Source organism: Buteo buteo, chromosome Z (assembly GCF_964188355.1).
Source record: "Buteo buteo chromosome Z, bButBut1.hap1.1, whole genome shotgun sequence".
NCBI lineage: Eukaryota > Metazoa > Chordata > Aves > Accipitriformes > Accipitridae > Buteo > Buteo buteo.
Window position 1 is genome coordinate 54,736,994 of NC_134204.1, and position 121,896 is coordinate 54,858,889.

Genomic DNA, 121,896 nt, shown 5'->3' on the forward strand with positions numbered 1-121,896 from the left:
AGGACTGACTGAGTAAGGATCTTAAACAGTCAAATTTTGATCTATATTAAATAATTGTTTAAGGACTGGAGCGCTGCAGCTGATGTGAAATGGCATTTGGATGGCCACGAGGAAATTTGGGGAATTGACCATTTTAACTCGCATCTTAAGGGCTAAGTTAGTGAAGTTTACATCCTGCTTGGTCCATTTTACACCAATGAAGATTTGCCCATCAGTACGTATACTGAGGTTAGATAAAACCACATTGCATCCATTTATTTGGCTTTCTTTGCATTTGATCGTGTTCTATGTCTACTACACTTCTGTTTTGTGATGAATTTTTGCTTCCTTGTTCCAAGCACTGGGCTTGTTACTAGCATGAACATTTATTATGGTAGATGAAGTGCAGAATTTTTAAAGCATGGGCTTTGTTCACATTGAACTTTTACATTCTGCATAGCTATCCATCCAATCACATTTCTCGCACAGAAACCCTGACTCGTGCAGGCTAGTCTATCCCTATAAAAATTGTCTGGCAATGCACATGTACACTGAAATATTTCTGCAGGAGTCCTGGTTTGGGCTAATTTTTGAAAGACAATTGCACAGAGGAAGGTTGAAATGTTAACACAAAAATACATTCATGCTGCATGCCATTATAAAGTATACCTCTGGGGAATCTAAGAAAGGAAGAAACTTAATATAAAATTAAAATTGCTACCTTACATAAGCTTCCAGTATTTTAGTTGGCAACTCTACATATTTTCTTTGTTCTTCAAACTATAGGTTAGATCCATGGTTGGGAAAATCAGCCTATTTCTGGCAAAGTCGAAGAGTTTTTACCACCGAAGTATTTGGCTGCATGTATATTTTACATCCAAAATGTAGTAATTTTGTTAACTGTGAGTTTCACAGCACCTTGTTGTATATAGGTAACTGCAGATGTAATTTTGCTTATATTTAATGTTAAGTGTTTGTGAGAAATTACAAGGCTAAGCTCATGGCAATGGGCTCTATTCTTAAAATAACAGCAGCCATTTGGCAACTAACCCTCATGAGAGATGGCTTTTAAATCACCCTTCTTAAACACGAGGTATGTTACATTAAGAAATGTTACCCATAACTGCTTAAATCGTGGCTTGCTCATATCTAAGCTGCAATATATTTTATTTAAAGGTCACAGAAGCATCTTATTAATGACTGCAGCCAGTTTGAGGCCTACATTTATATAGAAAGATGGAGAGGATGAGAGCAAGCTCTTTTGCTACCAGCAAGCACTGGGACAGGCCTGCAATATTCTCTGATTTGAGGGCAGTAACTTCCCAGATTCACTTCTTCACATGGCACAGATAAGCACTTCAAAGGTTCCCCACTGCAGGGCACAGTGGAGGATGTAGGGATATTTAAACCTCAGCCAGTGCTTCTGTTTCTCTCCAGGTGGAACAACTAAACAGCCTGTTACCTGTTTTTCTGTAAATAGAAGGATGGGAAGAAAAGTGAGCATGGTAGGTTGCAGTAAACAGCATGATGCAGTCACTTGTACTCACTAGGCTGTAAACCAGGCTGGAGTGACTAACTCCTATGTTGGGAAACACAAATTGAAGCTAGAATGCTCAGTGAGAGCTTATGTTGCTATAAAATAATAATGCAATTATTTCTTACTAAAAGTTAGGAAGCTCCTTCCAGGAATACCTTGTGAAAGCTGTCACCATCCTCTGACTCAGATACTGCAAATCAAGGGAGAGTAAACCAAGACAGAGCAGATGCCTAAAATGCAGCTTAACCTTCAGTGTGTACCCCAAGATACAATAGTGAGGAATCTTGAAGCTATGGTTGTGCTACAAAGCTGTCAAATAATAGAAAAGAGGTAAGCAAAGCTCTTTGAAAGGTGATTTTCTAAATAGAAGTATTACTAATCTGATATCTTTCCTGCTTCCTAAACTCAGTCCAAACTAGGTCATCTAGGGTTAAAAAGAGCTTGGATTTCCAGATGAAATACCTCAACAGCTGACTGCAAAAGATGTATTAAACTGTGACTTGCTTTATTGCTGCAACCTGTCTTAGACCTCTTCAGTTTATACAAGGCATTTCTTGATGTTCATGACTAAGCCCACAGTCTTGTCAAAGTATCCTGACCTTAGGAGCCATCAATCTTGCAGGCTCAACAATGGTGAGTTCTGGCTTGTAGAAGTTACAAGTACGAAGAAACAACTTCTTCCTCAGCAAGAACACAGCGTGTTTTCCTACTTTCAGTTCCACCCCTTCATTCCACTACATAATGTCTTTTCCATGAACAGCAATTTACATGACTTCTGACCTCTCAGTAACTGGCGTAGCTACAGGCCCTTTGGAGCTCCGCAGCTCTTCCCTTGCACCCAGCCTTGGACCTTAGTGTGGGCTGCTTGTTCATACTTGCAAAAGGACATTGTGGTGAGGGAACAGGTTGAAGCAGAAGACTAGCCTTTGGAAAAGAAGAAAGCATCAGGTATAATCTGAAAGTGCATGTCATGGGAACTGTGTATTGGGCATAACTGGCAGGCTTTTAGTAGCAGGGGCCTACAAGGGAGGAGGGCATGAACTCCACTGTGCCAGTCACAGCCGCTTTCAGCCAGCTTTGAAAGGGATGAAAACAACCCACCGTATGCCAAAACCTCAACTAATGAGAGCAGCACATGGCACCTCTGCTCTAACATATTTAAGAAAGAGCAGCAGCCTCTAGGGCAGGAGTCACTGGAGGAGACATGAGGAGATCTATGAGGAGATGGAGGAGGAAGAAGTGGAGGAGGCACATGGAAGGGAGAGACAGTCTTGGAGGGAGGCACTTCATGCCATAGCAGGAACACCCTGGAGGGAACTGTGGCCCATGGGGGACCTATGCCAGAGCACGGGCATCCCTGGACAGACTATGGCCCATGGAGGACCCACTGTGAAGCAGAGGAACAGTAAGAGTCAAGGAGCAGTGGAGGAAAGTTAGTAAGAAGCATGGAACAGCAGAAAGAAGCCATTACATGCTGACCCAAACTTTCCACATTGCCCAGTGCCTCACAGAAGGCATTGGGAGGGACTGAGCATAACACCTATTGAAAGTGAGGGATGTTGAGGCTAGGAAGGGGGGTGGAAGAGGTGGTTACCTGGAGCTGAGCTTGGGGAGAGCGAAAAGGTCTTTCCCGAAGTGTTCAATTGTTTATGTCTTCTTTTTTTCCCCTCAGTACCTGAATCAGTAGTTGAAATTCTGTGTGAAGTGGCAATAAATTAAGCAGAATTCCCTGTCTGAGACTGCTGTGCCTGCAAAGACCTGTCACGCTTTCCACAGGACGCAAAAGCCAACATAGTGTTTGCTGTGGATGTAAGACTTGAAAGGTACAAATGTCTCTGAGAAATCTCTAGGAGCCCCATGTGCTCATCCACTCTGAAAACTCAAGCTACCCAAATAAAAGTATAGTTGGTGTTCTTCTTAGAAACTATTCCAGCATGGCTATTGACTTTGTGTTTGTACAGCCTAGCCATTGGATCTGACCGTGCCCCCTTCCCTTGTCATCCGTCTTGTACTATTTGTCAGCACTTGTCTCTCAGTGACCTGATGCCACTGTCATGCAACCAGGAGGATGCAAAAGCGGAGAAATGCTGTCCAGTGGTGCACAAAGATTTCCCACCATCGTACAGATATTTTAATGGAGCAAACTAAATTAAACGCTCTATTTGCTTCTCATGAACAGCTGTATATTAGCTATTTAATTGGAAAATGTTGTCCAAATGCTTTAACAGTTGGCACAGGTACCGATTTCCAGAATTTAAAAAATCCAGCCTTCTGACAATACTGAAAAAACCCACACTTTCCTGAGAGGAACCTGGTTTAAGGAGGCACCAGTAGCAGGGCAATTTTCACCTTGCTCTTTGCTATTGACGTAGCACTGTTTCCACTCATGTCACTAATTCTTTTGAATACCCTATGCAGTATACCCACTCTCTTTCAAACTCTGTACTACATGGGATGACCCATAACACTCTGCTGACAGTAAATTAAATGTACTTGTTCTCCCTGTGTTCTGAGTAATCATGCTGAAATTATTTATTTTAGAATTTGAAATTATGATCCAGTAAATGTTTGGAAATGTATAAAGATGGAAAGGTCTAGTATAGGGTGAAAAACACACAGCTGCATTTATATGTTAAAGAGCCATTTTTTATTTCAGTTTTACAACCAGATGAAGGTACAAACAGAGTGAAGTTTAAGTCAGTGAAGTTATGTAGCAACTACACTGGGGAAACCAAGATCAGAACCAGGAGCTTTTTTATTTTGTCCAGCCCTGAGCCCCTCTGTGAGATTGTGGCTGAGGGAAGGAGCTTGGGTCACTGCTGAAATGAATGTGTCAGCTTTTATTCAGTGTAGAAGGGTCTGCATTATTAATTTGAATATTTACTGCTATCTATGACATTCCAGTGCATAGTATTATTTCAGATTACCATCAGTCCGAGCTCTCCGGAGTTTGCTTTCAGGTATTTGTATTTCTATGCCACTTGAAATATAATGGTGGTAGGTTGTGCATCAAAATACAAGTCCGGAAACCTGCAGAAACAGTTCCCTCAGTAACCATGTATCATCCAGATTGCTCATAATAAGACAAAGCATTAACAGCATGAACGATAACATCAGCCGCTTCACTGCAGAAGAGAAATGGCAGTGCATTATGTCTGCAGAGGGAACTATAATTTAGATGCCTGCCTTTTTTGTGTTACTTGTTTTCATTCACAGAGCATTTTATGCATTGAAAATGCACTGTTACACTTTCACAGATTGCACTGCAGTGTTTTTAAGTGCTCCTGCCATGTAACAAGCAAAAAATGGGGAAGGGGTTGCACGATGGGTGATGCTTCTAGGGGAGGAGCCCATTTGGGAGGACGAGGGACTGTGACACCCTCAGCATCTGAGAATTTAATAATTGCTGAGATCAATAACACAGCCTATTTCTCGGGTAGCTAAAACACACCATCATTTGGGGATTTTGTGTTTGGAGCAAGGCAGGTTTGGCACTGTGAACCTTTAAATTGAGATTTTATTTTAAGGTTTATGAATGGTTGTTAATTTCTCTGGGAACTGACACAACTGAATTCATCCTTATTTATGGAGAAGTACCAAAGTGCTAGCTCTCACAGGTCCTTGCCTTTTCCTTACCATAAGTGACATGGAGGACAAATCTGGTCCGGTTGAAGTTGGTTATTATTTCTGACTGATTCTTGCCAGGCCAGCGCTCTTGGTACAGCCGAGGAGGTACCTGTGCCCAACTGGTACTGGCTCTGCTCCGAGGGTGCGGGGAGCGGAGCGAGTGTGGAGCTGAGGGCGGTGGGAGCACGGTGACCTCGCGAGTGACTCAGTGCCCAGGTTTCTGCTCTTGCTACCCAGGGGTCGGCCGGGGGGCAGACGTGGGAGCCGAACGCGAGGGGCTGGGATGCTTCTCATGCACCTGGCAGCGCGGAGTTTCGCAAAAAGCAAGGCAGCTAGCCCACGCCACGCATCTCCGGCCGGGGGGGACGCACGGGGGGACGCCACACACGACACGGACATACACAGCCCCGCAGTTTGTTTTTGGCTGCAGTGTGCCCGCCTACATGCAAATCGCCGCGGCCCCGTGTCGTCGTGTCGTCCCCCCCCGCCAAGCAGCCGCGGCGGAGGGCAAAGGTAAAAATGACCCCCCCCAAAAAAAGAGGGAGGGGGAGAGAAAAAGAGAGAGGAAAAAGAAAGCGGCAAAGAGGAAAAAGAAAAGAGAAAAAGGAGAGAAGACAGCAGAGGGAAGGGGAACAGCAAGCTGCTGGGCGGCCCCGGCGCTGGAAGGGGCGGGCCCGCCGCCGGCCGCTCCGTGCCGCCTATAAGAGCGGCGGCGGGGCGCGGGTGGCCGGCAGCGGGGCCGGCGCTGGCAGCGGAGCGGAGCGGAGCGGAGAGGGGCAGGGCAGGGTGAAGCGGAGCGGAGGCGGCGGCTCGGCTCGGCTCCCCGCGGGACCGACGGCGGCTGCTACCGCCCGGGGAGGTAGGCGGCGGGGGCGGCTGTCGAGGGGGGGCTTCCTCGCTTGTCCCCGCTCCGCCCGGAGCAGGCGGTGTAAAGCGAGAGGAAGAAAGCAAGTAAGTGGGGTGGGTTTTTTGTTTTGGTTTGGTTTTGGTTGGGGTTTTTTTTTTGGTTGTTGTTGTTTTGTTTTTGTTCTCCGGCGTGGTGCCGCTCGCTGTATCCAGCGTGTCAGGAGCGTGGCTCGGAGGACGGTTTAGGGGGTGGTGGGGAATCGGGAAGGGGCTAATAGTGGGGTTTTGGTTGGTTTTGTTTGTTTTTTTCCGGTGTGTGCTTATTTTTTTTTTTTTACAATTATTTTATTTTAGCTTATCCTGAGCGGGGCGACTCAGCGGGGCGACTCAGACTTGGCAGCGCTTGTGTAGGGTGGCTCACCTTACCACCGCCTCTTCCAGCCCCGGTGGGTGTGAGAAGATAACGGGAGGGTTTTCATCCCCTTCACTCCTACGTGAATCCTATAAAGTCGCGGAGGGTGAGGGGAGGGGAGAGCCTTGGGATGAGGGGAAGCGTAAAAATAAAAGATCGATTCGGACACTTTTGTGACGGGCAGGAGTTGCACACAACATATCTTGCTTCTGCCTGCCAGACTGTTGTTATGTCAGGACTGCTACATTACAACCTATCATCAGTCTGTTACAAAATACTGCTGCCTTGTTCTGGAGGTGCACCACTGCTCAGATGCTTAAAATGTGTCAGGAAAGATCTTGCAATTCTAAATTAAAAGTTCATATTAAACAGTACTTTTGCCGGTTTTAAACAGGAGTGCCCCCCTCTTTACCCCAGCTGTTGGCCTTGGAGATTTTCAGGTTGTACAAATAACTTACTTGGAGGATCAAAGTTGATCTTCAGTGTGTTGGAATAGACCTTACTGAACCCAGAGGGATGTAAACATGCGCTTACATACTTGTAAACGTGCTAAATTGAAACCTAAAAATGAGTTCGACTTCCTTGAAAATTACTGATGTGGATTAACACATTAAAATTCATTTTGGAGGTACCTTTGAAAATGAGTTGGTGTTTGTACTCCAGAGTACAACCATATCTTGGGGATGTTCTGTTAACAACAGATGGCCAAGCTTGCTGTTGAAAGGCTTTTGTAATGGAGCGGTCTTGCTCAGTTTTGAAAGGGGGTCATGGTAGTAAACTTTCAGTGCAAATACTTTTTGTACTTGGCCCATGTGGCACCGCTTGCCTCCCTAACAAGTGGGAATGGCAATGTGTGCCAAGAATTTCCCATAGCACAGATCAGTGTGTGATTCTGTGATGTAGGCTATTAAGCTCAATGGGTGCTACCTGGGACTCTACAGTGTATTACTGGCGTTAACAGATGTAAATGCTGTTGGTGGGTCTTTGAAATTCATTGTGCAAATGTGAATTTTAATTTATGTAAGAGTGGTCTGATACAGTCTGTATCTGGTATGGCCTTGACAAGTAAGGGCAGGAGTCTGATGCCTTTACTCATGACATGGAGCACCTTGTTTCTTATGTAATCATAATTTGCTAGGGCTGATTATGGTAAGAATTAGAAGTCAGCTCTTAAAAAAGTGGATAAAAGTTTGGTAGCATGGAACAGAAGAGCTGTACGGTAGAATTTAAGTTGAACCTGTTAAGTTGAGAATGCCTAGCTTTAAAAATATAATAAAAATTGATGCTCTTTTATGCTTGCTGTAGGTGTTTTGAGGAGATACCTGCTGGTCTCTGGGTTGCAAGAGATCACAATTGCCATCATCTGGGGTTAGAGTGTAATAATCATGCAGCTAGCCCCAACCATGCACAATAACTTTCCCCTATTAAGTTGCTGCTGAAGTACACTTAGCCATATGATATTTATGTGAAACAAACACCTCAGGTGCAGCTATATGTGAGATTTTGCCATTTGCAGGGGTCATGATAGTCTTTTGGATATCAAATCCAAATTCCCTCTGAATATAGCTGCATAGCAGTGCAAGCAGGTATGTTGAAAGTTTCTAAATGATCTCTCTACCCAGTGAGATTGAGGCATGTTTATAAATCAGTTTGCCACAGGCAGCTGCTGGCAAACCCTCTTTGTAATGCTAAATTTGTTTTCAAAACCAAGCGTAGCTCAGTGCTATTGGTGTGAGCAGAGACTTGGTCTGGAACCAAATTCGACATCTGCCGCCACGGTGTATATAAGAGTGGCTCCTGGTGAAATGCTGGAACTACAGAAGATGAAATGCCATGAGTTTAAAAAAAGGTCAGTAAAATTATTTGGCCTTTGTTCCAGGAGTAGCCTTTTCTCTAGCATTCCTTAGGCTGAACTTCCCCCAGCTGTGTGAGGGTAAAACAGTCTGCTGTGATTCAGGAATAAGCCTCAGTGACTTGAAGAAAGCAGCTGTGGACTTACCTTCCAAGCAGATTCTGGGCTGAAGCATTCTCATGTGTTAAGCATAATACACACAATTCAGAAAGCAAGTCTTCCCTTGCCTTCATCTCTGCAAGCCTGTTGTCTTGCCAGTGAGTTCACCTGGCAGGGTAGACCCACAGAGATAGAGCAGGAGGAGGATTGGTACTGAACTCACCCATTGGTGGCCAGATGTGATCAGCTGTGCTAGTGTTTATCACATGTGTTGCACCATGCAGGCATGATATTTCTTAGGGTGTGGTTTCTTCAGAACTTTAAACCAGAGTAATTGAAGGTTGCTAGTGAACTAGTAATGGACCTCCTTCATTTCCCCCTGACTGCCCATTCTCTTTTCTCTCCCTATCAGTTTCATCCTCCGTGCTGGCACTGGAGTTCACCAACCCAGGGTGAGTAATTGAGAACAAACTCTATTCTCTTTGGTTGGTGATTTTTTTTTTATATATATGTATTTTTTTCCCCAGCATCTTATGTGCAGAGTCTTCTCATGGCTTTGCAAGCACTGGTGTCAGCACAGCGATGACAGGAGCAGAGCAGAAAGGGAACCAGACTACCACTTTGTTTAAGTAACCTCGGAGCAAGCACCCTTCATGTTTATATAGGTCTCCTAGGCTGGGCAACACACCAAATCCTGAAATAAGTACAGAGGCCATGGCTGACCAGACACCAGTGTGCTTCTAGTAGGCTGGTTATTCTTGATGACTCCTGCTGTGAGAGGTGCTAGAGTTGGGACCTACTGTTTAGTAAAACATTTTATACATATGACACATTTTCCTTACTCATCTGAGGAAGCTATGCACTCTACCCACTTTCTCCAGGTCTGACATGGTAGAAATTCACTCTGAGATTGCCTCCTTTTGATGCTGGCTGAGGATTTGAATCCTGAATGCTTGAAAACTTTCTGTGTAGTTAACAAGCATGCACATCTGCAGTTACTGATACTAAGAGTATAGATTAAAAATACCATGGTAAGTCTCTATGTGTAGTGTTCAAAAGATGCTCACCACAAAAAAGTTAAAATATTTCACATTCTGTAGCTGCATGTCTTATATTTCTATTGGTTGTACAAAAGTCATATAGAGTAACTCAGAAGAATTACCATGATTTGAACTACTGACTGGAGTACCCTGTTCTCTATATTTTTTTTTGTCTGTTTCTTTGAAATAAGTAGCAGCAAAGCCAGTCCTGTCTTTTTTAGCATTTGTCATTGGGGGAAAAAGCATGTGAGCTTGCCTCAAGGACTGAGAGTGAGACAGAGTAGGATGGAAAACTGTTGATGCAGCTTTCCTGACACAACAGGCTAACACTGTAGGAAAAAATGGGAGCATTCACATCTTTATTCATGGGGTTATTAGTGAAAAAGCTTGATCATAGATAATAAGAATGTGCATTAGTTTGGCATAAAAATCCACATACAAGCTGACCTTTTTCCTCTTCTGCTATTTTCTGGAGGAGTGTTGCTTAGCAGAGCTCTAATGCAATGAGATCGGTTTGCATTATGCTAACTTTGTTATGGAATAATTGGTATTGGATAGGAGAAGGAGAGCAAAAGAGCCTTCCCAATACTGTTCTGGTTTGGACTAGATAGCAAGGTCATTCTCCGGGAAAGAGCAAACATAGTCACAGCCTCTGACCACACAGTTCAGAGATCGTTCTGGAGGTCTGGTTTCCATTTTAGCAAATAGCAGGCAGGGCTATGTGGAAGATAGAGGTGGCCAAAATGTGTTACCACCCTACTAGCTTGGCTCCCTGAAGCAATCTGCAGTTTTACTAGCCCATTTCCAAGTGAATGGTTGTTACCGGGAGCAGGCAAGCAAACTGTGCAACTAATATTCAGTAGCATTCTTGGTTGTTAGCTTAGTAAAAGCCAAAATTATGCCATGTGGAGGGTGTCAGAGCAGCAGCAGTGCTGGTGGTGTAGGTGGCAGGAGCAGGATGAGGGACCAGGAGAACCTGGTTCCCAGCACCTGCACCCATCTTCTTGTGATGACTTGCTTGTTCCTCTTACCTGCTTTTGCCATTGTTACAACAATGACATGACAAAAGTTTATACTCTTCATGGTAAAAGTGAAAGTGTGTTTTTTCCCTCACCTGCAGCAGGTAACACATCTTTTCAGAGACCGTAGGCTGTGTTGCTAGCGTCAGCAACCTGGGTTTAAGTCCCAGGTTTTCAGATGTAGTGTCTGCTTTTCCAGGTGAATTTTTGTGCCTTCAGAAGAAACAGGCAAATTATCATACATGTTCTTTTGTCTGAGAGCTGTATTCATGGGGAATATATCGATATTCTAGGGATCAGCTGATGACTTTTTCCTCTTGCCCATATTGTAATTATGCTACCATAACAAGAGTTTGGCTATGGCTGCTGATAAAAGCAGAGTTAGGACCAAATTTGAATGGATTAAAAGACCCCCAAACTTTCCTCATCCAAACAGTAAAGCAGCACCAACCTTTTCTGAGCATGGACACATGGATGTTTCATTCTGGTAGCAGTACAAGAGTCAAAGTTCAAAATCTACTCCTCCCCTAAATGAAATGTTCCTATTTAATGAACTAAATTGACCCTGCATTTGTAGTTTTGTTCTACCAATGAGCAATGTGCTTATTATCTGATTTTCTTTGTTTTAAACGATTTTAGATATTTTAATTATTCTTTATCCTATTAAATCAGAGTAGCAATTCTTACTGCTTTGTTTCCCAGCTCTCTCCAACCTATATTTAGGTACTCATCCTGAAGTAAGCAATAGGATTTTTTTCTACTGTCTTTGGAGAGCTCTGGACTTGCTTCCTTCTTCTAGCAAACTGACACCATCACCTGTGCACCACCTGTTTTCAGATTTCTTCAGATCTTATTTTCCTTGGGTTACTATTTTGTTCTCTTGATTGCCGTGTCTTCCAGAGCTTCATTCCCAGTTCTTGTGACATGCTTTTGATATTCCACACAACTACATCTATCTTCCCAGTTGTGTTTATGTATAAAACCAGACATAATTTTAGTCAACTGGATTGTCTGCCCCAGTGGAACTTTCTCAGCACCATTAAGGATATCCTAAGCTCAGCGAAAAAAATGTATGTTTTGGATCCTATATGCATTAAAAACTTGCAAAACTTTTGGTTATATTTATCTCTTGCAAGCTCATTGCTTTTCGTTTTGGCATTTCATGCCACTTCTGTGCTTACCTGAAGTGTTTTGTGTCCTGAGTCTTGATTGAAATTGAGTAGACCACAGCTCTTCACCTTGGTGCTTGGTCTGTTGAAACTATTGGAGAAAACTAACGAAGCTCTGTCATGAATCCTTGTGCATCAGATGTAGCTTAGGACATGAACAAATTCTGTCGTCCTCTCTCAGATCTGTGCATGATGTTAAAATAGGCAAACATTAGCTTGCTTTGCATGTCTGTTAACTGTCATGCTGAGCCTAAGGATTGAAGCTTCAGCAGTAGGGTTATGGGTTGTACAGCTGGAGTTAAAGAATACAAAGTGTGTGGAACAACTGTTGCATCTGTGGATCAGGCAAAACGGGGAAGATTGGCATGTGCTTTCTAGCAGTGCTCCCAGCTAGCTGCCCTGTGCCACACCTGCCACAGCAGGCACACGGATGTCCTTCTTATTGTGTGTGCCAACTATTTTCATGTTCTTCTATGAATAACTTCAGAGATAAGTGGTTATTGAACTCTGTATTGGTCGCCAAGGTTGATCAGAAATTCATTCCTTCTCATAGCTGACAGTCACTGCTTTCAAAAGTACTTGGACATCTGTTTATCACTTCAGTGAATTACTAGCTGCCAAACCCATATGGTTAGATGGTAGCCATGTGGGAGGTAAGGTCTTGTTGTGGCTCTGTTTGTTGCAGGCTTTAAAAGATCAAACTCTGCTTAAGCTGACAATGGCTGCTAAATACCGCCTTTGGCAGTTTATTGCTTTTTTTTCAACAATGTCATTTCCTTTCATTATGCTGGAGGCTTTTTCTTGGTTGACGTTTTTCTGCGTAGTTCAGGGATGTTTTTGTTTCATCTGCTGTTACTTATACCTATGCCACAGGTAGCGGTGCAGTTGTATAGATATCAAGCTTAACAGACAGCTTATTCTTTACGCCAGTGAATCTCAAAGGCACCACTGGGATGTTTTCTACGGTGTAAGCCATGTTGTGTTCTGCCCTGCTACTGAACACATGTGCTGGTTTATGGCATGATGGTCCTACATGGCAAAGATGAAGAAGAAAATAACAGTAAAGTTTCTTTTGATGTTTCAGGGCAGGCATACATCTCAAACTCCAGTTTAATCTTGTACTGGGCACAGTTTGTGTCCTTGTCTTCTCCCAAGATGAAAAGCAAGTTACAAAAACAAGATGTAGGAGAAGACACTCCTTTCCAAAAAAGATCCTTATCAACATGATGGCAAAGCTGCAAGGCTTGGTAACTTTGTTCAGTGGAAGATGTAAGCATGCCAGTGATGCTCCAGCCACTCTGCAGTGGGATTGTGGAGCACTTACCAGTGTTACACTCTGTTAAACCGGGTCTATGGCTGCTTTGTCTAAAGTGATTCAGTGACCAGGATGTGCTGTGGAAGGGATGGTGATCGGAAGTGTTTCTGTCCTAACGCCCTCTGAGCTCATGGATTTCTTTTCCTAAAATTTGTTCAGGCTGATGATTTTCTTGGGGGAGCCCTCACTTCCTTCTCCCCCTCGAGGTTGCTTCCAAGCAGAAAAGTTACCTTTTGCAATGTGAAATGCTTCACCCTTTCTCCTAGTTGCAAAGATAATGCCCTTAAACAGGATGCGTCATCAGCTGGAAAAAGTGACTGAAGCTGTGTAACACAGCTTTTTGCGGACTGTGTACTGATGATAGTATAGTTGTTCAGAGATCAAATCTTAATGGCATGAATTGAGCTCAGATGTTGCAACTGTTATTTTAGCAGGATGTTCTATTATTTCTAGATTCCACTAGAGAATAGTTCATTCTTTGAGAGCCAGAAAAAAAATACCTGCTAATGTGGACTATGGATTTTTGGACATTGGCCGTGATAAAGCAAATCAGCTTCTGTGTTTGTTTTTGCTGAAGAATGGACTAGATTCTGGGGGTTTTTGTATGGGGAAAGTAGGGGACGTTCAGTGTAATATTGAAAGTTGAAATGCTTCACGTATTTTGCAACCTTCCAGTGGAAGCTGGGTTTTTTGTAAAATAGATGATTGCATTTCATCTTGAGTGTTATACTTGACATTTAAGCAATTCCTCTTGCCTAAGTGCATTCCACAGTCTCTTGCACTTGCTTTTCATTGGGTCAGTCCAGCTGTGGCACATGCAAGCTTGACATCTTCCATTGCATTTGAGCTGCGCTGGTTTTCACCAAGGAGCCTTTTGAGCATGCTAGAAGTAACAAGAACCAGTCATTGTGGTCATTCTGGTAGGCAGACATTGCTCCCCTGGGACCTGGGATGGGTTTTCAAAACAGCTTGGTGTGTTGTGTCACAAGGAAAGCTTATAAAACATCAGTCATTTCTGAAAATGGGGCTTTGTGTGAATGTCTAAGGAGGCACTGAGGACTTCAGAAAATGTAGTCCAATTTGTATTATGGAGTACTTCGCAAGCTAGTGCTTGATTCTTTGGGAAACTGTCCCCTATGGTTTATTTCTGATTGGTAGGGATGGGCCCACCTGTGGCCCAGAAGTATATCTTAGGAGTTCAGCTTTGACAGAAGAACAAGATGGATGCTCTGAAGAGTTTAGGGCTGGGGATTTCAGTGCTCGTTATGTTGATTCTGGGCCAGGTCTTTCAAAATGATCATCTGCTCAGCTGTTCATAGTGGAGCATTCAGGAAGGCTCAGACATAAATCCAGCACATAAATTGAAAAATCCATTTGCTCAGTCGTAGTGCCAAGGCTAGGTCCCTTTAGAAATCCCTTGCCATTTTGCCTAAATAGTCAAGAAGCCAGATTTCTGCCCCTAACATGACATTATATTAGTTCCAACTCTTGCCAGAGCAAGATCCAGGCTCCCTTCTCTGTGTAGTACCTAGCGGAGCAAGGAGAACCTAGTATTGGGCACGAGTTACGTCACTAGTTGGTTTAATAGCAGCAGTTAAAGCAGGTTGTGAATAGGTATTTTGTCAGCCTGTGCTAAAAGGAGGAGTCCTTTTCCACTAGTTGTCTCCAGTGTTCTGTGAGGTTGGGCCCCCTTAGGTAACAAAGGGAAGTCATTTATTCAGTGTTTTGTAGCTGTGTGCATGCTGCTGTAAGGATCCTGTGGATGAGTGAGATGCTATGTGTCTCAGTTTTGTCTGGACCAGAGGTGGCAGATAGCTGGAGGGATTCCCTGAGACTGTTTCATCAGCTTTCTGATGTTTTGGTGCTGTCCTTTAATATTAGTTTTACAAAATTTGACATGCTCTTCAAGGAGGGGAAATGCGTTAAACTGGTTGTGGGTTATCATGAATGTGGATCTTAAAGTGTGTCTGTCATACAAGTCATTGTTATTTAGAGGGCATGTGGATGGCCATGCTAAAAGCAATGTACTAGTTCCTTTCAGTATTAGTAAGCACTGGAGAACAAGGCCAGAACCTGTTTACTACCTAACCTAAGGCCAAGTAGTCAGTGTGTGTAAAGTGATGTAAACTAGTTGAGGATCTTGCCAAGAATTGCCACCCAAATATTGTTGTTTGTGGTCCTAATTAAATTCTTGCCTGCTGACCTAGAAGCTCTCCAATAACATTGTTAGCAAGAAGGAGTTGGTATAAACCCTGTGATGTGACCTGGGTGATTTTGAAGAGGAAAGCGCTTCTCACTGAATGGCTTTTTAGATAGAATAGGAAACTTGGTGTCTGATACTCATTTGGCAAATGGGAGAGAAATGTCCACTGTGGGCAGGTTATGAAAGACCTGCTTTTAGTTGTGTGTGTGTGGCTCCACTGATAATGATCCTGTGACCCAGGCAGCAGGCTGTAGGTTCAAAGCTCACGCTCCTACTGCTGATCCTGCATTGCTTGTGATTGCTACAGAGTCTAGGAGTGCTTAAACCAGGAGACAGATGTGTGGGATCTGGTGGTTGTATTCTCATCTCTGCTTTTGCTTTGCTTGTGGCCTCAGATGATTTGCTTGAACTCTGTGCTGCCAACGCTTTTTGTGGCACCTTTTTGTAACTTGGTTCAGACTCTTTGGGTTAGAAGGTTACTTTAAAAGAGCAATACTGCTATTCCTGTAAAATTATCATCGTTTGGGTGGCAGTTTCCCTTCTTTCCTAGAGCTCTAGTAGATGCCGTAAGTTTTTTGACTTCTTGGAAAGTTTTAGAGATGAGAATGTCAGATTTGCCTCTATGGGTTTTGCAAGCTTTAGTGTGAGTTGTTTTGATCACAGAGGGGACATTACTTCTGATTCTTTATGTACTGGCTGTTTCTGCTGTGGATATTATCTCCAGTTAGATGTCTAGCAGCAGGATAAAAAATTGCTTGCATTTGTCCACAGCTGCTCTTTATCTAGCCTAATCTCAACAGAACTGGGATTAATGCTGTTTTCCCTCCTCCTTTAGTCTCATTTGAAGTTGCATAGGTGCAAAGTGCTTTTCATTTTCTGGGAATTGTGGAAGTTATGGTGAAGGTGTCCTCCAAATACTTGTGCCTTGAGAGCTTCTTATGGCCTTGCACAGTCATAGGTTGTACAAAGTGGATGTAGTTGTATAAGAGTGATTTTTTTGGTTGTAGCTACTCTGCTGGAAGAAACAAAATGCTGGTGCTCTGTAGAGAAGTGGCCAAGGCACTAGACCTCACTTTGGCAGATGTGGATTTAATCCTGGACTCTTGGCTTAATCTGCACCTCTGTTACCCAGATGCCCATCCAGGCCGCTGGTTCTCTGATGGTTTGTCTTGTTTGAGTCAAAAGGTCAGTTCATGAGGCAGGCACTTCTGTCCTGCCTTGGTGCTCACAGCCCTCATTGGGACCTGCTCTCAACTGACAGTGTATGAAGCACTGGGGGACTTTGACCTTGGATCTGGGCTTTGCAGAGTTGACATGGCTCATGGTATTGCTTGCTCTGCAGTATGCAGCCTGACACTGCCTAAAGGAAATGAACTGTCAAGACATTTCTCAGTGTTTCCAAATTGGACTATATTTCTGCTGAAATCTGGTGTTTGTGCTTTACTTGCGCCTTTTCTTCCGAAGTGGGTCTTGTTTGACTTGATTACATATGTAGGCAAAAGCTATCGAGTTAAGCAGATGTACAACTTTTTGTCTGAGGCAGAAAGTGTGAGGTACTGTACCACATCTGCTCGTGGGAGAGGAACAGCACTGGTTCTGGTAGCTCAAACCTGGGCTGTGTCCAGCAAATAATGCCTTTTTCCCCCCTTCCCAAGGGCATCATCTCTAGATACTAGGTTGGTACTCTCTATGGCTGCTTGGTCTGTGGAGAGCCACCAGTGGTGGTAGCTTTTGTGATGTGGGAAATCTGACTGAGGGAACAGGACAGAGTCTTTTAACTGATTTCATGAAGGCCACTGAACCTTCGTCAACTAGTAAAAGCTTCTAGCTCTGCTGACCAGGACAGGGTTTAAGTCATTGGTGGAGAGATAAAGGGTCTATATAGCCTCTTACCAGAATCCTGAGATGTTCCAGTGTCATAAGGTTTGATAAGTTTGCTTTGTTCCCTGTCTAAATAGTGATTTCTTCTCTAGGGGAAAGGTTTTTTAGTCCCCCAAAGAAAGCAAACAGCTGCATTGTTTGCAGAAAGCTGCTTTTGAAGGCTGTTTTGTGTTTACTTAGTACAGACACCAGGCATGGGGGTGGGGAATTGATTCTCTGCCACTTGAGCTTTTTTGCTCTTTAAATCTACAGCTGTAAAAATACATTGCTTTGTATTTAGATGGATTGGGGCTGGAGACTCTTGGCATACCAGCTAATGGGCTTCTCAGCAGCCATTCCACTTCCAAGTAGTGGGTAGCACTGATCTAGAAAGAAAGGGTTGGTCAAAGTATGTGTTTCACTGTCAGCATTTTCAGAGGTTGCCTTGTAACCTAACTTTCTCTTAAGAGTCATTTTCTGAATTGCACACTGAGATGGAATTGCAGCCCTGTACGTCTGGAGGCTGTGCAGGGTTTCTGCAGTGGGGGGAAATGTCATGTGCAGGGAGCCTTCTGCAAAGGCAGGCAGACCAGGGGACAAGTGTGTGGACCTCTGTGCTTTAACTGTACGGTGGGTGTTGTGGTTGCTGGTCTGGCTGGGTAGAGAAGGTCCTGACCTGGTGTTAGAACTATGCTAAGAGCAAAGCAGGAATCTCAGGCTCTATCAGAAGGTACATGCAGATCGCTCTGCACCTCCTGCCCATCCTTTCATGTCCAGTGATTCTGCAAACTAAATGAGCTCTTGTGTAAGGGTAAGCTTTTCCCTAGGGAGAAACTGGGGTGAAACTCATATCAGAAGATCTGGGGAAGCATTCAGACATCTTTTACTTGATCCCTCCTGTGTGGTTTTTTTGTAAGGAATTGGGAAAACTTGAGGCAGCTGACAAACAGCATGTTAAGTGTGCACAAGTCTGAGCGGCATCTTGGTAGAGCATGTAAGGACCTCTGTGTACTGGATCCCTGCTTTTTATTTGCTGGCTAAATACAAAATGGCTTCTTAATCCTTACCTTTTCTTGGCTGGCTGGTTAACTGAATGCTCGTTGCTGTATCTACATGTTGCACAGGGCATGTGCCTTGATTCAGGACGTTATTCCAAACACGCATTACTTGTTTTGATTATAAGGCAGCTCCTTCTGATGATACCTGTTTATTTGTGGTGAGGTCACAGTTTGAGTTTGCACCTGAGTTACTAGACAGCTGCCAGGTTTACCCTGAAGTTCTGGGTAATTTGAGTCTCCCCTGGTGTGCTCTCTGTAGTCTAGGTTTTGCAGTTCTGTTGTGTATGCTGATGTGGAGAAATGCTGAAGCAGAGCTAGACAAAAATAGGTTTCTGGGTGATGAAGAGGAGTAAGCCTGATGCCTCTAGGCTTAAAATTGCTGTATATTGGTACCTACCTCTACTGGAAAACTTGCAGCGTTCACACAATGAAGAGATTGGATGTGAAAATTGCGTGTCTTGCACAAAGACCTCTCCAACTAAGTTGCACTATTTGTTGCATTTGAGGGAATTCTTCCTACTTTCGCAGAGGAAGCACTTTATAAAAGCAAGAGATTGCACTTTAAAAGGATGGGTCTGGTATTGGCTGATATAAGTCCCCATTCTCTTCAGCAGAGCTGTGGTACTTCACATCACAGAAAACTTATGCTATGGTGATGAATTCATGCAGCTTTTCTTACTCTTACAGAGTATTGCTGATTTAGGCAGTTCTGGGTAAGTGTCAGGAGTGATCACCGATACCTACTGTTGGCTCAAAATTTTACTTGGGTGAGGCACAAAAGCCCGCATTGGGAACTAGCTGGTATTTTTGTCACTGCAGTGCTAAATGGAAAGTTGGATTTCCCAGCTATGTTGAACTTAACAGACCAGTCTGAAATGGAGATACAGATGGACTTCAGCTCCAGCTCAGGTGGGAGTGTTGGGTCTATCAGTTTTCTGCATCTCTGGCTTACAATTCTTGCCTATTGTCAGCTGGAAGAGCATCTGAAAGGATGCTAACCCATTTTCCTCTGAGATTCTTAGTTTGCAGAGCATTTTCTGATGCTATTTAACTTGTGTCAGCAGTGAACCAAATACATCAGCCTGTGTGGATCAAAATCAGAGACAGCTCTAGGCATCAACAAACCTGTATTACCCAGTCTGTAACACATACTGGGGCAGAGTATATCTTTGAAGAAGAACTGGGCATGCTTTGAGTTCAGGTTTTGTGCTCTTGGTGATTAGTCCAGTGTTAGGCCCTGTCCCCTAGTTTGATGTAGGGACTTAGCTGGTAGTGCCTGTATCTGGGCCAGGTTTTCAGTCTTCAGGCACAGTCCTTAGAAATCTGTATTCTTCCTTCATTTGAAACTTGTATCTAGGCAAACTGGCCTTATTTGAAGGCCAGAACATTTGCTTTGTTCCCAGTAAAGTTTAGCTGAACTCCAGAGAGCTGGAGTCCAAGCAGAAAGCCACAGCTGAGTCTTTCTGGCTGCACAGGCTTCTGCTGATCAGCTGAGGTCTGTTAGATGATCAAATATGTGCCCTTATCTCACTACAGTTTGCTAGTCCAATGTGAACCCTACAGCCTTTATAAAGCAGTATTTCTGTGTTCTGGATCCTGTGGACTGACTGTAGCTGCAAGGGACCAGTGTCTGGAATTTTCACTGGCATGGATTAAACCAGCTACCCTGTGATTAGCTCAAACACCCCACAGACTGCTTCAGATTTTATTCTGTCTCTGAGCAGGGTATTAAGGCACAGGAGTTGGGTGTATTTCCATTGATGAGAATGCCAAAGGTCTCTTTGGCTTTCCCTGGGATCCTTCCTGCACTCTTCCTGTGGCCCTTTGTACGTGTGGAAATCGGTATTTAGCTGTAATTGCTGGGAAGTGATTGTAGAAGGCTTTGCAGTCCCTTCCTGTCCTCTACTTCTGTATGCCAAACTTGTCCAGTGGCTGCAGGATTGGACTTGGGCAGAAGGGCTTATGTTTTGTGGCACGCTGGAGAACACAGCAAAGCAAATGGAGGTCTGTGGCCCACAGACCAGTGTCCTTGTGGAAAAATGCTTGAAAAGAGCACTTCTCCTGGTGTTCTGTGAAAGATTATTGCACCAAGTTAGTGGTCATGGAGTGCCTGTACCCTATGGGAGTAGCAGTCCAGGTTGCTCAGCAGGGTGAGTAAAAGCATTGTTGCTAAGTCCCCTGAATCCAGAGCAGAAATGGGTCAGTGGAGGGGGTACAAAGGAGGGGTCATAATATTCCCTATTAGTTTTGTCTCTGGGTTTCACATTAATTGCAGCTTTAAATCTGTAATACTGACATGCAGAGGAGGTCCTGCAAAGCCCCCCTGTATCCAAGCCTGTAAGCAAAGGTGTGCTCTGGGTCCATAAGCATGCGTGCACAGTCCTCAGCAGCCAGGGTTTGTCCTCTGAGATTGTCTACGAAGGGCAGGTTTTTTCCCCTGCTGTGGATGTGCTATTAGCCTGTCAAGTGTCTTGCTCTGGGAATTCGCTATCTACCAGAGATGTGCATGCAGCTGAAATGTGTTAGTGTCAGGGTGCTCCAACCAGCAGGAAGCAGTGGGCAGGGAAGGAAAGCAATCCTGCCAGATCAGTTGGGCATCCCTTTGTGAAGGAGCATCTGTAGAGGTCATGTCAGTGAATTACAGCAGCACCTAACAGAAGTTAATGAGTTCATGCTGACTGTACTCTCAGCTGCCTGTGTGCTGACAGGAGGTACAATTTGTAGGGTTTTGTAGGTGTCTGTTATTGTTCTCCCCCACCCCCCCCCGTACTGGCATTAAGAAACACTGTTGTCCTGTTGTGATACTACAGTGTAATTATCAGTAGAACTCAGTGTAATGGGTTTAATTGTTTTTCTTAGTCATGTTAGGGAAACTTTTTTGTAACACAGACCTATATTATTAGAGACAAGTTTTTAATCTGCAAGTCATTGTAATAATGGAATTTACTTTTGGATGAGACTTGAAGGCCCCAAGTGTTCATTAACACAAAGCTCACATCCAGAATGGCCATTTACCATCTCGTCTTACTCCAGTGTAGGACTGGTCAGAGCATTTCCTGAGGAAGTCTTATGTTCCTAGCACACTTGTGGATTTTTGGGAACCTTTTCAATGCAGTTTGCAATCAGGCATGCAACTCTGAATCACAGGGCTAGGGTACTGGTATGTGGGACACTAGAATCAAAAGCATGTGTGTTCCCAGTTTAACAGATGTTGGAGGGAATGGTCGCTCACTGTGTGTTGGATCGGCTGCTAGCTGTCCTGTTAACACTGACCCTGTCAACAGAGTGTATTCAAGTACATAAATGAGAATTAATTTGATGTGGATTAACTAAATTCCTGTGTGGACGATTACTCAGAATGAAACTACTCTTAATCTGAAGTGGCCTCAAACTCAAAAGTAAATTAAGCTATGCCAAATTAATTCTGGAAGAAAGGTTTAATGAAGTTTAACTAATGTGCTATAAGCTCATCTTTCCATTTTATTGAGTCTTGCTGAAAGTCTGTGTGTACACAAGCCTATACCATGCTATTATTAATAGCCACCAAAGAGATGAATATGTTTTTCTAACCCATTATACTTTCTTATACTCTTGCAAGGTGCATACTGAATGCATCTAGTTCACAACAGTAGTGGATGCCAGGTAGCTGCAAGACCTGAACACTGACTCAACAGCAATTTTCCATTCACTTTATCCAAATGTGAATGGCTGCAGGGTCATTCTTAGTCACTGACCTTCAAGGAAATGGATGTTTCTCACTTGCCTGTTGATAGCATAGCATTTTCTCCTACAAATGGTGGTATTGACTGGACTTCAAAACAAAGGCTTTCCTAATTTGGCAGCAGGCTTTTCACCATGATAAAAGTAAATATGGAAGGAAGCTTAAAAAAAAAAAAAAAGGGTTGAATTGTATGGCTCAGTCTCATTCAGAGGGGTCTCTAAATTGGCTTTCAAAGCCTATGATTTTTTTTTCCTCCTTCTGGGGTGTTCCTGTTCCTGGATTTTTGGGCAGGAAGGAAGAAAACTGTTGTCCTGCAGGTCTTGCATTCTTTTGTGTCTCGGAGCTCTGAGGTAAGAGACAGTCTAAATCTGAGTTTACTGAGACCTGTGAGACTTGGCTGGAGTGCATGGGGTAAGAAGGCAGCAGTGGGGAGTGCCATGGTGGGCTGCAGGGTTACATGGGGTCACACAGTGTAGCCTCCATCTTTCCCTTTCTTGTTGCCTTTTCTGTTATGACTGACACAGCTTTTCCTTTCCACCTCTTCCCCCCACCCCACCCCCTCTAGTTAATGCCCAGCCACATCACCTCTGCTCTGTACTGCCACTGCTGCTGCACAAAGGGAGCTCCTAGGCTTTGCTGAAGGAAGATGGCTTTCTGGACGCAGCTGGGATTGCTGCTATGGAAGAATTTCACCTACAGAAGACGACAGACTGTAAGTATTAGCCGAAGAGGTTTTTGAGGTCTAAGTTGTAGCCCTATAGCTTGCTCTTCAGCAGAACGGGGAAACATCGTTTATCTTAATGTTTTACCTCTAGTGGTCCCTGGCAGAGCAACTGGGTCTGCCTTTGGAAAGACCGGATTCAAATTGAAGAGAGTGGTGGGTGGACAGAAACCAGAGGGCTCAAAGGTGATCAAGACTTCTGTCCTGAATCCCAACATGAGAGAGAGTCAGAGTACTGAAATGCTCATGTCAGACCAGGCAGAGAGGGTGTGTGACTGCCATGTGCAGCAAGGAAGATATGAAATGAAAACCTGTGCCATGACCTGCTCAGCTCTGCAGGTGGGGCATTGTCAGACTGCAGGGATGTGTGCTTGAGTCCACAAGCTTCTGAATGCTGCAGGCTGCAACAACAGCAACAAAATTGTGCCACTTTGTAATGGCAGAAGTGGTGGAGGCAATAGCAGGCATCTGCAATCTCTTTAATCAGGGAGAGAAACCCAAGCCTGTTTTGTAACTTTACAACAGGAGGTATAGTTTAAGTGACTGGCATGAGAGATGTTCTTACACTGGCTTGGAGACAAATCCAGGCAACTGATGTTTTTCTACCAAGGTGTGTTCTGATTAGTTTAAGTGCTAGCCTCACCATCTGTTAGCCGTGTGGGAATACACCTCTTCAGATAGAAAATATGCAACAAGAGTTTCTTCTTGTGTTGACAGGAGCATAAATCCAGTATGGTGTTCTTAAAATTCTTCTGCCTTTACATTAATGAGACCTCACAGGATGCTGTAACTCCTGCAGACAGCAAAAAGCCATAGAAAACATGCTGTTTCCTCTCCAGGGATTTAGGGGATGACTGTGTTGCACAAGGGCATGTCCTGTACAACAGGTCTGTGCAGAGGATCTGTCCTGTTAAATCTGACCTTGAGGAGGTATGAGTAGGGAATGTGAAGGGAACATGAGTTACTGAGGTGGTGAGTGGAAAGTGGTCTCTCTGATAAGCTTTCTGAACCCTGCAAATGTCAGGCTACTTGCCAGCTGGTTGTGGCTGAGTTGTTTTAGAAACTCAGAGTCACAAGGGAGAGGAGGTGGGGCGAGGCTATCATACTCACCACTGGAGATGGAGACAGTCTCTGAAGTCTTTGCTCAGGTGTCTGAGGCTTGTTTTCATAGGAGTTGTGTCCAGTGAATTCATAGCTGGAATTAGTCCATTCTTAAATAAAACCAGGCAAACGGGGCTCATGGCATATTTGACTTTCCTGTATACCTCTGTGGTTACAGAGCTGCCAGTGATGGCAGGAGTTTCTATGTGATTTGCATGTATCTGTGGGATTTTTCTCATTATGGTTCCCATTTGGGCTTTACCTGAAGATGTCAAGAAGGAAAGGCCACTTAACAGAAAATGGCAGAGAAGTAGCAGAATATCTCTTCTTGCCATGCTGTGACCATGGCTGCACGTTGATTCATCTATTTGCTTTACTGTTAGGAGACCAGGGTCCTTGAGCTGGGTGTATTGGTGATGGCGCTCTCCTATTTGTACTTAACTGAAGCTGTAGCCCAGAAATAGTTTGATCCTTACCCTTCTTCCCACGAGAAGTGTGGGCTAGCCTTTGCTTCCCACCAAACCCTCTCCTTGGTTGCTGTGAGTTTGGGCTGCCTTGCGAAAGCTGGGTTCAAAGCTCAGCCTGACGTGTGCAATTCAAGTGTTACTTTGTACTGGATAACTTCCAACTGCACTGCAGTGGGGGGAAAGGAGTTTACAGGGGGAGAGGAGGAAAGAAAAATCATGTTCAGGGGTCACTGCAAAAACATTTCTCTCTCCCTGCTGTCTTGCAAATAGAACCCCTCAAACTTGCATGGAGAGACTGGTCAGCTGCTTGTAGCTCCCTGCATTGAAACTGGACCATGAAAGTGGGGGAGTGTGGTTGGCAGTGAGATGGGGTGATAGTTGGTTAGCTCTTGCTCAACAGATTTCCTGTTGACACAGTGTAGATCTCAATATTTAATCGTACCCTGCATCACCAGCCAACTGGTGTAAATTGGGCTTGCTTTGGGGACTAGCTTCAGTAAAATTAGGGGCCGTTTGTTCTTGGCCAAGTGCTGCCTCTGAATTCACCTGCCATGTGCAAATGAGATGTTCCTCCTTCAACTCCAGGTGGAGCAGGGGTAGCAGAGGAGATGGAGGTTTGAAGATTCATTTCACTGTTTACCAGGCTGATCTAGTAGTTGCAGGACAAAAGTGGGTGAGGGGACTTGATTTTTCAGTATCTGTTTAGTATAAATAGGAGTGAGATGTGTCTCCTTTAGTATCCCTGTGTCTTCCTCTGCAAAGGCCAAAGTGGATGAGAAGTGCTGTCACAGGAAGGTCAGGAAGCAGTAGAGGAAGGAACCTGCTGACCTCTTGGAGCAAAAGGAAGAGAATTCAGTTTTTGTTGAACAGCAGAAGAGGCTGGCCAGGGAGTCCAAACTCTCTGTTGAAATGCTGCTGACACATTGAGCTTGACCCTGTGCAAGCCTCTGGTGCAGCAGTTGCCAGCTGTGTTTCACTAAGTAGCATTTCACTGGCTGCCATGATGCAGCAGTCTTCAGCTGTAAAGGTGCAACTTGGTCAGTCCAAGCTGCATCCCACCTTTCTCGGTCCTCCCCAAGCCTGTCAATCTGCAAAGTTAGACATGTTGCCTGTGCAGAAGCATACAGCCCACATGTGGTTACCTTCATGATTGTGTAATCTGTAATTAACCATCACCAGGCATGCGAAAGAGGAGCTATGTGTGCAGGAAGCCAGGCTCCCCGTTCAACAACAGGGCCATTTGGGCACCATTGTCCCCCCCCAGTGTGGTGTGGCTGGGGCTGATATTTCTCCAAGCAAGCCAGGGCTTGAACTTAAGGGCAGCATTTTCTTGCTGGTTCTGTAGCAGTCGCAGGGCTGCAAGAGGCTTTCTGGCCTCCTTGGTTGCCCTGAGAAGCCTCCACAAGCCCAGCTGACACCACTCTTCCCCAGACAGTGTAGTAGCAGTCACTTGGGATGCATGCTCCTTGCCTACAGCCAGGGTGGCAGAGGGCCGTGATGTGTGCCAGAGCATGGCCATCGATGCTGGCAAAGGGAATGTCTTGTCCTGGTTTCACAGCCACCTTTCTGTCAACAGGAGGAAAAGTCCTGCTACATCATCCTGGCAGCAGCTGTGAGGGGATCCTGAAAAGGGAAGGAGTAGACAAGTTGTTAGTGTCCTAGCTCTGAGCATCTCTGACCTCTGGGAGCCAGATCACTTTTTAATGCAGAATGAAGCAGGCTGTCACTGTTAGTGGTTTGTGTGTGTGCTGCCACTACACTGCTTATTGTGAAAACAGAAACCAAAGATAGTGAGACATCTTCCTGGCATCTTTGTTGGCATGGTGTCAGTGGAGTTTCTCATCCAGTAGTCATACAGTAGGTGCATGAAAAATAACAGGTGGGAAACAGTATCCCAAACTCATCTTGCAGAGGCTGGCACTGTTACCAGGAGTGCCTGGGAGCCTCTGATGCTCAATTGTCATGTCTTTTAGATAGGGTTGCTGTTTGGTTGGATGTCAGCAATTAAGGGTATCTGCGAAGAGCCATCCTAGATGGTTTCCTCTGCTGGATGAAGTGGCATTTGTTTTAATGCACTGTTTTTACAGTGTGAGATTATTTGGAGGTATAGTAATCACCTAGAAGTCTCACCTCAAAGTTTGCATGGAGTGCCTTGTGCTGAGTGTCTAGAGCCTAATTTTAGCTGCTAATGGTGTAACATGGGAAAACACATTTTTGTGTGTGGATTCTCTCTCCCACTGGGATGCAGGTCTTATCCTATCTGGCTTGTAGTAAGAATGATGTAGACATCTTGTTAGAAAAGACAGGGTTTTCCAGGAAAGAAGGGGAAAAGATTTCTCTTTACTTGACTGAGAAAACACCCTGGTTTCCCTCTCCCAAAGGAGGAAAAACATAAGCAGCAACAAAAAGCTTTCAGTTTTTCCTTGTCTCGTGGCTTACCTAAAATGCATGTTTAGGCAGCATTTCTGGAGTGGGAAAGGAGGAGTGTGGCTGGTGAAGCTCAAGCCTTGGAAACATTAGTTTGTGTCTCAGAAGCGTCTGTGGGATGTGGCTGATCTTAGTGAATTTTTCTGTGCTTCAATTCTCTGTCTAAAAAATGCTCTGCATTTAATAGCAGGCCTTTCTTATATTCTTGTCTTAAATTTTATGTCATTGCCTGACACTCACTGCCTATCTGTAGGTACCCTGGGCCAGTAGGTGCCTACCTTTGGGAACAAACATACATTAGAACAAAACAATAGGTATGAGATTAATCTTAGTAGCTCTGCTTTCCTGATACCAATATACTTCTGCAGCACTGAAACTGAAAGATTTGGCATAGCTATGCACAAGCACAATTTCCATGCCTGATGTGTTGGGGTAGAAGCTTAATGGTTCACTGTGAGAATGGGATGCAAGTACTTCCCACTACTTCTAAAATATGAGGCCAAAAATTCAGCGCATTGCTGGGAAGATTCATTGGAAGGTTTCTTTCAGTCAGGGGACAAAAGGAACTCTAAAAGGAAGCCAAAAATAGCCCTTAAGCACATCTAGTTTAGTCCCATAACTGGCATATATCAATAAGAAAAGCCTGTAATTCTTTGCAGATTATCCTCTGAAGCTGGAGGAACAAACTTCCTGGTCCTGGAATGCATAGGCAAAGCAAAGTCAGGCAGTGCTTGCAAAACTGTCCTGGCTTAAAAGTGGATTGTCCTGGAACCTCTGTTCTGTCCTGTATTTTGAATATGATGTCTTAATATTTTGTCTTTTATTGTTTCCAGTTCCAGCTGCTGATCGAAGTTGCATGGCCTCTGTTTATCTTCTTCATCCTGATCTCTGTAAGACTTTCATATCCGCCCTATGAGCAGCATGAATGTAAGTACCAAACACAGCAGCTGCACCCAGAATGGTTGTTGTTTCGTGGTTAGAACGTAATAATGTAGCTGGCAAGATGCAGAGAGCAGGGGCAGTGGTTACATACTTCAGTCAGAAATCTTCAGGGAAGTTTTAATGGCACCTTTCCTTCCACTTTGGACTGCAGTGTGTTCTGACATGTTAATACTGCTCCAGGACTGTACATTGCTGCTGTTTTTCTTGCTGTTTCTCATTTTTTGCATTTATAATGTATTAGCTGAGTATTTGCTGTAAAACTGTGACAAGTCTGCAAAACCCACACAGAACCCAAGTCTTACTTCTCATTGTTGATCTGTATGTGACTTACTAAAAAAAGAAAGCAGTGTTCAGATCTGTAAGAAAGCAATCTTGTTTTCAGGCAGTAATGTGGGTTAATGTATCACATATGAAGAGCACAAGAGCACTTCCATTCCTTCTAACCATTAGACTGTCAGCTCTGTATTCAGTAGATTCAGCAGTCATACATTTGTGGGGAAAAACTATTCTATTTTTCTCTTTAATGGGCACATTTCTGCTTTTTCAAAGGAAGCTTATCCTTGCTCTGCAAATGGCAATCTTTAGGCCTTTGTTGGTTGCCATTTGATATAGGAAGCATGACTCGTTTATTAGCAACATGCTTTGTCTTACTGTGATTGGTGACAATCTCATGCTGCAATTAGCTGACTGTGGAAGAGCTCTTTGCTTATCTTTCCTTTGCCTGATTACTGCAGGGTAAGGTTTAAGGGTCAGCACAACATGATTCCGGAGGGCGTTCTGAAGTGCTTCATTCTTAAAATGGATAGAGAACTAGCTCTTACAGCACTTACCCCGTGGTTCTTTGCAGTGGCTGGGGCATTTTGTGCTGCTTGGTAGGCTTTCAAGCTAGCAAGGATCCTTTCAAAGCTGAAGTGTTAATGTTTGCAGTTTCCCATTACATTTTGGACGCTGCTGGTCCCATGTACTGCCTAACTCACTTGCTACAGTGCTTGGCAGGGTAATTGAAGCTTCCCTAAATTAAATCTCATACTTAGCTGCATGGCATTTGAATTGGCTGTTCTGACTGGATGTACAGTGGCATTAGGAGATGCCTGTAATAAGGACATAGAGCTGAAGAGAAGCAATCAGCAGTCTACTCAGCTGGTGTAAATAGCAGCCTCAATGGTAATTTCTCAGCTGTGGCAGTGCTGTATATAAATTCAAACCTAGCAAGAACTGCCTTTTCATAATGCTGTTTAGATTGGGCTTGTTGGTCACTAGCCTCCTTGTAAATCCTTTGCTCTGGCAACCTGGTGTCACAAGCAGAGTTTTGAGGCTTTCACCTGCAGCCCTTTTTCCTTCCCATTTATGTTGACTGATGTTGTTTTGTCTGCCTTCTCCCTGTGTTGTCGTAAGGAATTGTAGAGTGTAGGGCATGTGGTAATTTTTTAATTCACTTTTTATGGTTAACTTCTCTCTGTTTTTTGAAAAGCTTCTGAGAACAGGTAACTAAATAATTTCATTTAAGTGTGGACTGATTTCATTGAATGTTCACTCATATGCTGATGGATGCTGATGTGTTGTATAGTGGAACATTTTTTGCTGAACTGTGAGCAGAGATAGAAAGAAACCTTGAGTTCACAGTGAACTCTGTGGCAACCCTGTGGATGCCTTAAGGGAAACAGGATTGTTATCTGTAGTGGCAGTGCTGTATACTGTTATGAAATCACTTGCAGGTAATGCCTGATGATAGCAGTAACAGAGCTGCATGCAAGTGCTTTGTAGCCTCCAGATAGCCTCGGTATTTTAATGTTATAGTCTTTTTCAACAGATGTGATTTTCAGTTTTCTTTTCCTGTTTGAGGAGAAGAACCAAGGACTGGGCTGTTTCTGTGGTCAGACTTTCCAGTCAGGATTTTTTTATTTCTAGAAGCCTGGCCTATTGTGACGAACCTTCTTCTGAAAACACAGGAAAATTTTGCTAGCTCTTAAGTGATAGTTAATGGCTTTCACCAGACCAGCCAGAGAAGGCATCTTGGATTGCATTTGAGCGAGATTGCTGACTTGTGTCTTGTAGAGTTTGGCTTTTCTGTTCCTGTAACCCTTTAAGGTATTCAAAATGCACTTCATTTGGGAAAAAAAAATCTGACAAAAAGTGACTTTACATCTAGCTTTTCAGTAGATATTATGCATCAATGTCACTGAAAACAGTGTGCTGTTACACTGTTTTCTGTGTAACTCACCTGACTTAAAACTGGCAGAATCTGCTTTACTCCACGAGAAACTGTTGTTACATGCCTCACTGTATATAAAAAGTTACCATGAATTCTTATGCACCCTTCCTCTTTTCATACTGCTTTTAGTAGTTTTTTTGAGCTCTTAGCCATGTAAAATAAAAGGCATGGAGGAGAGAGAAGGTGATTCTCTGGGAAATTTTATGAAAAGAATTGGAAAGTCTTGGCATTTTTCCTCTTCCCCCTGCCCCCCAAGCCCCTCAGCCAAGAAGAACAAAAAAGCAGAATGAAACAAAACCCAGAGAGCTCAGGTAAATAGCTTTTCTATTTTAAACAGAGAACTGGGAACAAATAGTCCCCTGCATGCTGGAAACAATGAACCTTCGGTTCCTTCACCTTTCTCCTAGACAGAGTCCTTGGCTTTCTCCAGGGAGGGCTGATAAACTCCCCATCTTCCTTCAGCCACCTACATTAACCAGCCTTGCTGTAATTCAGCAGCTTTGACCTCTCTTGTCCTGGGGTTCTGGTACCTCCATTGTGGCTGGGGAGGTAGGGAGCCAGCCCCCTGTGTGATCGCAGGCATGCTGCGAGGGCGAGGTGGGTACCAGAGGGGAGAACATGCATCTCGTGGTCAAAGCCTTGAGTAGCTGCTTTGAGTAGCCGCGAGAGCTACTGGGGAAGGGGCTTAACCTTCTCCTGTGCTCCCCTCCCTAGTGTGGGGGTGAGGAAATGAGTTTGTTTGCAGAAAGCAGCCTGACAGCTCGTCTGAGGTGCAGGATTACACAAAGGGAAGCCTTTCTTCCTCTGTCGCTGGAGGGTAGGACATTCACAAGTGCCTAAGTGGTGTACTGGTGGAGATTGGCCATGAGTCGTTTTGTTACTGCTTTAACTCTTGACCAGCATGCAGAATGTAAACAGGACACAAAGTCTGAGCTATGTCGTAAGTAGATCTTTAGTAACAAGAGTTAGACTTCAGCAAAAAGATTTGAAATATGGCAGGCAGGTGCCTAAATGTTCTAGGAACTCTAAAGTTTTAAGACTGTCTGGAAATCACACTAATACGGGACAGCAATGACATACTTATCTCAGAGAAACCAATGTAGGCACCCACCCCACAATAGCTGACCCTTTGTTTGGTGATTACAGTGTGTGTAATTGAGTTGAGTGGATTTTGAAAACCAAAAGGACTGAATAGAAACATTATGGGTCTTCAGAATGAAGACCCTGACTGGGGCTGTCTGTGTGGCCTCAAGCTGAATCCTTATTTAGTTAAGCATGCAAACCCAGAGAAGCGTGGCCGCTTAAAAGCATGTGTGTGCACGTGCTCACTACTGCCAGGCTTTGGAGTTGCCTGCTGTTGGGGATTCCTCAGCAAGAAGTACCATATCCCTGTCAGCATGGCCAAAACCAATGCTGTAATGATGAAAGTAGCGAAGAGCTTTTCCTACAGACTTAACAAGGTGTAGTTTTTCAGTGGAGGAGGCTAGAGCTGTGTGGGGAACTTAATATGAGCTCAGCCCTTCTTAGTGTTGGCAATTTTGCACTCTAATAAGCAATTTGGGGCAGTAACCAGCACAGGATTAGCACTGCCTTTCAGATGCAGTGCTGTGTGGTAGTGGCTTGTATCCTGTGTTTCTGTCTCCTAACTCTTGTGTTTCTGTTCTAGGTCACTTCCCAAACAAAGCTATGCCTTCAGCAGGAACCTTGCCATGGATACAGGGGATCATCTGTAATGCCAACAATCCTTGTTTCCGCTACCCAACTCCTGGGGAAGCCCCTGGCATTGTTGGTAACTTCAATGCCTCCATGTGAGTCTGCCTGCTTTTTCCTCATGTCTGTTCTTGGGGGAATATGTGGAAAAGGGATATTTGGGAGTCATCAGCTAGTTGTGTAACCCTACAGTAATCAGCTAGTTGTGTAACCCTACAGTATTGAGGGTTTTGCTGTTCCTGCCATCACTGAAGTACCAAGCTCTCCAGCTGCCAAGTTCAGAGGGGCTAGCAGAGAGCTGGTATGTGTGTAGTATCCCTGAGTCCAAGCAGTTGAAGCTCTTGGTAAATGAAAAGCTCTGCCTGGGTGAGGACTTGTGTCCCTTATCTTATCGGTTGCTCAAAATTTTGCCCATAAAAAGGCAAGGCCTAAGCTATTTTTTCAGAGACCGTCTTGGTTAACAAACTTCTGAGACGGGCAGTGTAGAGTGAGAGGCAGTTGAAGAGCAGTTCTGGGGGATACCCCCTGACGTTTGTCATTTAGTACTGCCTAATGTGTTGCAGAAAGCTTAATTTATGGCCAGCTTCCTCATACCCTGCCATGCTTGCTGCATTCATACTGTCAGGGCAGTTAGGCTTAATGCAGGGTAAAATGTGTCTGCAACCTGGAGACGCGTTTGAAAGGAGCAAGGGTGTACTTAAATTATTATGCTTCTAAGAGGAAGCAGTTTATAGGCAGCAGGAGGTCCTCTCCATCCCAGTCTTAAATAAACACTTCCAAATGCATGGAGGTTCCCAATGTAACTTTGTTTGACCTTGCATTAGCAGCCATCTTTTATTAGGCTCTTTGGATTGTCCCAGGGTGGTCACTGAAGAAAGGGCTTATTGTACGGGAGAAGGCAGTGGCATAACTGAAAGGGACTGAACTTTGGAACTGGGATGTAAAACTGTATCTGTGGATGCTGGCTCACAGAGCTGATGACTGCTGTTTGTTTTTGTGTTTTCCTCTCACCAGTGTTTCCCGCCTGTTCTCAGATGCCAAGAGGTTACTCTTGTACAGCCAACAGGACACAAGCATAAAGGATGTCCAGAATGTCCTGGGAAAACTGCGCAAGCTGGGAAACTCCTCTGGCTCAGGTAACGGCATAGTAGAAAGAGCCACCTACATCCAGCATTTCGGGCCTGGTTAATTCCTCATGTGTATAAATTTCTGAAATGTGCCATAATGGGAAAGTGCGTGGTTATAACTTACAGCTCATCAAATGCTTTCCAATGCTGCAGAAGTACCTTAAGCCTCTCCTGTATCAGAGCTTTGTATGCTCTTTAGCTTCTTCGGCAGATGAGAAAAGGGATGGTCTGTAATGCCAAGAATAGCAGCTGTTTTGGATGTGAAATTACAATCCTCAGCCCACTGAAGTCAGTTAAAATGCTGACTTTCTCAAAGGAGTCTTAGTGTGTCTTTTTGGAAAACACTAATTATTTTGCTATTTTGTCAGTGAAGCGGTGAATGCAATATAGCTGCAATTTAGCGCTCTACCCCCTGAGGTCCAGAGGGAAGTGCGCTGGAAGAACACAGATGAGGAAAAGCTGATGTTGGCCTCCGGTGTATAAACTCAAAGCTGATTATTATCTGACAATGAAGTCTTCATTTCCGTTCTTGGTTTTCGTGTTTCCATATGACTGTTTAATGTAGGATACTTCATTCTCTGCTATTGTCTGGCAGGATTTTGAATGGCAGGGTCCAAAAGAAAATGTTTTGTCTTGGGGGCTCATGCAGCCCTGTTTGCCATGAAAAATGAGGATCACTCCATTTTTAGCTTATGCAAGAAGGTTTGGTGTGCCTTCCTGTCCCATGCAGATAAATGACTAGTGTGAGATCACACAGGATGCTTGCAGCAGAGGTGGGACATGAAATAGCTCTGCCCAGTCTCAGGAAGTGTGGCATGTCTCTCATTATTGCCAGGTCTCTCTGACATGGCAACTTGTTAGAGTTTCGTGGGGTACTCTTAAAGATTATTTCTCTTGGCTGCTGTCTTAGTGCTGCATGTGTCTATTAGAAGTGATGGAAAGTAATGGTTTAGAAAGAAATAGAGCAGGGAACACAGCCATCGACTGTCTTTGCCTACAGCCTCTATCCAGGCATGTAGAGCTCTTTGAATGTAGGTGGTATTACAGTGTTTTGTGAAAGTTGTCCCTTGTTTTACAGTTGTGGTGGTTCTTCCTAGCTTTCTTCATTTGAGCATGGCTCAGGCAGGCTCCAGGAAGAAAAATATCTGACCTGGTATGATGTGAATAGTTTTGTGTCTTATGTGTGTCTTGAGCACCCTTCTAAAACAGGTGGTGTTTTTACATCCTTTCCTGTGTTGCTCAGTACATTGCAGGTCACTTTGAAATAATCTGTGTTGTTCGTGACGGGTTGGCAGGTGTGCACTGGCTGTATGTACAGACACAAACTGTGCAAGGGATTTGTCTTGGATATATAACCTTCCTCTCCCCTTCAGGACCGTGCAGAATCCTAATGTGATCAGATCTGCAGGTGATACTGTGGTCTACTGACTCTAAGCATTAGTTGATACTTTTTACTTATGTATAAGGGACACCCTTCTTTGCCGGGCTCAATATCCGTACCACTGGGCTCCCCTCTTTTTACTCTGAGAGCTGGTTGAGTGGCATCATCATGCTTTTACCTAAATCTGCAGCAGTTTTAAGAGGGAGAGGATGCAGGGTGAACCCTTTGTGCAGAGATGGACACATAATGGACACAGCCAAAATGAGTTAAGATTACCATTTCCCAAAGAGAGGTTTAATGCCCTTTTTCATGGACCTCTTCAAACCTGTGGTTTGACTTGGTGGTCTTGTGGGAACAAGCTCTCTTTGTCAGAATGATGGATGCTGCTGTTACTGGATTTTACACTTTGTACCCGCAGTAGTATCTGCAAGTTAATTCTTCTAAAGAGAGCAGATGCTGGTGTTTTGTACTGAAACATGCAATGAACATCAGACTCGGACATTTACAAGAAAACTGTCAAACCTATAAGCTGAAGCTCTCATTGCTGGGAAGGTTCGAGGGGGAGGGGTGATTCCAAGAAGCATTTTGCATAGGGAGTATTGTACAAGTTGAAAGTCAGAAGGCTCCTGTTTCTCTCTACTGTAAAGACTAGCAGACTGACTGCAAAAATAAGCCTCAGACTAGTCATCAAAGATTATATTTCTATAATAAAATATTTCAAATGTGTAATAAAAAAATCAAGCCTCTGTGTCATTAGAATGACAGACTGCCCATTGTTGGTAAGGCTTACAGAGAACAAAGCCTGTTTGTCCTTCTCATGATATGCTCATTTACAAAGCCCCTAACTTGAGGGTCCCTGCTGCCCACTCCTTGGCTGCCTGATTCATTCTCTGACAGCATGCATAAAACAGCATCCTCTAATCTTACAAGTACTTGTGTATTTATGCGTAGCAGTGCTTAGATGCCTGTGCAGGGAAGGCAACTACAGGTCAACCCTTCAGCTGCTGTTGACAGTGAGGTGTGAGAGATGCTTAAATCCTTCCCTCTGTGGAGTATTTCCTTCAGTGACTCTAGGAACCTAAGAAGACAGTAGAATTGGATGTCAGATGTAAGCACGTCTCCAAACCTGAAAGCACTGCCTTTATACATGTATTTCCCCAGTTAGCAGGAGGGCTAATTACCTGATGAAAACATCTGTAATACCTCCTCTGTTCCAGCTCTGGCCTGGATCTGAAGCCATGTGGATCAGTGGGGCAGAGAGATGCAGCTTTGCAGCTTGTGTTTCCTCAGTGGGAGGGACTGTATGCTCCCTACTGTGTGATGTGGGCTCTGCTGCACTCTCTGCAGCTCCTTCATGCCCCCTCATGCTGATGTGATGTCCTGCTTCCACACATGCTTGCCACTGTTGCCTGACAGCTTTGAAACAGGCTTCTGGAGGTGATCTTCCATTACTAGCATACAAATTGGAACTGTGGTATAGATTTTGTTCCAATGCTAGTCATGCAGAGCGTGTATATCTGTATTTGGCTTCAGATATTTGAATGTGTTAAGGGAGTATTTGCCAAAGTCCTTTCCCTTCAAGCTTGTTTAAAACAACCCTCACAAACTAACGTTCAAGGTGTGACTATTTGTTGTCTGATCTGAAATTAGGCATATGTTGAACTCTGGGGAAGGGAGGCTTGCTTAAGATGCCAGGGTGTTTACACAGGTGCAAGTCAGTGTCTTGGTTGAAGACAAGGTAGGACACTAAGATTTTGTTCAGGCAGTGCTGTGCACTCATGCCAGCAGGCTTTGCATCTCAGTCACTTCTTGATGAGATAAGGGGTAATCCTTCATAACAGGGCTGTATGTCCAGGAGTTTGCAGAATGGCTCCTGTTCTCTGCTGCTCTGAGCTCCAGAAGAGCTCTCCGATGGAGAGAGGGGAAGGTGTTAGCAGTAGGAAACAGCTCACCCTTGCTTCATATAACATCTTTTCTGGCCAGGATTAAGTACTAACTGGTGGAGTGAGGGAGTTCAGCACAGGCAGCAATCGTGCTGTATGGGTGCTGCTGTGCTAGGGACACTTTCAGCGAACCCTGAGCAGTGAAATCTACGTGCAGGCACACACATACCTTAACATAATCAATTTTGCAGGGAGGTGCCAGGTGCCCTCTCCTTCCCAGCACTTGTTACATCTCTGTCCAGCAATGTCACCAAGGTCTTCAACACTCATGATAAGGCAGAGTGCAAATGAGAACAGAGAGTCAAAGACCTTGGTGACAGCACATCCAAGAGCATGACATGGCTGCTGGGATTGCCACCTGCAGTAGGTTTGGCTCACTGCTTGCAGGCGCTGGATTTGCAACTGGCCTCAATGCTGTTTAGCAGAGGATAAAGTGTTTGCAAGAAATAAGCTTGTCTCCTTTTTTAAAAGGTGGAGATACAGCTTGCTGTGGGCTCTGAGGCACACTTTCTTCATTTCTTCCTTCTCTCTACAGGGCTCCCAAATACTTTGTTCTGCAGTGCCATGGGGTAATAAATCAAAAGGTAAAATTAAAGCCACCTTCTTTGGTTGTTGCTAACAGTTGCACATACAAGCCAGTTGAGCTGGTGTTTGCTTCATGGCTCTTAGTTTTCAGTGATCCCAAAGGGTGTGTTTCTAGTTTTCTTGAAGTCAGCCCAACTAAACAAAAATGGAGCATTGGAATAGGCAGAGGGAAACAAACATCGCCTAAGAAATTGCATCAGATCTCAGGCTATTATTCCACATGTGCCCTGCCTTTCCCAGTTTGCTGGATTAGTATTGCTCATGGTGTGGGAGAAACATCAGGTGGGTGGCATCCTCTGCTGATGTTGCACACTGCTGCACAGACAGATGTTGAGACTGAAGGAGTTAGCACTGACCAGACAGGCTGCAATTAGTGCTACTTTTATTTAACAGGTAAAGGATGATGGAGGGCTTGGGCTGAAGAGCAGCCTTGGGAGAGGCTTTCTGGTGGCGTGTGTCCTGCTATATGATTATCGGAATGCTCAGGGAAACAGGATGTTGTGCATTATCTACTTGGTGATGTTAAAGTGATAGCTAACTGCCTCCTCAGTGTCTTCTCCCTAAGAAAAATGACCCCATGCCCTCAAGCTAAGCATTCGCATTGATTCTTATACCTGCCTGCCTCTCCCTAATTAAGCTGGCCTCATCCCTGACTTCCCTCGGGAAGGATCCTGGCAGAAACCAGCTAGGCTAGAATGAGGACTAACAAACCATATGTCCAGGTGGCCTTCACCCCCGGAAATACCTGCAGACACCAACTGCAGCAGGGCGGCATTCCTGCCATTGCATGGTTGCACGTAAATATACAACTGGGTTGTCTGATGCTTGCTCCATAGTGACGTGCAGGTCCTTCCCTTTCCTCTAGCCTGGGGAATATGTTGCCAAAAATGCTGCCCTGTGGTATCAGTAGAGAGACCTTGACTTGTAGGGGTGGGTAGGAAGGCTGCTTTACCTTTGTGTTTTCAGTATGGGTTACTTTGCGTTAGCCCTCAGCATAACTCCACAGGGTGTTCCTGGCTGCTGCTGCCTCCCAGCCTGAAGCATCCAGCCAGGAAGGGGGGCCCAGGACTGCGTGGGAACCAGTGTGATTTCTGCTTTGGTCAGGTGTGGTCTGTCAGGATGGAGCAAGTAGAACAAGCAGCCAGTACTGGGTACTTGGATGGCACAAAGCGTTTTGTAGTGTGCCAAGTTGATTGGGCAGTAAGGAAATTCAGGTACATGTGGCAGTTCTCCTACATTTACCTAATTTCTTCTTCAAATCACTGGGTTGCTGAGCAGCACAGACTTGATTTCTCTCTTTCTCTTTTTTTTTTTTGGCAAGTGAATGGAAGTTGTGCAGGCAACTGCAGATCTTCTGGAAAAACCTTTCAAAAACATTTTTGGAAGGGCACTTGAATTCCCTTACTACAGGTAGTGGACAAAGTCTGTGTGTGAACCCAATGGGTCTGTTATTTTTTCTGTCCTGAACTTGAAACTGGGAGGCTGACAGTCAAGAGATATGCAAAGGTAGAGAAGACTTATGGCAGTGTGGGTCCCAAGTTGTGTGTTGGACTGTTAGGTATGCAGCTTTTATTAGTGCAAATGTGTAATTCAGCAAATGTTACCACTTTCAATAGAGTCTGCCTCTGCTTTCTTTGATGTTTTGAAGCCAAAGATGAGATTAAAGTAGTAAAATGATGATGATAGAGGTATAGGCACAAAGGACTACTGCAGCATTAAATCTGTTACCAGGAGAATCACACTTTTTTCCCATGGGGCTGTCCATGAACTTTCAGAGGTTTCTTTGTCTGTAACAGCATTGTTATTACATGACTTTGCTTAGAGGTTGAGATGGGTAAATAGATACAGCATAATGTGCATCGCTGTCTTCTGATCCTGCAGAACTGGGCTTTGGTGCCTGGTTTTGGTCCGAACTCCCTTCTGCTGAGATGCTTTTGAAGTGAGAGGTTTAGAATTATGCCAGCTGGGATTCTAGGTGGATGTGTGTGGATGTGGGAGGAAAGACTGAAATCCCTTTGAAAGTGGAATTGAAAAAAACCATGCAGTATTAAATCTGGCCTTGCTGTAGCGTCTGCACAATACTAGGTGACAGGAGCTTGAGAAAAACATTTCTGAGAAGTTTATCACAGAAGACTGTATGAACCCTGTTAAAAACACATGAGGAGAATCACAGGCATTGGTTTCCACTGGTGAAGGGCTGCACTGGCAATTTGGTTACTTTAAGACCAGCTAACCTGATGGTGCCAGCTAATGGTTTGGCTGCATGCGGGGAAGCCAACAGTGCCGATATCTACAATTAGCAGCCCAACTATTCCAGCAGATACCAAATCTTAAAGGGGCTTAAAGGGACCATCTTTATCTTGCTGTTAACTTGTCTAGGTAAAGACACAATGATAAAGAAAACAAGAATTGTTTACTGTGCTTGTCACAGTGTAAGTAATTTTGGCATGTGCTGCAGAAGCAGGGCAGTATTAAAAAGTTTTGGGTGCTTTCTCCAGTCTCCTAAAACTCTTCAGCCTGGTCTGTCAACACTGACTTTTATTTTGAACCAGCGATTAAAATGGAGAGTGTTAAATAAACAATTACAGCTTTCATGCTCTCCTATTATCTCCCTCTTTTTGTATGCAACCTTATCAGTACAGTTTGCTAATACCAGCATTATGTTGCTGAAAACCTACGCTCAGTGTTCACTTCAATTTGCATTTATTTTCTATGTTTTCTACTCTGGCACAATTTCTGGATTTGTTCTCAGTCAATTCTAATCTCAGAATCTCAATAAATTGCCTGATCTGTGGAAGATTGCATTTGGTCTATTTAAGCTACAGCCTGAGGTTGGTTGAGAGAGTGGGATAGAGATTTTTTACATTGAGCTTGGTGCTAGTAGTTCCCTAGGAAATATGTACCACTGTCATCTGGTGGAAAGTTTAGCTTTGTCAGGGGATTTCCATGGGGGTGACCTCTCATGAGAGTGGCAATTACAAAATTGCCACAGTTGGAAAAAGTCCTGTCCACTTCTGTGTCCGACTTGGTACTGAGGCCAGAGTGCCTAATTCAGATCTGACCTCCCATATCTCTCAAGTTAATGTTCAGCTTTGGAGTCTTCTCCAGTAATAATACATTTCATCTTCAGTGTGCATTATGAACACTTACTACCTAATTTTTACAGCATTCCTGTGAGCTAAATAAACAACTGCCAAGGAACTGGAGGCCTCATTCTGAACACAGTAGGATGTGGCAGTTTTCAGTGAAGTCAGGATGCAATAAAAGGTGGTGGCTTTGAAATATTGTTGATGTTGAATCAAAGTTTGTTTTTACCCAGGATAGAGCACTGCTTGACTGAATTTTTTTGAAAATCCATGAAAGTTCAATTTTTGTAGGCAGCCTTTTTCATGGGAAACATTCTGTTCTATTTAAATATTTTTGGTCATAAAATAAGTGCGTGTTAATGCTAGGATCCTGGCTAAAATCAAACAACATATTCTACCACCTGTTGCTAATTTTCTTTGCAGCTTCAACAAACTACAACATTCCTCACTTCCAACCCTAGGTTTTGGGGTTGGGGTTTTTTTTTTTGCTGTTGCTGTGTTTTATCAAATAGTGGTTGCATCTTGTTTCAGATGCATTTTTAGTTCAGGTTACAGGTTTTATGCTTGTATCATACTTTGTGTATGGGGTTTTTTTTCCAAAATTCTGGAAAAATCCTTTGAAATCAAATGGAAAAAGCTGCAGAATTAAAAAAAAAAACATAAAAATATGTATAAACTAAGTGTTTGTGATTAACTGAGTTTGTTAAAACTACATATTGCTTATGCCTGTGAGGCATAAAATCCTCAGGTGATGAAAAATTGGTGTAGCTCTGAAAATTTAGTATTTATGTAGCTCATCTGTTAGCTGAAGACCTTGCCCTAGCTTTTTTTATGCTGACCTGGCAGCACTAAGCTATATGTGGATGAGATTCAGGCTGATCTGACACACATCCTCTGTAAACAGCCAAAGTTTCCTTCCCTTTCTAATTTAGTTTTAGTTTTAAGGGTGGTGCAATAGAAGACCCTTTTAAGGGATTTTAAATAAAGACCCTTTCCTGCAGGGTGGTTTTTAGTTATTTTTCTTTCCCCTCCCTGAACATTTCCATTCTTCTAAATGTATCTTTTGAGGGGCAAATACTACCTGAGTTAGTCCTTGGATGCCTTTTTGGTTGACACTGGCAGAAGGTTTGCATGACTACAGCTAGCCAGAAATTAATAAGCATAAACTATTACATCTCAGGAGGTCCTTTCCTTGTAGTTCATCTATTTTAACAAGTGCAGCTGAAACATAACTGGACCATATCTGAGGCTGACTGAGCATACATATATGCCAGAAGGGGATTTGCTGATGTGACAAAGACAGCTTACTGCAAAGATAGCAATATCTCAAGTGTGAGTGCTTGTTCTGACTTGTGCCAACTAGCTGCTTAGGAATGGAGCACCTGTTGTCTTCAGACAGCAAAATGCTGCTTCAGAACAGTAGGAAAAAAGTGCTTTGCCACTTGAGACAAGATGCAGACATGAAAGTGCATTGTCCCAACAACTTTCCTCATAGCAAAGGCACAGCTGTGTGATGATGTGGTCAGCAGCGATCAGATATCTCTGCTCACCTATGTTATTACCCTGCTCTGTTCACATACTTGCACACTGCCCAGCAGGTTGGGAAAAGCGTGCTGTAAAGCCAGAGAACAGAAATCAAGACAATGGAGTAGCCCCTTAAGACCACAAGTGTCTTCACCTACCTGGTTCCTTTTCTTCCTTTTCATATTATTTGTTGCTGCTACCTGAAGAAAGTGCGAAGAACTTTACTGGTGCATCCATATTAATAATGCAGAAGATGTCTGCAGCAGCACACACTCAATTTTGTTCATGTTAACTGCACTGCTTTGGGACTGGTACACAGGACCAGGTTCCTAGAGCAACAAGAGGCACTGCTCTTTTCTGTCTCTACTAGTCATGTTTCTGTCCTCTGAGTAAAACATAATGGATGCTGATATTTGCACAACTACTCCAAGGTGTATTTTCAGTCAGCAAGTTAATGTCAGTACTGAAGTGAAGGAATGATTAGGATACTGACAGTCCAGAAGAATACAAAACTGAAGGGTGAACTCAGACTACCAAGGCAGGGACTGTTGGGAACATCCCGAAGTAAACAGTGGTATAGTGTCACACTTAGGATACAAGAGGCATGATCTCTAGCCAAGACTGTGAATTTGGGCAACACCTATCTACTAAGCATCTGCTTTGCAGTCTTTCCCAAAGAGAGAAAGTTCTTCAACTGTTTTGAAGTGCTGCTGCTCAATAGTCTGATTTATACTAATGAAGGGGCTGAATGGTTGCAAAGTTCCCCTAAACGAGGTGGAGAAGACATGATCTTTCCTTTCAGCACTGAAGCTTGATTATTCTTGCCCCACCCCTTCCTTTGGACTTGAGTCTCAAAAGCAAAACCAAACTACTATCCATAAGCCATAACTTTCCAATGGCCAATGAAATTGAAACATAGGGAGCAATCATGGGAGGTTGAAATAATTTAGATGTAGGTATGTTTTCAGCATAAGTAGACAGTGTTTCTGCTTAAACTAATTGGACTTTAATGATTGGCTTATCCTTGTTAATCTTTAGCATTTTTTGCTACCTGTTGGATCGGTTTAACCCTTTGTTTTGGAGGTGGCTTCTGTTGTTGTGTGCTAGATGAGGGGCATTAGATTAGGACTTGGCACTAAATCCAGAAGTGACAGGTCTTCCTGAATGTAGGGGAAACAAGAGCCACTATGATCTGCCGACTGCAGACTTGATATTGTGTTAAACTGTAAAAGTCAGATGTGAGTCAGGTTCCTCAGATCTGTGCTGAGTGAGAGGAAGGGAGCAGTGGCGGAGTGAGGCTTCACACCCAAGGGAGGGGTGGCTTTTTCTCTTGTCATCAGCCTTTCTATGTAAGGTGAAACAAATATAAGTACAGGACAGTAAGGGCGCTTTCATCCCAGGCAGCTCTACGTGCAATCTTGCTTGAGGTTCATCATTACCCATGCCAGTTTTGTGGGGGAAGTCTTTCAAACTGGATGGCTGGTGCTGAGTTTCGAGTAGCGTGATACTGGTGGGGTAGTTCTGCCTGCTTGTTTTGGGGCTTTGAAATGGTTCTGATAGAGGTGTCTTCTGTTTGCTTTTGAACCAGCAGTCACCCAGATGCATGCTCATGTAGCCAGCTCATGAAAACCTTTCTGCTGTTAGTAATGGTCATTTGATTAAAATGTCTAGTCCTGCTTTTTCCTGTGACTTGAATTTCCACTGAATTCAAGGTCACTTGCTCAAGTACAAGGAATTCTGGATGGGGTCCTACTTGGTCACAGCTTATGCTTTTAACTTCTGCTTAGCTCTGTGCTTTTTAGTAGCATAATGTCATTCCTTGTATGCTCACACCAGTGGTTGCCATTAGAATAGTGATATGTGGCTGGATGTGCCCATGGCATTCGGTTTCCAGTCTGTCTATTGATTTTTTTAATGTATTTTATTGTGTCTGAGTTGATGTTTTGAAACGTCTAAATTCTGTGTATTATCCAGGGCATAATGTTCCTAGTGCAGTCAAAATCTAATCTTAACTGCAAACCCTTATTTGCTGCCTCTTTAGATGCACTTCTCTCTCTGAGCTGGATTTGACCTTTAGAGACCTTCTCCATAGCCTGTACCAGACCTAAATGTGTTTTGTATACCACTCCTGAAAATAATTTTGTTGCAATAATGAAGTATTGTATCTAGTTGGATCTGAGGTCTGTCATCTCTATGGCTGACGAGCCAATGCAAAGGCTGAGAAATTTGCAGTTTGTCCTTGTTCTGTGAAAATTAGCAGGAGAATTTTCAACCAGTTATAACTGTCACGTGATTTGGAGGTCTGCTCAGGATTAGCTTCTTAAAGCAATACAGCAAAGATACTTAGGATGTTTACTTTGAGCCTACTTCATTTTTTGCACTGTTAGAAGCCTGAATAAATTTTTCTCTGTTTTTTCACTGGCAAGCTGTGTTTCACAGTTGTCTGTGCTGATAACAGAATTTGGCTTGCAGCAGGGGAAGGTGCGAGAATATCTCTTCTGCGGTGTTACACAGGGCCTAGGGAGATGGTTGGGCGCGTCCCTTCGCAGACAGCTCTGCAGGCCGCGTTTGCTGGCAGGACTGCTGGTGACCAGCCTGTGGCTTTTGCTTCTGTGCCTTTCGTCTCTGCTTTCTGATGCAGAGTCTTTCTGCTGTCCTGTGTGTCATGGCGGGGGGGGGGCGGATACACATGGATGCTGATGGCATTTAGGACTTAAAGTACTACTACCCAAAGACAGGTGCGAGCCTTGTGTTTGCTGCTGACTTTCCATGCAGGTTGGAGGTGGGATCTCAGCCGGCTTAAATGGGCTCTGCATTCTCGAAGCCAACACAGCCCTGAGTGAAGGCTAGCCAAGGGCTGGTCTGTTGCATGTGCACCAGTACATGCTGTCAGCTGTGCTTTCTGCCAGGGTGATTGCTCTGGTTGCTATTTTTAGAGCTCTTCTGAGCAAAAACGATGACTTGTAGAGGAATGGAGATGGTCCCAGTGTCTGCAGTCCCAAGATAAGAGAGATGGACTGGGCCTGTTGCACAACATTTCCCTTTATCCCAGGAGAGATCCTAGCTACTGGAGATGGATGGCAGGCTGCCTCCTCTCTACTCAGATCGTTATTTGGCATGGCAAATACATGAACATGATGGGCTCTGGTTAAGTGGGTGCTCACTTGGGTATTATCTAATGTCTGCAGAGGCAGCACTGTTACATGCCTGATGGACACAGAGCAGAGAGCTGTGTAACCTGCCATAAAAACAGGTCAAGCCATGGCTACAGAAGCAACAGCATTTCAACTGCAAGCAAATTAGGCTTGTATTTTCACACTAGCTGATCCTGCCCAACAGGCCTGCTGAGCTGCTTGATTTCTTGCCAGCAAATCAGGGTACGGCTGTCCAGCTTGTTCGGAGGACAGTTTTGGCTCCTGTCAGTATCAACAGGGATACAGGCAGCTCTGAGACCTATTCCTCCCATGCAGGGGGAAGCATGCCTTATAGGAGAAGGAAAAAATAGTAATCACTTTAAAAAAACACACCTTAAAACAATGTTATTTTATCATGCTTTCTGGATGTGTTGTCCCAAGTTAGGAATATAATGAGGGCAGATAAAAATTTGCTGCCTTGCTGAGTCCAGCCCTGGCCCAACTGAAAGGCTTGCTTTTCACAGTGTAGATTGGGGTCATTGGCTCAGTAGGGTACAATGCTGTTAACAGGCTTCAACATTAGGAGATCACTGTTTCTTCTGGGTGATTGTCAATTCACAAGTAATTCAGTCTTTGGTTCCACTGCAGAACTTCTTTGGAAGCCCATTTTTATGGGAAGTAGCTTCGGACACCTTTTGTCTATAAATCACAGTGATGGGTAATGAGTGTGAAAATCATTTGAGGTGTTCAAGTGCACCTGTCATGTATTCCTGAGGAATAATTCCCAGATACTTCATTGAAAAATTAACACAAAATTCCAGTGTAGGAGGTAATTCTGCAGCAGCACTTGGTTTGCCTGCCCTGGCCCTCTAGCTGTGTGAGGGTTTGCTAAAAGCTAAGGCAAGGAGCTCCAGCTCTTGGTCTCAGCTTCAGCCTCTTCATGTGCTTGTGTCTTGCAAAAACTCCTGTTGCTGGGAGCATGACCAGTGAACAAGCAATGCCCTGTGTGAAGCAGGCCTGTGTGACTGGGGAGCCTCGTGACCTTCTCCTCCGGTCGTGCCCAGGTGCTGTGGAGCAGTGTTGCACAGGCTTGACAGCCAGCTGTTGCCGTCAGGCTGGTGTGGGTGTCTTGAGTTACTGCCCTCATGCGAGAGCACTACAGAGGTGGTGCACACCCACCTCCCTTGCTGTAGAAGTGTGGTTTTACCCGAGTGTGGAACTGGGAGCTGTGAATCTGAACTCTTTGTGCAGGGAGAGGAAAATGCCTTATTTGCTCACTTGCCACTCTTCCTTGCTTTGCTCCTTCTGTTAACTGGTGGAGACAGGTGCGTCTGACCGTATTGTTCTGGGAACCCACTTGTCTTTCTTGTCTCCTTCGGACACTTGTGGAAACCTGCCTGACTCTAAAGAGCAAAGCTAAAGCTTTTCATGCCCCATCCTGTCTCACTGTTTCATCTTGCTGTGACGTCTTAACGCTACTGTTGTGAAAATGATTGGGTTCCCCTGTGAGTTGCCTTGATGCTTGGCTGTGAGGAATACATGCATAGCCAAAGGCTAGTAAATCCTCCAACTGCAACGGATATATGGAGAAAAGCATAATTGTTTTCTGCCTTGTGTGTTCCATCATTAGGGATTGAAATCCCCTGAAGATAGTCATGTTTGTAGATGGGACACACTGCCCTGCTTTCCTCTTAGCTTCTGGATTAACTTAAGGCATGAATCCCCTTCTCCCCCTTCCTTCACCCAGTTCCCTGTAGGGGACTTACAGCATGTGAAGCTGGGAAGTAAACAGTAGATCTGACTGTCACGTTGTTTTCACTGAGCTTGTTAGGTTGAAACTGGCTGAAAGTCTGGCTTTCTGTAGATTACGGACACAAACCCTTTGTGCAGAAACCCCACAAATTGAAGTCAGACCTGGTGAGCTTTGTACTCTACGGTGGATTGAGATATGTTGAAATACCGCTTGCGTGCCTTTTATTTTTAGAAGGCAGCGTTCAGGATATGAAAACTGCAGCCACAATTTCCGTGGGCTTTTGTTTTTCTACTCTATTGTTTAATTTTAAAAGACACTGCACAATTAAATTTCTGGAGGAAGGTATGAGCCCTCTGTGCTTCCAAGTGAAGCAAGAAAGGATGGCGGAGAATATTGAGGAGAACAGTCTTGCTCTGTAACCTGTCCCCACAGGCTTTTTTGTCCCAGTTGTCTGTGGATCTTCCCAGTATTGCTGGAAGTGGTCACTGCTTATTGTGGCACCTGTCATGGTTATACTTGTAGTAAGATCAGAAAATTAAAACTGGTTCCCAGCTGTGGTTTCTCTTGCTCTTTCCCACATTGAGCCACCTTTTGAGCTTGTGAAAGTAATTGGAGATACGTTTCTAGAAGGAGGATGCTAAAAATCTCTGGCTGTGGAGAACGTATGAACTATGGACACTTTCTTCACTGCGCAATCAATGTTTCAGTTCTGATCTGCATGGAACGGAGACCCCACATAGCACCAACTTGGTGTTATTTATAATTAAATTTTTTTGGTTTACTGTTCGATTTAACCAATAATGTAGCAAGTGTGGAGGTTCTGTTTTTCTTTGCTGATTCATGTGGATGTCTTGAGCTCCTTGAGTAGGTTTGGGGTTTTTTTTTCTGTTGTCACAATGATTTGATTCTCAAGCAAGGAATGACCAGCCTCTCTGCTCAGGCATGAAGGTGCTGGAAAAGTTTGAGCTGTCAGGACAATGTAAATCTTACAAGATTTAAACGACTGTGTAATCCTGTAGGAGATGCTCTGCAATCTGAAAATCATGAATTTCTGGTTTCCATGCCCAGAATTCAGCCCCCAATGTGGGTTTGAACTGTGTGGAAACAAAGGACAGCTGTGCCTTTAATGAAGTCAGTATCTGTGAAATGCTGCCCTGTGTGATTGTCTAATCCTGACCTGTGACTTCAGAGAGGAAGGACGGTTTTGTGGTTAAGGCACAAGACCTCCAGCTCTGGGAGCTCTTGGTTCTGCTGGAGGCTTCCTTACGTGACTGTAGGGAGGACCTTTCTCCCTGCCCTGTGTGGGAAATGGACTTCTGTTTTCCTGCATGTTTCATGTGGATGGGAAGTGTCTCCTGCTTTGTTGACGTATGGTGTCCGAGCTGGAGCTAGGCAGAACAAAAGCATTTCAGCCCCACTGGGCCTGCTGGGGGTTATTTGCATGGTTTCATAAGCAAAGCCTCTGTTTACGTTCTCTGCTGTTCTGCTTTTGCTCCCTTGGGGTCAGGACTGAAACCATAGAAGTAGCCCACCATGAGGACAAGCTACCTCAGTATTTGTTCTGCAGATGTTCACCCCATCACTGAATCAGTGAGGTGGTTCACATCAGATCTGACTGTCTTTGAGTCTGGTTGCTCCGTCTGACCTCAGGTTCATCTCCACATTTGTGTGTGGCGCTTGTCTCAGTTGCTGGGACCTGACGTTTTGACCAGGAGGCTGTACCCTGTGGTGGTGGTGAGGGGAGCTTGCAGGACTGTGGGTCCCCTGGTTTTCTGTTGAAGCGAAAGGGAGGAGGGAAGGGGAGGCTGCGCGTCCACATCAGCAAAAGTATATGGAGAAACTTCTCTCCGATACGCTGTCCAGACACTGCAGCTGCATTGCTCTGTGCCAGCCAGCTTGTGATCGCTGACCATACCAATGCTCTTGGTCAGTCTCAAGGGTGAGAAAAGATGCGTGAGTTAAATCACATTTGAGCTGACATGTTTTGCCTCACGTTTTTTGAGTAATCTGATAGTGTGTCTGAGCTTTTATGGCAGGAAAATATTGCAGTAGTAGGCCTCTGATTGTAAAATGTGTTCTTCCACTCCAAATGTTTGCATTATTAGGTAAGCTTGGTATTAGCCTTCAAAAGATTCGCCTGTTTCTTTTGTTTTCTATTTTTGGAGGAACTCTTTTAACTAATGTTCTTGTATTTCCTTAGGCCCTAGTGGGCAAGCAGTCTTGGAGGAGAATGGCTATTTTCAAGAGGAAACCTCTATTAACTCTTGTCTTTTTGAAGTATCCAGGGCAGGAATTCAGACTGATTGCAGTGTTTAGTGCTTTTCTGTGGTTTCGTGTGCAAGTTATTATGCATGCCTCCACGATTGAGGGAGATTGCGTAAGACACTCAGCCACAAGTGCTGGAAGTAGGACCAGATGGGGTGGGGGAGAAAATGCACAGTAAGAAAGGCTGGCTGTTTGCTTAGGGCACTGCAGCAGGACCATGGCGTTGGGAATTGGTCCCTTGGTCTCTCACAGCTTCCATGTGTGGTCTTGGGCAGACAAGGGTTATGATCAGTGAGCACAGGTTCATGACCAGCTGGTTGGAAGCCAAGCATTGTGCCACCAGCAGTTTTGGTAACTTTATGTTCTGTTCCCTTCGTGTTTGCCTCCAAATGATGATGAAAACTCCTTCAGATGTTTGTAGGAGTTGCCTTGGAAGGCAGCTTTGATTTTCAGCAAATTCTAGTGCTGAGCAAGTCTGAAAGGGTTCAGCATGACAAAAAAGGAAAGGGAGAAATGCCCTGTTAATGCTGGGCTGATTAATTACAGCAGTGGAAGATGGCAGGCTCTTTGTGACTCCCCATTACAGTTATGGACGAGCCAGTAGGAATCCCAGTGTAGTTCAGGTTGCTTTCCTGCAATTACCTGTAGAAAATGTCCCCTGCCAAGAAAATCCTGCTTCCGTATGGCAAAAAAACCCCAAACCAACAAACAAAAAAGCCTAGGGAAACTCAACAGCAAAACAATGACAAGGAAACAGAAGAGTAGGAGAATTGTTGCTTGGTTACTTTTTTAAAAGGTGTGTGGCCCTTTAAGAGGAGCTTGAAAAATATTTTAAATGGGGACAGATTAAATGAAGAAGCTTGCAAACATCTGATCTCTGCATGCCAGTGTGCCTTCAGCCAGCTACCCCTTTGTCTATCCGAGTTTCCGAACTGTTGATGATCTCACCAAAAAATAAACAAGCAGCAGAAGCGTTTAGGGAGTTCAGCGCATTTAGGAAGTAACCAAGGAATCAGGGTGGGGGGAGTTTTTCTTCCAGTTGCGGTGAAGCAGGGTGCTTTAGCCTCTGCTGGAAAGAAGAAAAGGACGAGTTGGGTTTGGGTTTTTTTTGGGGGGGGGGGCTGGTTGTTTTTTGGTTTTTTTGGGGGGGGCAGGGGGGCGTATTGCAGGGGCCGGCTCTTTCCCCAGCCTTTCCGCGGGCTGGGAGAGGGGATAGTGTCTGGTTTTGGTGACGGGGAGCAGCGGGTGCGTTTGCAGGGCACGGTCAAACCCGGTGTATTGCTGGGGGGTCCTGCGGGGGGTACGGCGGGGGACGGGGGGCAGAGAGGAGGGCGAGGGAGAGACTTTTGCCCCGAGGTAACCTCCGCGTCGCCTCAGCGCGCGGCGGGGGGGAAGGGTGTGTGATTTACTTTTTTTTCGCGTGGAACAAAAAGGCAACCGGGAATTGGTAACTGGATATGTAGATGAGGGAGCAATGACCGTCAGTAACCCCTGCGCGCGAGCAGAGCGCGTGGCTTCCCCCACTTCCCCCCCCCCCCGCCCCAGCCCGCCGCGGCCGGGCGGCTCGCGCGCGCCCCCGGAAGCAGAAGTGGAGCCCGGGCCGGCGGCCTCCCTCTTACCGCCGGGGGCACCCCGAGACCCCAGCATGCTGCCTTTTTCCTTTTTTTTTTTTTTTTTTTTTTTCCTGAGGGTTGGGCTTTCTTGAGGGTATCAGCGGCCGAGCTAAGCAAAACAAAAACCAAAAAACCTACACGAGCGGGGGGGAGGGGGGTTGGGAAGAAGTTCTGTTACAGCCGTTTGCTGTAGGAAAGGGAAGGTACAAACTCTGGGGTCTCCCTTGCGTTACTTTCCCTTTAGACCTCACTGGTTTGCACTGTTGGCTGCAGCATCCTCTCTTCCTAGAGTAGAAGAAGCGGTGGTTGACTTGGCTTAACCCAGAAATCTTCGCCCCAGTAAATCCCATGAGGCTTGCTCTCTCAGCTCCTCCTGGCAGAGCTCCTCTCCTCATCGCTGCTTGTTTAAGCATAGTAAAGATAGAACTGCCCCCCCCCCCCCCCAAAACCCCCCAAACAACCCAAAACAGTGTGAGGATCAGTTGCTTAAGCTCCGGGTTTGTGAACTTTAATAGTGTTAATAGATTATAATTTCCAGACAGTTCCCCTCTGCTGCGATGGAGGTACAAATTTGTTTCAAAGCCAAGAACTGAAACACCAATGGCTTCAGAAGGTGAAACTTTTGGGAAGGAAAGTGGAATTAAAAAAGCACTTGCAGAAATTTTGCCCTGTGGTTGATTGCTTCCTAGATCTGCATGCTATTCTGTATCATATCTGTGTGTCTGCATATGGCAGACTAAAATTTATGGTAGAGTAACATCTATTATTAATTAAATACAGGGTAGTATATCACCCAGTGGTCCATGCTCCAGCTCAGTTGTGTGTTCGGTAACAGCACAGGGACTAAGTGATGCTGAACCTTTGTGCAAGGCTAATGCTGGAGTAGGTTTCACCCCCACATCAAGGGAGTAGCTTGGTGTGCCTTTCTTCTTCTGTGCATATGTGTGCAAATTGAGCTGAAGTAATGATGTTAAAAGGAGTTGTTTTCAAAGGTTCTTTTTTTTTTTCCTTTCCTTTTTGTGAGATCAAGACATCAGGGATTGATATCTCTGAAAGCTGCCAAGTTTCAGAGCACTTTGCCAGTAGCTCTTCTTTTCCCTTTGTGCTATGGTTTATGTAATTCCCTCTCCCGCATATGGTCAGCTTTGCTTTTCCTGTTCAGAGCTCTCACATGAGTTTCCCTTTGGCTTTGCCCTGACCAGAATGTTGCTTGTTTTTTCACTTTCCAGACTTGAAATTTCGGGATTTCCTGGTTGACAACGAGACGTTCTCAGACTTCCTCCATCATAATGTGTCCATGCCATCCTCCGCAGTAGAGGAGCTACTGGACGCAGAGGTCAACCTCCAGCAGGTAAAGAGCACTTTCAATCACTAACATAATGCTTGTATATTGTTTGTTTAACCACGGTGCCAAGATCCACAGTGCAGGACCCCTCTGTGCGAGGTGTTGTACAAACACGGGAATGTGTAGTCCCTGCTTCTCTCTTCCCTCTTGCCCTCAATTTACTGTCTTTGGTTGTAAGTTGTAAAAGGATACTGAGACCCACATGCAAATGTTTTGATCTGCGTAAGAAAATAGCCTAGTACCCTTCAGGCTAAATTAAATTCCTTCTTTCCTGTTTTTTGTTTGTTTGTTTGTTTGTTTTTAACCCAAGTAAAACATTAATTAGGTTGCTAGTGCTGTTCAAACTGTTTTACTTTGATTATAAATAAAAATGGGGTGGTTGGTTGGTCACTCAGCATGGACTGGAGTAGGGTTTCTCTGTGTTGCTCTGCCTTAGGTTCCTGTGCAGTGGAAGGAGGAATGCTTTTCAGTTTGTGGCCAGCTCTTCAAGACAGATAGTAAACTTGTATATTATGTAGTACAAAGAGAGTCCTGATCTCAAGTGAAACTCCTGGGTGCTCCCATGATTGCCTTTGTAAGCATAGACAGTGGTGACAGTGGGCTAGAGCCCTGTCTTGGGATGACTGTCTGCCATTGTCAAGCTCAGAACATGTGTTTTGCGAGGCTGGATGAATTAGTCCACCAGCTTCCTTTCTAATGCAGAAGTTAGAATTGGTTGCTTCAGGCTTCAAAGGAAGACCTGTGGTCCTCTTAAGGCAGTGCAAAAGGTGAAGTGCAAAAGGAGGAGGAAATCTATTCTGCTTCCCAACTTCAGATCAGATCTTTTCTTTGAAGTGGAGTTGATTAATAGTTCTTTCAGACTCTGTTTTCACGTAGTTACAAGTGCTGTCCCCCTTCGCACACATTGTCTGGTTCTTTAGTGAATTCTGATAAGCCATCTGTTTTAGTGCAGTTTGATAATTAATCCTACAAGTTAAGGATATGTAAAGTGGAAAAAAAATTCTTACCCACTGTAGGCTGCAAGTTTTACTTTACTTGAAACTAATTTGCCTGAAATTCATGCTAGGTTAAAACAGAATCGTGCTACGGATGGTTCTGCAAGGATAACCAGAAGGCTTCAGCAACAACAACATAGTTGTTCTCCCTAAGCTGGTGGAAAGGTAGAAAGATTTTCCAAGAGGCAAAAAGCTAGCTCTGCCCTTATGTTGCATGTCTGCCATATTATATCAGTTGTCTATGTCAAAGCCAGTGGAAGGGGAAGAAAAGCCTAGCTTTAACCTACGTAAGGTGTCTGAAGGGTGGTGAAGGGGTAATCAGTTGACTAGTTTTTCCTCAAATGCTTTAAGCTTTGTTCTTTGTCTGTGGAATTCTTGTGCTGATTTTGCCAGTACACCAGGAGTGATGCTGTTTAGTCTTAACAGTGGTTTGTGCTCTGGGATGGCAGGAAGAGCTAAACAAAGCAACAGAGGAGTGCAGTGGCCCACCAAATCTTTCTTTGAACACTCTTCTACTACAGATAATAGCTAAGAGGCAGAGCACTCTCTTCCTGCAGGATGACTTTGTCTGACTCAGAAAATGGACCCCTTTGATTTTGCTGGAGATCTGGCGTGGACATCTGACCTCACTACTGAGCTGCACGGTGACTGCTGTATTAATAGACATTAGTTGTTTGGTCTCTGACTGTATGAGTGGGTCACAGCTTCATTCATAAGGTCATATAGAAGGGCCTATTTAGAGTATGCAAACCTCTCACAGCAAATACAGCCTTCTGCTGCAGTCTGTTAGTGTCCTGTGGTTGTTCAACAAGCCCAAAAGTTAGGATTTGCAAGCGAGTAAGGAACTGAAATCAGCAAGGAGCTGCGACTGTTGTTCACTGGTGTTACTGTAATGACAGTACTCCCACATGTCAAGCAGGGTCGTGTATTCAGCATACTGAATACAGTGCAAATACATAAAAATGACCAAAGTCATGTCTTGATGGGCATGTTGCTTCCTGGGGCAGAATGGCTCAACCTTGTGTTTCACCAACAGTGGCAGGTGTGCTCAGAAGGAGAGCTATCCGGTTTATTCAGCTGAGCATGCAGCATGGAAACATCCTATTTTTGGCATATGGGTGCAGACTAAAGTTAAAGGTTTGCACAGGTATTGCATTATAAATCTCTTCGCTCTCCTGTAAGTTCCATCTGCTTGTTTTCTGAACATAGTGTGCTTTTTCCCCTGGATTATTGATGCCCTTTTGGTTTTGAGAGATGAGAATATTTTCAGACTTACCAGTGTGATTCAGGAACTGTTAACTCTTCTGGGATTTAGATCAATCCTCTTTATTTATTGCTGGAAGTTGGGCAATGCATGCTGGGTATTACAAAAGAACAGAAAGAAGAAATGAAGTGTAAAGCTGTTGTTACCTGTGCATTTACAATAAAATTGTTCCTTCTGTTTAGCCCCAAGGCAAACAAAAAATTCTTTCCAATGGAAGACTTTGGATTTTCCTTGTGTTTATCACCTTTATGAAGAGTGCACCTGTTTGACATGTACCTGTTTGCTGTTCAGCAAACCTAAATCCTGTAACTGACCTTATTAAAAGAAACTAGGCTATCAGGTCTGAAAGGGACTGGTGATAATTCAGATAGATTTTATGCATTTGTTTGATAAGGTGGATTAAGGAAACATTCTTGACAAGCAAACCATCACCTTAAGTAAAATTACATCTGTGAAAGAAGACTCCAGGATCTTATCTCTTGTTTGTTGCAGCCAGTAAAATATTTCTCTTTTTCACATTATCTACCCCAAAACACTGCAAAATGTTTTGCTCAGCAGTTAGTAGGTACTTCAGAGCTAAGGGATAAGGTGATCCTGATCCAGAACAGCACAGAAAATTTGTCTGGCAGATACATCTAAAGAGTTTGGGACGTAAGTCTCTTGCCCTTCACATACATTTGCCAGACTTGAGTCTGGTTGCAAGCCTTGTTTTGTCTCTGTGGCTCAGTTCCCAGAAGACTGAAGATTAGGCAATGCGTGTACCCTTGGTTGGAGGAAATGGCTGCTGTGGAGGACCAGATTGCTGCTGCTCTGTGCATGTTTGTGAAGTGGAGAGAGACCTGCCTCCCCCAGGACTTCTCCATGTACTCAGCAGGGAAGTGTTTTTCTTGGAATTGAGTTCCGCATGGGTCAGGGCTGTGCAACCTGTAGAGAAGGATGCCCTCTTACCTCTATCTGGAAACGTTATGAGTGGTTAATTTTGTCTAGGTGGTAACAAATTTTGTGCCATAAATCTTATGTGAAAGGAGACTTACATGCTTTCCCCGCTTTTCCAGGTCATTGTGTCTGGTTACCGAATGCGACTGCGAGATCTCTGTAATAGCTCAACACTGTCTGAATTTCTTACAATCCAAAATCGGACAGTGGCCATGGACTCTGAAGCCTACATTTGCACCTTGCCAAAGGGAAAACTCCATGCAGCTGAACAAGCCTTCCGTGCTAACCTGAATCCTTTGAAGCCCCTTCAGGTGAGTATGCTGGTCCCACCTGTGAGAGGCTATCGTTGACACAGTGACATTTTCTAGGGCTTTCAGTCTAGGAACTCATGCCTGGATTTCGGGAGTGAACTGTTCATTGGCAGTAAGAAAAAAGGAGGATGGTCTTTATCACTGGAGCATGAACAACATTGCTTCTTCCTGTCATTCTTACCCTTCCTGTTGCAGTGTGGCACTTGCGGAGCATAAATGTGTGTGGTCTGCAGTGCACTTTGTCAAGACGAAAGTATTTATGCTGCATAGTAAGAAATAGGCTCTTGGTTGTCTCTGTTTTGGTCAGATGTTGTGTCTTGGCTGGAATGAACCCAGATGTTAGACTGGCCTGTGCCTAGTGCTGAAACCATCACCCTCTGCCCTTACCATGGGGCCACTGAGTACTGTGCAACCTGTAGAGAAGAATGCCCTCTTACCTCTATCTGGAAATGTTATGAGTGGTTAATTTTGTCTAGGTGATAACAAATTTTGTGTCTTACATGAAAGGAGACTTTTATGCTTTTCCCTAGAAAGTTTCTAGCCAGTGGCAAGCCACAACCTTTGAGCAGGTTTAATTCATACAAAGCAGAGTCAAGTTTTAAAGCCCTGTTTCACAGATTGACCAACTGAAAGGATTTCGAAGCAAGAATTCATTGAACTTCAGGAAAATACATTATTTAGGGCGTGGTTGGAGACTGGAGCAGACTTAGCTGTTTATGTAGGGAAACCCAGTGATGCTTTGTTATAAGTCTGCAATATCTGGTAATATACAAAAGTTTGAGGAAGTTAGTGCTGGAAATATCAGTAGAGAGAAGAAGGGACCACAGAACCCACTCTGTTACCCACTAAAACAAACACTGCATTGTCTGCTGTGGAAGAAATAAACACTTCGGCTGTGTGAGTTTCCAGATTTGATGAGCCTGTCAGGACTGAAAGTCATGTACCACTTGCTTGGCTTCGTCCCCAGTCAAAGAGGGTCATTATCAAGTACTGGAATCATATTACTCTTCTGTGCAGTACATAGTGGTCAGTTACTTCTCTCCACAGCTCATCATCTGTTTTCCATGTGCCCTCCATCTGCATTTTTTCTTTCCTGCTGGAAGAGCAAGATAATCATAAGCGTTAAGAGATGAGGTAACAGCACTAAAATTGTCCCTGTAACAAAGATGGGCTGTTTGAAAAAGAATGGCTGTAAGCAGTTTCTTGAGTTCAGTTAGATGTATATGCATGTATTTACTTAAAATCATTTTGGGGACCGAAGGGGATGAAAATAGCCAGCTATGGTACAACTCGGTATTGGTCCTCTTGTCCCTCTGGAGACTCAGTCTTGTTTCACTCATTTATAGAAGTCTGTGCAGCTGTACAGAAGCTGACAGAAGCTGATACTAACTGTACCTGTGTTATTACATCTATATTGTTTGTTAGTGAGAGAAAGTAGTCATAAGCCACTTTGTGCCGCTTGGCAATAGCAAACTAGATTAAGACATAATGTGCAATTTCGGGGGACTTCTGAGAAGCTAGCTCATGACCTTCGCTTCAAAGAAAAAAAAGCTTGAGTCCAGAAGCCAGCAGTTCTAAACCTGCTGTGTATTGTACGCTGTCTTGTAAAGGTCCACAGTTTTCCTTGGAAAAATGTCACAGGCTACCCTCTAGTTAAGCTGCTGTAATGCATCAGTGAGTGAAATAAAAACCAACTGGCTTCAACGGGGCCAGGCAAGATGAATAAATTAACTCTAGGCTCAGGACCAACACGTTTGAAACTTAGTGTCTTTAAAGGCTAAGAAGTGCCTTGACCTGCAGTAACATGTTTGAACAAAGAGGGAACTTTCTGTTCATGAACAAAAGAGGCTTTTGACGTAGCTTGTAATTAAAGGCACTGTGGGTCAAATCTTGGACGTACACACTGAAGATAGCATGCACCATATTTACTACAGACTCTGTAAACCAATGCCAACAATATGGCTAGAGATTTATTTTTAATTTTTTTGCTTATTTCCCTTGATCAGCTTTACAGCATGGTATTTCAGTAAGTAGAAGTAAGGGTCAAATCAAATGCAGGTACAGCAGCAATTCAGAGGCAGGGTTTTGGCTAATGTAAAGGGACCTAGGCTCCACTGGTTGCAGCATTCTGTGATTTATGGAGAGGCAGCATCTTAATATGATAAGGCCAATACAATTGGGGTGAAAAGGACTTGCAACTGTGTGCAAGAACTGTGTAAATTCAACACCAAGGGCTTGAATAGTAAAACGGGAGGTTTTGCCACTTAAGTATCTGGGCAAGTAGAGTGGCTATAGTTTCTTGAGCTATCTTAATCCAGAAGTCTCAGGTCAGCATCCACCTGCTTGTTCCTGCCCCTGTGCATTCATGTTTGTTGTTCCCTCTGCAAGACAGTGGGGGAAATTACGTCATGGAATTGATCCGGATTAAAAGTGAGTGACCTGATTGTGTGCTTACACAAACACTTGTGCTGAAACATGGAGGGGAGGGTGCAAGATTGAGAACCCAGTGGTCAGTGTGCATGTGTGTGGGCTGAGATCACCCTGACATCAACACCTGGCTCTGCCAGCTTGAAGTGTTTGTGCATTTGCAGTCTGAGGGAAACTCTAAGTGATCTCGGTAACTCGCAACAAAACAGTAATTATTAGCAAATTATGGACAGAGCACAGTTTAAAAAAGGAAGTTAAAGTGCGTGCATGGTGAAATGCATGAGCTCTAAATGTCATAGCACTGTTAAAGAAGGTGTTTTTTAAAAAGAAAGGCAAAAAATAAACACTTCTCTTTACACAGTTCTATCCAGAACAGCTTGAGTGTCTCCTGAAGTGCATTAGTACAGTTAAGACAAAGAAGGACTTCTAATTAACATTTTTCCACTAGGATTTCTAGCTCTGCCACTGATACTTTGTGTGACTTCAATTTAGCCTGCTCTGTAGGATGAGAAAACAGAGCCAAGGACATAGAGGCATGGTAGGGAGGTTAAAGTGTGTCTTCTTATTCTTTCTTATGTAAGAACCTGTTTGAGGTAGGCTGTTTAGATCAAAACCCAGCAGAATATCAGGAAGTGATCACACAGCACCAAGGCAGAGGATCAGCTTGCTGTCTTGACTGAGTATTCACTCCAGTAGAAGCAACAAGTGTTTCAAAAAGTCAAATTCCCTTTTCCAGGACACACGTCTTAATCTTCATCCATTCTCTGAAGCCTTTTGGCCAACAATAAGTACTGCGTGGTGTAGGACATCTTGTACAAGCTCCTTGTGGATGCATCTCCTCTTCTTGAGGTTTGCCTTGCACTGGGCGTATTCCACGAGACTGTGAGGCAGGAGAAGCTGGTTTGAGAACAACAGCAAAAACAGTACCTCTGATTGCATGCACACAAATTTCATTTTCAGCTTTCTCCCTGTGCTAGGATAGCAGTTGTCCCATGGAAGAACTACACAGTTTGGGAAAGGTTACAGGCACCCCTGGTTAGTAAGAGCAATTGGCAGTAAGTCAGACGTGTCCCACTGGACTGATGTTGTGAGTGGTGGGGACTGTTTTATATCATAAAAATACCTGTCTGTGGGACAGCTTTCCCTCTGCAAATGTCCCATTTTGAAAATGATTTGGGGTGAAGGTTAAATGACAAAGACAATTCAAATTGGTCCTGTGGGATTTCATCTTTGCAGTGCTGCCTAAGAATGGCTTTGCCACACTCACTTCCAGTGGTGTGGGTCTGTAATAAGCCATAAATATGTTGTGGCTTGTGTACTATAGTGGTCATTGAAGGAGTGTGGGTGAGCACATGAAAATCCGATTGTTTTTTCTCCCTTTGTAATACAGGTGGGGGTTTTGTCATATGGTCAGCATGAACTAAGCATTGAATAATAAATGCATTCCAGTTAAAAGATAGCTTTAGAAAAGGTATCTTAACATAAATACATGCTGCAACTGAACTTCTGGCTTTCCTTGCTCTTTTGAGAGTGTTTTCAGTCAAGCACAGTGATATCATGCCTTTAAGCAGCTGTACTTCAGGACGTCCACTCCCAGGAAACAAAAGCAGAAGCTTAAAGCACATGATTTTTCTGCAAAGTTCAGTGTAAAGTTTCTGCTAAGATCAGTATGAAGTTGTAATAACTGTTTCAAAGCAAACATGTCAGTGGTCTTACTAAGCAGAAACAGTTAGCTGACAGTGGCTGAATTTTCTTATGACCTCCCAACACTTCAAACTCATGCATCCTCCTGCATGTTAAAGAAACAGTTGTCCATCCCTTCTAGCAGGAGTTGACAGGTGGACTTATTCAAGGCTTGTCTTGACTGTGCAGTCAACTCTAGTCATCTCAAGTATTTGTCTCTGTTTTGAGTCTTGTAGTATGCACATACAAGCACACAGAGTCTGCTCAGTGCAATCTGTACCTCAAGAGTTCTATGGTATTGACTTCTCCAAAAGATAAGACTAGATGAAAGCATGACTTGCCAGCCACTAACACAGTAATTATACAGGGCAGCTCTGTTCAAAACCTGCTAGAACTTTGTCTTTCCCCTGTGTGCCTAGAACGAACAGGTGATGGTTTTGCAGCATTTCACCAGAAAATGGCTCACTGCCTTCCCCCCCGCTGCTCCCAGAAGTGGTAGTGCAGACACCTACAAAAGATGCTCTCACAGTGGGACCAATTTTACTGGAGCTGCCCTGAATCTAGAGGGCTCTTATGAATGTAATGAAATACTTAATGAGCCACTGCAAAGAGTTATTTTTCAGGGAAATTCATGACATGCTCATCTGTACAAAGATGACTGGCTACTTGTGACTGTCATTTTTGTCATTGTCTCTGGAGATACGACTCGTGAGAGGCTCCCTGAGTGGGCTTTAGGGTGCAAAGGGTGGTGGTAAAGAAAGCGAAATTCCCTCCATAGCAATGGTATCATTGCAAGTTCTGGTGAGAAATCAACTTGGAGTGCTGTGCATTTGTTAGGGAAGAAAGGTCAGCGTGGTGGGGTGTGAAGGGATAGGTGGGTTCTCCTCCCATTTCAGACTAAGGTTTGCAAACTCCTTGAATCACCTAAGACTTGTGTACTGGGTCAGACCAAAGTTCTGTTCAGCTCAGTGTCCCCCAAGTGCTAGTCCAGCTGTGGCCCATAATGGAAGCATGTGAAAGAATAGAGGCATGGGGCAAGTATATAGTAACATTTCTTTGATGTAACTTAGGTTCTTCAGCAGCTTGCAACTCAGACTTTCTCAGCTACAGCTGGGATGTTGGTGTTTAATAGCACTTGGTAAGCTTTCTTCCTTTAATGAATTTTTCTAAGCCTTTCTCAAACCCACATTAACTTTCAGTACCTTCAGCATTGCATAGCATCTACTGAATTTCTCCCATTTTTACTAAGTTGTGTGTGAAGTAGCTCCTTGAGTTTGGTTTAAATTGATCTTTTCACTGGAAGCCCTCTAGTCCTGAACGACGAGGCACAGTGAGCAATCGTTTCCCTGTTCCTATTCTCCATCCCACTTGTAATTCTACAGACCTCTGTCATAACCTCTATTTGTCATTACAGGTCCCACTGGAAGAACTATGGTCTATTGTTCTTCCTTCAGAAGCCATTCTTATCTTGAATCATACTTGTGGCCTTTTTCTGTACTTTTGTTCCTTCAGAGATGGAGGACCCAAAACTGCACACAGTACTTGAGAACCAGGATTGCACTGTGGATTTATACTGGTGTTGATCTGTCTTATCACTGTAATGCTAAGATCTCCCTTTCTGAGTAGCAGTAGCTAGTTCAGAGCCATCAAAGGGTATCTTAAGGTAGAACTGTCTTTTCCCTAAGTACTTTACTTTGCAGCACTGAATTTTGTCTGGCACTTTATAACAGTGTGTCAGCATGAGGCCTTTCACTAATCCTTTGCAATTGGCTTTTGACTTTTCACTGTTCTGAACCAATTAGTATCATCAGAAAACTCTTCTTCATCTACCCTGCCCCTGAATCACCTCTGAATAGAGTAAACAACACAAATGTGTGTAGAGCTTGATGAGGTACATGGAGCAGAACAAGCATGTCTACTGTTATGCATGAACCTAGGACTTTCTATCTCGTCTTGTTGCTAAAGTGGTAGTGCGGCTATGTAGCTTTGATATTTGCTGACTATATTTCTTTAAATACGTCTTGAAGATCTTGGACTGTAGGGAGTTTGAACTGCTTTTCTTCTAGCCCTAGTGATGTATTTTGCTTTACCCAAACCTGAAGGACTGTTCTTAGTAGAAATCCATAGAGGTTAGAGACACCCTCCCCGAATTTGCAGCTGGCTTTGGAGCAGGCACTAGCTGTGCACTCAGAAAAGTTAGCTGTGTCTTAAATGCCCCAACAGATGAGTGGAAAAGTGCCCATTTACACCAGCGGGCACTGACCAGGTCTTATCACCCTCCAGTAAATCAACTAGAAGAAGTGAAAGCCTCCAGAGTTTGCTTCCAGAAGTTGCCCAGGAAAGATGTGAAGATGAAAACCTTCAGCCCAAAAGTGTGCCAATATCAACGGCCCTGGCTGGTCTTCTGTGTGTCACAATGCTGTAACTTTAGCATGCTTTCAAATGCTGCAATGTGTAGCTGCTAATGTGAAATCTTAGGAAGTTATTTTAATCTTCATTCCCTTGAAACAAGGATTGTGTCCAAATGTTTCCAATGCAAGATAATCCAGATATGTGAACAGAAGGGAAAAAGAATCCAACAAACCAAAACCCAGGCCCACCAATTACATGTAGAGCAACTGGAAACAAGGAGTTGTCTTCAGTGTGCCCCCCTGCTAGAGCAAATACTTTCCTGAAAGCTATGCCTTCCACTTCGGGAAATCTGTCAGTCTTTCCCCTGTGATAATGGTGAGTGTCAGCTGTTTCATGGAAGCTGGTTGTTTTAAAATACACCCTTGGTTTAGATAAAGAACGTCAAGGCCTGGTAGGAGGACTTGAGTGATGAATATGATGTACACTGCAGGAGGAGTTCTCCATATCTGAGCTGGGATCTTTGGAGTCCCACTGAAAGCTTGTGTCTACCAAGTGGTCTTTTCCTCCCTTGTACAGACTTTGCATCCCCTTCTTAGCACTGGCTTGCAGGATTTCGGGTCTGTCCACGTGCTATCCTGTAGGCTGTGCTTGTTTCATGACCTGGAATGCAAGCCATCCTTGGCACTGTAAGTGTACATGCGTGCATATAGCATTTTACTGGGATATTCTGGTTATGGCCTCTGTGTACCTAACCTGGGAGGAAGGAAAGGGGTGTCGCCATCATGTTATGGAGCGCTGAAGCCTAGGGTATTTTAAGCTCAAGGTTGCCCAGAAAGCCAGCTCTCCCTTCCCTATCAAGCACTTTGCCATGTAAAGAATCCTTACTACTCTTTACGAGAATGTTTACAAGAGTTTAATTTCTTCACTGGTGCCTTGCAGTGATTTCTGGTTTCCTTTTCTCTCTTCCTGCAGAGACGACTTTCTTTCAATTCCTCCTTGGAGGATCTGTCAGAAACTGTGGAAGCTTTGAGAGAGAGCCTTGGGAAGCTTTTTAAAGAGGTAAGGAGTGCCTCTGTGTCAGGAGGACACATCACCGTGGTTGCTCTCTTGGTCTGCAATCGAGTACAAGAAGCACGAGTCTCCTTGGTGCAACTCAAAGTCAAATCCCTGGCTTGTTTTGAAACTTCCCCCATACTACAGCAGTTCTCCCTGTGTCAGAGGCAGCACACACTTCGTAACCTAACCCGTTGGCACTTTAAGTTAGAAACACAATAGGAGTTTATCAGACGTGTGGCTAAAGATCTGGTCCTCATGAGAGGAGCAGGAATTGAGACATTTTCTGTGGGGTTTGCAGCCTTAGCAGTGGCACAATTGTTGGGCTTGCAATAATACATCTGCTGCCTCGCAGTGCCTTTCAAACTGCATGTGGAGGTTTGTATTCTTTCTAGTTTTTTCACTCAGTTGCCAGCCACTTGGTTGTGTCTACTGGTCTCTGGGTGTGGTGAGGGTATGGCATGTAGAAGAGATGTTGTGGCTGTTCTAATTAAATTAGTAACTGTAGGCTACTGTTTGCTTTTTGTCTAACTAGCTTTTTGGGGCAGAGGTTGTTTTCTGGTCCTTGTGGGGCATTAAGTGCAATGGCATCGCAACACTGGCTGAGAAAAGCTCTGGCAAAACATAAATAGCAATTTGCCCAGGCAAAGTGACATTCTAGAGGTGGCAAGTATTTGTTTTTGCAGGTGTAATGATGGATTAAGAAGAAAGCCCTGTGTGCCTAGCATGAGTCAGAAGTCAAAAAAGGGGGGGGGGGGGTTGAGCCAGAAACTTAACTGAGTTGCTTTTTGGCTGGCTCTGACTTTGAAGTGCTGCTACTAGGCAAAAACATTCTCTCCCTGAAGCAGAAATCACAACCATCTAAACTAAACAATGCTGCCTCGTCCGCCTCCCCTTTGCTAGTCTTCCGCTTTTGCACTGGAGCGAGAGGGCTCAGAGCCGTGAACGGCAGTAACCTCTGAGAGCACGCACAAGAACGGGTCACTTCAGGTTAGCATTCGCTCCTCTCCCACGGAGGGGCAGCTGCCGGGAGCCAGTTCCATGCCAGCCAACAATTCCTGGCACGCACCCCTCCCCAAGTCCCACAGCCTGCCGCCAGGTCCCATTTACTGTGAAATTAAGATGATTCCAGGATCAGCTTTGGTTAAGACCATGGCAGAGCTCTTGCTGCTAGCAGGGAGGCTGCCCTTCAGAGTTTGATTACAGCTGTTTCCCGTTACATCACTTAAGCTTGCCTTTTTTTCTTGTCTGGGATAAAAATAATTGAAACCATGTGATACTCAGTTTGCTGATGTGGCTGAAAATGTCCCAGGGTAATGTGCCTTTTGCTTGGCAGCTGTTTTGGGTAGGACTACCTTTTATTCTGCCCTGTTGCTGTGCAAACAAAGGCAGCTTTTTCCTCTGCGTACAGCATGAGCTGCTCCAGATGGCTTGACCGAAAGTTACTTCTTATTGTCTGGCAGGCTGATTTCTGTGTGAAAGGAGGGACTTGTTCCCTTGTTTCGCAGTGCAGCAGCTTGAGGGGGTGGAGAGAACTATTGTTTGTGCCATGTCTAGGAGCCTTTCTAGCAAAGAATTTTAATTAGAGAATGGTCTGAACAAAACTTTTCTCGGAGTATGGGGATTGATTGGATCTGTGTCCCTGGGCTCTTTAAATCAACCTAGGAGAGCACATTAAATACCAAGAGCAAGGGCAACTATTAAGAAACACTTAACGGAGCCAGGTCTGATGTCTGGGAGAAGAAATAGCTCAGTAACCCTTCACACATGAGGTACTTGCTTCCAATGCTGTGAACAGAGCAGCTCTGCATGTTAATAGTAAAGTTGCTGGTGCCAAAGATGAAACAAAGCTCCTTGCTCAAACTGTTTTAAAATTATGTGTAAAAATGTATTTGCTAATGCAATCCCCCTGCAAGTTGGCTAACACCTCATACGTTCATGGGAATTAGCTGCACTTCCTATTTGGGTACCTTTGCTTATGTTAGGGAGTTTATGGTACTTTAGCTAAAGCAGTTGACTTTTTTGCTGAGGAAAATCTGCTGGTTTACTTATGGTACCAAAAACTCCCCAAGGGGTCCTTTGAATTGGACACTCAGACTATCACATCTGAAATGCGGGCTTGGCCTTTTGGGTAAGGAATCATCAAATCCAAAAATCTACATGAGCATATGTAATCAACAAAAGCTGTTGTGTGACATTTTTTTCATTCATGTCACATGATGCTCGTGTCCTGTCAGTCACCCTGAACTTGTGGAGCCAGATTAAGTGGCAGCAGGGTGCAGACAAAGGCAGCAGTGAGTAGTGAGGAAATGAAGGTACACTTGAAGCAGTCGCTCTGGACACATGTACTGAATCCCTAGGCTTTAGCTGTTCTTACAGCTGTCTTCCATCATATCAATGTGTCATGTGTTTTCAGGTGGCTAAAAATAGAGGCTTCTTGTGTATGTGACTGGTGTTTGGCATCAAGAATTTTTGTCCAGATGTTGGCTACAGTGCTACAGATGAACACAAAGGGTCAGGTTTGCCTCCGAGTGTAAGGCCAGAGACTCTGGGTGTGCTTTCCTTGGGTGAATTTGAATTGAATTGTTCCAGCACACTGTTGCTTTCTGCATTGTTGCTGGCTGGCTTTGCCAGCTGTCCTAGGCTTTGATTACCTGCATTTTATTTAAACAAAGGTGACAAAACCAATATACAGTGCTCAAAACTGGCAGATGGTCTTTGACTAATGCTGTTATTGTCTCTGAGAACAGGGCGGTTGGGCCACAGTATCTAAAATTGTTTCTGAGATGCAGTTGACGAACAGTTACAAATAGGTGTCTCAGCAGGTCTGCTTGCCCTTATTAGTGCCTGTTGCTGTTCTGGGCAGTACAGGAAGAACATCGAAGTTAACGTCACCTGGTATCTCAGGAGCAGTTAAAAAAAGTGGATCAAATGCTAGGAAAAATTAAAAAGGGGTAGAGAACCAGCTGTAAGATGTTACCATGACTATATAAAACTGTGGATTGCCCTTCTGTTTGATGTGGAATACAGATCTAGGCCCCTCCACTCTAAAAAGGTGTAGCAGAACTCGAAAAAGTTCAGAGAAGGGCAATTAGGACATTTAGAAGTGGAATGACTTTCACACAAGGGACAAGAGAGTAGGCTGGGACTTGTCAGCTTGGAAGAGAGATGAATTGGGTATATGACAGAGGTCTATAGAGCTGAATGGCCCAGAAAAAAGAGATAGGGATTGAAAGTTCACTGTCTTTTCCAGTGCAAAAAACATGGCACCAAATGGAGCTAGCCAAGTTAAGGAGAGAGGAGACGAGGTTCTTTCCAGTGATATGTTACATGTTAAATACTTGTGGATGTTCAAAACTGTAGGAGTTTACCATGGAAGAAATTAATTGAGGGTTAGGAAATAGAAGTTCCCTGAGCTGAAAATAAACGGAAGCTGGAAGATTACTTGGGGGAAGTGTCCTACATTCTTGCCCTTGCCTTATTTTTTCCTAACATCCACTTATTGTCACCATCACAGAGGTTACTGAGATAAACAATTCTAGTCCGTATGGAGGCAGCTCTGCTGATGTTCTTGCATCTCCAGACAGGGAGTCTGAGAGCAATGCTCAAGTGTAGCGTGAAACCAGTGCTCATGGAGGTACGTTGCTTTTTCCATTGTGGAGAGCTTGGCTATGCCTCTGAGTACAGAGACATTAATGCAGTGAGTGTCTCAGGCTGAGCACATGGTTCTTTTGTTCATGACGTATTGCAGGTAGGTGCTTATGACAGACAAATGAGTCTGGAGGTACCCATCATACCGGCCAGTTGTGCATTGTCACCTCGAGCCTAGTGTCAGGCCAACTGGACAGGAGAAGGCTCCTTGTAGTGGCTGGCTGCATGCACAGCTCATGCTGTGATCAGGCTCCAGGATGCAGCTGGGCTTATTTTCAAGGGTTTTCTGGGAATGCCATTGACAACAGGGCAAGGAGGTGCTGGGGCAGGGACAAGCGATACTGATCTAGGAGGTCAAACTGGCTGCCTGGTGTAAATCAGTGGAGGCTTGCTGAGCTTTGTGGAATTGTGCCAGGTGGCACTGCTGCGGCCTGCAGCTTATCCAGCCTGTGTCCCATGAGCTGCACTCAGTTTGTGTTGTTCCTTACTCCCTCTTCAGACTCAATGCACCCCACACCACCTGGTGTGAGGGGGCTCCCCTAGAATGTGAGCCATTGTGCAACCAGGAGGAGAAGTGGCTTCCATGTGAGAGGGCAGAGAGAGGAGGAACCACCCACTGCACTGGAGGAGAAAGCTTAAGAGTAAAGAACTTGACAAGGGCAGATTCCTTGTGCATGCACAGAAGAGACTTCCCTCTACATTCTCCCACTGTGGCAGGGGGAAATGTGCTTTCCCTGGTATTTACTGTTCATGTTGCATTCAAGGGGATTCTCGTCTGTTCAAAAACAGATATGTGATTTGAAGGAGAGTGGCAAGATCTTCTCCTTTTGCTAATCCTGTCCTATCCCTGCTTCCACTCTCTTCTCCCACCTACCCCTCCAGTTGCTGAGCATGAAGAGCTGGAGCGACATGAGGCAAGAGGTGATGTTCCTGACCAACGTGAATGCCTCAAACTCCTCTACGCAGATCTATCAGGCTGTGTCACGCATTGTGTGTGGCCATCCCGAAGGTGGAGGGCTCAAAATTAAATCCCTCAACTGGTACGAGGATAACAATTACAAAGCACTGTTTGGAGGCAACAGCACTGAAGATGATGTAACTAACTTCTATGATAACTCCACAAGTAAGTGTAACCCTGGCATGGCCTAAGGTCCCATCTACTTCATGGTTGTCATCACTAGTGTTTCCCAAACTTCCACAGATGAAAGCAGGTGGTCCTGAGGGACAGAATACCTTCCACTGTTTCAGAGAGGCATGCACTTGCTGCCTCCTGCACATGCCCTTAAGGCCAGCGAAGATACCAACATACAAGAGATGCCCAAGGGCCTTGTGTAGAGTCCAGAGAAGGCTGTTTAGTGGATGTCCTTCAGGGGGAAAGGGAGCACAGTCAGGTGCAGCCTTTGGAAATCTGGCCTTTTCTGGACAAATTTGCTCGTGCCGTGCAGTGGGGCTGTGGGAGCAGTGCAGAAATAGCAGTGTGGCTCTTAATGCTGGAGGCTACCTGGCTGTTCCATGTTTGCTGGGCAGACCACGGAGGCTTGGACTGAAAGGGACTTTTTGTGGAGCTTTGCAGTAAAGCAGGGTTTTTATTGTCTGATGAATGCTGTGCTTTCAGCTGTAATTGTCCTTGAAGCCCACACAAGTGGGGCATATGCGTTCTGCAGTTGTCACTGTGCTGTTTAGCCACTCACCCTTGTCCTCTCCTCCTCAGCACCCTACTGCAATGAGCTGATGAAGAACCTGGAATCCAGCCCGCTTTCCAGGATTATCTGGAGGGCTTTGAAACCCTTGCTGATTGGGAAGATCTTGTACACTCCAGACACACCAGCCATAAGGAAAGTCATGACTGAGGTAACTCTAGCCCAATCCTTTGGTATGTAGAATGAGGTATGTCCGCTGGCTGTGCACCTTAGCTTCTCTATGTTAAATTGGGCCCAAACACAAGCCTAGGAAGAAGTGCCTGCAAAGCACAGCCTCCCTAGTATCTCACCTCCCATGCACTTGCTGTTGAAGGCTCAAGGAGAAAAGGCCGGGCTGAACGTTTTTCCCGGACTTGGCTGGAAGTTTTCTCTGGTGCCTTTTGATTATCTACAGGCTTTGCATCTCTGATGTGGAATATAGGAGTGGGGAAGACCTTGATAAGCCTTCAGGTGTCCTTTGTCTCCTCCACTGCAGGCTGGTCAGCAGATCCTTAATCATTTCCGATTGTGGGTTACCTAATGTGCTCTGTAATTCCCCAAGCTTCCTCAGCAAGACTCTTTTAGCACATGGGGAGGGGCTGCCTCTGCATGCCCTTCATCTCCAAGGCAGAGTCATTTTCCACCAAGCCTTGAAAGGCAGTGCTCAGCCACAGGCATCCACACTCCCTGTTGTTGTTTTCCTTCCAAGTGCATTTGATTTTCCCTACTTTGGTCCCTACAGAAGCCGAGCTGCTGTTTAAATATAAGCAACACTCAGTACTTCACTTGACAGGTCAATGCACCCTCTCAGTCTGCAGAGGATCTCAGCCAGCTCTTGGAAGTAACCTTCCTCTCCTCTTTGCTGACAGGTGAACAGGACATTCCAGGAGCTGGGTGTGTTTCGTGACCTCGGGGGGATGTGGGAGGAGATAAGTCCGAAGATATGGACGTTTATGGAAAGTAGTCAGGAAATGGATCTCATTCGGGTCAGTATGCTGTCCTTGCTAGAACCACCACTGTCGTCTTCTGCAATAAGTGAAGAAATGTTTACTTTAGATGGTGCTTCAGTACAGAGCTAGGCAGATAAATAGTATGGATGGGACCCCTTCTTGAAACACGTTGTGATTGTACCAATCTTGCATTATGCTTGGCATTCCTTCCTTCAAGTAACAATCCGCTGCAAACAAGAGCAGCGTGTGTTTAACACCCATTTCTAATCTGCCTGTGTGGAGAAATGGGCACAGTGTTGCCCTAATGTGGTATGAGTATCTGACTTGGGGTATTTCTGTAAACTGGAGATGTGTGGGATTGATGACATGTTCAGCTCCCTGTGCTGTGCACTTCTCCACAACAGTGCTCTCACAATTGCAGCAAAGTGAGTGGTCATATACCTAGGTCAGATCCTGGAAGGTGCTGGGTGGCCTTGGGCCCCATTGGGTACCATAGGAATTAACTGATTACTGTGCTTCAGCTGAACCTAGATGCTTGGCAGTAATCTGGCATAAACCTTGTAAAAACTTAAGTTGGAGTTGCATGGTATGCTTAATTTGGTAATACTTGGGTGCTCAGGGGAGAAGAGCAAGTATCATCCTACGGCTGATCACTTTGTAACATGCCATGCATACTAGAGCATGAGAAGGTGCTGGGAGTCTTGTTCAGATTTGACATGCTTTCTGCTAGCCTGTTGGCTCCCTGGAGCGTTGTGCCAGGTGTTAGACCTGCATTACTGGGGTATTATCTGCTTAAGTGGCTTAGTTCACTGTTGCTTCCCTTAGGTGCAGCTCTGAGGGGTGGATCTTTGCACCCCGTGCTGCTTACTTCGCAATCACAGTGAAGTAAATCTGGGATCGTGCAACAGAGAAACAGTTGCACAGTAGCTTTTCCTTCTGTCTCTGCAAGGCAGCTGGTTGAGTGTCAGTGCAGCTGTTATACAGAGACTCCCCAGGTCTTTTAAGCCTTGAAGTTCATTCCTTTTTTACCCCAATGTAATGCTGTGCTGAATAGTCTCTGACCTGCCCTGTTGTACTTCCCCATCAACGTGATGATATGCTGGAGGGTCAGAGACGTGATTTTCATCACTCCTGTGCCTCTCTTGGCTTTATGGAAGTTAATTCTGTAGATATTGGCATCAGGGAGGTGAAAACCATGGCCACCAACTGTAAATTGAATTGTTTGCAGAGTGTGCAGACAGAAAGTCAGGGTTTGGATATTGGTTTGCAGTTGTGTCCTTTGAAAAGTGAATATTGCTGCTTTCTTTTTTTCTTTTTTTAAATGAGTCACAGGTTTTTCTGGTTTTGTATTTTATGCTTCTTGTTAACCCTGCTGGCTCTGGTAGTTAATTCTTGATCTTCCCAGCAGTCTGGTCATCTCCTCCGTGTTGGCACAGTAGTAGGGGTTCATTTGTTGTCACCTGTTGCAGTTCACACAAGCAGGAGGACTTCTGTCAGTGCCTGGACAGCTCCCAGGCAATGTCCCATTCAGTTTAGGGGTGCAGAACAGATCACTTGTACATGAATAGGCTGAAACATAGAGTTGCCTGCTTGTGGCTGCTTTCAAGGGGAAGGCTGGTCCTTTGCTGTTTGTTAGCCACTGAGGCTGCCGTGCTGCTGGATGACTAGTCATCACCTCCCAGCTTTCTGGGTTGTGCAGTCTGTTTGGCATATTGCTTCCCGCGGAAGGAGAGGAAAGTGCTTTGCTTGCCCATCTCTGGCACTTCCAGCTTGATGCTAATGCAGCTGCTAATTTCAGGGAGGACAACATGTGCCCCTGGAGTTAAGGTGCTTTAACGCTGCTGCTGAACGTGATGAGGCTGAGCCCCTTCCTTGCAGGCACGTTGCCTTTCCTGCTGGGGATGGTGGTGCGAGCCAACCTTGGGAGACCAAATGTGAAGAGAGTGCAGCATAGCTGATCCCTGTTTGCTCAGATTTTCCTCTTGCAGGTTCTCCTTTGTCAGCTTGGCCTGTTCTGTTTTCCCAGTTCATGATGCTGTTTTCATAACTGTGTGACCCATTACTTTCTGGTTTGCTGGTAACAGCAGAGCATGGGGAAGCTCCTCACCTCTCTACTTGATTCTTTATTCTGGCAGAAAATCCATTTCCTGTTTTTATTGTTTAGGATTTTTACAGTTTTCTCTATTGCGCAGGCTTTTTTTTTTTTTTTTTTCTCTCCTACTTCAGTTCAACTGTGGCCTTTACAATTAATGCTCCCCTCCTGCCTGCCCTTATATTGTCTGCCCAGAGGACTGGTTTCTGCTCCAAGGCCAGTGCTTCTACCTGGACTGCACTTGTGTGGAGCATTGTGCATACACGTAGTGGGGCAATAGCCTGTACTCAGAAACCTAGAAGTTAAACCAGGGGAAAAAACCCTCTGTCCCAGACAGGATAACAGAGAGGCAGGACATCATGGCTCTACAGGGCTTCAGCCAGCCCTGATGGCGCAATAGCAAAATATGTAAGAAAAACCACCCAAGCTCTGGTGCTGGTATTTCTGCTCAGCACTGTGACAGTTTAGCCTCCAGCTATGCCACAGCCCCTCTCCATCCTAGCCGGGAGCAGAGGTTTGTTCGAGAGAGGTGAGCAGAGCTTGGCAGCCATCGGCAGCCCAAAGCGTTTCTCCTGAACACGCATCTCCCTCTTCCCTGTTTTGCTGGTGCAAGACCCGGTTTGCATGTGCGGGGTGCAGAGCTGTGCGTGGCTCTCTGCTGCCCTCTCCTTGGGAGAGGGGTGACAGACATGGAGGCAGCCAGCTAGCCTGCAAAGCACACTACACCGGGGGAGGCCCATCCTTTGCAATGGGGGGGTAAGAGGAAGGGCCCCACCATGCTGATCTTCTTAGTATGGCAGAGGGCATTTCCCTGCACCTTTTTAAAAGGCGTTTTCTCCGGTAGTACTCGTTTTCGTGATGAGAGAGGAGATCTAACATTAATTCTCAACAACTATTTCTCCTTTGAAAACAAAATATCCGCAGACGCTGCTGAAGGGCAAAGCTCTCTGGGACCTGCACTTGCCAGCTTCCAACTGGACAGTGGAGGATGTTGCCAGTTTCCTGTCAAACCATCCGGAGGACTTTGAAACAGCAAATGGCTCAGTGTATACCTGGGTGGATGCCTTCAATGAGACAGACCGGGCTATCCAGACCATCTCCCGCTTCATGGAGGTGAGATCCTGCTACTGTGGGCAAGGAGCTCAGGGAGGGCAGCAGCTTGGTCTCCATTTGTGCAGTGGGGCATTCCTGGCAAGGGAAGATAGATGTTCTTCAGTCCATTTTCTGTAAACAACCAGGCTTTAGTAGGGCTGAGTACACAGCATGTTAGAGAATACCATTTTTTCAGATGCCTAAATATAGACGTAGGAACCTAACTGTAAGCCTTGTTCTTGAAGCTCTCACTTTAGCCATTGCATGTGGTTTCCCACCCTGCTGTTACTGGGCGACTGAGAGCTCCTGCTTCCCTCGGCAGTGTAACAGCTCATATTTTGATCTGGGGCTTTAGCTGGGGACTGCAGTGAATCTAGCAGCTGCTTTAAGCTGTGGAAGACATAGTGAATAATGGAATTTGTTCTACTTGTTACTTGATCATCTTGGCAGGTGAGTGCAAACAGAAACAGGCCTTGGCCTGTCAGGGGCCTGGTCCAAAGCCTTTGGGTCTCTCCACTGATTCTTAGAGGCTTTGAATTAGACCTAGTTTATTGGTAACAGAGAAAATATGACTATCTATGGAAATTGGTGCTTGGATGGGATCCTGTAGCTAGTACTGCAATGCTACCTAACCTCTTGTCTGGAAAATACCTTTGCTGGGGTATTTCTCAGTGATATATGTTTGACTGGCGGATGACCATCAAGCATGAAAAAATGACATCTCTAGCAACTTGCTGGGCTACCATGAAACATTGCAAAGTAGTCCAGCACTACAGCCTTTTCTTGGGCATGGCATTACCATTGCAGAGTTCTCCCTTTTTTTTTCTCCCACCCAAACATAATCAAAGTACATTTGGTTTGGTAACATCCCATAAACACTTCCAAATCTGTTGCTGTCTAGTGTGTCAACTTGGACAAACTGGAGCCTGTGGCCACAGAAGTCCGTCTTATAAACAAGTCCTTGGAACTTCTGGATGAAAGGAGGTTTTGGGCTGGCATAGTCTTCACTGAAATAGCTCCTAACAGCATAGAGCTCCCTCAACATGTGAAATACAAGATACGTATGGACATTGATAATGTAGAAAGGACTAACAAGATCAAGGACGGGTGAGTCGTGACATCCTGCCTTATGAACAGTTTCTTACAGGGGATGCAGTGATGAGGATTTCTAACAGAAAGGTCTTATTCCTTTGGTGCAGGTACTGGGATCCTGGTCCCCGTGCTGACCCCTTTGAGGACATGCGCTATGTTTGGGGAGGCTTTGCCTATCTGCAGGATGTGGTGGAACAGGCCATCATCAGAGTGCAGACAGGCACGGAGAAGAAGACAGGAGTTTATGTGCAGCAGATGCCCTACCCGTGTTATGTGGATGACATGTATGTATGCAGGCTGCTTCAAAAGCTTCCAGGTTGATTGTGGCTTGGGAGGCATGGGCTTTTGTTACCCCTCAGGCAAGGTTTATGTCCCTACTATCAGTGGGGGAGCAATCTCCTTAGTGTTTATAATCCCTGGGATTAGGGCACCTGCATGGAGGATTTAGAATATGTAATGACTTGCAGAGTCCTTCCCAGGAGAGGGATTGTCTGTATGGGACTTTCACATACAGAGTGCGTTCCTGAGATGTGACCATATCCCCAAACCTGATACAGGCAAAAATAGCACTGGAAAAAAAGCAGAGACCTAGGCACAGGAGAGTGGAAAGAGGACAGTTGAGAGCAGTCCCCAGGAAAGGCAGATTTTTGTACCTGCTCTTCCACTGAATGACAGTTGTGACTCTAGCTCCTGCTCCAGGCTGGTGATGTGCTCTAAACCCATCAGCCTCACCTCATGGTGAGACACTGGTCCTGTCATGCGTGCTCTGCACATCGGCTGCTTTATGCAGTGAAGCCTTAGCTGTCACCATGCTCTGCTAGCCCTTGAGTGGTACCTGAAGTTGCAGTGATGTTTCTCACTCTGTTCTCCTGGCCCTTTTCCTTCCTTCTCTCAGATTTCTGCGTGTCATGAGCCGCTCCATGCCTCTCTTCATGACTCTAGCCTGGATCTACTCAGTGGCTGTGATAATTAAGGGCATTGTGTATGAGAAGGAAGCCCGGCTGAAGGAGACGATGAGGATTATGGGACTTGACAATGGGATCCTTTGGCTGAGCTGGTTCATTAGCAGCCTCATCCCTCTCCTGATGAGTGCAGGCCTGCTGGTACTGATCCTTAAGGTGAGTTGACTGGTTTGATCTGTGGCAGCAGAATCTAGAGTCTTGAGTCTGCTAAGCGGTAGTCTGCACTGGCACACTGGGGAAGAGTTAATGAGTCTGGGCTGATGAGCAACTTTTTGGGAGCAGGGTTTTGGAACAAAAGAGGGCTGAGTGGCTGAAAATAGCAGGAGAGGCTGTAGTAGATTCAGTGCTCTTGAAAAGGTGTGTCTGGTACTGCCCCACTTCTGGGAAGGCTGTTGGGCAAATTGCGGCAAGCCCAGCCTCCCCTGAGCAGCAGCTCTGCAGACCTGCTTGTACTAGACCCACCTTGGAGAGCTCTTTCAAAGCCTGATGCACCTGTTGTTCTCCTGCCAGATGGGGAATCTGCTGCCTTACAGCGACCCTAGTGTGGTGTTTGTTTTCCTCTCGATCTTCGGTGTTGTGACGATCCTCCAGTGCTTCCTCATCAGCACCGTGTTCTCCAGGGCCAACCTCGCAGCTGCCTGTGGGGGCATTGTCTATTTCACGCTGTACCTACCTTACGTGCTGTGTGTTGCCTGGCAGGACTACGTCAGCTTCTCACTCAAGATATTTGCGGTGAGTCTTGAGGAGATTGTCCTGGGCACTCGGTGTCAGCCAGTATGGCACTCAGCAGCTCTCTAGCTAGACACTGATAACAAAAGGGGGGAGGTGGCAATGGAACAATAATTTTCCAGTGTAAGAGGCTATCAGGGCTGGGCTTGGTAAAGAGGTTGACTGAACCTGCTAGGAGCTGCTGGGAGGGTTTTGTTGGCTTTGATAGTAGAAGTAATTCAGCCAGACTAAGCTGCCTTGATCTCTGTATGCTGTGATGCTGTGCCACCAAATATGCAGGCTGAAGGAACCAGCTGCCTTTCCTCTGTGCAGCACTTCTGACCTCTCTGGAGAAGGTGATGGTTAGTGATCTCTTCCTCACATAAAAGTCCAAAGAGCAAGGGAAAGAAAATAGGGAAACAAACAATTCTGGGTGGTGGTCCAGCAGAGACTTCAGGCCTTGCTTGCTTGCTGGAACCAAGACTGAGTCTTCCGCTCCCTCTCTGCAAATATGGGTCATGTTCCTTGGACCTTGGACTTTTCCTTTAGGGCTTCTTGACTATGCCCGTTAGCCTTGTGCTAGAGCTGAGCTGCCCAGTTGGAGAGTAGTTGTGAAAAACTGAATGCATGTTCATGCCTCCCATTTGCAGAGCCTGCTGTCTCCAGTAGCCTTTGGCTTTGGTTGTGAGTACTTTGCACTGTTTGAGGAGCAGGGAGTTGGTGTTCAGTGGGACAACTTCTTTGAGAGCCCGTTGGAAGAAGATGGCTTTAGCATCACCACATCTGCCGGCATGATGTTGTTCGATACCTTCCTATATGGGGTCATGACCTGGTACATTGAGTCTGTCTTCCCAGGTGAGGTCTGCTTCTGAGGGAGGATCATGTCTTCACACTTTTAAATAGATTCTTTCACCCTACTCATTTGCCAGGGGACAAGTTGGGCCCATTTTTAAGCAACGCTGTAGAAAGGTCATGGAGGAGAACCACAGACCAGCATGACAGTGAGGTTGTTGCTGCTAATAGCAGTGACTGTTGCCCAGCACAGAGGCTGTGCCCAATTGTGGTGATGGCTGAGCTAGTCCCAGAAGCTTTGGTGCTCTTCAGCTGTTCCCTTCTCTGAACTGCTAAGTCCACAGACCCTGCTGCAGGGGAGGAATTGAGAGTATCAGCACCACATGTGGCTGCTTAGCACCTTCCAGCACAGGGCTTTTAACCCTGAAGTGAAGTTTGGGGAAAGAGATGTCACTTACTCCCACAGTCTGGCAGTGTCTCCATCAAGAAAGATCTTTTAGTCCTGCCTAACCTAGAGGCTTATTGTGGGTGGAGTACTTCCCTTCTTGTGCTGAAAGCTAATATAAGAAAAGGAACAGATGCAGTCAGGCTCATGTAATGCTTTTGTCTTTAGGCCAGTATGGGATTCCCAGGCCCTGGTACTTTCCTTTCACAAAGTCTTACTGGTTTGGCGAGGAACCACAGGACAGGCAGCACCCTCATCCTGACCAGAAGGGGCCTTCAGAAGGTAAGTGCTGCACACAGAACCTTTCTTCAGTGAAGTGTTGTGGTCTACCTTTTTGAAAGGAGGGTCCAAGGACAGCAGGACTGGCATGGCTAAGATGAAATTGGTCATTGCTCTGTTATTGCAGTTTGGGTGTGCTGATCAGGTGGGTGTACCCAGATAAAGTACTTTGCCCACTTGAGTGCAGATGGGTCCTCCAGCCTCATGGAGTTGAAAATTCCTCCCATTTTTGCCGACCCTGGTGACACTGGAGATTTCCAACTCCCACATGAGCCCAGTAGAGAGAAAAGAGCTAAAAGACAGCTTCTCTTGAAGGTTTCTGCCCTGAAGAACAAATGTCGTCAGTTCTTCATATAGCTCATTTCTCCTTGGATCTCCACAGACTTGAGGGAATGTGGTGTTTGTTAGAACTCCCACACAGTTGCTGTTAAAACCTATCATATCTCTCTCTACTTTGCTGTTTTCTTCCAGTCTGCAAGGAGGAAGAACCTATGCATCTGAGCCTTGGTGTTTCCATCCAGAACCTGGTCAAGGTTTATCGTGATGGCAAGAAAGTTGCTGTAGATGGTCTCACACTGAACTTCTATGAAGGACAAATCACCTCCTTTCTGGGACATAATGGAGCAGGGAAAACCACTACTATGTAAGAACAAAATAATGCTTTAAGACAGTGTGGGAAGTGACTCTGAATACTGCATTTCCTATCAGTGAGGTAGAGGTAGCTGTACAGCTGCAGTGTGCAAGCTGGTACAGACTAGGGTGCTCCAGTGATCTCAGTAGAGCCCTGCTGACCTACTCTAGTTGTGCAGCTGCCTCAGAAGATGCACAGATACAGGGAACTGAAAGTGGAGGTAGTTCAGGTTGAGGTTGTGCCGAATGAATCTGCTGGCAGCATTTTTTAGTAATGCTATTTGTGATTCTGACTTACCAGTGTAAGGAAACGAGTTGGGACTGAAAGGATGGGAAGCTTTTAGAGGAAAAAATATTTCCTTCAAGCAGAGTCATTTGGGTGTGCTTTGATCGCTGTTAAAACCATTGGAGCTGATTATTTTTTTTTAATCCATTGGTGAGATGTTTCTCAGACTTCTTCCCTGATGTGGGAGTTCCCCAGGGCTTCCACCTATTCATCCATCCTGGCATGTGCAGTAGCCACTTCCTAGTGGTCAAACCTGCTTATCTGTTGTGTCTGTCCTTCAGGTCCATCTTGACTGGATTGTTCCCCCCAACCTCGGGTACCGCCTTCATCCTGGGCAAAGATATCCGCTCTGAGCTCAGCACCATCCGGCAGAACCTGGGTGTCTGTCCACAGCACAATGTGCTGTTTGACTTGTGAGTAGCATCTGTGAGATGCAGGGTTGGTGTTATCCAACAGACATTTGGGTTCTTTGGGAGACAGTAGTGAGCTTTCACCTAAGATGGTCCTATCTTTATCTGTGTGCATGGTGTGAGGCAGCAGGGTGGTGTGAGATCGGTGCAAAGACATTCTGTTTATTAGTGCGTTTGTGCATGCCTGTGAATTATCAGCAAGAGTCTACACTTTCATTTTCTGTGTCTCTTTAAAGAAATCTGCTCCATTAAACTTAACTAGGCCAAATGTTTCGCCAGTGCCTAGTGATTTGGGGTATTTAGGATACTCTGTCAAGTGCCCTTAAAGGAGGATTATTTACATTGGTGCTGAATAGCCACACACTGAAATCAGGCCCAAGCTGAGCACACCCAGTCTGTAGCTCCTTTCTGAAACCTCGGCCTTAAAAGATGTTTTCCCAAGCCAACAACCATGCCTGCTCTAATGCTAATGCAAGGGATGAATCCCAGCCTGGTGCTCTCAGCTGTGCCCTGAGCTTGCTTCTGTTCCCTAGGCTGACTGTGGAGGAGCACATCTGGTTCTACGCTCGGCTCAAAGGGCTGCCAGAAAAGAAGGTGAAAGAGGAGATGGAGCAGATGGCAACGGATGTTGGTTTGCCCCACAAACTGAAAGCTAGGACAAGCAAACTCTCTGGTAGGTTCAGCTGCTTTTACGTTTCTCAGCTACTTCCTCAGCCCCAGAAGAACTCTTGGGTTTCACAGAGGCTGCATCACAGACCTTGGTTGGATCCTCCCAATTAAATATAGACTACCACACAATTAAATACTCCAGGAAATCTGCTATTTATTAGGTACCTAATCAGCATATCTTAGTAAACTTAACAGTCTTACACTGTCTTATGCTATCTAATGGCCATAACAAATCACTCACTTTCTCTGAGTATTTTGTACTTTGTTCCATCGTGACATAGACCAGCTACATGTGATATGTGTTCTCCAAATGCTTACTAATATGCTTGGTTTTTATGGGTTTAGGTGAGAGCGGCTCATACCATAATCTCCAAGTCTCTTACTGTTTGTGAACCGTATGTACATTTCTTAAGCTGACTTGAGTATCCTTCCCCTTTGTTCAGGAGTGGCAGGATTCCTGTGTCAGTCTGTACCAGATAGTTGAGGGACCGAGTCTCCTTTGTCTCTGACTCAACTATCACAACATACTGTGCATTTGACCTTGGGAAGGGAGAGCAGATGGCCACAGGTTGGCTTTAGTATTAAAGAGTGTAATATAATTCCTTCCTGCTGCCTCTGGCACACTTCCACAGGAGGAATGTCTCTTGGGGACTTATTTCTGCAGCTCAAGCTCTGGAGGCCTGTGCTCCAGATACTGAAATATAGTTAGGGCTCCAAGCTGGTGACGTGCTACTGTCAATGTAGAGATTGTATGATTCACTTATGGAAGGGCTTGCAAAGTGAGCTTTCCTGCAGTAGGAGAGTTGGACTCCACTGAGAGAAGACCATCCAGATGAATTATCCCCTGTCCTGAAGGTGATGGGACCCTGAAGGCCTGAAACAGCAGTGCTTGGTCTTCTCAGTATGCAATTCTGCTTTCTCTTGGAGAGCTCATTATCCACTGTGCTGCAGCTATTGCTGTTCCCCTCATCTCTGTGTCAGCCTGAACACCTCTTTCTTCTTGTGCCTGTCAGGTGGCATGCAGAGGAAGCTCTCAGTTGCCTTAGCCTTTGTTGGTGGCTCCAAGGTTGTCATTCTGGATGAGCCCACAGCTGGGGTGGATCCTTATTCTCGCAGAGGGATATGGGAATTGCTCCTGAAGTATCGGCAAGGTATGTGGTCTTTTTCTCTACTCCTAATGAATGTATTGTGGAAAGCAAAAGAAAATCAATCTGATTTAGGATTTTCTCAAAATAGCAGTGTGTCTTTGCAAATCTGTTGTTGCCTGCACTGAGGAAGGAACAAAGAGCATGTAGGACAAGGATGTTCTGATCTTTCATCTGTCCTCCTTTCTCATCCTATTCATGTCAGAGGTCATGAACACAGTTCCTTACTGGGTTGTGAGGGCAGTTAAAGTCAGAAATTCACCCTTGGTGTGCAGCAGTGTCCTGTTCTGCTCTGTGCAACCAACCTTGCTGACATGAAATTAACCTGCCTTTGCTGAGCATGAGAAGGGCCTGCAGAGAGTGTGGAGAATAAATCCATGACAGCAGCTGCAAACCTTTTCCATACTGCTAGGCCTTGTTCAAAGGAGCTTGGACTTGTGGCATCAGCCTCCTGTCCAGCTTCATGGCAATATCCAGATGATTGTGGCTTTGACTTGGAAGCATGGGTATGGTTGACTTAACAGCAGTGTCTTCACTTGCTTTCTTCCAGGCCGCACTATCATTCTCTCCACGCACCACATGGATGAGGCAGACATCCTGGGGGACCGGATTGCCATCATTTCTCATGGCAAGCTCTGCTGTGTTGGCTCTTCTCTCTTCCTGAAGAACCAGCTGGGAACAGGCTATTATTTGACCCTGGTCAAGAAGGATGTGGATTCCTCTCTGAGCTCCTGCCGAAACAGCAGCAGCACAGTGTCCTATCTGAAAAAGGTACAGCTGACCCTTCCTGCTCATATTCATTCTTCCTTCGTGAAATCTTAGGCTTATGGGAAGCAGCAGCTAAGATTTTACATGGTAGAATGTCTCAGAGAAACCCCTCATTCTTTAAAAGAATTGTTACTTGCTTTTATAGGTACTGTGCCAGATCACGTCTAGTTAAACTGTTTCATGGGATGTACATCTCCATTATGGTTTCTTTCAATGCTGGTGGTCCAGAGCTGATTGGAGAGATACAGAATGGATGAAATGCACACTTTAGTAACACTCACTTCTGTAACTGTGACCTCTTGGTTGTATTTCAGCGCTTTGCAGTGCTATGTCACCATTACTTTCTGACTCCTCTGTGGAGTATCCTACATGTTGCAGCATCTGGTTGGAGTTACCTGGTGTGTAGCATCTGGTGGGCCCCTTTTTGGTTAAACAGAAGGAAACAATGGTTGTCTTCTCTTTTGTGACCAGGATGACAGTGTCTCCCAGAGCAGCTCTGACGCTGGCCTTGGCAGTGACCATGAAAGTGACACACTGACAATAGGTGAGGCTTGGAAAAGAATGTAAGATTCAGTCCCAGTACTTACCTTGCTCTATCTTTGACCTTGGACAACTGCCTAAACCTTGTGCCCTGTGTAGCTACAGTCTTGGGACAGTTATTAAATTCACAGAGATGGTGTTTTTAAATCCATAAATATTCGAACATTTTTCTTTAGTAAGCCATTTTGGGTTAATAACCAAAGATTGTATAGTTGCTAGGCTTTTTAGCAGTATGTAATGTTTACTGGTGAACTGTACATCAGTGACTTACAGGGCTGCCAGTAGCATGTAAAAGCTCTCCCAAATTCTGCAAATAAAAAGAGTAGCCAGGCTTGGGTCCAGACTTTTGTCCAAGCTTGTGTTAAGTGTAAAAAGAAACCAGACTTCCCATGGAAATGAGCTGCTTTCCAGACATGTCCCATTTTCCTCTCCTTTCCTTCCGGCAAGGTATTTAAGACTGAGCTGCTCTTTCTACATAACGGGCAGTAACAAGATGAACACCATCTTTTGCTTCTGGTTCTTCCAGATGTCTCTGCAATTTCAAATCTCATTACAAAACATGTTCCTGAGGCCAGGCTGGTGGAGGACATCGGCCATGAATTAACCTATGTCTTGCCATACAAGGCTGCTAAAGAGGGAGCTTTTGTGGAGCTGTTCCATGAAATTGATGACCGTCTCTCTGATCTTGGCATTTCCAGCTACGGCATCTCTGAAACCACCCTGGAGGAGGTGAGTAAGCTGAAGATTCTCGTTTGACTTAAACTAGGCAAAACAAATCATGGGAGAAATAAGAACGAGACAGAGTCTTCTCTCTTCCTGTAAACATATATTGTGGAACAGGCAGCTTTGTGTTCCTTTCCAAAATGGATTGTCTTCTGCCTTTAAGTGTGTGCTCATGGAGGCATGCATTAAAAACTGAAATGTAGTACAGGCAAGCATAGACAGGTCCTTTTTACTCAGTTGCACTTCACTGAGATGTCACGTGGAGGTTGGCCCCCAGTTGGCTTCTAATGACTGTGTAAACACCTTTGAGGTATTTTTAGGGATGCTTTGTGCTGCGTTTAACTGAAAACATACATTTCGGTACTGGAGACCATACTTTACAGAAACCACTTAGACGTATGCTCTTGTTAGGGATGTTTTTAGGGTTTGTTCCTTGTGGCTGTGTTCCAACTGACAAGTTTCCTTTTCTTTTATCACAGAATTGTCATGCACTTTATCCAGCTTATGTGAAATGTCTTTTTTAAACAATGACAAGAGAAACTGAAATGGTGGTGCTGTCACTTACTGAGGTTGCCCTCTAGGTTCTCCCACAGCTGTGAAGGCCTTGGCCGCACTCTGGAATTTGATCCCCCTCCCCAGTTTAGGAGAGTCTGTGGGACAAGTTCCACAAAGGTGCCTATTCAAGCGTGAACAGGAGTGTGAGGGCTGTCAGACTAGGAGGAAGATGGGATTCCCCAGATTTAGTAGCTAGGTCTTTGTCTGAGACATGGTAAAGGGCTTGTGTTTGAGATGCACTGAGAACTGATATTGGAAAGGGGGAACATCTGGTATGTGGTTACAGCCTGGCTCCTGGAAGCTGAAGAGAAGCTTCATGTCCCCGTCGCACGCGGGATGAACCCTGTATCCTCTACTCTTGTGCTGCATCTGTCAGTCTTGCGCTTTCTCTTGGCATCCTCTGAAGCAGTCCCCGCAATAGTGCTCCTCTTCTGATTTTCACTGACCCTTACCATTGCTTTTCAGATCTTCCTGAAAGTGGCTGATGATAGTGGTGTGGATGCAGAAACCTCAGGTGGGTGTAGTTGTCCCCTACAATGTTGAAGGGAGACTTCAGGGGGAGGTACACTTTTGTATGGTATTTGTGCTGTTTAAGCACAAGGCTGATCAAGCCTAGATATTTCAGGAGTAAAATCTTAGAACCCAGGGGAATAAAGGGTCTAGTGGGTATCTCAAATGAGGAGCATTCCTGGTCTCACCAGCCTTGGGCAGGTGGGTGACCTTTGTCTATGGCAGTATGTCCAGCTATACAGTGACACAGACTGAACTGGAACTCTGCTGTGCTAAAATTTTTAATGACCTAAAATAGCTGTTCTTAGTATACTTAATGCATGCTTTTATATACTGTTAACTTCTATTGACTCAGTAGTAGCACCTTTATTTTGTAATACTGGAGAGTTTCTAGTGTTTGAGTGTATTGTGAATTACTTTACTGAAGCTATTGTCTTCTCTGAGTAACAGGAAGAACTCTTGACAGGGTCAGACCATGGTAGGGACCAAATGACTTTGAGAGCAGCGCACTGCACTAGGTGCTTGTGCCAGGATTTCCTGATAAACTAGTGCTAGCAAATTGCGCTTGGAGTCATATATGTATTAAGTGAGAGTTTTCTTACAGTGAGAGCAACCTGCTGTTTCCATGGCTAAGTGGGGAAAAAAAACTGTCCAGTGCACTGGAAGAAGCTTCTAGGACAGCACACAAAAATGGCGCATAAAACATGTGACCCTTGCAGAGTGACAGTCTTGGTTTTACTTTTACCTGCACTGGAGTCACTCCAGATCAGCTCCTCAGTTTGCAAATGCATGACATGGAAAATGAAAATGATACCGCTTTGGTTTTTCTGGGGCTAATTGGAGATAAGTTCAGCTAATCATAACTGCATTATTTTCAGATGGGACATTGCCAGCCAGAAGGAACAGGCGCGTGTTTGGAGACAGACAGAGCTGCCTCCGTCCATTTACAGAAGATGATGCATTTGATCCTAACGATTCAGACATAGATCCAGGTATTGCTGGAGCTCAAGCCTGTTTTCTTCCTGTGGAGACTCTTTCATATTATAAATACTGCAAATCATAAGGCTGACACTGCCAAAGGAGTGGTGGTTTATTTGCCTTTAGCAATAGTGGGCAGTGTGGTATCCACTGCTCAATCCTCCTATCAAGGCTCTGAGAAAGAAGGCTGAAAATGCATTCATGTGAATTTCTGTTGCTATCTGTGCTCACAGTTCTCTTGGGTTTTTTGAGTGAGAGTAGCTGCTCCAGCTGTCACCCTGTGTCTCCAGCATAGAAGTGCCCAGAGAATATCTCATGAGCTTTTGAATGAGGGTCATTTCTTCTTGCTAACAGAATCCAGAGAGACAGACCTTCTCAGTGGCATGGATGGGAAAGGCTCCTACCAGATGAAGGGCTGGAAGCTCACCCAGCAGCAGTTCACGGCTCTGTTGTGGAAGAGGCTGCTTATTGCCAAGAGGAGCCGGAAGGGCTTCTTTGCTCAGGTGAGAGCACCCACCATGTGCAGGGTCCCTCAGCAGGGACAGCTCTGGACTGTGCATTGTATTTAGAGTTGAAGGTGGGCAGAAAATCTCAAGAGAATGCACATATCTGAGAAAAAAGGGGCCTGTGCAAGTGAAAGGAGTTATGTGATAACCAAGTGGTTACAATATTCTTGCCCAGGAAAGATGCAGCTGAGGTTCAAATCCAAATTTGGCCTTGAAAGCAGCATTTGCAGGCTGAATCCTATGCATCCCAAGTGAGTGCCAGGATGGGTCTTGTATTGGTATCTAGCAATGCCTTGGTGTAAATAGCAAAGACCTTCCTGGGAAACTTTGAAAACATTTTGATCCATTAAGTGACTCGCAGGTAGCTCCTGATGCCTCTGGGAAAATTTGTTTTAAAATGGGCTTGCTCTTTCCTTGCAATTTCAGATTGTGCTGCCAGCTGTCTTTGTGTGTATTGCTCTCATGTTCAGCCTGATTGTTCCTCCCTTTGGGAAGTATCCTAGCCTGGAATTACAGCCCTGGATGTATGATGAGCAGTACACTTTTATTAGGTATGTTTCTTGTGGCCTAGAAATGGTGCTAAATCCTACAATACTGTTCCCTGCAAACCTGAGTTGCTAAGCTCCTTACCAGGTTGTTTAAATTTGTTTTCTGTGCTAAGCTCAGAAGCACATATTGATAGAGTCCTGGTTATTTTCTTTTTGGGCTTTTAAATGCCAGCTCTTAATTACTGGCAAGGCCACTGTGCACAAAGACCAGGGTGTGTGTGTGTGCTCCTAGGCCAAGCATTCTTCAAAGAGAAATCTCCACCCATATCCTTTTCCTGAGCTCTTTCACTGTACTCTGAGCCTTGCTCTGCTGCTGCTTTTGCTGTATGCCCATTATCCCACTGACCTGATAGTGTTCCTCTGCTGTACCCATAGCAATGATGCTCCAGAAGATGCAGGCACTCAGAGGCTTTTGGACGCCCTTCTCAATAAGCCTGGCTTTGGGACACGCTGTATGCAGGGACACTCCATCCCGTAAGTAGGACTCTGGATTGGGAAGAGGAAGCCCTGGCTTCTGGTCACCCAGTAGATATAGCTGGCTTTAGAGAATGATAGTCATGCATGGCCAGAGCAGGATTCAAGCCAAAAAATTGGCAATTACATTCAGTTTTTCTGCTCGGGACCTTTTAGAAAGTTACCAGCCCTCAGCTGGTGAGAGAGTGAGCTGTGAGTGCAAGTCCTTACTGACAGAGGTGGAAAGGAGATAGTAGTCTCTACCTCAAATTACTCTTTCGTCCTGAACATGGAAAAGGACCTAGTCACGTTGCTGTATGTTGTTGACTCTAGCTATTCCCATTCCACAATCCTCTGTTTCTAGCTGCACTAGGAAACTAGGTTAGCACCTCCACAAGCACCAGCAGAAAGAGTGGAGAGCCAGGCAGCATTGGTGGTATTTCCCAGCTCTGCCACTGACTTGCTGCATAGCCTTGGGCAAATCATTGAAGATCCAGGCTGTGGGTGGAGAAGGGGTATACAGAGTCTGGGATGGTGTGTCTCTAGCCTGGAAGAACTGCAGCTCATGTTCACAGGATGATGGGGAGGGGGGCAAGGGGTCCTATGTGCTGGCCAGTGGTGGAAAGTAAGCTGTGTCCTGCAGAACAGACACGGGAGCTGGGTTACTCCACCCGTGGGGCATGGGGAGGATGCTGCCCACTGGTGCTGCCCTGGGGAAAAGCAGTATCCTGGTGCCCCAAAGGCAGAAATGTCATGCAAGAAATGACTGTCTGCTATGATCTTAGAATTGTAGAATATCTTGAGTTGGAAGAGACCTGTAAGGATCATCAAGTCCAACTCCCAGCTCCTTGCAGGACTACTTAAAATTAAACCATACAACTAAAAAAGAGCATTGTCCAGATATTCCTTGAACTCTGGATGCTGTGCATGCTGGGACTGACTGAAGTAAAGCACTCGCATACTTCAGAGTGAATGACAAGAGGGAAGTGTCTGGCACTACTCGGTGTTGGTCCACCTCAGTCTTCTTTGGCACTGGGATCTGGTAGAAAGTGCAGAGCCTGGTCTGATGCTCTGAACTGTTTGTCTCAGTGAGGTTAGGCTCCTTTGAAAAAACAGCATGCCTCTTCTGGGGACTCTGGTGTCTGTTACTTAAATGGCTTGTAAGCAAAGGTCATCACAGTTGTTTTAAAAACAGCATTTGCCTTGCCTCTTTCCTGACACAGAGACACTCCTTGCACCATGGGGCAGAGGGAATGGACCACTGCTTCAGTCCCAGACTCAGTCATGAACATCTTCTTGAAAGGCAACTGGAGCATGGAGAATCCTTCCCCATCTTGCGAGTGCAGCAATGAGAAGATCAAGAAGATGCTGCCAGTGTGCCCTGCTGGTGCAGGCGGGCTGCCACCCCCACAGGTAGGAGGGGGCTCAGTGGTACTGTGATGAGGGATGCTCCTGGAGAGTAGAGCAGCTGGCTGTGATTCTTGTGTACAGCACTGCACACAGTTTGTTTGACTCAGCATCTGCATTTTCTGATGGGTGTTTATCTGTGTTTTCCCCGGTGACACCAGCGTGAGCAAGACACTGCCGACATTCTCCAGAATCTGACAGGCCGCAATATATCGGACTACCTAGTGAAGACCTACGCACAGATCATTGGGAAAAGGTAGTTGTTGAACACACCCTTTCCCTTCCCTCCCCACCAAATGCTGCTGGCTGTATGGGGGATGCTGCACAGATTAGGCAAATATGCCTGGGCAACCCAAACTCTTCAGCAGTGGGCCAGACCCACTCAGCTCCTCAGACCATCCTGATCCACAGCTCAAGTGGTGTTTCCACTTTATTAGCGATGCTGTGGCAGCTCTGAGGCGGGTGTCCTGAGCGTTATAGGCAGAGTACAGGGAAAGTCTGGGCACCAACCCTAGGGATTGCACCAAAGAGGAGTGGTGGGACATATGCCAGATGTGAGAGACTATTGCACTCTTTTCCCTGGCCATGTGCCTGCAGCAGTGGTAGGTCTGTCTTTCCTCTTCTTCCATGTGTCATATATCAGCTTCCTTTTCTGTCTCTGCAGCTTAAAGAATAAGATCTGGGTGAATGAGTTCAGGTAAGTTACTCCCTTTTCTCTAGCTTGTATGTGTCCACTGACACTTGAGCACTGTATTAAGCAGTACAGACCCATCCTGCTTTGCAGTTTGTTTTATATGACTCTTAATTGCTAAATTGAGGGAGCATGTTTAAGGATATACTGGGACAACCCCAGAGCACATCACTGGAAAGCATCCTTGCCTTCTGCGGAGAGCAGTATTGACTTGAAAAGATTTGCAGGTCCAGCCTACTGATACTTCATCCTGGGAGGTGCTATTCTTCTAAGCAAGGGAAGCAGGGAAATATCCTGCTTTGCCTGCACTTGCAGCAGGGGATAGCTGCATTCCTTACATGGAACAGCTTACTGAGCAGTCATAAGATGGATATTTAACCCCAGAAACAAGGGGTAGGAAACATCATGGCTAAGTAGCTGTGTAGGAAGATCAAAGTCATCCCTTCATGTAAGAGTGGAGGCATTTGCCTTGGATATAGTGCAGGAAGAGGAGACATCTGGAGAGGGAGGAGGAGTGGCATTGTCTGGAGGTCACTGAGTAGTCAGGTCTTAGCATCAACTTTCTGTCTGAATTTTCAGGTATGGTGGCTTTTCCTTGGGAGCCAGCAGTTCCCTCATGCTTCCTCCAAGCCATGAAGTCACTGATGCCATTAAACAGGTGAAGAAAATCTTGGAGCTAGCACAGGTGAGCAGCTGTCCCCCATAAACCCAGGATGCACTAATGTCAGAGTCCTGTTACTTGGGAGATGACTTGGAAGCGATAAAATGAGGAGCATGTGTATGTTAGCTGTGTCCAGTAGCTTATCCCCATTGCCTGAGCTGAGGTCTCCCAGGCTGGTGTCTGGGAGCAGCAGAAGGCTTGGGGACATGCTCAGCTGAGGCTTACGCAGCCCACATTGCTGATGTGGGTTCTGCTCAGCACCAGTTGCAAGCTAGACACCTCTGAGTGTTCTGTGGCAGGACAGGGTGGGCTGTCCCAGAGAATTAACAAGTGGTTGCCATCTCCTTCAAAACTTCAGCTGAGCCCTCCTGTGGTGAGTCTGGCTTGGCTCAGAAGATAATTTGGGCCACTGCTTTCTTCTGAGACTGCCTGTGGGCTGCAATGTCTCCGAAGGTTCCCTGCAGCCCTGGTTAATAGTTACTGCTAGGAAGAAAGCCTAAGGCTGACCTCTCTTACCAGTGGGACTGCAGAAAGGAAAGCAGGGAGGAAAACTGCAGTTTCTCAGCTTTCTTGCCACCTCTGGCTTGGTGGGTACAGGCTGCAGAATGGAAAGAAAACTCAGAGCTGTGAAAAACATACTGTGACCCCTGCTAGACTCCAAGACATGAATAAGGTACTCTCAGAGGGGAAGTAACTATTTCTTTGCTGTTTGCAGGGGAGTTCTGGAGATCGGTTTCTCAACAGCTTGTCAAGTTTTATGAAAGGCCTGGATACAAAGAACAATGTGAAGGTAAATCAGCCAGTCCTCACTGCTGTGCCTGCTATTTGAAGCTCTGGTAACCTGGAGTTATTTTTAATTAGCAAAGTCCCAGCAGTTTGCCTTGGACAACTGTGCAGACCAGAGCTCTCTGTATTTGCTAATGGAGCAAATGCAGCTTGTATTCTTGTATGGGTTTCTCCAAAATCTGTTTCTCCCTTGGGATTCTAGGTCTAAGGCCCAGAAGGGGTTCAGTGCTGGATCAGTGCTAGCTTCTAGCAGCCTCTTGTGGTTATTGATCAAAGTGTATGTTCTGTCCCTGAGCAAACTAGCTGGAAAGGTGTAGAAAGAAAGTACATGCCCTCAATAGAGGAAGGGATGTTCTGCAGGGCTCGGGAGGCTGTTGGGTAGCTGATGTTCCTGGTGCCTTTCTGATACTGATGTGGTGTCTTGCAGGTGTGGTTCAATAACAAGGGCTGGCATGCAATTGCCTCCTTCTTGAATGTGATCAACAATGCCATCCTTCGGGCCAACCTGCAGCAAGACAAAAACCCTAGTGCTTATGGGATCACTGCCTTCAATCACCCACTCAACCTCACCAAGCAACAGCTCTCTGAAGTGGCCCTGTAAGTCCAGATATGAACATGGATGGGTTTGGACTCGTCAGCTGCTGATTGCTAGGAACAGGCAACATGGGAGATTTTAACCTCACTGGCAGATACTCAGTGGCCTGTGGCATTTAGGCTCTAATATGCTGGCCTTATTTTCTGTGGTCTGGGCAGGTGGCCGTGTGCTGTTGAGCACTTGCTGTTGAACAGCACTGCCATGCAAGCTTTCTCTGTCTCTGAGTCCCTAGAAGCTGCAGTTTCTAAGAACCAATGTAATCTTCAGACCTTCTGCCACTTGGGAAATTCCTTTCAACCATATCCAGAAAGGTGGCTTGCCATGAATATGGTCATTCTTTTGTCCCAGGGTGCCACCATTTGACTAGGAACCATTGATAGATCCTGTTCAATTTTGCCCACTGTCTCAACCTGGGGGGCATACAGTAATGCACAGGGCTTACTGCACTGGAGCATTGACTAGTCCACTACCACCACAATCAGAGTCAGGACTCAAAAGCTCTCTGCAGATACATCCTTCAAATCTTAGAGCAGTGGCAGATGGCAGTCAGATACCTCTGAACTTTAAAACAATGCAAAAAATAAGACAAACCCCCAACAACCCCAAGAAATGCATGAAGTGGGAAACTGTCAGTGGTAAGGAAAGCAGAAAGCAGTGTATTGTACTGAAGTTACTAACCAATCTCCAGGTTGTGGTGCTGTCCTTGAGAGGCCAACAGGCTCTGTATGTTCCTTTGTTACATGGCTTAGAAAAATTGTGCAATTAAGACAGCCTGATGTGGTAATCTTTTACCCTGCAAAACAAGGACAGCAGAAGGAGAAATGGTTTCTGCACTGCCCTGCATGAGCTGTCTCATTTCATCTCAAAGGAGCCAGCACCAGCATACAAACACTTTGCTTTCTTCTATTTTTTGTCCAGGATGACCACCTCTGTGGATGTCCTAGTCTCCATCTGTGTGATCTTTGCCATGTCCTTTGTTCCTGCCAGCTTTGTGGTCTTCCTTATCCAGGAACGTGTCAGCAAGGCCAAACACTTGCAGTTCATCAGTGGTGTGAAGCCTGTCATCTACTGGCTGGCCAACTTTGTCTGGGATATGGTAAGGGCTTTGTGACTGTGCTAAACTGTTGTCCATTCTGTGTTTGCAGTGTGTCTGTTGCACTGAAGTGCAAAGTGCAGTTGGGGCCAGTGGGCACCACATTAATTCAGTGAATAACTACTGTGCCTGTGACTTTTGTGTTTACTGTCTTGGTGCAGTGGTTCACCTAAGTGGGACAAGGAACACTGAACAGAGGATGGGAGGGCAGCCATAAGCTCAGTCATCAGCATTTGTTATGTCACTCTTAAATACCTGCCCCAAAATGTTTACTTGTAGCCCCTTGTTCTGCTCTGTTCAAAGCAGGTTTTTTCAACCTGTGGTGTCCAGAACCTCTGAGAGTCTATTGACTACTTCCAGAGGAACCAAGAAATGTAAATTAATGTGTACTACATTGTAGTTCACACATGTGACACTCCTAGGAGTCTCCCATTGGGAATAGCTTTGGGAACACTGAAGAATGTTGAAAACTGTTGGTTCAGAGCAGAAAGACACCTTTCTTTTTTTTTTTTGTCATTTGGAAACAAATCTAAAGCTGTATTTTTCACCTTTCAGTGCAACTACATCGTTCCAGCCACGCTAGTCATCATTATCTTCATCTGCTTCCAGCAGAAGTCCTATGTATCCTCCTCCAACTTGCCTGTGCTGGCTCTCCTTCTGTTTCTCTATGGGTAAGGGCTTTCTCATCAGTAGGATGACTGGGAAGGCTCTTAGACTTGGAAGGTGCTTACCTGATGTTGCTGCCTTTCCTCTTGCCAGGTGGTCCATCACTCCTCTCATGTATCCAGCCTCCTTCGTGTTCAAAATCCCCAGCACAGCGTATGTTGTGCTGACCAGTGTGAACCTCTTCATTGGCATCAATGGTAGTGTGGCCACCTTTGTCCTGGAGCTCTTCACCAACAACGTATGTTTCCCCAGAAGCTCCTCACTGTTGTGCTGCTATGATCTAGTTCTGTGTTGGTGCCATGTTGTCTTTAGCAGCCAGTTCTCCAGAAAGGCTAGCCCCTAGCCTGTACCCATTAGCTACTGCAGCGGCTTAAATACAGGTTCTGATGGAAATGGGTTAAAGCACACTTCAGCAATGTTCACAGAATAGTTAAGGTGGGAAGGGACCTCCTGAGATTGTCTAGTTCAACCTCTGAGCAGGGTCAGCTAGAGCAGGTTGCTCAGGGCCATCAGGTTTTGAACATTTCCAGAGATGGAGACTCCACAGTCTCTCTGGACAACCTCTTCTGCTTCTCAATCACCCTTAGGGGGAAAAAAAGATTATTTTCTTATGTTCAAATGGAATTTCCTGTTTGTTCTTTATAAGAGGCAGTTTCTGTCTACTATTTCAAGCCATTTTCAAGCTGTCTGCCATTTCAAACACTTAAGCATTAGTTGTCCTCAGTTTTGCCTCGTGTGGTAGATATCTCTCTAACTGTATTGGGAACTTACACACTTCACTTCAGATTTTCCAAAGCCTGTATGCAACACAAGATGTCTTAGCAGGCCCATTGGACCAGCGTTGTTGTGAGGTGTTTCTTGTGGGAGAAGGTTGAGGAGACCCTCTGGAGGAGTTACCTGTTGATTGTACCACTACCTGTGGGCATAAGGAGGCAGTACTTGGTGATGGTCCCTTTTGTTACAAGGCCTGTTGTAGCTCAGTGTCGTGGTTTAACCCCAGCCAGCAACTAAGCACCACGCAGCCGCTCACTCACTCCCCCCCCCTCCAGTGGGATGGGGGAGAAAATCAGGAAAAGAAGTAAAACTCCTGGGTTGAGATAAGAATGGTTTAATAGAACAGAAAAGAAGAAACTAATAATGATAATGATAACACTAATAAAATGACAGCAGTAGTAATAAAAGGATTGGAATGTACAAATGATGCACGGGGCAATTGCTCACCACCTGCCGACCGACACCCAGCCAGTCCCCAAGCGGCGAATCCCTGCCCCCCCACCCCTTCCCAGTTCCTGAACTAGATGGGACATCACATGGTATGGAATACACCGTTGGCCAGTTTGGGTCAGGTGCCCTGGCTGGGCATGAGAAGCTGAAAAATCCCCGACCATAGTCTAAACACTACTGAGCAACAACTGAAAACATCAGTGTTATCAACATTCTTCACATACTGAACTCAAAACATAGCACTGCACCAGCTACTAGGAAGACAGTTAACTCCATCCCGGCTGAAACCAGGACACTCAGTAAAAACATGTACATGCTTGAACATAAGTGCCTGGCAGAACAGGAACTTCTCCTCAGGCTGCTGTCAGTTCAACCTGTGGGCTAAGCCAACTGGAAGACAACAAAGGAAAAGGATTAGAGCCTCCAGTATGGGATAGGGAGGGGCCACCCACAGCCACTGAGGTAACCAGTCTATGCAAGCACAGCTTTCCTGTCTCCTCAACCTGTAGCCTTTTTGCATGTTATCATTTGCAGATACTGCCTTTTAGACTGTGTTTGGAAGAATCTCTCCTTCAGTGCAGTTTGCTTGTATTAATAACATCTTGAGCAATGCAACAACGCTGACTGTCCAGAGGAGCCATGGCACTGGCTCTTGAGAGAGTATTTTTAATCCTTGAATTTTTGTGGAGTTGCAGTGTTGAGGGATGGAGGGGTCAATCACAACATGTGTCACACTTGGCAGATGGTGGCTGCTTTCTGCTCAGATGGCTCACTGGGACTTGATTTTGTCTTAACAGAAGCTGAACAACATCAATGACATCCTGAAGTCTGTCTTCCTCATCTTCCCCCACTTCTGCCTAGGGCGCGGACTCATTGACATGGTGAAAAACCAGGCCATGGCTGATGCATTAGAGAGGTTTGGTAAGTGAAATTGTGTGTCACAGGGACAGTGGCCTGAACTGAACAGGGGAAGTTCAAGTCTGCTCCGGTTGAGCACCCTTTGTTCCTCTGACTTTTCAGGAGCTGAAAGTGCACAGTTTTGAGCATGGATCTGATCAAAGCTGGCAGGTCTACACAGCTGTCCTCTTTAGATTGTTACAAGGACTGAAGAGGGCCTGGTAAATGGATCCCCAGAATTTTGAGTTATTAGGGGGATTAAACAAAGATGTATAAAGCCAGCTGTATGGAGAGGATCATTAGGCTAAGTGTAAGGAATGGATGAGCTTCTGGAAAGCTGGGTATTTTTTTTCTGGGATGCAGATGCCAAGCCTGAGTCACAGTCTTTTTGTGCTTCACTAACCTTTCGGGAAGGTGGATCAGCTCTTCTTTGGCAGACTAAATTCTCTGGGCCCAAATCCCAACTTTGCTATAGTAAGAAATGTGCATGCAGCCACAACTGGCCCCTTGTGTGGTCCTATCCCTTCCCTCCTCCCGCTGGTGGCTCTCCAGTTGTCCTGGAGCCCAACTTGGTGAGCTTGACAGGAAGAAGTGTTAGCCTGCTCTGGAAAGGTGACTGTGCTCTTCATCTCGTTTTGGCAGGAGAAAATCGTTTTGTGTCCCCTCTGTCGTGGGAGCTGGTAGGAAGGAACCTCTTTGCCATGGCGGTAGAGGGTGTTGTCTTCTTCCTTATCACAGTGCTCATCCAGTATAGGTTCTTCATCAAACCCAGGTAGGTTGTCTGCTCCACTTCACCCCTGCAGGCAGGTGAAGTTTTCATTGTTATCCCCCATGAAGTGTGGAGAATATTAACTATGGAGGCCCTGTCATCTTCTGCTAAGGCTTTATCATGTTGCTCTCTCCAGGCCTGTCTATGCCAAGCTGCCTCCTGTGAATGATGAAGATGAGGATGTAACAAGAGAGAGACAGAGGATAATTAATGGAGGAGGACAGAGTGACATCTTGGAAATCAAGGAGCTAACCAAGGTGACAGAAAAGTTCTGCAATCCTAAGACTTGCTGGCACAATACCATGCAGTTCACCAGAAGCCTCATTCAGAGGAATTTAGTGAGGTCAAAACCAGAGCATGGTTGGAGTTTTGAATATTTATGGTTCTAATTATAGTTCTCTTTGACATTGTCCTTCTCATTCTTTTCCTTCTGTTTTCAGATTTACAGAATGAAGCGAAAGCCAGCAGTTGATAGGATCTGTGTTGGAATCCCCCCTGGAGAGGTAAGCTTATCTGTCAAATTCATTGCTTTGCTGCTATTACAGTATTTAAGAACAACAGACAACAAAGGGTAGGGTAAGATCAGAAACAGATGATGTTCAAATTACATCAAAGGAATTGCCTGGAAGTTGAAGCAGTTTCTGATTCTGTGTCTTTTGAAGAAGATACTGAGGTCTCAGTGTCTGAGGCCAGAGGCCAAACTCTGGTACCCCCCCGAGGTTTGGCACAGATATGCTGTGGTAGCGCTGCAGCAAGATGACACCAGAGTTTGTTCAATTTCCCAGCCTAAAGCTTTACACTTAAAATGAAGGTCCAGAATTTTTATCCTGAAAATGCAGCGAAGACTGCCTCCAGCTGTCCTAAGGGTCAAGTTTGTTCCTTCCCATCTTGTCAGTGCTGAAAATAATGCAGCTGAATCGTGTTCTCAAACACACTGTGCTCATCTGCTCTTTTGTATCCCCAGTGCTTTGGACTCCTGGGAGTAAATGGTGCTGGCAAGTCATCCACTTTTAAGATGCTAACTGGTGATACAGATGTGACAGGAGGAGAAGCTTTCCTCAAAGGAAACAGGTGAAAGACCATGCATCTTTCCTCTGCTTTATGTCAAAGCAGGTCCTTTGCTGCTTTCTCCTCCAGCTTTCACAGCCTTTGTTCCACTTCCAGCAAGTCTAAACTCTGCCCCACTTTTCCCTTTTTCAACTCCTGGCATCCCTTTCAGCCCTTTGCCAAGTCTGGTAAAGTGCTTCAGCGGCTTAGGAAAATTGATGTTGTCTGGTAGTCACTTCTGAATACCTGCCTTCTCATGTTTAAATGTCATTTTTTAAAAAAAAGGGGTATATGGGGAGAGAGAAAAAATAATTTAGCCAAGATGGACTTCAAGGATCCTGTATTTTTGTTAGTTCAGTGATTTGAAAACCACTGTTTCACTTTCCTCCTTTTAGCACCTAAAATAGCAGTATGTACTTGTGAAATTCTAACAAAGGGTTTTTTCTTTTACAGCATCTTGTCCAACATCCAAGAAGTCCATCAGAACATGGGCTACTGCCCACAGTTCGATGCTGTTAATGAACTGCTGACAGGGCGGGAGCACTTGGAGTTCTTTGCACTCCTGAGAGGTGTTCCAGAGAAAGAAGTCTGCAAGGTAAATGGAACACCATAGGACCCACCCCAGTGACCAACTGTTCCTGCTTGCATGCACCTTCCCTGCAACACATGCAATGCCATGATGTGAAGCTGCTGAAAATACTTTATGGTGAAATCTGTCCCCCTTTCTTTCCAGGGCAAACCAAAGTTGCTGTGGTTTTTCAGAGCTGCCTAGAAAAGCATACTAAATGGAAGGGCAGATACTTTGGGTCATGCATTCTCATAGTAGATGCACTTGTCCACTGAATGGTTTCTTCCCTTTAACAGTTTAAGGGCTGTGGAGCTGCAGGTCATGCAGAACCTCGCCTGCTGTCAAGAATTAATTCTTCAAAGTCCCAGGGAGCAAGAACTCTACAGCTTAATAGAAGCCTCATGCTGGCTGTTAACATCTTTCCAGTTGATCATGCTGCATCATTAAAGAGCTGCTGTTTCAGCTTTCAGACATGGGCTTACACTAACACTCTTTAGGCAATTAATGACAGGTGCCAGTACCATACAGCACCCTTCTCAGTGCTGTTTCCTTGAGTTAACAGCAGTTTTCACCATATGTGTCCTGCGTGCTGCAGAACAGGAACTGTTGTAGGTAGCAAGATGACAGCTGTACCCAGTGCTTTGGATAGGGCCAGATCTGGTGCCTGGGGTATATCTCGGTAGCTTGAGTCCCTCTTTGAGAGTAGTGATGATGGGTGAAAACTGCAAGCTCCTTCAAAGGTTGCTGGTGAGTTCCTTTGTGTGTGTTCCCACCAGTGCCATTGTTGCCCCGACTGGCAACTAAGCACCACACAGCTGCTCACTCTCTCCACCCACAGTAGGATGGGGAAGAGAATCGGAAAAAAGCCCCCAAACTCATGGGTTGAGATAAAGCCAGTTTAACAGGTAAAGCAAAACAAGGAATTCACTCACTATTGCCCATTGGCAGGCAGGTGTTCAGCCATCTTCAGGAAAGCAGGGCTCCATCACGCGTAACGGTTACTTGGCAAGATAAATGCTGTAACTCTGAACTTCCCCCCTGTCCTTCTTCTTTCCCCACCTTTATATGCTGAGCATGATGTTATATGGTATGGAATATCCCTTTGGTCAGTTGGGGTCAGCTGTCCCAGCTGTGTCCCCTCCCAACTTCTTGTGTACCCCCAGCCTACTTGCTGGCGGGGTGGTGTGAGAAACAAATAAGGCCTTGACTCTGTGTAAGCACTGCTAAGCAATCATGAAAAACATCCCTGTATTATCAACACTGTTTTCAGCACAAGTCCAAAACATAGCCCCATATTAGCTACTGTGAAGAAAATCAACTCTGTCTCAGCCAAAACCAGCACACCCATATAAAAAGGGACCCAATTCTGAGTATGACACAAGCAGTAGCTCCTTCTCTTCCCGCTAACACTTTATAGTCCCCAGGGCAACAATGCCTGTTTATTGGCACCAGTTATTACTGATACATACTCCTGAATAACAAACCAGGTCCTCCCCATCTGTCTGAAGGGCTAAGATGCACCACAGTGGGATTGCTGGGACCACGTCCCTGCTGCAAGCCTACAGCAACTGGAAAGCTAGCTAAAGCTGGTGCTGCTAAGAGCACTGCCCTGGTGGTTAACAAGGCTCAACTGATGTTGAACTCATGCTCACTGGCCAATAAGCTGCAGCCAATTGATTTTCTGGCCTCCCAGGGGCAGGATTGCATATATCCTGATCTAGAGGCAAACAGGGTGTTTCAAAACCCATATCCATGCCACATTAGATCCTCAGATGAGTGGCCCTTCTGAAAATTGTTTTTAAAGCCAGAGCTCATAAGGAAAATCTCACTGTGTAGATGTTGCTGTGCTTGATTCAAGTCGGTGTTGTGGTATCTCTTGTAGGTTGGCGAGTGGGCAATTCGGAAACTAGGCCTTGTGAAATACGGAGAAAAATATGCTGGGAATTACAGTGGAGGGAACAGGCGCAAGCTCTCCACAGCCATTGCCCTCATTGGAGGGCCACCTGTGGTGTTCCTGGTGAGTCTGCAACTTTTGCTCATTAACATTTTCCTTGGAAAACAGAAAAAGCGGGTTCAAATGAAGACTAGATACTTCACAGCCAACTAATGTTTAAATATATCATTATTCACTTAAATGTGAGCAAAGAGCACATGGAAATAAAGATTCCCTATTTAAATGTAGGTGCAAGCTATAATGTGCCTCCAGTCTTCTATATCTGAAAAATCAGTGGGGAAGTAAGGTTCTTAAACATGATGCCAAACTGCTGGCTATGTAGCATCTTCACCACCTTAGTGCTGCTGCAAAGATTTCTTTACCTACAAAAAAATAATAGCCTTCCTGCTGGACACAAGTGAATCTTACTGTGCAGAAGAACCAGTCCTGTGATTTTAATAATTCAATGAAAATTGGAAGTAAATATTTTAGGATTCTTTAGATTAAATCAAGGACAAACCTTAGGATTACTAAAGTTCATAGCGTGGGAGAAAGTAGTCTAGTGCTCTGTTTAAACAAGCTAATTGACTTTAACTTGCTTTAGAACTGTATATTTCAACAAGTTACAATTGCAGAATAAGCAGTAGTTCTCAGTTCTGAAAAACATGTTTGCTAATTTAAAATTTGGAGCATAAATTATTTTCTCACTTTGGAAAATGAGTGAAACTTGCTTATTTTCAGTGTTTCCAGTATGCATAATCAGAATGGACACATCATTTCAGAGATGAAGTGTTTGTTGGTAGAATACAGCATAACCTGTTTTTTGTGTATATTTTGCAGGATGAACCAACAACAGGGATGGATCCCAAAGCACGTCGTTTCTTGTGGAACTGTGCTCTGAGTGTAATCAAAGAGGGAAGATCAGTGGTGCTCACGTCTCACAGGCAAGTAGCAGCCCAATTGTATCATACCCTGGCTTTTGCGTCTACCAGGGCTGGAAGCTAAACTCTGCTTGGCTGCTCTGCCCTTCACTGCTGCTTGCAGTGCTAATGAAGTTGCTTCTTCCTACAGCATGGAAGAATGTGAAGCCCTGTGCACTCGAATGGCGATAATGGTCAATGGGCGGTTCAGGTGTTTGGGCAGCGTCCAGCATCTAAAGAACAGGTAGCTATTTTCTTTTCACTTACACCACAGAGTTGCCTGCATTTTTAGGGAGATAGTCAGATTTAATTCCTTATGCAGCATTCCCATTGCTATTCTGGCTATGGGAGATGATGCTGGATTTTAAGCTGGACTTCTGTTTCAAAGGCACTTAACTCCTGTGCTGGCCCTCTTGTTTACAGGTTTGGAGATGGTTACACCATAGTGGTGAGAATTGCAGGGGCAAACCCAGACCTGAAGCCTGTTGAGGATTTCTTTGGGCATGCCTTCCCTGGAAGTGTCCTGAAGGAAAAGCATCGGAATATGCTGCAGTACCAGCTTCCCTCTTCACCATCCTCACTGGCCAGAATATTCAGTATTCTCTCCCAGAACAAAAAGAGACTCCACATAGAAGACTACTCCGTTTCTCAGACCACACTTGACCAAGTAAGTTTTTAGTAGCCTGTCTGCCAAAAGCTTCTTCGTGCAGAGGTAGGAATAAATTCACCAGTTTACTGGACCTAAGGGCATTTTAGCGGAGTACTGAATCCCAGAACTAGTTCAGGAAGCCCAGTGTATAAAATGCTCTGAATTAATGCAAATCCAGGGTGATGCGTGATATGGTCTTTTTTCTTGTAGGTATTTGTAAATTTTGCTAAGGACCAAAGCGATGACGACCACACTAAGGATCTGTCACTGCACAAAAACCAGACTGTGGTAGACATTGCAATCCTTAATTCTTTCCTGCAAGATGAGAAGGTAAAAGAAAGTTGTGTGTGAGCCAATTTCAGCAAAGAAATGATGAGCAGAATGCAAAATTCCTTTTCCTGGTATAGGATACTCCCAAAGAAGAAGCTAGAGGAAGAGAAACTGGACACTCTACTGATAACCATTCAATGCAATGCAATTCAATGCAATGAAAGCAAAATTCCTTTATAGGGGCAGTGCCTCATAGAGTCGTCTTGTACTGTTCTCAAGTGAAAGACTTGAACTTAGCTCATTACAGTATAACTCTGAAGCTGTGGTAAAGCACCCACTAGATGCTGTGGGCTTTCAACCATACTGTATCTTGTCCTGTACAGTATATTTTCACTAGGGTTGCAAAAACAGTTCACTGAGGAATCATGGCCAGTGGTTATTTATAGATATTTTAGACATGCATGTTTTAGTCTTTAAAACATGCATGTCAGGAGTGGGAAGTTCGTGGTGCTACATCCATTGCTGGCAATGAACGCACCAACACATTCAGTGGCAAAAGTCACCACCAGTGTTGCAGCTTTAGGTTGTGAAATCTTACTGGACTAGCTGCTTTTCCTAGACCGATGTAGGTCAGTTGGTGACAAATCTGGGGCCACAAAACAGTACTGTGCAGATGGGACGGCAAGAGAGACAGGCCATCGTATCCATATATCTCAATCAGTAAATTGTGATACTCAGAACTGTGAACCCTGCATATGCACAGGGTTGTCCCACCAGCATCACAACCAATAACATACTCTGACTAGGTTTTTGTGTAGTTAAGTACTCTCCTGCTCCTTTGAGGTACTGCAGCAACTGCATGAACACCTAGTAGGAGGAAGTGGGTGAGAAGCAGACCTAGGGTTTGAACCACAGCAGCAAACTCAGTAGTTGTACAGCTGCTAATGCCACGAGCAAATGCTAAATCGTGAGATTTGTCACTCAGATACATAATATGTGCTCTTTAACCCCTGCTTTGCACCAGAAAGGTACCCATCATCTGAAGTTACTGCTTAGCACGAGCATGTTGCCATTTCTGGCTTTGCCAGATAAAACTAGAAATGAGATGTAGATTTTTTTTTTTTAACAGTATTATTTATGACTTTGAATAGGTAGGTAGCATAATTAGGGATTGAAAGTGCTTTCAGTTGATCTTTGTAGCCACAGTATTTCTTTACATTATGCCTGCAATGTTATGCTCTCATTCTATCCATTTGGCGATAGCTACATTCATGATCTGACCAAGTTCCAGACTGTAGCAATCAGCTGCTATCTGCAATTACTGCAAGCTGTTCACCTAAAATGTTCCTGTTTGGAAACTGGTATAATGTTAGATTAATGTGTAAGTTTCTGCTTCTGTTGTGCAGTGTAGTTTCAGTCATTAGGTGATCCCTAACTGGAGAGTACACCCTTTATTATACATGTGACAAACTGCTTCATTAAAAATCCCCTTGAAGGACAAGATAGTTCAAAATTTTTAAAGTTTTACAAAGCCAGAATAATATTAGAGGGGATATTATATAGCAAGAACAATCAATTCTTGTTCATGTTGTACAACAGTCGTGGGAGAGTATGCTTTCATTAATATACTTATGGGCCCCTCTGTCTTGCTTTTACATTCATAAATAGGTTCAGTAATGTGGTTTGAACCTAAGTGCAGTTCCCGGGCTATTCCTGTATGTCATGCCTCTGCCTTAAATACTTGTCCAGGTTCTGCACTAGTTCTTGATGCTACTCCACCATGGATTAATCACGCACCATTTTCTTCTGTGAATGCCCATAGCAGCCCAACAAACAGTGAAGAGGCTGGCATGAGCCTGAAGAAGGTTGATTGCATATTTCCAGGTATACTTGGTAACACTGACCTATTCAGCATTTTTAAAAAACAGTTAAATATTTAGCACAAGTTCCCAGTCCCTGCTGTGTCCTGCCTTGGGATAAAGTAAGAGCTTACTACATGCTCTGCTGAAGTGCCTTTTTCATACTTTTTTTTTTTAATCTGTATAATACATTGCTAAGGGGATTGAGCAAGGAGTGTAATGGGGATTGGTATACCTCACTTAAAACATGCTTTGTTACTACCTTTATGGCATCGTCACCCTATGGGGATGAGTTACAGGGTGATGAACACACCAGACTTCCAGGTGCAGAAAATTAACTAAACAGCTGAGCTACAGCCACAACTTCTCTATAACAGGCTGCAGATATGTTATGGTATCATTGAAACAAGTAGTATTGAAGGCTTACCACTGCTAAAAATCACTATTACAAATCAGCATAAGTCACCGAAGTGAAGGGCTTAAGTTTTGCACTGCACCTAACTAGTGCATGTAGAACTAGAACAAGTTCTAGGAGGATTCAGATTTGGTCCTGGAAGGGCTGTGGTTTGCTTTTTCTAACTGCTCATGTAAATGATTCATTTGGCAGCAAACAACAGTTACATCATAATTCTCTTTCCTTAGCCCAGCAAAATGAGATTCTTGATTCCTATTGCCCTGTGACTGTCACACTTATATGGAGTCTATCTGTGACAAAATGTTACAGTAACCATGGATATTAACCGAACTATTTCATAGCTCTGATCTGTCTTGTTTTTACTGGACAGACAGCACAATGCAACTCTCACATGAAGGTTTGTCATGGAGTAAGTTCAGACAGCCACTAATTTACTCTTAAGTGTGTGTTGGGGAAAAATCACTCTAGAGTCACATACAGTATATGAACCACTCTTGATAATGAAACTGCACTGAGGTGTTAACTTATTTTAAACTTTATTACTATTGACATGTTGCATCCCTCTTTGTAGTATATTTGTATTTCAGTAAGGAGTTGTTGTATTTTCCCCATGGTTAAACCACCACTTTGTGCTTATCCTTCCCTCCTGAATTGTAGTTGGTCCTTCATTCCAAGCACTTTATGCTATCTGTAATGGGATCTATTTTTGCACTGGAATATCTGTTAACTTTGCAAAATCTAGAGAGATTTCACAACTGAAATTTCTAAGTTAAATCCTTAAATGGACATTTTCATTAAAAGCAAAAAAAAAGTATATATATTTGTATTTGCTAATAACTGTTATGTGAAGTATTAAAAGGCACTCTATTTGCCTTGTATTAAATAAAAAATAAAGCTGTTATGGCACCACTGGTCTTCAGAGTGTCATTTTTGCATATGTTCTTTTGAGGAGTGCTGTTAGAAGCTCTTTTTTTGCCCAGTTTTGTTTTGTTGTGAACTTTGATGCATAATGTACAAGCAAGTTCCAGTATCTCTACAAAGTAGCATGGGGCACATACTATTTTCAGGCAAGTGAGGTCATGTAAGATTTGAAAGGCAAATGCTACTTTTATTTACTACCTTTAGAACCTTAAAAGGTCTCCAGCAAGTCCTAAAAAAAAAAAAAATGGTCAGTGTAACTGTCAAATCCAGCTGCAGAACTTAACAAACCTATCTGGATGTTTAAATTCCAAGTCAGGGAGCTACCTCTGAATATTTCAATTACAGAGACATGGCAAGTTGCAACTATTGATAATTTTTCCTCCTCTTTGTACCTGTTTTCACTAACAAAGCAAAATGTTGAGTATAAAGACTCTGAATTACCCTAAACTTAGCTAATCCTTTGCTAATATCAAATTAAAGGAAGACCACTCAAGTTAATACTAGGTTGATTTTGACCAGCAGTTTACAAATGAAATCAGAATAATGGTCTGATTGCTCAAAGGAAAACTGATGGTAAAATTTTGCCTGCTACTGCCTGTAGTCCTACTATCAACCAATTAAGTTCCAGAATCCAACCAATTCTTTAAGTTACACTCATCAGGAAAATTCATCCAGAGGTAAGAAGCCAATTAAAATTTCCTGGGTTTTTCTGTTTTAATCTAGTGTCCAGCTGTTGCTTTGGGTAATGTGCTTGATTTATCAACCTCTTGTCAGAAAACAACAAACTTTGGAATAAAGCACACCTCTAACATCCTGAGTATTCTTTGCTTTCACTACTGGTGACAAGGAAAATAGTTTTACTAAAAAAAACCTACACTGTTTTTAATATACCTCTCTATACTTTTTATTCCAGTAAACAATAAAACAATTTTGGCATTCATGTGGGAAAAAAGTCCTCTTAATTCCCCTGTCCCATTTTTCAGCCCATGCTTTTGTTACTAAAAAAAAAAAAAGTCCTTTGAGTTAACTGCCATAAGGCAACATTCTGAATCAGCTTGGTAGCAATGGTTTATTGGCCATTTATGTTTTACAAATAAACTTTGAAAGGTATTAAGACAGTAGTCTCTGAAGTTTCGTTCCACCCTGAGAACGCTAAAGATGGCTCTATTGGGGGGAGGAGTGTATGAAGATTTGGGTATAGGAGCTGGGACCTGTTACACTCCCTTGTACAGCTGCATCCTATGCACACCCCTTGCCTACAGGTGTTTTTTCAGTGCTTTCCATGAGATCTTAATGCAATTCACAGAAGCAATAATCATCATTAGGCAGACTGCACAAAGAAACTTCAGGAGAGAAGCGAAAACAATTGCTTTTTGCAGGTCAGTGATTAACCTGTGGAAAAGCCTCCCGAGTACTCTGCCAGTTAGTGACCTTTAAGTTGCAGAAGAGGGTGCTCTCTACCACTGTACCCAAAATACAAGTTTGACTTCTCAGCCCATGTGCCTTCTGCCATGCTGCTATTTGCTCCAGCTTACTGGCTCTAAAGCAACTATTATCAAGACTCTTGTTCACCAAAATGCAAGACCTGCAAAATGCTGTACTTGGAGAATGGGGTTTATCATTTCACAGTTTAAAAAGAGTAAGAGCTTGAGCTGTAAACACTAAAAATTCATGCTTTATACAAATTTATTTGGCTTTTAACAGTCTGGCAAAAAGTATTTCAAGAATGTGAGCATGTGTAGATCAGCTGAGTTTGACTACACGGTTGAACAAGGGCTAATCAACTTCAGCACCCTAAACAAGTATTAAAATACCTAAGGCAAAAAGCATTATGTATGTAATCCACAGTTTTGGGGAAGTGTTTACTGATCAAAAGAGGTGTCATGGTTTAACCCCAGCAGCCCAGGAAGCACTATGCAGCTGCTCACTCACCTCCCTCACAGTGGGATGGGGGACAGAATCAGAAGGGTAAATGTGAGAAAACTCATGGGCTGAGATCTGACAGTTTAATAGGTAAAGCAAAAGCCACACACGCAAGCAACACAAAACAAGGAATTAATCAGCAGGCAGGTGTTCAGCCATCTCCAGGAAAGCAAGGCTCCACCATGCATAACGGTTACTTGGCAAGACAAATGCCATCACTCCAAATGTCCCTCCCGGTTCAAATACTGGGCATGATATCATGTGGTATGGAATACCCTTCTGGCCAGTTTAGGTCAGCTGTCCTGGCTGTGTCCCGTGTCAACTTCTTGCGCCCCTCCAGCCTTCTTGCTGGCTGGGCATGAGAAGCTGAAAAATCCTTGACTTAGTATAAAAACTACTTAGCAACAACTAAAAACATCAGTTTGTTAACAACATTCTTCTCATACTGAACCCAAAACGTAACACTATACCAGGTACTAGGAAGACAATTAACTCTATCCCAGCTGAAACCAGGACAAAAGGAAGGGGCTGAAGTGAGCTATAACAAGATAGTGACTAAATGTTCACCTTGTGGTAGAGTTCATCAGGACACACTATCTGACCAGCTTCACTGCAGCACCTCCTAGGTGCAATTCCAGCCACACTGATGTTTTACATTACTCAGAATTAATACAAAGCATTCCAATGAGAAGTCTTGATTAAAACATATAACTGGGTGACAGATATGTGGGGGCATTCCTTCCTAGACCAGTATGTAATAGCCAAGACGTGATAATTACTAGAGTCATCTAAGTATGTTATGAAAGCTATGCAGAAAAGTATTAAGAACTGAGGGATTAAAATAAAGGAAGGGTGAAGTGTGGTTCACGCCATTAGTGATATGGCTTGAGTTCTTTTTCCTGGGGGTGTAGGAACATCACCCTAAACTTCTGTTTAGCCATTGCTATCAGGGTACAAAATTTTACTGATTTACATTGCTAGTGATCAGCATTTTGCATCCATTTGTCATAAACTGAAGCACTCAGTGCATGTAGGTATAAAGATCTATGTGATGGCACCGGCTGACAGCACTTCCATCTTGTCCTTTCTGCCATAAGTTACATCCTTGAGAAGGTTACTTGAGCGGTGAGCACTGCAGAGGAATCAGCAGCACATTTTTCTGGGATTCCAGGAACCTGACACTGTCCCGCACTGAAATTAAAAGCATACATAATTAAGACAGCAATCCAATGAGAAATAATACTTTTCTCAGAATGCATGCAGGTTACACTAGTGAGTTCTCTGGATTCATTGTCTCTTACCAGCTGCTACCACTCTGGCATCTTCATGGGCACTGTGCCTTCCTGCTGCCCGGTGATCTGGGCTCTCGTTCCACCAGAGCACATGGACTGAGAAAGTACAAAAAAAGTCAGCTGAATTCTGTTAATGCTGCAATACAACATGTACTGTAAGCCCTAGCAGTCTGCCTTCACCTGTTAGATGCCTTGCAGTTAGCAGAAACAATTCTCCAGGCAAGTAAGTGGTGGGATGATCTTTTGCTGAGCCTTTAAAAGGGTTGGGTCTTTAACATCAAATCTGAGAGTCTTTTCAGATAGCAGCACCTGGCTTAAGCCTATAACCCAATATACAAAGCTGGGTCAAGGACTGTTTACAGGACTTTGATGATCCACACCAACTTTTTCATCAAGCCAGCCAATCCTGATCCAGGACAAGGGCTTGCCCCTCTCCCTCCACCCCTTCTCATGCCAAAGTCCGTATCAGAAGTTGAGTAGTACCTGTGTTAAGCAAGCCATACTCTGTGTGGAAAACACCAATCAGCTTGGTGTAGCCTGTGTTGATATGAGCATTAATTGCAGCTTGAAATGCTTCACCCCACAATGCTGGCCCACCAGGCTTCATCTGGAAAGTAACCCATTCATATACTCCTGGAAGAAAAGGCAAAGATGATCTCAAGGAAGGAAATACAAATTCATATGCTGGTTCTCAAACAGTGCGTCATGGCCGCAACGTATTTATTGTGAAACCAGTACTGCAATTCCCTGCCATCTGGGGTCAGCAGGACATGAAACTGCCCCTTCATCCCAGGATGCACAGCATCTCACAGCTTCCAGGGGCTCACAAGACCACAGGCAAGCGACTTGCAAACTGGAGCTAGTTCAAGTGTAAATGTAAGTACTGGGACCCTGAGGAACAGAAGGCTTCATACAAAGCCCAACTTAGCAATTTCCAGTGTTGCCTGGAAATTTGGGGAGATTCAGACTACTTTGCAAAAGTCACAAATACACATATTTGCTGAATTTGGATGGCTGATTGAACAACGCAAGGTGGCCTTTTCTAAGACTGGCAATGTTTTCTGGCATTGAAGTGGTTTAAGACATTATACACCCCTTTGACTCCTGGCAATTGGTCACAGCAAGATCTGCAGGCGTAACCAACAAACTAGGACTAGCTTAGCATCTCTGCTCTGCCAAACAATCATCTCCCTTGTCCATAGACAAATGACATCATGATTTGCCGAAAAACTCCAGACCTGCTACAAGACACATTATCCATCTCCTTTCTGTTCAGGAAGTTACTCTAGATCACAATTGCTGACACTTCAATAGAAAGCCAAACACTTGCCATATGTCTGGTCTTATTCTCCAGCAATGGGCTGGAGGCAAACTAAAATGGAAACAAAGCGTTTGAAAAGTCACCTCTCCAGTTTTAAGAGAAAACAGCATAAAATTCAGAATCACAGGGAAATACAGAACAAAGATTACTGTATATAGGCACATGCTGAGGGCTAAAGCAAGGCCTGTTTGATGTCACTCCATGCAACTAAGTCTGCAAAGGTTCATAAATCGGGGAACAGTCAATACTATTAATACATTTGCTACAGAGAGAATTAAAACACATATGGACAGGACATCTACACCTAATCTATGATTGTTACAAAGTATGTTTGACTTGCACGTATCTTTAAAGGGTAGGGATTTTTTTTTTTTTTCTTAAAACTATTATGCAAAAGAAGCAGTAACATCAAAGCAAATTGATAAAAGAGAAAAAACCTCTGTGAAAGAGAACAATCATTGTCTTTTTAGTGTGTCCAGGAAATGCCCTCTCACTGGTGGATGGACAAAGCAAGTCCGGGATGACTGCTCTGACCACTACTACAGCATTGCCATTTTGCATGGTCGTTTAGTCAATTCAAACACCTCTTCGCAACATTAATGATCAGGGCTCTAGTCATTTATTGATTTAAGTTAGTGTAAAATCCTTCTTAAAAACTTTGTCCCTTATCTGTGTTATGTCACCTTTTTCACATGGGTTTACATACATGCATTTGTTACATAAAGGGTTATAAAACTATGTAATACCTGGTTTAAGCTTTAAGCTATTTTTTGTTAGTCCATCAGCATCAGTAACTTTAATCAGCAAAAGAGAAGATAAGCTCACCCCCTTCTTTTGGAGGCTTCCCAAGTTGACACCAGGGTACCAGATAAGCAACCTCATTGTGCTGCTTTTCTATCAAGGGGAGAGCTGGGGAGATGAATTTTCCTTGCCAGTCTTTGTCATTGGCTAGTGCATGCCGGACTGCTGTCCTATGGGCAAAATTATCTGTAAGAAAAGAAGAAGAAGAAAAAAAAAAGAAACTATGGAAAAATGCACTTAATGTCATATCAGACTCAACCAAAATGTGTAATTACAAGGAGGCAAGCTGTACTTCCATTAAGTTTGAAACTGATGTTTTCAAACAGTGTATTAGCTCAAAGCAGATGTGGTAAGTTTCCTTTAAATTCTGCGAAAAGTCTTTGCTTTAGCACTCAGATTTAAATGGTTTCAAGCCAAACCAAATTTTCCAAGAAAGTTTATATAAAAGTTAAAATATGTTAAGCAATGTTACCATTAAGAAAGATTCATATATGGCATCCGCAGGAATACTGGATGTGGCAACATTTATGAAGGATAAGGAGATTCGGAGAAAGCACAGTGGATACGGAAGTGAAGTGGAAAAGAAAATTCAGAAGGAATATTAGCCTATCAAGAGAAAATTAAGAAAAATGTGAGTTTTGGCTTATACAAAATTATGTTAAAATGACAAGTGTAGAAGTAATGTTTGTTTGTTCAGCTACGTAAACAGTTATTAAATGCCCAAAATCTAAATCTTACTTTCTTTTTTTTTTCTTAAATAAAAACAAATCCACCGAATTAAGAGTGTCTGAATTTCAACTGGTTAGGCTGCAGTGGCATCTTAAGCAGTATGTTTATGCAGGCAGATTTCAATAATACAAGAGAAAAATCCAGCATCTGAGAATGGGAAGAATTTTGAGAAATATTAGTATCCTGGGACTAAGAGAAAAATAAACCAATTATTTTTAACTACTAAAGAGATATACGCAGGGGTCTGATTAATCAAGGAGAAAGGATGTTGTACATTACACATGTAAACACCGTTAGGAAACAAATAAAAATTACAGGTCTGTTCCTTAGTTTTGCATTTTAAAAGTTTCTCACAGATTATCAAAAATAGGGGGTTCTTTTAGAGAGAAAGAAACAATAGACAAGTCTAGAAAGTTCTGAGAAGCAGGACAGTTTATTAACCATACATGCACATAAATTCATAATATTCCCATTGACAAACAGCTGGTCCCTTCACCCCTCCAGGACAAAAGGGGTGACTCTTTATTCTAAAGGGGTACTCTGAACAGGCTGGATTTCAACAAGCAGACTGAGGACTTCAGAAACAAAATTCTCTGTCTCAGCATACAGATATACCCGAGACCGTAGCAGGTATACAAAGAAATGATACTGCTGTGCCTTCCCACCTCTCCATAACCCAAATATCAAGTTCCCTTGGGCTCCACAAAGGTCACAGCCAGCACACCTAGTTTCTCACATAATTGTGGCTTTTCTTGGCTCACCAGCATCTTCCAGGTCAGTACCAACTCCAAGTTGATCATACTGCCAGATGCCTGTTGCCACCAAGACTGAAGCAGCAATGAAACACTTCGTGTGCTTGGGGAGTCAGAGCTGGTGCAGTGGCTTCCCACCTCAACACAGTCCAGCTGCAAAAGGAGTTTAAGCATGCAAACTGTGTCTTCATTGTTTTAGGGGAGTGAACTGCACTAAAATTTGAGAACAATTATATATGCATATAAACATACACAGACTGCATGTAGATTGTCTGCACTTATATGTATTATCTTAGTAAGGAGGTCTCGATATTTTTTTCATCCATTTTGAAATTCTGAAGACATTTGTGGTTCAGGAACTGACCCTAATTTAAAGATATTTCCCATGAAAAAAAGCACTCTGCCGCAGTTCCTCTATTATACCTATTCTGAGCAGAAATCGCTGCTTAAGAACAGTTGTAATTCCCTTATCACAACATGTCAAAATTGTCCTGACAGCCTCTGCAGTGTTCTTTTTGGTAATCAATACAGGTGCAAGATTTTTTTTGACACTTCTTTATAGTAAGACCAACAAATAAAAGCTGGGTAAGCATTCTTCTCGCCTTTTTGCCTCAGAGACAGGGACCACAGAGAGAGCAGATCAGCGCAAAGGGATGCTGAGCATACCGTACTTCCAAATGTGGACCACCTTATTCATTGCTCCCAGCTCCGCAGACCAGAATCCCACCAGCTCTGAGTGAGCTGTGCGAAGGTGAAAGTACTTGTTGACCATTTCCACAAAGTCCTTCATCTTCGATGGCTTAATATCATATGTGCGAATTTCGTAGAAAATGCTATTATTTTGTCTGGGCCCTGTAGCAAGGGATGCAAGCACCTGAGAGAAAATATTAAGAAAAATAACTAAAACTAATTCTCAAGCCAAAAAAAGTCTTCTGTCTAATTTCTAAACTTTTTTTAAAACAGTGAGATGCTATAGATGGATTTTTTTTACTGGGGGCTGGGAGATGGGGGTACTTCATGATCTCCACTACAGAAATATCTTGTGACTTTTTTCTTTGGAAATAGTTCCCATGTGCATTATTTGCTGCAACTCCTTTTGGCAGTGCAACAGACCTTTATTTGTCACACTGTCATGGTTTAACCCCAACCAACAACTAAGCTCCCTGAAGCCACTTGCTTACTCCTCCCTGCCCCAGTGGGGTGGGAAGGAGAACAGGGGAAAAAAAAGTAACACTTGTGGGTTGGCATAAGAACAGTTTAATAATTGAAATAAAGTAAAATAAAATAATAATAGTAGTAATAGTAATGAAAAGGAAGATAACAAAAAGAGAGAGATAAAACCCAAGAAAAGACAAGTGATGTGCATGGCAATTGCTCACCACCCACTGAGCAGTGCCCAAGCAGCGATCTGCCCCTCCCAGCCAACTCCCCCCAGTTTATATACTGAGGATGACTTTCTATGGTATGGAATATCCTTTTGGCTAGTTCAGGTCAGCTGTCCTGGCCATGCTCCCTCCCAGCTTCTTGTACACCTGCTTGCTGGCAGAGCATGGCACACTGAAAAATCCTTAACTTAGGATAAGCACTACTTAGCAACAACTAAAACATCAGTGTGTTATCAACATTATTCTCACACTAAATGCAAAACACACTGTACCAGCTACTAAGAAGAAAATTAACTCTGTCCCAGCCGAAACCAGGACACACACTCAATTGTTTACATTAGCCCATAACAAAGCAGGATTCTCCTTTTCTCATACCCCTTCCTCAGGAAGCCAGCAGCAGGATGCAAAAAGTCAAAGCAATAAGAAGAGAGTCAGCTAAGCACACTACTCAAAGGCAAGGCTGCCAATGCCACCAAAGCAGAGGCAGCACCAACGTCTGCCTGGCCTGCATTGCCCTTACCCGACCAACTCGCACTACTGCAATCTGTTTTCTAATTACAATCTTACAACAGTATTAGCAAATTACATACGGTTGGCAAAAGAAAGAAAAACATGCCAAGGCTTGGGAAAAGACTAACTCCTTCCAGCACAAGACTGCTAAAGTCTGCATCCTTGCCCTTCGCTGGCTGCTTCCCAAAGGCTGGTCAAGAACAGTTCTTCTATTCATATAACATAAAACCCCTTCAGAAGTCCCAGAATATGCTTACTTTTGCAACTGCCTCAATAACCTGGAACATGCTACTCGCCTCTCAGGTAAAACTAGAAAAATTAAGGCCAAACCAAATCTTTGGCCTCAGCCTGTATTTGCACAGAGGTGGCTGCAGGATGGATTTTAGACATGTCTTATTTCACAAGCATCAGCAGGGATGCACAGCGTACAGCTCAAGCCACAAAATACAGATGGCCAAGACCAAAGGTCTTGTTTCCCAATGACCCTTTGGAGTATTACACATCTAGTTTTGGTCACCATGTATCACAGCTTCTTTTAGCATTTAGTTTCTAAATCCCCACAGAATCCTGAACTAGCAGTAATCCTGCACCGGTGACCCATCCAATGCCGAATTTCTTGCAGGAAAAGAGAAGCCCAGCAGTTTTCTGCCACTGATGCAAAAATACTGGGCCGCTGCCGGATGACTCCTCCCGTCCAAAGAAGCTGTCACACGATTCTGGAGAAGACCCGGGAACGACCCTCAGCACGAGGCGTGCCCGTGCTTCCAAACAGGCCCGTGAAAGAGGATGTCGCGACAACGACAGCCCCTGCCCCGGAGGGCAGCGCACGCCCCGCCCAGCCACAAGCGGCACACCGCCCCGCCCCAAAACCCGTCCCCGCCGACCTAAGCCCCGCCCCCGCCCCGCCCCACGCCCACCCCAGCACCAAACCCCTCACCCAAACCGCGCCCCGCAGGCCCACCCCCCGCCCCCGCGGCTCGCACCGGCAGCCCCGCTCCCCGCCGCCGCCGCGCTCGGTTCCCCCCGCAGCGCCCCGGCCGTTACCTGAGGGCGGGCCCGGGCCCGGGCCAGGGCCAGGGCCAGGCGGGCGGTGGCGAGGGGCCGGCGGAGGGCCTCCGGGGGCAGCATGGCGAGCGGCAGGCCGGGCGGAAGGCAAACGCAGCAGTCCGCCGTCGGTTGCGTGAGAACGCGGGCGGACGGCCCTGGGGCGGGGCGGGGCGGGGCGGCGGAGCCTCCCTCAGCGGGGCGGCCGTTGGGCGGCCGTTAGGGCCGGTGGGGCGGCCTCAGCAGCTCGCCCCACTGCCTGGGCCAGCAGCGAACTGAACCGCGGCGAAGGGTGTTTAATTCCTGGGGTTTATTCTGCTGGAGTGGGAGGGAGGGATGAACGGACGGATGGATGGACGAATGAGTGAGTGAGTGAGTGAGTGCACGGCCGAGGAGAAGTGCTCTTTAAACTTACCAGACTTCAGTGCGTGAAACGTGGTACCTCTCTCTCTGCCTGAGTGCCTGAATACAATAAAAAAGTATCCTGGTTGCTTCTGGAGACCTGGGACTCTTTGTCGCCACTAGGCTGCCCTGGGGCAAATCACTCAGTATGTCACCCACCTTCCAGCATTTGCAGGATCAAATTTGAAATTGTACAGCTACAAATCTGCAGTCCTCCTCCAGAAGAGAGCCCTGTGGCTTTTTTCTGTAGCGTTCTTTTGGGTAAAACCAAGCTTTGTGCCAGGGGTGTACAGTGCCAAGCACTGTCACCCCATTAGAGCTGTATGCCCAGCTGTTTAGGTCTTACTGCCGCACGGTTACCTAGGGGTGGGATTTTGTGATGGCTGAGACTGTATACCTTTGCGGAATTAAGTATTGGCCAAAACAAGTGTAAAGGTAGAATTTCCATAGGTGTCAGTGCATCCAGTGTTTTACCCGTGGGAGACAAATGAGCTGTGAGGAAAGGCTGGTTTATGGAAGACAATCTAAATTGGCAAGGCAATATCCTTCATGATTCCTCTTAATAGCGGCAGCACATTCATTCCTCCACCCTGAATAATTGATTTGGAGGGCCTCTGCATGGAATTAAGATGAAGAGAGAAATGATGGATTCATGCCTATGGAGCATTCATGCTTTTTCTCACAATTACAGACAATTTTTATTACAAGACAAGCCCAGGAAGAACAACTGTCTACAATGAGATAGAAAAAGTTGTTCTAACAAGCACCTTAAAAGAGTGGTGTAGAAAGAATGAAGCATCTGCACTGCATACATGTTACATGTTCATTTGCAAGTGGTATTCTTGGTTACATTTTTTGTATCGGGATAACTGAGCATAATACATGCTAAAGTGTTTTTGCAGTATGGCATGTATAATTCTCATAGTTTCTACAGCAGAAGCACACATGAAGTGTGATTACTGATGCAGTTATTGCTGGTTTAAGATTGGTTTAACGTGTGGGTGTTTTTTCTCTTAGGAACAAATTTTATTTCAGCTGAAGGCAGGGAATGAGATGGCAAACTCCACAATATCTGAGGTTCTCCTTTGTTTATCTTACTATATGGATGAAGTAATGTTGTTCGTAGCCATGTTGTGCTGAAATATTTCTTTACATTTTTAAAAGCTTTTATTTTTATTGTTTGAACTTTTCCTGTATTTGCTTTCTCATCAGGAATGACCACACAGGCCAGGATTTGAACTGATTAGTCATAAAAAGCAGGTTTTGTTCTTGCTAGCCTGAGTAGTCAAGAAGAAGCTTTAATTTTATATTTCTTTTGTGTAGTCAAGGAACAGAAAGGTGAACATGATTTTCATAATTGAGCAAAAGAGTTCAACACAGTGCAGAGCTAAAATGTACAACAAACTGCACTGGAACTCAGTGAAGGCCTGAAATGATTCCCTGAAATAATTCAGCAAATTATTTTATACGGCAAGTAAATTTGAGAAAACTGCTTATGAGTACAGCTAGGTGGCTAAGATAAAATTTGTTGAGAAGGCTGTTCTTTCATCTCTGCATTTTTTGCCTGGGACTTGAATTCACTGGACCCCCTGGTATTTTCTCATTCCTGTTCTTCTAGAAGTCTGGGGATATATCCTTCTTTGCATGTGGCAGAGTCAGTGGTGAAGTGAAAGGATTGTACCTCCAACTCTTGCCTGCCACTCACAGGTCTATCAACACACAGAATGGTAAACAGGAGCTGAGCTTCATAGACGTAAATTTCACAACTCACAGATGGTATTGGACATCTGGGAATGACAGTGTTGATCTTGTAGGAGAAATAATAGTGGATAGTATCTGTTACAAATGCTTTTTGATGGGAAATTTTAATTTTGGTACTGAATTGATGAATCAAATGAAATTTTCAATTTATGTAGCTGTGACTGCCAGAGCTGCCTGAGTTGAAATGGTTTATTAAAAACTTTTGTTACTGGTGGAAACCAAAGCTCCATGGAAACAAAATGCAAGAAGGCGATTTGCATGTGTTAGTGCATTTATGTGTTTTACTCCCTGCATGCAACATTTTCATCCATTTTCATTTTCCTGTGGAACAGGAAACACTTTTAATCTGATCTGTTTGTGACTTGTGAATGTGGGCAAGCACTGGATAGGATTTTTTTATTTCCTTTGTATTCTTAAGTGGAGATGGTGCTAATGAAAGGAAGGTAACCATCTGTACCAAAAGACAATGCCTTTCAAGAGCAGCTTAAATTTAATTTGTGATGTTTGCTTAAACACAGAGAAAGTGACTCAGAGCTTTGGAAAATGAGAAAGCACAGTACCTGCCCCGTGGCTGGGGGGAACGATTCCATTTGTGAATCACATCTTTCAGTTTCCTATTGCATGAAGGGTAAACCAAGGACATTTCCTTCTGTTCCTCCGTAAATCCTTCAGCTTAAATTACTTCCTCAGAAAGGCAGTTTTCAAAAGCACAGGAGAGTATAACTCACCACTTATTTTCAATGGCAGTAGGGTTTCCATTGCGTAGTGGAGTGCCATTGGTAGGTTTGAGAAAGGTGTGCAGCAGGCTTGTTTAGTGTAAGTAATACACAGGGTTTCCACTGTAATGTTTTCACAAATCTCTCATGCTGAGTGCTGCCCTTGCTCTCTCTAGTTCTGCTGCTGGGTCAGCAAGCAACGAGTAGTTTTCTGGTTTGCACACAAGGCAACATTCCTGAATGTAATGCAGCCTCTTGGTATGTTCCCAGTAGGCCAGAACATGTAAATATCCTCTGGTTTCCATTCTCTCAGCTGTTCCATATGAAAATCTGATTAACAGCTTATCAAACTCGGTATTTCTTCCCTGTTTTTCCTAGCCAGTTTGCATTCCTCATCTCATGAAAACAACCTGCATTGTATATAAATATTTATTGTGTGGCACTGATGAGAATACCTGCAAGAACCAGCGTTGTCTCTGTGTTTACCAGTGGTTAAGAGTCACATGAGTCTTCTTCATACCCAGGGCCTGAGGACATGCCTGAAGCAAAGTCATGTTCAGGTGCCCTACTAGGCAGTGGATGAGCATCAAGAAGGTTGGTTCCATGGTTTTGCTTTGCTGGGAGAGCAACATAGTACTTTATCTCTCTGGGAAGCAGGTCTGTGCTGTCCACTCTGGATCTACCCACTCCACACCCAAATATGCTTAACACAGCCCCTGACCTCACCAGGGTGGAGTCCATCAGCTGTCTTGGCCTGGCTGAGAGACTGCAGCCTTTGAGAGCTGCACAGCAAGAAGATAAAGGGCAGAGCAGGCGCTTATGGCTATCTGGAAGGGCATTAGAGAGCTGCTTCATACTGCTTGATTTTAAAAAACATTTAGGCCTGATGTTGATGTCATGACACCGTGCGTCATTATTTATATCAACACTAGGAGGAGATAAATTTTACTGTATCAAAATGTTCTCCACTCAACTTGCAAGTAGCTGTAACACAAACCGGGTAACAGGCTGCTATGCCTGTTTGAATGAAGTTAAAAAGAAGACATTCAGATGTGTTCCTTATTCTTTTTTTAGAAGATGTATTTCTTAGAAGCTTGGTGAATGGATTTTTCCTTTTTTTTTTTTTTTTTTCCTGGGAAATCTGTAATGGCTTAATGATTCCAGAAGAAGGGACATGTTAAAGATAACACACACACTGAAATCCTCCAATCATTTTTGTATAGTAAAATAGTTTTATTCCAAAGGTCTGATTTAAAAAAACTTTCAACAGGCCATAAAAATTATATTTAACATATTTAAAGAGTGTATTAATTGCTTGTGCTTATTACTTGGCCACTGTAATTGCAGTTGTTCCTCTCAGAATGTCTACTTGGCCTTTGTGTATGGTATTTTTTAAATTTGAAAGTGAAATATTCCTTTTAGTAAATCCTTTTTTAGTTAATTAAGCAAAAAACAAATGCTCTCCTTGCATGTTTTCACAGACGGGATGACATAAGGTAGCTTCTGCCTCTGTGGTTATTTCAAGGACAATGCTGCTGAGAACTGGGAGATGTGTGCTACAAAGAGCATGGAAAGGAGGCAGTGTGAGTATGCAGATGAAGGTTTACATGAGAAAGACCTAGCTGGGTTGACTTTTCACTTCACAGGTACTAACTAGCTCAATTAATATTTTCCCCAAGAAAATTAGGCTCTCAAAGGATGCTAATAAAATACCCAGATCCTCTTTCCTAGGTTATAATTCTCTACAGCTTTCTCTTAGTTGCTTCTCTTTTCTGTATACAATAAGCTCTCTTCTGGAGGTGCAGAGTGAGATTTTCTCTAGGATTCAGCCAGGGTTGCACTTGTGTTCTGAACCCAGGTTTGCTTGCAGAGAAGTGAGTATCAAATGGGAGCTAAGTATTGCTTTAAGGCAGGCTTCAACTTCTCTAGCATGAAAGCCCATAAAGCCAGGTGGCAGAGATCAATCTTTCAGGGCCACCCCACTATTCCTTGGGCAGGTATTCTCTGCGTCTTCTACTTGGTCCTCTACAGTCAGACCTGGACATGTTTAACTTGGAGAAATCCAGGATGATTTCAGCTGAGCATGGAACAATACTGTGCCTCATAACCTCCTAACCTGTCCAAGGCCTTATGCGACGGAGAAGACAACCAAAAGTACCTATTGCATCAGATTTGTACGAAGGACAACGGAGTCCAACACAAGACAGCTACCTGAGGAAAGTACCTTCTTACCTTGCAGTCCCATGCCAGGCCTAGCCCAGAGGTGGAGAAAAGACATGGCCTTGGGCAGGCATAAGAGAGGGGGAAGGCTAATAGGGACCACTTCCCTTTCTGGGGTGATTTCTTTTACCCTCTCCCAGCTTGGATCCAAGGCGAATGCAAGCAGACCACTCTCAGATTAGTGCATCCCCTCATGTTGTCTTGTTGCTGTGCTCATGCCAGTGGGAGGCTCTGACTGGACAGCTAGCCCCTTTTCCCTGTGCTGCCCTGCTGAGCTTGACCCCTGCATTGCCCAATGGGGAAGGAGAGCACTGCTGATTTACTGTGGGCCTCATTAACCTGGGTGGAGAACCATCAATGCTGGCATATAGTAAGCATGTAACTTCTAGGTATTTTGTTCTTTATCTCTTTATCTGTGACCCACTGCAATACCAGTTACGCTACTTATGGCATTGACCCACACAGCCTGCAGCAAAAGTCCAGACGGCTGTGTTAATGAAGGGAACTCTGTGATGGCTATTCTTGGCCTCCTTGGGTTTAGAGGCAGCAAGCCTTGTTGCTCTTTTGTTGTGAGCAAGCTCCTCTGTCCTAATTCAACTCCTGAGTTTGGGATTAACTCCTAGAGGATTTTTCATCAATGAAAAGCCCCAAATAATAAGTGATATTTCTAAGGAAGGCTGAGTTATCAACTCCAGTAACTGACCTCTCCTAATTATTGATGCATTGCTTAGATAAACATCTCTTTTCTGTAGAAAAACAGTCTTGTCCCACTTGCCTGGAAAAGTTGTTCCTTCTTCCAGTCTCCATAAATAACCTCTTTCAGGGCTTCCTTTGCCTGGAGTTGCATTGAAATGAGTACTGATAATAGGCCTTTGTTTCTGCCTTAGTTGCTCTTCCCTCAAGCCCTAGAAAACTTGCTTGTCTTGGTACTGCAAGATGAAAAGTTCCCCTGTTATACAACGTCTCTTGCTAAAATTCAGGAGGCATTGCTGCTGCTTAGGGTAATGAGCTGCAGATCTGTGCTAATCGCACAAGGGAAATTTGCAGCAGTACTAGTCAGCTACCTCTGCATCTGTCTGGCATGGTGTCATCACCATCTCTGTCCTTCCAATCTGAATCCTGGTGCAATATGCACAGCTGAAGGCTGGACTGCTTTATCTACCTGTCAGTGAGCTATGGTTAACACAGGTTGAACATGCTGAGCAGGGTATAGCTCAGTTAAGTAAACTGATCGGCTACAAAGATGGAGGCTGGGAGCAGAACAGACAGGTTCTGTCACCATGCTCCTCAAAGTAATCCCTAGAGTACTAGGCAGCAAGAGCTGTGAGATACACCTCAGCACCCCTGCTACCACACATAAGTGGCTGTAGTGCCTGAATAAACTGCAGGTAGACAGATACGAATTGAGTGGACGTGCAACGTGAAGAATGTTTGCAAGTGGGCTTGGCTTACCTGGAGATTGTCATTTACATCAGTGCCCACTCCCTTTTACAAAAAAATACAGGCTTCTTTTTGCTTGCTTACATATACCCATGTGGGACTCATCCTTTCAATAGAGAGTGAAAAGAAGCAATGTTGGTGTCTTTTAATATGCCCACACTATTTCAGAAAATGCTCTGAAACGGTGCTCTCTGTGATTGTTCTTGCAGAGAGATCTCTCTTATAATTTAATGTATTAAAACCAGAACAAACCAAATCCTTCTCTTTTTTTAAGTTAGGAAGCCTATAAAGCTCCATACGAAGCTTTGATACAGAGTCTCTTGGCCAGTACAACTAAAGTAAGGTGATTGTGTAGAAAGTTCCAGTCTGGAGGAGAAGTCTTATCAGTAAGCATTTGAGTGATTCCATGTGGATCTCTCCTGCAGTGATAGAAAAATGAAAAGACCAGCCTGAACCAGAAAGCATTCTGATACTCGTAATCACCTAGGAAGGAGGAGTACACCTACTGTAGAGAGAATCCTCCCAGCAGGCTCAGACATCTTGATACTAGCAAAGCTGTGTGTCACAGCAATGTTAGGCAAATTGGTTTAATCATTCACTTGGAGGGCTTCAAATATCAATAGTTACCCATGGGATTCTTGGTATACTGAAGTCCTGCACTTCCCCACATTTGCTTGGAAGCTACTGATATCCCAGCAGTTTGATGTAGTCAGTCTCAAAGAACTTTGATTTTTAAAGACACCAGTAGTATTTCAGGACAAAATTTAAAAAATAGCTTCTAAGAGAGAACACCTATCCACATGGAAGTCTGTCATAACAGTGAGCTCTTCCACCAGACTTTACAACATCTGCACAATCTCCAACTTTGTATTACCTTTGTCATGCTATGCTAAGTTAAGCCAATTGTTATTTCTAGACCTGTCTGTCAAGTGACAGAGCTGTGAACTGGGATTCAATTTGCCTAGGACCAGACAGACTGGCAGCAGCAGAACTTCAGTTTGAATCTACGTATTTCTAGCTCTGGGTCCCCCAAATATATGGTTTATAGGCCCGGAACATTTTTTTCACACTTGGTGACAAGTAGCTGCAGTAATCACTGCTCAGCTCTAATGAGAAGGTAGACTGTTGCATTTTTGCTTTATCTGGCTGGTAGGCCTATCTCAATACAAAGAAGTTACACAGGCAGCAGGACCTACAAGGAAGGCTGAACAAAAGCCAGGGTTGTTTTAATTTAGAGAAGAGGCGACTCCGGGGTCATATGATCCTTTTTCACGTAATTACAAGAGTGCTTCAGGAGAGAAAGATGTAATCTGTTCTCTTTGTCCATGGTGGGTAAAATAAAAGCAGCAGGCTGAAATTACAGGAAGGGAAATTTAGATTAGATGTTTTCCACTTGTTAAGATAGTGAAACATTTGAAAAGATTGCCTGGGAGAAAGTAGGACACACAGGCCTGGAAATAGTAGGGGCAGTTAAAATGGTGTTCATGCATTCACATAGCCGGTACGGGCTAGATTAGCATTTTTAACGTGTGGAATATGGACCACAGAGTAACAGTCCATGAGACATGTGGGGTCCATGCAGCATGAAAGGGCAATGGGAAAACAATCTAAAGAAACCCCTCAGTCCGCAGCTAGCAGGGATGTGGCAGATCTCTGTTCTCTGCTCCGAGGGATTATTTGACATGTTGGGGGCAAAACCAGTAAAAATACCACTTTGTAAAATGGTAACTTTGACCAAATGCTGAGTAATGTACGCATGCGTTACTATCCCTCCTAATTGCCATCATGTTCTGAAATGCTAGATGGCTTGTAGCTTTTTCTTTCCTGATTAAAGAAGGTTGAGACATTTTTGTCTACCTGTCTTTCAGGGTTCCCCCCAGATATCTTGCCTAAGATAATGTCAATTTCTGAGAGAAATTAACTCATATTTATACCTGGAGATTTTTACAGTGTGTTGATAACAAGCAGCTACTGCCAAGAGCCAGTCCTTTGTCACTGAAAGGCCACAAGAGCCTTCTACATTTTGAGTGAGTACCAGAACAGCCAGGAATGCCTCAGGATTAAACATTGCAATGCAGCTCTGCCCCCTATATGGCACGAAGAAGTTCTTGCTGGGATTGACACAGACTCGGGAAAGGGTGGACAACAGTGAATGCCATGCCATAACTTAGTTCAGCTGTTTTCTTCGTAATTCCTTCTCTGTGATGTTGAGGCAGCAACCTGGGTGTTTACCAAAGTGTTGGCCCTTGGTAACCAGGAGCTCTTCCCTCTGCCAGCAAAGAAAATGGAGTCCTCTGGTTAGAGCTGGTAGAATTTCAAAGGGACCAGCTGTGTTGTTGGTGTTGAATCACCAGGAAAACTATGGCCTTTTTTGCCTGCTAGCAGGGCACATGAATCACAAGGAACTTCTACCAATCCTAACAAAAAGTACAATGTTCTGTGAAGTCTCCGTTCCTATGGATTCACTCTTTTGGCCCTATCTCATGCAGTCCTATTAGTATTTACCATCTCTCATTTGTGTCCTGGTGGATACCTCTGGCAGGCAAAAATAGTACCTAGATGAGTGGACCACTTGCCAATGCTGACTGCTGCCCAAAGGGATGTGCTTCTCCCTGTCTGTGCCTTGGAACAAGCACTGATTTCTGTTAACCTAATTTTCCCTGAGACCTCTATCCTACTTTTGTTTGGAATTAGCTAAACAGTTCAAAACATATTACGGGAAGCAGAGAGATGAACAAACAGATAACAGGTAGCATAACCCGTAAGCTCCTGTTTTCATAGAAAACCAGGCTAAACCGAGCACTTTTCAATCAAATCGTTGGTGCCGGTGAGTTACTCAAGTCAGGCACTCAAGAAAGCCTGCACCTCAAAAACCAGGGGGCCAAATCCAGCAGACTCCTTGGGAGGACACCCTGAATATAAAATTCCTGCCCAGGCTGGTCTGATTGAATCCTCATTGATCCAATGTTCCGCACTGCTGTGAGTACTGTTTCAGCAGACTGTGAGCACAGGAGATGAAGACACCTTTGCGGTTGAAGGACAGGACTGAATTCAGAAGGACTGGGCTTGGTCCCCATCTATGATGGTGTCGCCTTTTGGGACTAGAGGGAGAAGCTAAGATGATGGGTTAAAGGATATGGCAAGGGGGGAACTGCAGAATCTCAGTACAAAGTATTGCCTTCCAGGACACCTTTATTAGCCTCTTTGTCATGCGATTCATAGCAAAACATCATCTTTAAAAAAAACACCACTCAGATTGAACTGGAAACTTTTTGGGTATGGAGCAATGCTTAGAAAGCATTCTGCACATTTTGGTCTCTCCCACAGGGTAAACAGTAGTTATATTAATAGTTTTGGGTGGTCTGTACTGTACCTTATTTACTGCAATATGCCCTGGTCTTTGAAAGCATTCCACTGTGTTCATCTTCAGGATGGCTTTCATTCTCCAGTCCACTCCAAGGATATGAGTTTTCCCCATAGTTGTCCAGTCTGTTACTGCAGTATCATTTGAATTACATAGTGCCATCCCCTAAGGATGATTCCAGTCCATGTGGGGAGTTTTTGACTGGTGGCTTGTCTTGCCATCTTTAGAGAAGATCTTGGTAGCTTGACATCCGTTAGTCGTAGACAACAGGTTGTGCAGTGTGCATTCTACTATCTCCCAGACCTTCT

The 121,896-nt window shown here is 44.5% G+C and overlaps 2 protein-coding genes across 8 annotated transcripts; one reads left to right on the top strand and one right to left on the bottom strand.

The window, feature by feature from the left end:
- The first annotated feature begins 5,860 nt into the window (after window positions 1-5,860).
- ABCA1 (ATP binding cassette subfamily A member 1) lies at window positions 5,861-101,916 on the top strand. Of its 4 annotated transcripts, none has more exons than XM_075020984.1 (52): window positions 5,861-6,002; window positions 6,344-6,435; window positions 8,765-8,804; window positions 22,303-22,449; window positions 27,287-27,380; window positions 31,274-31,415; window positions 32,332-32,453; window positions 50,958-51,079; window positions 54,388-54,579; window positions 62,014-62,100; window positions 66,628-66,868; window positions 67,457-67,596; window positions 68,294-68,410; window positions 71,391-71,579; window positions 72,460-72,665; window positions 72,758-72,934; window positions 73,546-73,768; window positions 74,123-74,344; window positions 74,971-75,175; window positions 75,726-75,839; window positions 76,308-76,479; window positions 77,034-77,165; window positions 77,696-77,835; window positions 78,845-78,982; window positions 79,527-79,747; window positions 80,216-80,288; window positions 80,811-81,013; window positions 82,028-82,076; window positions 82,951-83,064; window positions 83,405-83,553; window positions 83,983-84,107; window positions 84,480-84,578; window positions 85,781-85,970; window positions 86,126-86,220; window positions 86,629-86,661; window positions 87,235-87,340; window positions 88,032-88,106; window positions 88,530-88,699; window positions 89,616-89,793; window positions 90,346-90,461; window positions 90,550-90,694; window positions 92,478-92,601; window positions 93,220-93,349; window positions 93,483-93,603; window positions 93,787-93,849; window positions 94,311-94,417; window positions 94,847-94,988; window positions 96,844-96,978; window positions 97,735-97,838; window positions 97,966-98,058; window positions 98,238-98,481; window positions 98,674-101,916. In XM_075020984.1, the coding sequence occupies exons 4-52, from the start codon at window positions 22,384-22,386 to the stop codon at window positions 98,812-98,814; spliced, it is 6,786 nt and encodes a 2,261-aa protein (XP_074877085.1). In that variant the 5' UTR covers window positions 5,861-6,002; window positions 6,344-6,435; window positions 8,765-8,804; window positions 22,303-22,383; the 3' UTR covers window positions 98,815-101,916. The 4 variants fall into 4 exon arrangements, with proteins under 4 accessions (XP_074877085.1, XP_074877089.1, XP_074877088.1 ...); XM_075020985.1 differs by having other exon boundaries at window positions 5,897-6,094; XM_075020988.1 differs by lacking the exon at window positions 68,294-68,410.
- A 1,665-nt stretch (window positions 101,917-103,581) lies between these two features.
- On the bottom strand, window positions 103,582-112,132 carry NIPSNAP3A (nipsnap homolog 3A). Of its 4 annotated transcripts, none has more exons than XM_075020989.1 (6): window positions 111,686-112,124; window positions 109,413-109,620; window positions 107,290-107,451; window positions 105,627-105,776; window positions 105,153-105,239; window positions 103,582-105,042 (listed from the first exon to the last, which is right to left on the bottom strand). In XM_075020989.1, exons 1-6 carry the CDS (start codon window positions 111,767-111,769, stop codon window positions 104,966-104,968), a joined length of 768 nt encoding a protein of 255 aa, XP_074877090.1. In that variant the 5' UTR covers window positions 111,770-112,124; the 3' UTR covers window positions 103,582-104,965. The 4 variants fall into 4 exon arrangements, with proteins under 4 accessions (XP_074877090.1, XP_074877092.1, XP_074877093.1 ...); XM_075020991.1 differs by lacking the exon at window positions 111,686-112,124 and adding an exon at window positions 110,899-111,175; XM_075020992.1 differs by lacking the exon at window positions 111,686-112,124 and adding an exon at window positions 110,748-110,858.
- Between the last annotated feature and the right edge of the window lie 9,764 nt (window positions 112,133-121,896).

Coding starts and splice junctions, on each gene's coding strand:
- NIPSNAP3A (XM_075020992.1), bottom strand. CDS start 110,858: ATGAATAGAAGAACTGTTCTTGACCAGCCTTTGGGAAGCAGCCAGCGA. Junction 109,621..110,747: donor TAGTCTTTTCCCAAGCCTTG/GCATGTTTTTCT, acceptor ATTTTCTCTCAG/GTGCTTGCATCCCTTGCTAC. Junction 105,043..105,152: donor TGCCAGAGTGGTAGCAGCTG/GTAAGAGACAAT, acceptor TTTTAATTTCAG/TGCGGGACAGTGTCAGGTTC.
- ABCA1 (XM_075020984.1), top strand. CDS start 22,384: ATGGCTTTCTGGACGCAGCTGGGATTGCTGCTATGGAAGAATTTCACC. Junction 87,341..88,031: donor AAATCTTGGAGCTAGCACAG/GTGAGCAGCTGT, acceptor TGCTGTTTGCAG/GGGAGTTCTGGAGATCGGTT. Junction 89,794..90,345: donor CCAACTTTGTCTGGGATATG/GTAAGGGCTTTG, acceptor TTCACCTTTCAG/TGCAACTACATCGTTCCAGC.